This window comes from Canis lupus, chromosome 29 (assembly GCF_003254725.2).
Source record: "Canis lupus dingo isolate Sandy chromosome 29, ASM325472v2, whole genome shotgun sequence".
Lineage (NCBI taxonomy): Eukaryota > Metazoa > Chordata > Mammalia > Carnivora > Canidae > Canis > Canis lupus.
This window is the reverse complement of record NC_064271.1, coordinates 32,008,305-32,143,047: the sequence shown is the minus strand read 5'-3', so window position 1 is coordinate 32,143,047 and position 134,743 is coordinate 32,008,305. Positions and strand designations below refer to the sequence as shown.

Below are 134,743 nucleotides of genomic sequence, written 5' to 3'. Positions count from 1 at the left end.
AGAAGTAGACAGGGCATAAATACATATATTTTTGATGGCAACTATGGAAGAGTTGCAGCATCATATCTTCTTTGGAATGAGGTGGGTTATAAATAAATAGATAACTATGCAGAGTTCCATCTCAGATATTTGTTTACAAGGAAAAGGTCTGATCTCTCCAATCCATCCTCTTTATTGCTGCCAGAGATATTTTCCTAAAGTGAGACAGTGATCCTCTCGGTGCTCTGCCTCCAATCCTTCCAAGTCTCACTTGACCCTCCAGTTCACATTTCTTATCTCCACTCAAAAGGCCTGGGGTATATAAACTTCCCGGACTGATCTCCCACCACCCTTCTGTTCCTACACAGTGACAACACCGAGAGATCACAAAAATGATCCTAATTTCCTACCTCTCCACACTGTTACGTGACTACGTAGCCCTTACTGACTTTCCCACTTCTTGAATTTGCACTGGCCTGGTGACTTACGTTGCCTTATAGAATGTGGATGATGTGCCGCTTCTCTCTGTAGTCCTCTAAAGGCCCGATGTGCTGTTGCTCTAACACTGCCTCTGTCACAGAAACAAGCCCAGGCCAGTTTGGTTGAGGATGGGATGTCACACAGTGGGGACATGTCATCCTGGCTGAGGCCGTCTTACACCAGGTAGCTCCTAGCTACAGGACTGCTGATCACAGATATAAAGGTGAACTTAGAGGGACAGAACACAATCAGATCCATCCAGCCTACCCATAGATTCATGATAAACAGTAAATGGTTGTGGTTTAAGATTGACAATGATTTGTTACACAGCTTTGGTGTGACCAAAGATAACTGATACACATATGAAACTACTTCTAGTTCCAGAACACCTCTTCACTATTTTTAGAGATCCTACTCCCTCTGCTTAGAGTAAGTCTGAATTTAGTCCATGTCATTATATGCCACCCACATTGCCCATTGTTCACCCATCCTGCCTTTGCTAGGTAGGGACAATCCTACTTACTTTTGAACATCTTGCAACTCAAAAGTAAGTTTGAGTTGCTGAACTCTGCAATAATGTGATAGATTACAACCTCTTTTATTTCTCTTTCTCTCTCCTACCTCAGAGCTACTCTTTCCTCCTGCACCTATCTACATTCTAGCAGTTATAAATCACATTATATTGAACTTATTTTGCATTTTCATTTCCTCTGCTGGACTGTAAATCTTCTTGAGAGGGAAGAGAATTCCATTAATTCTTCAGTACCCAAGGCCTAAGACAGGTCCATGCATTGTAGTTGAGTGACTGTATTTATTTTCTTTTTTTCCCTTTTCCTTTTTTTTTTTTTTTTGTATTTATTTTCTACTAAACGTTTGTTTCTTATCATAATAAAGATATGGAAATGTTACATAATACAAGTGAGGACAATATTTAAGTTAATTTTCAATCATGTGTTAACACTATGCTAGCATTAAGGAAACAAAGTTGGTCATAATTAGCTTATAAAAGAAAGGGGTTAAGGTCATCATAAAGATTTATGGGATAGGTAACCCCCAAATGAACTGATTTATCAAAGTCTTATGTTGTTCAGAATCCAGGAGGTATATTCTTATTGGAACAAATACATCTAAGAAAGAGGATATGAGGCAGAAAAGTGTTTTTATTGAATAGCAATTCTGTCTTGGCAAATGAGTTTACTATATACAATCCTGCTCAAAGAGCATATTTTCTGACTAGGAGAGATGACTTGATAAATTTTTGCAGTGAATTAAATTTTTTTTAATATCACAATGTGTTCTTCCCTTAAAAAAAAAAAAGATTGATTTTAGAGAGAGAGCATGCATGCACGAGTGGGGACAGGGGCAGAAGCAGAGAATCTTCAAGCGAACTCCCTACTGAGCATAGAATCCACATGGAGCTCAGTCCCAAAACCATGAGATCATGCCTTGAGCTGAAACCAAAAGTCAGACATTCAACTAACTGAGCCATTCAGGGGCCCCAGTCTTTTCTCTTTGTAAGGCACACGTTAAATAGATTCTGTTTGGATGTATAGGATACAGACCATCCATATGGCTCAAATGATGGAGGGTAACTGTAAGAATACTAAGACTAAAGCCAACAGGAGCCTTTTTTGAAAAACTATGAGGACAAGAACCACACGGCAGCTACAGAAAAGTGAACTAGAAGGAAGATACTCATATGATCTGTCCCATGAGCAACAGGAGTCCATATTTTCTGCCATTAACCCCATTCCAGTTACCCACCCTGGTGATGTCTACTACTACTACTCTAGTTTTCTCTGCCCTGAGGTCTCCCCTTACATCAAAATCAAAATTTTCATGACTTTGGCCTCTCCGCAAGTAGCCCATCTACTTCTACTCCCCTCTATCACTGTAGATACACATCATTTTTCTGAATTCAAATTCACATTTGTCTAGAGCTTTCCACAGCAGGTTTCCTTCTAAGCTATGGGCCAGCCCTGATATTGGCTGCCTCACTCTTTTGACAAGGAATGCTGTGTCCGCATAAGACTGAAGATGAAATGTACATGTCTTCAGGGGCTTTACATACTCATTAACTTAACCTTTGTTTCAAAGACAAGAACAGGAACTTTTAAGATCCTGATTAGTTGATCTCCTTTTTTTTTTGCTAGATAAATTTTTTTTTAAAGACTGTGCTTTAATCAGTGTACAAAAATCCTTTGCCTTTTCTTTTGCTTTTGTGTCCTTCTTTACAACAATGTTGCAGTCGCCATACCTTGCCCTCTAGTCATCTCCATCCAAAGATTGCAGTTTCAGAGATGAAGCATTCAGGCTTGAGCCCCTTCAACTACTTGTCACTTCCTAGCTATGAAATTACCTGCCCTTTTTTCCCATCCTTATCTTCTTTCCCTTGGTCACACACACACACACACACACACACACACACACACACTACATTTACCTGAGTTCTGAACCACCACTACCCACATACTTTTCTCAGTTTTCCTTTTATGTCTTCAACATTTTCCTCTTCATCTATTTCTTCTCAGGAGGTAGATAAACTTCACTCACTCACATCTGACAAGGTGCAAAACTAAAAGCCTCCAATGACCTCACCCTAACTCTTTTTTGCCTCACAGTTCTCTGACAAGAGCAGTCGGTTTACCCCATTAACTAGCCCTCTTAATATTAAATCTTCCACCCACTGAGTTTTGCATGCCTACTCCTCTACATCTGTATTCTTTAAGGTCAGCAGTTATCCACTAATTGCAAAATCCAGTGAATACTTTTCAGCCTTGTTCTGTCTCTATTCCAGTTGTTTCTAGTGCCAGGTTTAACCTCTTTCCCAATTTTTATCCCCCACCCCTACTCTTTGGTCTCATTCAGTGACTTGGCTCTGCTGGCTCACAGAAGTCTTTGTGACTTCTTACAGACTCTTCTTTTGCTCTTCCTTCTCCTCAAGGCCTTATGAAGGCTGCTTAGACCTAACTCAAGTCCTGTAGTATAGACCTGCATGCAGACACTCCAGTCGAGCACACCCTGGCCCCATCGAGGGGTAGCAGGCTATTTCTACTCTTTATCATCTCACTAAGTTACTTCAACTCCCACTTATAAGCTAGAGACTCACAAATTTGTATCTCCAATTCTCAGAAGCATCCACCAGGGTACCCCATAAGCACCTCCAACTTGACCTGCCCAAAACTGATCACCTCATTTGAACCCTCAAGTCTGCTCCTCCTCCAAAATTACCTTTCTTGATGAATGAATTTCTGGTCCTCAAAACCAGTTATGCTTTTTTTTCAATAGTTTTAGTACTTCTGCAATACTCTCTTACTGTTCTCTTTAAACTCAACCCTCCCTAATGCATTCCATCATGCACTGCAAGAGTTGTTATGCTAACAAACACATCCAATTGCCACTTCCCTATTTAGAAATGTTTGCTAACCCTCTGTTGCCTATAGAATAAAGTATAAACTTTTTAGGGGTCAAATAATTTCTCCATCACCTGACCCTTCCCAGAGGCTCCAGCTTTATCTCTTGCTGCACTCACGCTCATACTTTATGCTCCAGAAATACCAAATTACTTATACATATGTGCTCTAAGAGACGTTTGTCATTTTGGATGCTAGAGTATTCAGGATCCAAAAACAAGGATCTTGAAAGTAACAAGAAAAGAAAACTACAAGAACCGTGCTAGTTTTGTTAATAGGAAGAATTTAATGTGAGGAATCAGGGCATCAGTTGAACAGGTCCCGGGCAACTGAAAAGGTAGAGGAGACAACTGAGCAATAGAGACATAGTCGTTTCTGGGACAGCTCCATCTCTGCACTTGGGGGAACACAGAGAAGGGGTTGGGTTCATGGTACCTGGAGGCATAGTGAAAGGGCCCTGAGAATTGAATCTAGATATTTTAGCAAGAGGTGCAGCCCTCCGGATGCTTTAGTAGCTCAGAAGTGAGTCCCCACTAAGCTAAGTCCCAGATTACCAAAGAAGGGACACTGGCTGATTAAAGCTGCCATCTCAGGGCAGAAGGCAGGCAGTTATGAGGCTGATTCTCTTAGAGTGTGGGAGAAAAATCCAAGACTGGAATGGACTGACCCTGTCAGGTTGACCAGCCATTTCTGGGGTAACTCCAATAGGAGTATGGAGCAGAAGAGGAGAGAATAGCCCCTTTCCCTCTCCTAGTCTGGTCTCCTGTACTGGTCCCTGCTAATAAGCCGAATCTAACAGGAGTCCAGCTGGCAATGGAGAAATGTGGTTTGTAGAGTCCCAGCCCCAGTACCACTAAGCAAAGAAAGGAAGGACAGTAGCTGAATAATCAGCATCCAGACAACGTCCTTATTTGAAGAAATGCCAAGACTGATAAGAAGCGGGGCCCTGCCTCTCACTCTGAAGGATGAAGGGGAAAGAGTGCTCATCTCTCTCTGAGCTCCTTGCAACTAGAGTACCGACGCTCATCCAAGTAAATGTTCCTCCTACAAGTTTATCTCTGGAATGAGAGACAAAGAAGAGGGGACAGCACAGAACTCATTTCAGTTGTCACTCCGGCAGCAGCAGAGTCTAGTGTCAAGAGGCAGTGAGTGATCCTAAAGGAAGCAGTAATGGCACTAATGACAGATCCAGGAATGGCAGGACTGCTGATGGGGGCATCCAGGATCCACCATTGCCAGCTCTAGCCATGCAGTCTCCTTTGGTTTTTCCTCTATTCTAACTGAGCTTAGTACTTTTGACTTCCTGAAGATTCTGGGAGTGAGTTATGCAAGTATCCTTTCAGTTCATTACTTTTCTGCTTAAACAAACTGGTGTCAGTTTCTATTGCTTGCAAAAAAAATTTCCTGCAGGGTATACCCAACATGCTCTCTCATATCTCATGCCTTTACCATTTTTGCCCATTTATGAAAGTCCTTATTTTCATTTGTCCTCTTAATTATCTTTCGGACACTACCTCTTCTGGTCCCAAACAGATGTAGGTATTCCCACTGCAAACAAGGAATATCTTTACAACAGCAGACCTCATCTTGTGCTCCTATCATGTGTTAGCATGTTTTCTCCTCTAGTGGTAAACTTGAATTAATGAATGAAGGGCTTTAAGTGCATTGACATTGCTCATGTTTAGTAGTAAATATCTAGACATTTTCTTGTACAACATGAATCGTAACTATCAATAGCCAAAACTCATCCTTCAGGGCCAAGCCACCCCAAAATTTCAATATACAACATTTAGAATGTTTGCAAGTGTTTCTTTCAGATCGTTATCTCATTTATATCCTCATCCAGTATACACATCAGGTTAATATATTCACATATTTCCATGGTGGCTATGTTTATTAATCAAAATAGCAAATTCGAAAATTTATAAGAAATGAAGACATGACTTCTTTTCACAATGTCCTGCACATTATCATTTATCCATAAGTATGATATTTATACGCTGCATCCATACTGATGGTTCCTTCAACAACTAATAATATAGATATCTGACGTGACTTTTTCCTTTCCCATGAGCCTCTATGATCCCAGAGTAAAGAGTCTGTTCCATGGGCCATTTATGGACACGTTCTGTGTAATTAGATGATATTTCTCTGCCCCTCCTTACCCTCACAATGCCCTATATAGCCATTGGCAGCCAACTGTGGGTGGTTCTGAAACCTCTCCAGGGCTGGCAGCTTCCTTCTCCCTTTTACAAATCTGATTTCTCCAACCTCTTTGACACTCTATGCAGGCAGCTTCCTAGAGTACAAAGCTGATCCTTGTGCCAATACATTTGAGCATGTTCTGCAGGCTACTTTAGAATAGAACTTAAACCTACAAGCATTGGCACTCCTAAACCAGAGTTAAGAGAACTGATACCCTTTTTAAAAATTATAATCTAGGAGAGAGTTCTAAGGGGCACGTGCCTTGAGGGCATTCACTGACCAAAAGTTTATTAAACATTTACTGTGTGTCCAGAACTTTGCCCCTGCTTTCAAGTTTGAGCCCAAGTCTGCCTGAATGGATTCATTACCCTCTTCTCACTACCCTCGTGTGAATGGAGGGAAAAAAATCTTTTGTTTCTGCTTTCTTTAGGAGAGGCAAATAGATCCATATTACCTGTAGAGACGTGAGCTAGCACTCATCCTCAGCCTTTTCCAATTATAGAATCTATATTTAACCTAATGGACCTTTGAAAGACTGATTGGGACTTCATCAGCCACAGAAAGGCTCAAAGGAATGAAACTAGAGAAATGAAAAAAAAATTATTAGTTTTGGCAGGACTTAGAGTACAAATTTTGTAATTTTATGAGCACTCTTCAGAAAGTCTTCCAATATTTGTTGAGTTGATATGGAGCCACACATAGTCATATTCACAGTGTAAATCATTTGCATCCAGCTTATTTTATTTATTGTGTCCCAACATATCTTGAACAATAGAGTCACAGAAAAGAATAGAATTGACTACATTCTCATTTGTTCTCTTTGCTATATCTGGAACGTATCTCCATAATAAAATTTTAGTAATTGAATTATAAGAATTCGTTTGCTTTCTTGTCCTTTCCATTGTTCTGCACCCTCATTGAGGGTCAGCTTGAAGCCTGATTCATTTTTGTGTATTCAGCACCCAGCCTATTGCCTGAATTCAAGGAGTCACTCAATAAATGGTTTATGAACACTTCAATAAAAATTTCTGAAGAAACTAAAGAGGCCAACGAGAGAACTCTTGCCTTCAAGTTTGGGTAGAGAATAATCATACACGTTGCATAATTGAGAAGTTACTATAAGACAAGTAGTAATTGACAGTAGTCTGTCAATTCTGATTATGAGAATTAAAGAATTCCAGAGAAGGAAAAGAACCATTTAGGGTTAAATTGGCCTGGGCAAGGTTTCATGGTGTAGAGTATTGAAGTGGAACCTAAGAGAGGATTTGAATTCTCAGAAAGAGTAAGAGCTTTCCAAGTAGTGACAGAAACTAAACAAGATTATGGAAATGGAAATTTATAGACAATATCAATGATTACATTATAAGTCTGTTGGACAGAGTAGTGAGAAAGGAACCTTCTCTTGCTTGGAAATCCCTTCTATTTCCCCCTTTTTATAATATATATTCCACTTGTTCTTCAAGGCTATGTTTATAACTCACTTCCCTTCCCCATCTGAGCCAGCCCTAATCTTGCTCTCTTCTAAGAACTTTTTCTTTTACAATCTTTTCCTGACAAAGTATACTTAGTATACTTTACTATATTAAGTAGGTGAAAGAAGTGGAAAGAGAGTCCAGAAAATGAACATTTTATTAGTGTTAGCTCTTCAACCTACTGGTTTGGTGACTTTGTCTAATCATTAATCCTTTCTGTGCCTCAGTTTCCTGACTAAGTTCTAAGGGCTTTTCCAGATATGATAATTTAAATTTTTTTCTTTTGGGTCTTTCAGCAGCAAAAGTGAAAAATATTAGAAAAAAGCTTCCATATACTATGTTTCCAAAACTCGTAAGTGCTTTATAACCCAATCCATGTCCTATCCAGATTGGGGAGGTCTTTTGTAACCTTCTCCAGTTATTCAAAGTATTCATTAAGTCTCTCCAGTCCATTGCCTCACTTTGAATTCAACTCTACCACTTACTGTTTGACGATGACAAGTTGTTGTTTTTTTTTCTTTTTTAATTTAAATTCAATTTGCCAACATATAGTATAACACCCAGTGCTCACCCCATCAAGTGCCCTCCTCAGTGCCGGGTAACCCAACTACGCCATCCCCTCACCCACTTCCCCTTCTGCAATGCTTTGTTTGTTTCCCAGAGTTAGGAGTCTCTCATGGTTTGTCTCCCCTCTAATTTTTCCCACTAGTTCCCCTCCTTTCCCTTACAGTCCCTTTCACTATTTCTTATATTCCATGTATGAGTGAAACCATATGATGATTGTCTTGACGATGGCAAGTAGTTTAACCTTGCTTTCACCATACACTAAGGCTGTAAGAGTACCTACTCCACAAGCTTGTTGTGGGGATTAAGAGAGATAACTGTTGAAGAATTTAGCACATGGATTCCCAAAAGATAGCAGAAAGAAGTGATTTTCTGCCTCTCCTCCAGTTTGCTGAAACAGTGCTCCAATAATTATGACTATCTCCAAAAACCACGTAAGCCATTAATTTTGCCATTCTGACTTCCCCCACATCATTGGTCTCTTACTTTCCAAGCTGTTCTCTACATACTTTTCAAAGAAAAGTTGTTTAACTTGCTTGACAGGTACTGGTGGTCAGGAGAAATGAATATAACATGTATCTTCGACTTCGTTTTCTAGTTCTTTCATTACTAAAATGTAGAAGTATATCCCACAAGTAGTAAGGTTGTATTACCCTATACTTAAGGTCCTTCAAATCAGTCAACTCAAAATTGATGAGACTGAGGAATTAGGGATTAATTTAATAGGCAAAGAAAAATCTATAAATTCTTGAGGGATAAGTGGACAAAAAAAGTGATACTTTAGAAAAATTCAGCAGACACGGTGGTATGCGATATACTAATTCTGAGGGGGGGAAAGGACTTCTATTTCACTAAGGTGTATATTCTGATGATATTAGGATGTGTTATTTTTGGAAACACTTGGAAAATATAATCTTACTCAAGTATCAAAGTCTAATTAGTAGAGTTCTACTCTAGGAAACAAATTTAAAAAGGAAGGAAAGGAGGGACAGAAGGACAAAGGGATGAAATGGGAAAGAGGGAAGGAAGGGAGGAAGGAAGGTAGGAAAGTAGGAAAGAAAGGGAAAAGGGAACAGAAAAAGAGGGACCAAGGAGTGTCTTTTTGTGGAAAAATCTATATTGCTATAATTCCCTGAAGAGAAGTTACAAACTGAAGTGTTAGTTTCTGACCTAAACACATTTTGAATAGCAAGGTTTTCATATTGCCTAGGTTCTAGAATTCACATTAGTATTTTGAAGAGTATGGGGTAAGGCTGGAAATCATTGTTTCAATAGCATTTCATTTTCAGAGGAGTAAACAGGCTGAAACCTTTGAACTAATATGTTTATGTTCAGTAACTTGTCACTGAAATACCTAGTGGGTGATATATATTTTGGAAACCAAAGCCAAAGCATAGCAAATAATTTAACTATTTTAGCAACTATCCACAATTAATACAATGAAGTTTCATTTTCTCATCCAAAAATGAAAAACATAAAAATAAACTGTTACACAATCTAAAAACTTCTGTAAAATAATAAAGTCATTTTTCTCCAAATATAAAATTGGATGTTTTTTTTAAATTGAATTCACCATTTGAAAAAACACACAAGGGAGGAGGGCGGGGGCTGGGGGTGACTGGGTGGCGGGCACTGAGGTGGGCACTTGACGGGATGAGCACTGGGTGTTATTCTGTATTTTGGCAAATTGAACACTAATAAAAAATAAATTTATTATAAAAAAAAGAAAAAACGCACAATTTTACTTCCTGGGACTTACCTAATTATTTCTTGATTCAATTTTTATTCAATTGATTAAAGAATACAAGTTTTATTGTCCATTAATCCAAAAATAGAATATTTGTTACCTTATTACAGTTCTGTTTTCATAATTATAGTGAACTAAATGAGGAAATGCGGCACTTTCTCTTTTTTTTCCAAGTAATAATTATGTGAAAAGACAGTATTAGAAAAGGGGAACAAATGATGGATTTTCATAAAGAGAAGAAACCTGATGGATAAGAAGGAAAGAACTGGATAGATGGGTACTTTCAGGATCCTATTGGAGAGGCATACTGCTGATTTCTAATTCAGCTTTAAGAGAGAGCAAAGGTCAGATATAAATTCCTGTGATCCTATAAAATGAACCAACATACAAATACTGCAAATGTGTATCAGAGTAATCATCTGGAGCTGGGCCAAATATAGACAAAACTATGGAAGAGGTCATATATACAATAAGTAAAATAAGAATTTTTTCTTCACAATTTCCCTCTTACATTGCTATTTTAATTGATATTCATATGCCTACTGTCTCAACTCTGGGCCTAGATACTATTTTCCTTCATTTTCCCAAATGCTTTTGATGACCATGCATATTTGAAAGGCTCTTGAGTGTAATGCATTATCTACGGATCTATGCCTACCTGGCATGTCTATAATCTCTCTGATGATATGCTCATCTTCATTCTTGATTCTTTATAAATCTGTTGAGGTTTTCAGTTTTTCCTTTTCACCTCATATGCTGGCGATGCTTCTGTTTAAAAGAGTTGCTTTCTTTCAGGCCTCTTTCAATGAACCCAATTTGCCCATGCAGAAATATGTATATAGCTATGTCATACCTGGCAGGGACTTAGGTAGGGATCTCACCTGCAACTTTATTAAAGATGAGCCATCATGACCTAAGAAGGGAGAGTCGCTTGTTCAAGGTCTGAGTAATTTACTGGCAGAGGCAGTATCTCCAGTCTATGCTCCTTCCTATTGTAAGTTTTTCTTTAATTTACACGAAAAACTAATCAAATTGTATTATGGCTTCATATCTTCAAGCTGGAGTACACAGCGCTTAGGAGTACATGAAAACGATTCAAGGCATAAATATAAGGACATTAAGAGTTCTAAGGGACTCAATTTCCAGATATTTACATTCAATACCTTCTTTTTCTAATATTCATTTTTCTAAGAATGCACCTGTGTTGAAGCTTCTGATATCCTTTCTCATTTCCACTTTCATAATTGACCACGTCTCAGTTTATGAAAGAAAAGTATCTTTCTCAACCTTCTCGATCTTATGCATCACCCTAGGTAAAAAAAGACAACCCAAAATATTGGTATCATTCAAACCTCCATTATGCCAACACATAAGACAGCATAGTGGGGCTTTATAGCTTTCCTTTCTGTAAATATATTTCTGTTAAGACAAAAATACAGTGTTAGAAAAAGAACATTTTTATCCATTGTTGCCACATCCTGAATATGAATATATTATAAGGTGGAAGTGATACATTTTGCTGATGACCTCTTGTGTTCTATCCTCCAACTATTGTCCAACTATTTTTCTTTCTTCCTTTCTTTCTCTTAAATCTCTGATCCATTTGATGTTTTTTCTTGTGTGAAGAATGGGGTATTAACCTGACTGTATCTTTTTTTCAAATGGTTTTCCTCTTTCCCCAGAAATTTATTTAAAAGTACATCTATTCTCTGGGTGATTTAAGATGTCACCTTAATTATATACTAAATTTGCATATGTATTGGGGTCTATTTCTGGATTTTCTATTTGATTTCACTAAACTGCCTATTCATGTGCCAGGAGCATACTGTGCTAATTATATCCAATGAAGCTGTTTTTAAAAGAAAAAGGAAGAGAAAGAGGAGGAGGAAGTCAGTAGGACTTCCCCCAAATGTCCTGAAAACCGTGAAAATTTCCTGGAAGCCCTAAAAGCCCATGTTGTTATTGAATTGATAGTAACTATGAAATTCTTCAATAATTTGAAAATTAGGACTTCATTTAATAGGCAAAGAAATAGCAAGAGTTGTAATTATTCATGGGAAAAGGCTATTATTAATCAAATACTTTAGATAGAAAAACTAGTTTAGCTCAAAAGTCATGCATACAAATATACAAAATTTTCACATTTTTTAAAGTAATAGCACCTATAGTTTATTGAGAACTTGCTAGATTTAGACACAGCCTTGGTACTTTAAGACACTATCTTATTTAAGCTTTACAAGCATTCTGTGCAGTGGTATGTCACCACTATTTCACAGATAAGGAAACTAATCTATGATATATTGGGAATTTTGCCAATGACCCACCATCATGAATAGTTCCTGCTGGAACCCATCCCTCTGACAGGTGACTAGTCTTCACACAGCAAGTCTCCTAATAATTAATACTTGCCAACATGGTATGAGTGCATGACATGAATAAAGTAACAATGCAAAGTTATATATGCAAAAGAGGGACATTTTACCATAACATTTATCTTAGATTGTTTTATTTAACCAGTTATCTTCTAAGAGATTTGGCTGATCTTTTTTCACCTGTCTCTCTTTTGTCAGAAGCAAACTCAGTGTTATATAAATATATAATTACATTTCCCAAAAGGCAAGGTAGTCAGAGAAATCCAGCAATGATATGATACTGGACATTAAACATAGCCTTAAGCCAGACTTAAATTTCAGGTGGAGTCAGTTGTCTGCTGAGAGAGATGTCATTGTCGCCAATAAGGATTTTTAGACTCTAGCTTCAGAGTCCTGGATCTTGAGTGACAGTTCCAAATGGCCAATTAAACTTTGAGATCAGAAAGAGCTACATCTGAATTCTAGGGTCATGGCACCAAATCGAAGAGCAAGATTGACTGTATGTTTTCAGACTTGGTTGCTTTCACAATGACGATAGGATAATCAACTTTTACCTCTCCTTCCTCTGAGATTTATAGCAAATACTTTTATTTTTGAGTTTTCTTCCTTATAGAGAAATGATGTTTAGCTTTAATGTCACTCTAACTTCAGGACTGACTCAGAAGCTTTCCTGAACACTAAAGAGTTCAATATGTTCCCCTAATAATGCATATTTAAAATATTATAATAAAAATGGAGAATAAATCACCTTTAAACCATTCATAACCAATTCTAAACTAAAGTAAAAGCTGGACACAGAATTCACAGATTATCTAGATTCTTTGTCCCTCCTATAAACCTGTTGGTCAGTTATTAAAAGTTGCATGAAGAATGAGGTAATGGGGAAATAATTCTGCCTATGATTTTTAAAAAGAAAAGAACTTGAAATTAACATTGCATTCCAGTTATTCATAATTTAAAGTTTTTGTGTTTGTTACCTCTGCCTGTTAACCTCTGACAAAAAACTCAGAGAGGTTTCTTCTTTAAGTATATATCTAAACGTGTGTTCTAAAATTTAAATAAAGCCATATAAACATGGGTTTTAGTGAGCAAAAAGAAAAATGAAAATGACTGAAGAAAAAATATGGGTAAAATCAAGAGGAGAGTGTCCTCTTTTTCATTTTTGGTGACAAACTGATCTGTTATCTAGTTTTTCACCCACAAAAAAGTATCACCCTGTACATAGTTAAAGCAAATTTGGAGCTATATGTTCATCTCACTGTTGACTCCTAGTGTCTTGACCTTGGATCTTTTTTCTTTGAGTGTCTGCCTCAATTCCAGGCCAATGCATTGCCGTTACCCATAAGTAGTGCAGGTTGTCTATGGCTCTCAACTATTGCCCAGGTCAGATTCTCTTGGCCTAACTATGTGTCATCTCAAATGACCTTCAGCCAAGCTGGTCCTGGCATTTACATAAGAGCAGGATATTAAAACATTCCCTGTGCATGTTTAAAGTTGATACTCACTGCTCAGTTATTTCAGAAACTTTTTAGAACAACTGTTCCATCTTTAAAGTGTTTGCAGACAAGTGTCATGGATGGACCATCCAAGAGGGTCAGAAGCCATCAAAGCATTATTTGCAAAGTCAAAGTACGTCAGTGATGTTATTCACAGAACATAATCTCAAAGCTTGTAGGTCATTAAGTCCAACTCTCTAATTCAAGAATCCCTTCTCTACCATTTGTGGAAGGAGGTAAGAGAGGGAAAGAGCATGGTATTTTCAAAATCTAAAGGCCTTGGCCTGGGTCCTGGCTCATTGAACTCTTATGTTACCTTTGATCTGGGGCAAAACACAAACCATCTGAACTTTAATTGCACATGTAAGCACCCAGGTACATAGTAAGTGCTTAATAAAATATCCTTGAGTGAATAAGTATGACAATAACAACAGTCTTTCAGAGTACTTAACAGATTTCCAAATCATTTTCCCAGCCCCCGGTCACCACTCATCCTTTACACTTCTGTGAATGTAACGTTTCTAAGGTACCTCATGTAAGTGGCATCATATCTGTATTAGCTTTTTGAGTCTGGCTTTTTTCATTTACCAAAGTCTTCAAGGTTCACACATGTTGTAGCATGTATCATTCCTTTTGAAGGCTAAATAATAATTCATTGTACATGGGTGTACAAATATCAAGTCCCTGATTTCAACTATTTTAGGTATATACCCGAAAGCGGAATTGCTGGACTGTATGGTAGTTCTATGTGTGATATTTTGGGAATCACCATGCCATTTCCCACAGTGGCTGCACCATTTTATATTCCCACAAGCAATGTACAAGGGGTTGTAATTTCCCCACATCATTGCCAACAGTTCTTGTTTTCTGGGGGGCTTAGGGGTGTGTTTTGTTTTGTTTTGTTTTGTTTTGTTTTGTTTTGTTTTGCTTTGCTTTTAATAATACCCATCTAGGGGTGCCTGGGTGGCTCAGTCGGTTAAGTGCCTCACTCTTGGTTTCTGCTCAGGTCATGATGTCAGGATCTTGAGATGAAGCCCCACATCAGACTACCCCCTCAACGAGGAGTTTGCTTCTCTTGCTCTCGCTCTCTCTCTCTCCCTCTGCCCCTCCCCCTATTCATGCTCCCTCTCCCCATCACAAATAAATAAATAAATCTTAAAAACAATAATATCCATCCAATGGGTACAAAGTGTACTCTTTTCTCTTCGAAGAAGAACCCCCAACTTGCTTCAAAACTTGCTTCTTCCCTGGACTCAGGTCTGAACTTCAGCTCCATCATGGTATATGGCCAATTTACTCAATTTCCTTATGCTTTTTGTTTCCTCACTTGTTAAATTAGGTAATAATTAGCCGGCCTCTAGAATTATTTTGAAGATTTGGTGAAATAATATATGTGAAAGCCTTAACATAGTTCCTACACCTAGAAAGTAAAGGTACCTTTATTATTATTTATTTACATATATTTCTTCCATACTATATTTTGAGTTCCTCATTTATATTTTTACCAACAAAACCTAGCTTGGGGCCTGACACAGAGTCAGTATTTAATAAATACTAGGGTTGAGCTTAATCTGTAGACCACAGGCCACAATTCTTCCAGCCACTGTGAATACAGGAGTTCAAAGTTCCTTCGTTTAGAAGAATTGAACACATATAGCAGAACTTTGCTGTTCTGTAATTCACTGTGTGTAATTAAGTTCTTATCAATATAGTATAGTCTTTATTGTTCTCCTACTCTAATGTTAACTCATGCTCAGCAAAAGATTTTATTTTTCTCATAAAGTTGTAAATCAAGGAATCTTTCTGGGTATTGCTTTAGACAAATATTTGTACTGGGTGGATTCTACTGGACTATTGCTGACAAGACTCTGGTGCTCAAAGTGCAAGATGGTATGTGTTTTAAGATACTGCCTCAGTTGAGCTGCCCTCTGCTTTGGTATACTACATAATGACGTTAAAGTTTGCAATATTCAGATACCTCATGCCTTGGTGGGCCCTACTTAGGTTCATAAAAACCTTGAAATGGTATGTGAAATTGGTGTGTGTGTGTGTGTGTGTGTGTGTCTGTGAATACATGCATTTTCAGGAGATAAAGATACAACTTCTACTATAATCTTAGAGGAGTGTATGACCAAAAAAAAGATTAAGAATGACAGATCTAGAAGCTCTGAGGCACTGGACCCATTATCAAGCCAGAGCCTTAAGTTTAGGGAAGGAAATCAAGAACTTTACACCAATGGTGATGTAGAGTCAGGTCTCAGGCAAGATAGAACCCCAATTGCTAGGATTAAGCCGTTGAATTAGCTAACCAGGTCTAAGTGTCATTTAAACTGGCAAGATAATTTAAATCTCCTTTGAACTCCCTCTACCTACACACAAGTTTGATCCATAGTCTGTAGATCAATCCTAAAGATGGTAGTTAGGTCGTAATAGCTGGAGGCCTTCTGAAGAAGCATCTCAGGAATCACACTCACCTGAGATCCTATATACTAGATGCAGACGACCAAACATAATAGAAGAACTATGACATCAAATTAAAAATTCAAAGAGTATCCAAAATAGTACTAAAACATAAATTTAACACCTCTAAGATCCATTTAAATATAACAAAGGCTTTTATTTTTATATGCCATTTATACCTTAACCTGTTTTTGTGTCTTGATCTGATAAGATATAATTTGAAAATGTGTGCATCTTTATTTTTTCTTTTCAGATTTTTATTTAAATTCTAGTTAGTTCACATACGGTGCAATGTCGGCTTCAAGATTAGAATTCAGTGATTCATCACTTACATACAATACTCAGTGCTCATCATAGCCAAGTGCTCTCCTTAATGCCCATCACCTAGCCCATCCCCCACTCACCTCCCTCCATCAACCCTCAGTTTGTTCTCTGTTGCTAAAAGTCTCCATGCTATGTTTTCCTTTCAAATGGTATGTTTCCACACCTTCCTTATTCACTCTTCAGTCAGTGGGCATTTGGGCTCTTTCCATAGTTTGGCTTTTGCTGATACTGCTGCTATAAACATCGAGGTGCATGTACCCCTTTGAATCTTTATTTTTGGTATCCCTTGGGTAAATACCTAGGAATGCACTTGCTATATTGTAAGGTAGTTTTAATTTTAACTTTTTGAGGAACCTCCATACTGTTCTCCAGAGTGTCTGCACCAGTTTGCATTCCCACCAACAGTACAAGAGAGGGTTCCCCTTTCTTTGCATCCTCACTAACACCTGTTGTTTCTTGTGTGGTTAATTTTAGCCATTCTGACAGGTGTGAGGTGATATCTCATCTTGGTTTTGATCTGTATTTCCCTGATGATGAGTGGTGTTGAGCATCATTTCATGTGTCTGTTAGCCATCTGGATGTCTTCCTTGGAAAAATGTCCATCCATGTCTTCTTCCCATTTCTTAACTGGATAATTTGGTTGTTGGGTGTTGATCTGATAAGTTCTTTATAGATTTTGGATACTAACCCTTTATCATCAGATATGTCATTTGCAAATATCTTCTCCCATTCCATAGGTTGCTTTTTAGTTTTCTTGTTTGTCTCTCTGTGCAGAGGCTTTTTAACTTGATGAAGTCCCAATAGTTCATTTTTGCTTTTCTTTCTCTTGCCTCTGGTGACATATCTAGTAAGGAGTTACTACAGCCAAGGTCAAAGAGGTTGCAGATTGTGTTTCCTCCAGGATTTTGATGGGTCTCTGTCTCACATTTAGGTCTCTCATCTACTTTGGATTTCTTTTTATGTATTTGTATTGTATAAGAAAGTAGTCCAGTTTCATTCTTCTAAATGTTGCTGTCCAATTTTCCCAACACCATTTGCTGAAAAGACTGTCTTTTTTTCCATTGAATAGTCTTTCCCACTTTGTTGAAGATTAGTTGACCGTTATGGGTCAATTTCCAGGCTTTCTATTCTGTTCCATTGATCTATGAAATTGTGAATCTTTAATACAGCACTGATAAAATTAACTCCTGAAAAATATAATAAATAAATACTTACTAAAAAGGAAAGAAAATCCAACACATAAATTAAACAACAGTGTATCTGTACATATTATAGAGACAATACTTAAAATTTTTAGAAAATTAAAGTTACTTTCTATTTAGCCTCTATAAGTAACAAATATCTCTACTTTTATTAGCAGGCCAAGTCAAATAAACAGACTGAGAGATGGTTTCTAAGTTCCAAGCTTATAAAAGTAAGATAGGATGTTTCACTCTCTAACTATAACAAAATCATCCATAGTGACCACAAGGATCCCATCAGCCTTATTTTTAAAATTAAAATAAGATAGAAAAAAACTCATTTTTTTACATTTTAAAGAGCTTTTGAAGATTTTGTACTGGAAGGGAAATGTCTAAGTCTGGAGAACTTTGACTTGGTTCCTCTTTTACTCTTCCTATGGCAACACTATTACTGTGATTCTTTTCCCCAGAAATCTGAATGAAGTCTGAATGAAGCTTACTTCCAGTTTATTCCACTATAGAACTGAGATAGGCAGGGATTTTCAAAGGGGAAAAATATAAAGGAACATGAAACACAAGAAACATAAGTCCTGCTGGGTTTATAAGTGACAGATTTTACATACAACCATCTCTCATTCTGTAGAATAGAATACATACCCTTTCTGTATACCATCTAGGTCCTAAGGAAGGTGCAGCTTCATAGACACCTGGTCACCTACCTTGCCTTTCACTTCCCAGCCTAATTCCAAAAGGGTCAGTGAATGTTATTTCTCACTTCACAGGAAATGGACACCTCGACCCCTATGCAGCCAAAGCCTAGAGATCTTAATTTAGTGGTCATATAAAGCTACTTATACTTATTTGGTCATATATAAGCTACTTATAGAATCGTAAACCCAATCTCCACATACAGGTCTAAGACTATAACAGTTTCTTAATCACAAGCAACATAACTTCCAATCAGTAAGGATTATACTAACATGGGTTACATGATTTGAGGATGAATGGTGGACATCAAGATCAATCCATCACATGGGGTATCTGGGTGTGGTTCAGTAGGTTAAACACCTGCCTTTGGCTCAGGTCATGATCTCAGGGCCCTGGGGACTGAGCCCTGTGTCAAGCTCCCTGCTCAGCAAGGATTCTGCTTCTCCCTCTTCCTCTGCACCTCCCCACTGCTTGTGCTCTCTCTGTCTCAAATAAATAAATTAAATTAATTAAATAAAGTAATAAAATAAATCCATCGTAGTGTAGAGTGCCCATTCATCCCCCTTCGGGTAGAGATAAGAGTATACTTTTTAAAAAGAACATTGTTCATTTGTTTCCTATTAAGGACAACTTTTATGGCATGTCAAGTCAGAGTGAGGGATCCTGGGAAGCTGTTCTGGCTAAAAATCTCTCCTGTCCTATACTATTTCATGATATTCCATTGTTTAAGTATACTTCTTTACTTAAGACTCCTTGAGTTTAAAATCACCATGTAAAACACGGATGTGACTGGAAGATATTAATTATGGTTATTAAACCATTTCCTGCCATCAATACATTGATGTGAATTTGTTTCAATATGGCTAACTAACCAAGGTCAGAAAAATCTGGACATGGGTTAGAAGTTGGAAGAGACATATTATAGGCAACCTGGGGTGATCGCCAAAGCAGGGTAGCCAAGTGGTAGCATTAGGAAACTGAGAACCTGAAAAAGAGAGAATATCATGAAAGATAACATGGATATTTCACAGATCTGTTAACAATCTGGGCCTCTGCTTTCCCTAAAAATAAGTAAGAGCTTTCACAAAGTAAGTTATTTTTAAAGTAGTATCTAAGATGGCCATGTAATTATTACGTGCAATTTAATGGCAGCGGGGCAGAAACTCAGGGGGAAGAACCCAGAGATCAGAGTACAAGGCTATTAAAGGAGAAGGGAAGTGGCTACTTGCTTGAAAATGTTCATAGGTGTCCTGGTCTGCCACTGAGCTGCAGCCTTAAGATTCCAACTGCAAGGGAAGCATTTTCTGAGCCTCCTTGGAGAAAACCCATGACCCCAAACCCTCCCGTTGAAACTCTGTCCAGAGACTTGGTATTTGTCCAAGGAGAAAGTCTGATTTAGTTTCTGGGAGGCAGGACCTTGTTGGGAAAGTTGTAAGATTGACATTACGGTGACAAGTCTGGTACCTCTTGGCTTGGATGCATAGCTCTTAGACCACCTCAGGCATGGGGTGCTGCTCCTGCAAATATTGCAAAATTATATTTACCATATTTTTCCTTTTCCAAAACAGTTTAATTTTAAGCAAAACAAAGGGTAAGTCCTGAAAAAATTATAGAGAAACCCCAAAAAGAGCACACCGTACACATCAACTGTCTCAGTCATGGCGAAATGCGATCATCAAAAAGGTATTTATGGTTTGTTTTTTACAAAGAAAATGGGAAAATATCCTTCTATATGCTTAAAACAATTAAGTACCAAAACTAAAGACAGAAGTTTCTTAAATTACAAATGCAATTCACAAATATTCTGCTTTTTCTTTTCTTCCCATATTCTGTTTTTATTTATTTTCTAATGTGACTAACTAGCTGGAAACTATACAGTTAATATCCTCTTATAAACAATGAAAAGAAAATAAATGAGACTGATGACACGTAAGTAATTATCTATTATGCTTACATTCTTTGGATTTGTTCAGGGCATTTGTTTTATAAAATACACAAGACAGTATCACAACATAGGCAGTGTAAGACAGAGCTTAGCAGTAGTCTTGCTTTTTCTTAAACTGTAGGTAATACCTATTTTCCACTCCAGTATCAGATAGCACTTGTGTATCTCTTGCCTTTACTTCTATTCTTGCTTCTGGAAATCTCAGCCATTTCTGAAAAAGGGCTTATAAGGAATATTTTTAAAGCAGCAGGTCTCCGAGTGTCCTTTTCAGAACAGCAGCATCAACATCTCCTGGGGACTTGTTAGAAATGCAAATTCTCAGCTTCCACCAGAGACCTACTGATTCCGAAACTCTGAAGGTGAGGCCAGGCAATATGTGTTCTAATAAACCCTCCAGATAATTGTGAGGCATGCTAACCTTTGAGAGCCAGTGGCTTAAAGGAACCATGGAACAAAGATTTTATGTGTTGCAGAACTATGACTCCTTTTTTCTTCTTTTTCCAATCACTAAATATGAAGGCTCTCTCTTCATATGCCATGGACTTGAGTGGGACTTTTCTCACCTTGGCTTTTTCAAACAAAGACATTTTTCCTCAAATAAGAGTACAATTGTCCTGTAGATCAGATGAAATAAAATAACTTTTCCATGTGTTCATCTCGTGAGGAGATTTCCCATTTTTTTTAAGGTGATAAAAATAAAAGTATTTAAAGGAAGCATATCAGCTGAATTTACATGGTGTGTCTGTGGATGCATAAAAACTGCCAGAAATGGTTCTTGTTCCTTTTGTGAATTTTTAAATATGAGGTTTTTAATAAAATTTCTTAAATAAAATTATTTGAAAATAATATACGTCCATATGCACCATATGCACCATACACATGTAAATCAAGTAAAAGTTCATGGTCTCACTTGTCCTTTCAATCATTTTTCCCTGCTTTCCCTTGGGAGGCAGCAAATGATATGAGGTTGGGGCTTATCCTTCCACTCACTCTTCCCAGAATGCCTGTGTATACGCAAAAAAAAAATTATACACAAAATCGGGATCATATTATGCTGTTGCTCTGCCATTCTTTTGTTCACACTTAAAATAATATAAACACAATTGCCTCATGTCATCATTTAATCCATCTGCCTTAAGGTTATTTCAGAATGCCCACCTTTATGAACCCTGGTTCAATTAGCATCCTTGTACCTGTATTTCAAATTACTTCTATTAATTTTTCAGTAACATGGAATTTTTAAAGATGAGATTTGGGGGCCCAATTCTATGTCCATTATAATTTAAATAATTGCCATAAACTAATGTTGTAGCACTTAATGTTTAAAATTTAAAGAATACTGTCAATGGCTTGAATTTTGCCCCCTTATCACAGTGGCCTTCCATTGTTTTCATTTTCATTTTCCTACTCAATGATCACATAGAACATATTTTCACACGCTAGTGGCCCTTGGTGAGCAAAGGGTCTAACAGGTCTCCTTTGGGAGGCAAAGAGGCAAAGGTAACCTCTACATATTCCAGGCGAAGAAGGGCATGGTAGGCTTCTCTCCTCCTCCACTGTGTGGATCAACAAGTGCTGCTCACAGTTGCAGCTCTTCTCTGGGCCTGTTGGAGTCGACAGGCTACACACTAGAAGCTGGCAGAGGTCAATTCTCTCCAAAGACCAAGGGGGAGCTACTGAGCTTGACTGGAGAGCGGTCATGGATGTGCAATCAGACTGTCATCTTTCCCAACATCTGTGTTTTCTTCACCCGTGTGCTCAGAGATTATGGTTACAGTTGTTCTCTGTGAACTCAAAAATAAATTAACAAGCCCAAGCTATATTGAAGATAAAGGGGAGAATTTTTTTTAAATATTAAAAGTGGATCAACCCTTATAAATTTATTTAGAATAAAACACCAGCAAAGTCTACTAAGTGATATACTTATTCTTCCAGCTGCGAATCTTAAAGTAAAAGTTCTGCGTGCAATGGGTGTAGAACACTGTGACATGAAGACCATATTTGGCTTCCCCAGCCTGCGATGTGAGAAATTCCTTTTACCATAATAATATTAGGGCGGCTGTGTCCAGCCAAGCAGGGTTCACTTTCTTAAGTCATGGAGGTTTATCAGGTCAGGCAAAGTTTCAGAATCACTTAATCTCACCTTTCATCGTCCATTATGGTGGAGCTGAAGGTATCTAATTCTAGATTTATGTGCCTGTAATCTTTTCATGTTGCTCTGAAGTGAGGCACCAGTAAGTGTACTCCCCAGGTAATAGAAGTTACCTTTTCTCATAACTGGTGTCATTTAGTCTCTCAAGCAGATAGGCCAACTCAGTTCAGATATCCCTACCATTTTATAGCCTTGTGATGATCTAATCATCCTGCTCCACACAGCTCAACTGCATCTCCAAGACTAGTTTTCCCCCTACGCCCCTGCCCCATCTACCCTCCCGCTCCCCATCTCCTCTTGGATCTCTTAACTACTGGAGCTTTTCTCATCCGTCTCTTTGCTGTAGAGGGAGGACAGAGGGCTGCCTTCAAAGCCCAGTAGCAGCTGTTGCTGCCAGTACCATGAGCAGAAACCAGCCTTCTGAGGCACCTCCCCGTCCACGGGCCCCTCCGCTACCACTGCAGGGTGGCTAATGCTTGGGCTAATTTGATACTCTCTGTCACAGTTTATGATCTATTAAAAATTGAAACTTATTTATTCTCCAGTGTGAAGGTTTCAAGTTTCTGGTACTAAGATTAGACCAAGTCTTAGGTAGAGAGATAGTATCTCTTCCCGAAAATGATGTACTAAGATCCTGGCACATTTTCCAGAGATGAGATGTTTCATAGCTTCGTGGCATATTAGAGCAGTCCTACTTGATTGAAAGTTCTGTTAGTCTGGTTCCAGGTGGGGTTTATTCTGGTGGGCTCAAATTCTTGCTTCACACCATCACAAATGTCCCACGGAAATCAATTAATAAACTCAACTCATTTGTTTATCCATCCCAATGCTTAACAAATATTTATTGAGTATCTGCTAAGGTGGTGGAAGGTTCCTAGAATCTTATCATTTAGTGGACAGACACTAGCGGGCTTAGACTCTGCCCCTCAATGATGGTGGCAATATTAACTGGCATTTTGGAGGCAGGAGAACAACCATGAGTTCGTTGCAAGGGAGGAAGAGCTCAGAGCATTGGCAAGCCGCTCACTGCCGGTGCTTTAGCAGGAAGACTGAAGAAATGAGTTGTCAGTTAGAAGAGTGACATTTTCAGATATGACTTGTTAGTATGTAAATCTGCCTTTCTTAAGCGACTAGCTGATAGAACACTTGACGGCATTTATTATCTGTGTCAACAGAAATATTTATTGTGCTGTGCAATTGCGCATAGCACTCTACCAGGGGCTGGAATAATACAGGCCAAGGTTAGTTTTTAAATTAAGAAACTGAAGTTTTTCTCATTAGTACTAAAAGCGACTTGGGACCACTTGAACCAAAGTGTTGAGAAAGAAAAATGTTCCCTTTACTTTTTTCCTAATTATGAGTGAATAAATACGTGACAAAGTACCAACCACGAGGACTCAGCAAAGTCTAAATAGACTTTTTAGCTCCTATAAAATAACATTCATATCAAAATCAGTGTGACTCACCTTCATGCTGTTGTGCTCCTGGGTCTATTATTGACATTTTCTCCAACATAATATGCAATAGGTTATCTGCCTAGAAAACCCAATAGAATCAATGGGTGACCAATCAGAACTTATAAATTCAGTAAGATCACTAGATAAAATAACAGTGTAGAAAGATCCACTCCTTTCTGCTATGTCAACCATACTCAACTGAAAAATATTCAAGGAACAATACACTTTACAGTGGTAATAAAACTACTAGTTTATCATCTTATTTCAACCACCTCTACTTCCCTTGCCACCCCTATGACATGCACGCACGCACACGCACACACACACACACACGCACACACACACCAATTATACATGCATTTTAAAAAGCAAAATCCACCCCCTCCATAAAAAGCAAAATCCCTACATCTTTTTTTAGCTCAAAATGGATCTAATGTCCCTGAACCTCTTCTCCTAACTGTACCAATACAATTATACTCAGGACTGAAATAGCCAGTTTCCTCCTCAATACCCCATCTATAACCACCACCACCAATCTCCACCACTATTTAATGACTCCTTGAAAAGTGTTCTCTGTCTCTGTTGAATAATGGCCCCTCAAATGCCTATGCCCTAATTTTCAGAACCCATGAATTTGTTCTCTTACAGGGCAAAAGGGACTTTGCAGAAGTGATAATATATTCAGTATCCTGCGATGGGAAGATTATTTTGGATTGTCCAAGTAGGCCTGATATAATCATAAGATCCCATGTAAGAGGGAAACACAGAAGAAGATGCTAAGATGCTGGCTTTAAAGATGGATAAGGGGTCACAAGCCAAGAAATTCAGGCAGTTTTAGAAGCCAGAAAAGGCAAGGAACTAGCTGTCCACTGGAGTCTCCAGAAGGAATACAGGCCTGCCAATACCTTGATTGTAACCCCAAGACTCATTTCAGTCTGCCGACCACTGGAAGTGTTAAGAGAATAAAGTTCCATGACTCTAATTGAAGCCAATACATTTTTGATAACGTGTTGCAGCAGCAACTGGAAACTTCCATGTTGCCTCTATGCATCATGTGCCATAAACCCTGGACTACGAAGCTGTGGACCCTGGACTACGAGGCTGTGGACCACCTGCTCAGACAGAGATGACTTCCATGATCACTGCACACCTCAGGGTGCCAGCAGCTGGAGAACGTGTGCTAAGAGCACTGGTTCTGAGAAAAAAGGACCAAGTGGAATCCAAATGGAGCTTCTAATAGTGAGCTCTCACTGCATTTCAGAAATTGGGCTAAATGCTTGACACGTGTTATCTCTTTAACTTTTTCTCTGTATTACTTTTTAAATATCTTTGAAGTATCCAAAGCTTGTCCTCATAACTACTGACAGTCTCTAATTGTAAACTCATTATCTGATCATTATTTGTGGAAGTCCTAAATTCTAAATTGTGCGAGCTTTCCTTCAGAGAGGTCAGCCGCCAGTGGCCGTCATCAAACAGTTCAGTTCCCTTGAGTCTTGGCTCAGCAGAAGAGTCATGGGTTCAGATCCCAGTGCCCCAAGCTTCAGAATTGTTGTAGCTTCCAAGAAGATAAAAGACTGCAAAATCCAGCCCCCCCCCCCACCTTTCTTTTTAATCTTTCTAGAAGAATTTACAAAAGAAGGGCTATGGAATTTGTCTCCAAAGACTAACTGACAATGATTTAATGGGACTTGAACTGTTCTCTCTGTCTCTTTATCTTGTTTTGTTTTCTAATTTCTTCTTTATAAACAAATGCTACAACCGGGAAAGGTAATCTGTATGGAACAGGAGCACACTCTTCACATTCCTCCAAGGAACTTGGTCTCCCCACGGCTGCATCATATATAAAACCAGTAACGGGTTTGGAGCCAACTGTGTTTATCTTGGAACTCATTTTTCCAAGAATCTGGATGTTCCAGGGTATCTAAAGAGGCCAGGGGTCAGAGATACAATCTGTGCCCACAGTATCATGGGCCTTGGTGGAATGAGCTTTGTTGAATCTCCCCCTAAGCTGTCAACAAGATGTGAAGTAGCATAGCAAGAGCTTCCATGGGGCTTTAGCACAGATGAAGAGAAACAGAAAACGACCCTTAAAAAAACTGCTCTCCTGTTTCCCCATTTCACTTTCCTCTCTGCCTCACTTCCATTTCCACTTCCACTCACCAATTAAAATAAGAAAGGTTGTGGTGTCATCATTTGCATTTGGTTGAACTTCATTTTTGTTCATGTGTGAGCTATTCCAGGTGTGTCTATTTTTACGTGTAACTTGAATTTTCCCAGGCTCCACCCACCCAGAAGGACAAATTGAGCCACTGATTCCTTGCTCTGACTTGCTGGAATAGATCCTCCACACTTCCACTCCAGTCAAAACCTCACCACCACCACCACCACCTCCCCCCCGCCCCAAGTCCTTCAAGATGTTCCAGATGCTCTGAAAAAAAGTCTGCTCTTGTTCTTTCATCTGGCCTTCCTGTTGTGGCCTTACCAATTCCAAATTCCAATTCCAAAGCAATTGGAAAGGGGTGTCATCCCAACCAACATGGCTGCTGGCAACCCCTATGGGAATGCTACTTCCTTGACTAGGGGACAGTTGGGGCTTCTTTGCCAACTGCGTATCTTCAAGGTATCAAGTGGCACTTCACTTCTTTCTGCTACTATGTGGTATTTTGTGACCTGATGGACTCAGTGTCCCCCAAATTGTTGTGATTTGTCATCTGGGCCCTTAAACAATTTTGCTTTGGCCGGTAGAGCTCACAAAATCCATCTTGAAGATAGTTCCTTTGATTTTACCTGCCATCTTGGCTTTTTTGGGGTTTTTTGTTTAAGAAAATATGAACTTGTTGATACAGCTAAAGCCTTTAATCTACGCTTCCCATTCCCTCTCTGTTTTCCTTCCTAAAGGTGACTACAACCAACTGAAATGGATGTGGTATGTTTCTCAAGTATATTCTTTGTGATTACCACATGCACGGATCCATAAATTATAGGTTGCCTTGTTATGCGTGCTTTAAACTCTGTATAATTGCTATTATACTATGTATATTGTTCATCAGTTTAACTTTTTTTTTGCTTAATTATGTTTTTGAGATTTATGTGTTGATACCCATAGTTGTGTTTATATTCCATCTTATGATAAAGTCACAATATATTTATCTATTTTTCTATTGGTTGATATTTAAGTCATTTCCAGAAAACTTTTAGCTATTAATTACTACAAAAATGCTTCAATAATTTTTTTTTCCTTGTAACGGATTTGAAGCAATTATAAGTGTGGAAAATTTAGAACGAGGAGGTATCGTTCTGCAGAGATCATAGAGTTGTCACTCAAGGTCACAATACTTGGGCACAGCTTAGGAGAAGAGTGGTAGGAAGACAGAGTTGCTTTCCTGGAATATCTCTTCCTTTCTTCTTATCTTCTTAACTCTCCCAACTTTTTGCCTCTTCTTTTTCTGCCACCAAAACTCTCCTATATGGTCAATCCAGTGCCCATCCAATCTCTTATAGTGAAAATAGTCTTCTTTAGGAATTAAGCAGATCTGACTTAAATTCTGTCTCTACCTCCATGAAAGCTTGAACAAAATTGTATCATTCATCTAAACTTAATTTTTCTTACTCATTAAAACTAGAATTCTAGTAATGACTCTACAGTGTTATTGTGAGGGAGGCCCTTATGGCAGACTGGACTCTTCCATAGAAAGATATCATGTGTTACCTCCTGTTGAATCTGGGAGCCTCTCCATATTTCTCCAGAAAGGCAATCAACTATTTATTTATTTATTTATTTATTTTATTTATTTATTTATTCTTAATAAATTTATTTTTTATTGGTGTTCAATTTGCCAACATACAGAATAACACCCAGTGCTCATCCCATCAAGTGCCCCCCTCAGTGCCCATCACCCAGTCACCCCCACCCACCTTCCTTTCTACCACCCCTAGTTCATTTCCCAGAGTTAGGAGTCTCTCATGTTCTATCTCCCTTTCTGATATTTCCCACTCATTTTTCTCCTTTACCCTTTATTCCCTTTCACTATTTTTTATATTCCCCAAATGAATGAGACCATATAATGTTTGTCTTCTCTGATTGACTTATTTTGCTCAGCATAATACCCTCCAGTTCCATCCACGTCGAAGCAAATGGTGGGTATTTGTCGTTTCTAATGGCTGAGGAATATTCCATTGTATACATAGACCACATCTTCTTTTTAAATGCAGGCTCAGGCTTCCTGATATATCCAGAGAAAAGAAATACAAGTTGTCAGTGTTAAGGCCGGAGGCTGGAAATGAAAAGAGGTGCAGAGCCTTTTCTGTTTGTCAAAGCAGCAATAAACAACCTCCTAACTCATCTCCTCAAAAACAATTTCTCCCTTCAAACTGTTAACAATTTCCCATTGCATTTACTATAACTTAACTTTACCCACTTAGGACCCTGAGTGATCGTTTCCCTGTCTACTTTTCTAAACTCATCTCATGCCATCCCCCACACACACTTACCATGTCCCAGCTCTGCTTCAGCTCTTTTGAATGTAACAGACCATCCAGAAACTCTGTGACTTAAAACAACTATTTTCTATTTCTCACAATTCTACGGAGCGGGAGTGAGGGGTAAGGAGAATAGGGGGGTTGGTTTACTGGTTTTGTCTGGACTCACTCATGCAGCTGCATTTAATTAGAGGATTGGCAGGGAGCTAAGTTCAGTTGGGACTCCGGGATGACCGGGCTTTGCTCTCCGAGTGGTATTTCCATTTGAAGGAGGCAAGACCAGGCAGGGCTTTCTCTCATGGCTCATCTGTGTTCTAAACAAGCACTTATCAAGCCTGTGCTCATGTTGTGTTGATGTCCCATTGGACAACAAAAGTCACAAGGCTAAGCCCAAAGTCAATGATGGGAGGGGGCTTCATTAGGGCACAGATACCAGGAAACAGTGTTCACTGGGGGCCATTCATGTGACAAGACCCAAAGGCCTAATTTTATTTCCTAGAATGAACTGAGACTTTTTTTCTACCTTAGCATCTTTGCATAGTTTCTTCCTTTATTCATTCAACAAATAGACACCCACAGATCCTGGACAAAATGCTCAGGGCTCTCATGCAGCTTTCCTTCTAAAGGAAAGAAGCACACAATAAGCAAGTGCAAAAATAAACAAGAAAAATTTTGTGGTGACTAGAGCTCTGCAGAAATAAATCAGGATAGTGAGTGGCAAGTGACTAGCAAAAGTGGGGAGAGGTTAAGTTTAGTGAGGTCAGGACGACCCTTTGGGGGATGGCATGGATCTGAAATTGGAATGATGAGAAGAGCCAGTCATGTGACTTTATAGGCAAAGAGTGTTCCAGACAGAAGAAATGGCTCATGTACCCCCACCGCTGCCCTCACTGCCTCCTCTTCCTTGCTTTCCTCTGTGCACAGCTGGTGTTTTCTCCTCTCAACCTGAAGAGCACTTCTTTCTGAAGGCTTTCTCGGTCTGCGTAAACTCCAGTAGACCATTCCTGCTCCTACCACTCACCACCTAGTTTACTCCTTTAGAGAATCTACAATTCTTAGTGATTTGCTTGTGGTTTACTTTATCGTTTTAAGTCCCCAGTAAACTATAACACCTATGAACATATGGCCGTGTCCGTTAACTTCTTGAGTAGTCTCCTAGAACTATGACTATTCAACATTCAAAGATAATTGTTAAATGACTACATAAATGAATTCACATGTTAAATCCCATAGGCTGAAGTGTGACCACGAGTTGCCTGGAGCAGGATAGGTTCCTACGTCCAGTTCTTGATTGGCCCGGACTACCATTGCCCTTCTCTCTCCAGGTTGAGTTTGGGACCAGTCCATTATGCAGGTTCTTTCTGAGAGTTTCATTTTCAAAGGGTTTCTGGAACTTCCCCGACTCTGAGCTTAGGTCAGCAATGCCCTATTCAGCCCAACAGTTTTTAATAAATTTAAACTCCAGGGAGAAAGCTTTGGGTATTGGTTCTTTTTCCTTAAAAACTCTCCCTGGATTCTTGCACAAAATTCTTGCCTCTCTGTCCTGCTAATTCCAAATTTTCATGGGAAAAAGTGACTTAATTCTGTCTTATTAGATACCTTCTCCCATGAATAGTGATAGCAGCTGCCAATCGTAATGTGCATCCAGGGACCAGACACATGAAACATAATATCATTAATCCTCACTACAATCCTCCTGAGTAAGAATTCTTATCTCCATTTCTCAGATTAGGAAACAGAGACTTAGAAAGATACAAGCAACTTTCACAATGTCACACAAGTGACATAGTCCCCAAGTGCAGGCTCTCCAAGTTTAATTCTGATGGTCTTCCTATACCCATATAGCCACTGTGCTGACACAATCAACGTAAGGAGGGAAACACGGGTCCATTATGCCTGGCTTCATCCCTAAACTCCAAAACTTTCTGAAAACCAATTTTTTTTTTTTTTTGCAAAGAGCTGACCTGACTTGACTGGAACTCATGTGTGAGCAAAACTTGACCTGAACTGATGTGAAGCTATTTATAGTCACTAGTTACTCCACTTACTAGGACTATTCACACATTTTGCTGCAAAAAAAATTTGATGTGTTAAATTCCAGGGTGCTTTTCCAGGCCACACTAAGGACATTACTTATATAATATCTGAAACGTATTGCTCTTATAAGATCTGAAGAATTCTGAATTCTAAAGCACATGTGACCCCGGGGTTTCAGATGAGCAACTAGGAATCTGGAATAAGTTATATTTATGAATGATTTTATACACTTATAAGGTAATTATATTACCAGTTTACAATGACTAGAAATCATCTAAATGTCTCTCAATTGGGGAATGGCTGAATAAACAATGGCAGTCCATGCAACAGAATATTGTAAAGCCCACAGCAAAAGTTCTTTACATAGAGATATGGCCAAATTTCAACATGGTAGGTGGAAAAGGGGCTGAAAATGTAAGTTTAGTATGACACTATTTGTTCTTAAAAAAGAGAAAACACATGCAATTATTTCCACATAGCTGTATCAAACATCTCTAGAAGAGTATGAAAAAAATGGACAATTTTGGTTCTCTCTGGGATAGCAAATGGGAAGGGGATTTTTTTTTATGTTGTACTCTTTTATATCTTTGAACTTAGAACCACTTAGACATATTGGCCCCCGAAACGAAAATTACAGATAAAAATATTCATAAATGATTTTTCACAATGTGGAGAAACGCAAAACACAAATGCTGCCCAAGGCAGCTGAGGGATGAGGGTGTAGCCTCATGTTACTCATTAGTGCGGCACACAATTAATGGCCCAAATTCTTCTTACATGCACTATTTTTTTCTCATTTAGGCAAGACATTTTTTCTTCACACTTTTTTTTCTTTTTGTTTTTTCTTCTCTTTTTTTCCCCCACACTTTTGATCACCGATGAGCTCACACAGGCCTCTGTTCCTGGCTCTTGGCAACCTGTGCTTTCTCTTGTTGCTTAGGCCCCCAGACAATATTCTTCCCCACCCTAACGTCTCAGCCTCTGGTCACCTGAATCGTTGGTATCAAGTCACAGAACTTACCAGGTACGATAAGAGGATGGTGGGACACAAGGGGGTGCTGGGCTGGCAGGCAGGGGTGGGTGGAGCAGGAGCAGGATTCCTGAGGCAGGCCGCAGTCAGTGCCCAGTGGTAGGACCCAACCCCAAGTCAAAGGCCAGGTCAGAGCCCAGGTGGGAGGCCTGGGGCTGGGGCCCACATGGTTCTGCACAGAACTGAAACTAAGCATACAGCCATAGGTCTGACTCAGGTCAGGGGCCAGAAACAGAGTTCAGCTTCCAGCAAGGATAGGTTCGCACATGGCGGCTGCAGAATGGAGTGATGACATGGAAGAGTTATTATTTTTTTTTATAATTTTATTTTTTATTGGTGTTCAATTTACCAACATATAGAATAACACCCAGTGCTCATCCCTTCAAGTGCCCACCTCAGTTGCCCATCACCCAGTCACCCCCGCCCCCGCCCACCTCCCCTTCTACCACCCCTAGTTCATTTCCCAGAGTTAGGAGTCTTTCATGTTCTGTCTCCCTTTCTGATGTTTCCCATTCATTTTTTCTCCTTTCCCCTTTATTCCCTTTCACTATTTTTTATATTCCCCAAATGAATGAGACCATATAATGTTTGTCCTTCTCCGATTGCCTTATTTCACTCAGCATAATACCCTCCAGTTCCATCCACGTCGAAGCAAATGGTGGGTATTTGTCGTTTCTGATGGCTGAGGAATATTCCATTGTATACATAGACCACAGCTTCTGTATCCATTCATCTTTCGATGGGACATGGAAGAGTTTTTAGTATTTTTCTTGCAGGGGATAACTAAGAGAGAGGGAGGAGTCTCCAAGTCTATTGGTACCATACAGTAGGGCAGACTGTGGTGCTCTCCCTCCCCACATTTAGTGCTGTTTATCCCAATCTTATCCCCTCCGAAGCCATGGCTCACTGAGTTCCCAGCAAGCGTTCCCTGTCCACACTGGAGCTGGGTTGAATGATTTTCAAGGCTGCCCTGAGGCCTAACGAGGCAGGCTGGTCACATCAATGGCAGCGAGTGGATGACTGTGAGCTGCAAAATGAATTCACAGCTAATTTCCACAACCAGAGTGGCCGTGCCTGACTGCCATGGTATCATTTGTTTTGTTCCTTGTTCGTATTATGATGAAGGGATTAAGTTGTGCTCAATTTAGCTTCATCTAGACGCTGCAGTTCCAGTCATCTGTCATAGCTGCATTTCAATCCTCCCGAATCGACTAGCAGTATAAAACCCTCTAACGTGTTGTCCATTTGTCATCGTCATCGATCTCTGCATTGGTACAATAGCAGCCTTAGAAGAAACAAAGAACATGTCAGGTCCTGGCCTCTAGGTCCTCTGCAGAGCCCATGAAAGGCCTGGATTTTCCAGCTGCCTCTGGAAGAGGCAAATAGGAAGGAGGCTGAAAGCAAATCATACATCGGTTGCCTTAGGCAGGACACCTGCCCTGTCAGTCTCCGCTACATCCAAATGGAAAAATGGGGGATCTAGGATTACCTTCACGCAATGCCAGTGGCCAAGGCACTGAAAGGTCACATCTATTATCGTTGGCATTTCTCTCCTCTCTGGGCTGTTTTTTCAGTGTATGTCATTCTCATCTCATACAGAAGGTATGTTCATCATGCCAGAACATTGCTGCTAATATTTGATCTAATAAAAGATACCCTATCTTTCCTGTCTTCAAACTCGATTATGTCTAGCTGCTGCTACAAGATGATTCCTTTCTTCCTCACCACTCCAACTTTATGTTTTAAGGACTTGAAACCTTAAGTAAAGTTTCATTGGCCACCTCTTCTGTTAAAGTTAAAATGATTCCTTTGAAACCATGATCGTAGCCAAAACAAATGACAGTCAGCCCCATACCCAGAAGTGACTTTATGTTACAGCCAATGCTCCTTTGGAAGAAGCCACAGGGCTTTATTAATAATCCCATGTTTACCAGCCAACACCTTGGCGTTATGTCTGGTATCAAAAGCTGAGGGAGGACTAGAGACACAATCTTAACCAAAAAAGCAAAAGTAGGGTAGAAAAGTGTACAGCAGCTGGTGCCAGCTGCAAGCAACCACACAGTAGAATCTTGTCCAACTCTGCAGGGGGGCAGGCCATGAAAACTCTTGGAGCCTGGACAGGAGCAAATAAGACCACACTGAAAAATGTTGAATGTAAACCTGGTTAGCTAGCGCCCCCAGGAATTACCACAGGAGGAATTGATAACATTGCCAGGAATTCATCTTCCCCAGATCAAATCACTGCATAAAATCAGCCCTCTTGTCCTAGGAAATCCAAATTCATAAGCTTCATTCTAACCGGAGCTTGGTTCTTAGCCACTAGGGCTCCTAAGGACTCCTTTGGATTCTGTGGGTCTCCATTTTTAAAAGCATTATTGCCATGAACCTGGGGAGGTGTTTTTCCTGGAGTTCTTTCTCACCAGACTGGTTCCGGCTGCCTCCTGGGTGATGATGGAAAACTAAAGCACTTGCCAACATGTCATCCTCTCATTTTGTAATCCTTGGGCACTTGCACAAAGGTTATGTGGAACTTTACCAACTAGTGAAAGGCAGAGTCCGGGGCAGTCTTAAAGGATTTAGGATTATTACTGCAATGTCCAAATATTGCACAGTAAGGAATTCCACCGCAGGGCTGGATAAACTAGGCATAAGGGAATGCGATCAGAAGGCTTTCATTTAACAGCTTTGCACCCTTAACCATGGAGTTTTGAGACCCAAGGCCTTTCAAGTCACACGTTTAGGCAGCTTCTCCAAACTTTCCTGATTCCAGAAGCTAAAGGAGCCCTCAGAGAGTATAGGAGGTCTCTCTACAGAGTCACTGTTGAAGGAAGAGCTAGACTTTAAGACCTTAAAATTCTTCACTTACTTCTTGCCAAACCTATCTTAGAGAGCCGCTTAGTATAAGTTGTATATTTAGGTAGCCCTCATCTGCCTGGAGCAACTTGAGAAAAACATTTTTAAAAGAAAAACAGGAAACTCAAAATAAGACACATGGCCTCTACCAGCTAAATCGATTGCCCAAGTAACTCTTTGTATAACAGGAGACGGGATCAAGAAGGACTTTCATTAAAATCTTGCTATTTCATCTTCCCAATGTTTGTGGAAATGTGGAAATATGCATTCATCAGTTATACTGAAACTGAGGAATTTAAATCACGTGGTAGCATGGCTCCTTCTCAGAAATGTAGGGAAGGTGGGCATTGAAAGAGCTTGAGGAGGGTGGTGCAGTAGCTCCATAGGCCTACCCAGGCTGGCAGTGGAGATGCAAAAAAACTCACAGCACCCATTTATTCAGGACACATGACAGCCCTCATCACATCCTGGCCCCCCTTAGACAAAACAAAACCCTCTCTGTATCAACATTTAGGGAAACTACACTGACTGTCTTGGGGTAGGAGCTCACCCTATCAGTGAACCCTTGTAATAATGAAGTAAAAAGTGACAGAAGGAAAGCCACTGTTGATTTGATTTTATAATTTGTCACTGGGGAGGAACACTTGACAGAGTTTGAAGACTTGATGTTCTAGTGTTAACACTTATATCTGAGTTCTAACACATATCTGAGTTTGGATACATGGTTTCCTTTCCTCATCCATGAAAGCCTCGCTCTGCATTTTGAGGTGAAGATACTAAAATGTGTTCTACCCAGATCACAGACTTCTTAAAAGTTATAAATAAGATCACATGCAAAAAGGTCCCCATTCTAGGGAGCTATTCTAAAAGAAAAAAATTTTTCTTTCTTGAAAAGCACCTGTAATCAATCATTCTTTTTTATTCCTTACTAATTTCTTAGAAAATGCCCTGGAGACAATTATGTCTCATGGTTTCAAGGCTGATTAGACAATATACTTCAGCAATCAAAGTCTTAGAAACTCTGACCCAGCCCTGTGTCCTCAATTCTCCCCAGCATTTAACTCTTCCATCCTAGGGAACCACAGCCCACACAAGTGTTGCATTATTAGTAGTACACTTGGCTAAAAAAAAAATTAAAAATAATAAAAATAATAAAAAATAAAAAACCTCTCTGTTACTATGCATCTGATGTGTGGTTTTAGCTCTAATCCTCATTTTAAAAAAAAAAACCTTCAAGGTGAGTATTATTATTATTCCAGTTTGCAACAAAGAAATAGCATGACTCAAAGAAATTGGAGTACCTGGATAAAGGATTTTATAATAATGCTAACACCTGAAAATAGTCATGAAGCAAAGTCTTTAGAGATTGAAGGAGCATTATAGATACTATTTCACCACATCAGGTGTCTTTGTTCACTCTCTTGAAATCAATAAAGAGGGTCTCTGTAATGCACTTCTGTGCACTCTGCCTTTGAATGACTCATTCTGCAAACCACTGCTTCAATCAGTGTCTTGCCACTTTTCTTTTATAGACCTACTAGGACAGGGACCAGTTAAGAGTGAAATAAAATAACAGACTCCTGCCTGCCACAATGGCTATTTCCACTACTAAAAGGCATTTGATTATTGTACCTGTCTCTATTCAATCATGAATCTGATCTAACCGTTAAAAAAAGGGATCCCTGGGTGGCGCAGCGGTTTAGCGCCTGCCTTTGGCCCAGGGCGCGATCCTGGAGACCCGGGATCGCATCCCATATCGGGCTCCCGGTGTATGGAGCCTGCTTCTCCCTCTGCCTGTGTCTCTGCCTCTCTCTCTCTCTGTGACTATCATACATAAATAAATAAAAAATTAAAAAAAAATAAAAATAAAAATAACCGTTAAAAAAAAAAAAAAATCCATGAAGAGCAGGTCACCGCTCTGTTTTTAGCATGTTGACCCAACAGATAAAGGGACATCACAGAAATGAATTAAAAAAATTCTCTCCTGGAGTTAGGTACTAGTAAAAGCATTAAAGGATTGAAGAAATCTTACTTCAGGGGAAAAAGACTAATTCATAAAATAGTATATTCTGAGGTAGCTGCTAATGTTCAGTATTTTTTCCTAAAAGGGAAAGCATGTCAGGAAAACAACATTCAGTGGGTAAGCCCTAATTGTAGTTGGGCCTGCCTGAAACTACAGACAAGTCATGTGACTATTTTGTGCCAGGTTGCTAATAATGAAATGCACATTTAGGGAGTTTGATCAGAGACTTGCTCTCGTTGAAACATATCTTTTGGTAATTAGATTGCAGAGCTAGACTGACCTAGCCCCCCAGACACATCAAAAACGCCTATCAATTACTGGGGCATCTGGATGGCTCAGAGGGTGAAGCTTCTGCCTCTTGATTTCTGCTCAGGTCATGACCTCAGGGTCCTGAGATCTAGTCCTCTCATGCAGGCTCCATGCTCGGTGGGAAGTCTGCTTGACTTCTCTCCCTCCCTCTGCCCCCCTCCCCCACACTCACTCACACACTCTAGCACTCTCTCTCACACACACAAATACATAAATCTAAAAAAAAAAAAAAAAAGCCTACCAACACTTCCCAAGAGAGCTTGATATTTGTTAGTCATCCAAGTCAGTTTAGGTCATTTCACAATCGCAATGGATTCATTGAGATACAAACACATGTGCATTTAACTACGAATTTGAGGCAGGTGACCTACAGAAACACTATTTTAAGAGGATATATTCAACTGCCATTTTTAAAACTTCGATAAAAAGATTTTGATAAAATTTGCTAAAAGAGCTTGAGAACTAACAAAATTGTTAAGGGAGTTGGCAAAAACTTTTTTTTAATCTCAAGTTCAATGTTAGGTAATATGGACCCCAAAAAAGTTTGCCCGAAAGATAGTTTGACAAGGTGACTGATACGACTGACCTTCATCTCCATTAATATTTACCTTTGAGAACTTAACTTCTTTCATATTTACCTGTAGGATTTAGTTTAACCTGGGGCAAGCAGATTTCTGTTGTGCAATTGTTTGAATTTCAGGCCACGTGCGATCACTTGAACTACTTTATTTTACTTAATCATGTATTGACCTGAGAGTTAAAAATCAAAAATTTTTGAGGCCACAATTCATCATTTATATTTGTATGATATTTTATGATTTACAAAGCATTGATCATGTTATTTTATATTTAGGTGAAAAATAATGCTTAAAACGTCAGCTGTTATAGAAAGGCTCATCAATTCCCCCAAACAGTTACAAGAGATAAGACACAAATAGCATTTTGACAGTTATAAAAATAAATGTAAGGATGATACATTAACCTGCTCAGGTTACCCATTCATCCAGTAAAAGAGCTTCCTAACCATTCGCTTAAAAGTGCACAAGCCTATGTTCTTAGTATTTACGGTATATGTTTCCAACCTGTAATTTCAATAAACATCATAGTTGACTAGATGCATTTAAAATTTAATGTTTTTAAAGGCATGAAATTGTAATAAACTGTAAATCCTTCTGTGCCGTGAATTAAAATAGTCACCTATATAGAGTTGACTTAGTTGTTAATAAAAAATATTCATTAGCCTATCAAAAATTGCCTTCAAAAATAATATGTTCCATGAGAGACTCCTAACTCTGGGAAATGAACAAGGGGTGCTAAAAAGGGAGGTGGGCGGGGGGTGGGAGTGACTGGGTGACGGGCACTGAGGGGGCACTTAATGGGATGAACACTGGGTGTTATTCTATATGTTGGCAAATTGAACTCTAATTAAAAAAATATGTAAAAAAATAAAAAATAAATGGAAAAAAATAATATGTTCTAAGATAGGAAATATAAGGTTGAAAGTTCTGTCTTTAATTATAGTAATAAAAGCCAAGAGAGTATGGATTTTTGACATTTTTATGTCAAAAGTGCAAACCACATTTGAAGAGTTAAGTTTTGACACTTGTAAAGTGTCAAAAAATTTGACACTTCTAAAGACCAACGTTCTCACTCTCCCGGCAATGACTGACAGACACAGACGGGTCACTTAATTCCTCCCATTAACAGAACAGAGAAGGGAAGGGCTCTTTTTCCTTAGTTCCAAATATAAACATGAGTTGGGTGACACACACCCCTGAGTTCAGATTTGTGCATTCGGGAAGGCACGGTCCCTGCAAAGCCTTCTGCCCTTCTAAGTCTTTATAAAAATACAATAATTGAAGTTAGAATGACCATTTAATCATTCCCTCTCCACTCTAGTGAAATATTATTGAGCACCATTGTTTTCCAGGCATGTCATAAGTGAACTCAGTGGGTTTAAAAAGCATAAAGTGGCCCTGTCTTGATGGAGGTGTCATTATAGAGGTGGTGGTTATAAACTTTAAGGAAGCAAATAAATTAATTCCAGAATGCAAATAACGTCAGGCTGCAACAAATATGCTATGAAAGAAATAAGACAGACTGATATAACAGAGTGACTGGGAAGAGGGTAGATATGTCGGATTTGGAGGTCAGGAAAATTATCTCTGAGGAGGTGATCTTGTGCAAAAGTCTAGATATAGAGCAATCCAGACAGAGGGTGCAGACGTGTTTGTTTGTTTGTTTAAGATATTATTTATTTACTTGAGAGAGAAAGAGAGAGAGAGCAAGTGAGAGAGAGCACAAGCAGGGGGTGAGGGGGGTCAGAGGAATTGGGAGAAGCAGACTCCTCCCACTGAGTAGGGAGACCAATGAGGCCCTCACTCCCAGGATCCTGGGATCACCACCTGAGCCGAAGGCAGACACTTAACTGACTGAGCCACCCAGGTGCCACGGTGCAAAGTATGGATGAAAATAAAGACATTCACTAGAAAGAATAAAGTGGGTAAGACATTTCAGTAGAAGAGAAGACCAATTTGGGCAAAATGATAGCTGTGAGATCCAGATAAACCATCCTGCCATTGAAACTGATTCATCAGAATTTCCAGTTGTCTTACTGCAGAACGTTTGAACGAATATCATCATTTTCCATGACCCTCTTCTCCACTAGATATAAAGTTTATCTTGCCTCCCTGAACAATACCACTGCAGAGGGGCAGGGAACTTAGGCAGCAATGTGATAAGTCATGCCAAATTTTAATAGTTAAAAATGACACTTGATTTCCTTATTTGGGGGAAAATATGGATCCCAAGGAAGCCACTTGTCCTTGTAGAACTCTAAGTATTAGAGAACAGCTATTTCCCTTTGGAATTTCTTGCCAGCTGTATTTAGCAGATCTCTACCGTATTGAAACACAGCCCTCTTTCCCATTTTTATATCCTTCTATGCCAGAGCATTATTTTTAATCATAAACTGAAGTACAAGACTCACTGTAATCCCTTCACCTGCATAAGAGTTCATGTTGTTAACTTTAAAATGTTAAAGGAGCAATCAGAGGAAAACATTCATTTAGGAAACTAGAAGAAAAAAGTTCAAATAAATGCTAAGACTTTATAATGTAAAAATCAGCTACTTGTGGTTTCTAAATTTTGTAAAACACTGAGGAAATGGTGCTGCTTTTTTGAAAAACATTGCAGGGCACTGAAAAATCTCCAGCAAAGTAATTGATGCTACTCAATAAATAAATAAATGCAAAAAATATTAACTGACTTTACAGCAAATGTTTTATAGATAGCCTGTTAAAGGCATCATAGTATAGAGAAGAGGAAGCACACACAGGCTTTTTTTTTTAAAGATTTTATTTATTTATTCTTGAGAGACACAGAGACACAGGCAGAGGGAGAAGCAGGCTCCATGCAGAAAGCCCGACGTGGGACTCCATCCCGGGTCTCCAGGGTCACGCCCTGAGTCAAAGGCAGGCACAAAACCTCTGAGCCACCCAGGCGTCCCCACACAGGCTTTCAAGGTAGCCAGAAAGGGATTAAAATCCTGGTTCTTCTCCTTGAATTTTGTGAGCCTCAGGTTTTCCTCTTTAAGAGTGAGATGAGGGGTACCTGGGTGGCTCGGCGGTAAAGCACTGGCCTTTAGCTCAGGTGAAGATCCCAGAGTCCTAGGATTGAGCCCCGCATTGGGCTCCCTGCTCAGCAGGGAGTCTGCTTCTCCCTCTGCCTCTGCCTCTGCCTCTGCCCCTTCTTGTGCTCTATCTCCTCTTTCTCTCTCTCCCTCTCTCTCTCTCTCTCTCTCCCAAACAAACAAAATCTTAAAAAAATAAAAAATAAAAATAAGATGAGACTAATTTAATCCCCCGGTCTGCTTTTAGGATCAGTGGGGCTCATTATTTTAAAGGACTTGGCAGATGAAAATTGCTCTATAAAAACTAGTCTTTTCTAAAAAGCCAGCCTGCCATCCCCTAGCATGAGCGCACAGGGAACACTTCTTCCCATAATAGTCAATCTTCCAGCACTCTTGATATTTCTGTTTGTTTCATGAATTTTATTTATTATGAAGGTCAAGAGATAAAACTGTGGCATAGAGTTTAAGGGCGGATCCCCTTAAGATAATCAACATTTCATTTTTACATTTTTTCTGTAATATTTGGCCTCTGAAATTCTGTTTCATTTGGTAGCAAAGGAAACCTTTCTTTTCCCCCCCTCAGCCCATTAGTATGGTTTCATCAAATTTTCGAACTGGACCAATATACTTATGAAAGTTAAACTTCCTGCACATCATACTTTCAACATTTAAAAATCTCTATAAAGTGCTAAAACCTTTTTTATTTTTATTTTCCTCAGCTTTATTGAGATATAATAAAGTATCAAGTTACTTCTTAATGTTATTAGTTAAGCAATTCTCTACCAAAATTACTTATGTATTTTTGCATTACTTTAAAAAAATAGTTTTTCCATCAGCCTAATTGCTCCTGATTCATTTTCAAGTATGTTTAGGCTTATTTGGAATATTTTATCAGGAAAAATGAATAATCTTTCATATTTCATAGTCTTAGGAAATAAAGTGTTAGTTTAGAAGAGCAGAGGCTGTGTAGATTGAACTCCTTTGGTATAAAAAAAGAGTCTAAAGATCACAGCTCTGAAATAGTACCCTGGGGGGAGGCTATTAAGCTGGAAGAGGCAGTGTTTGTAAGCAGAAAAAGAGGGGTGAAAGTAAATGGGTGAGGTGTTAGGACTCAAACCATAGATATTCATTAAATTTTACATCCTCTCTCTATAGTTTTCTGCTTGCACACAAACACACCCAGGTGTGTAATGGAATAAAAGGTCATAATAGTTAAGGCTCAAAGGAGTTTTGTGCCAAAAATTTGAAATGAATGACCATCCCATATGACTGTTAAAATATTCATGTGATGAATCATCACATAATCATATAATGAAAAGAGGTCGTCTTTTTCAAATATGTTTTTCAAATATGTTGATTAATATAGTGGTTCTGTTTTTAATTATTTTTAGCAAAATAGCAAATATTAGGAAGCAAGTACAAGGCAAAGCGGACCTTCTACTATGAGTTCATGAGCTTTTGGCCAAACTGAGATTCTTAAGTCTAGAATGAAGGAAGCCCAACAATCAATTCCGACTAATGATCCACTTGAGCTAGACCACAACAGATCAACTAATCCAATCCTCCACAAAATAGAATCAAGTGGTGGTCATTGGGCATTTATTGACACTGGACAGTTAAGAAAGAGTATAAGCTTTGGAGTTAGATCTAGATTTAAACTCTAGGCTTATGGGATGTAAGCTTCCATTTACAAGTTTTGTAACCTTAGGAGGTGTCTTCACCTCTAGAAAGCCTTCTTCTAACGCAGAATACAGATTTTAATGCCTAATTTGGTTACTGTAAGAATCAAATGAATTAGTGCATGTAAAGTTTTCAGCACAGCCTTGAGACATACTTGGCCCTCAATATATGGTACTTTAAAAAAAAAAAAAAAAGCTCCCTTTAAGTAATAGCTCCTTCTCAATATATGGTACTTTAAAAAAATAGAGCGTAGAATGGAAGCGTAGACTCTCCCCACAATGTTCATGAGCCATAGTCCACTCTGTGGCTGGGGCAGTTGGCCATTGTGAGCCAAAAAGAGACAGACAATGTGTCTCTAGTCAGCTTTGCTATTGCACCTAGTCTTCCTCTTCCTTCAGGAGCCCAGGCCCCTCAGACAATTCTAGAGTGTGAAGGGAGACACTCCCTAATGACCACCATGGCATGAAAAAGCATTACTATGGAAGCTCATTTTTCTGCTTGTACTCCTTTGAACATATTTAGAGCCTCAGATATGTGGATCCAGCCAGAGTCTGACACATGCTAATTGGTTTTCTTCGCCTACTTGGAAAGTCCCATAGATCTCCTTATCACTCAACAGGTGGCAATTCTCACCTCGGTTCTGGCTTAAATTGGGTTTACGAGAATTGTAGGTGTAAAAGGAGAATTAGGGGATCACCCATCTCATAGCTCACATAGAGGGTATAGCAAAGAAAGCAACTGGACATGGGGCTCATGATGAAGTCTTGATTTCTTGGCTTCTTACTAGTTGTGGAGAAGTCCCTTAATAGCTCTCAACTATAAAATAATCATTTTTACTTGATAGGATTTGTGTGTGTGTGGTGGTAGTGAAATTGCCTTAAAAATCATAAAGAAGGGGGAGCCTGGATGGCTCAGTCAGTTAAGCATTTACCTTTGGCCTAGGTCATAATCCCGAGGTCTTAGGAGGGAGCCCCACATCTGGGTCCCTGCTTAGTGGGGAGCTTGCCTCTCCCTCTCTCTCTGCCTGCTTGTGCTCTCTCGTTCTCTCTGTCAAATAAATAAAATATTTTTTTAAAAACATCAAAAGAACGATTTCTATTCCAGTAGAGCTGAATTTGATGTGTAAAATAAATATTGGGCTATCTTCAATTTCAATATTAATAATACTATCTCCATGGGCAGCCCAGGTGGCTCAGCGGTTTAGCGCAGCCTTCAGCCCGGGACATGATTCTGGAGACCCGGGATCGAGTCCTGCATCAGGCTCCCTGCATGGAGCCTGCTTCTCCCTCTGCCTGTGTCTCTGCCTCTCTCTCTGTGTGTCTCTCATGAATAAATAAATGAAATCTTTAAAAATAATAATAATACCGTCTCCAGTTACGAATTCCAATATTGCTCTAAAATGAAGGACTTTATTCTCATCCTGTGTGTCTATGAAATGTACTTTATGGATAGTATATATTACAAAGAATTAATTTTCCAATCACTAATTCTAATTTGCAATTACTAGTTGCAATCATCCTGTAAACGTACCCATTATTCTCCTTACTAAAATAGTGTTGGTATTATTGCTGAAGTATCCAGCCAGTGTGACATTGGAAATATCAAGTGCACAAATCCAATTTTACTTTTGGAAATCCAAAGACTCATAGGGGATATTATTCAGCTATATCATCTACTCACATGAAAGAAACAGAGCTTGGTTTTATAAAACCTATGATTTTGATATTTCTTTCTTACAATATAAGAAAATGAAACAATTGGAACTGCTCTGACCTTTGTGGGCTTTTTTTTACGAGCAGCTTTTTTTTTCTTAACTTATCTACACTTCCTGATAGGCAGAGATGATGATATAGTGGCTTATTAAAGGCAGAGAAGTTTCTATAAAAACCCACAAGTGGTAGTTTCAGTTGTTTACCGCATGCTGACTCTCAGTCAGTTATTCCAGGTATTATCTTTGTTTGCAGCAAAGAAAACTAAGTAGAAGATCATGTCGAGCTCCAACTGGGGATATGATGACAAAAACGGTAAGAGTTCTTCTGCTCCTGTAGATCAAAGTAATAGCTCTTTGCCTTTTCCAATAAAAGAGGTATTGAGCGGGCACCTGGGTGGCTCAGTGGTTGAGCACCTGCCTTTGGCTCAGGTCATGATCCCGGGGTCCTGGGATCAAGTCCTACATCGGGCTCCCCATAGGGAGCCTGCTTCTCCCTCTGCCTGTGTTTCTGCCTCTCTCTGTGTCTCTTGTGAATACATAAATAGGGTCTTTAAAAAAAAAGAGGTATTGAGCATTTTAAAAAATAAATTATATAAGTAAAATAAAATAACTTTAGTCATAGGCTAAAGGTTTGAACTGCCTGACTTGAATGACTAAAATAACTTTGCATATACTCTTAGCACTTGTCCTTTGAAATACGGTTGTTTACAAAATGTGTTCTCCATCTCTTCCTCTCTCTCAATCCCTCTCTCCATATATGTGTGTGTGTGTCTATTAGAAGTCTATTACTGATAGTAAAATATTTATAGTTGTGTTGACAAATACACTATTTTATAGGATAGTATAGAAAAGTGCATTCTCAAATGTTGAATTTTCGTTAAGCTAAACAGAATACTATTTAAGATGCCTGAATAAATTGTAGTCTAATAAGCAAAGAGCTACTTATACTCCTAAAACTTGGAGTCAAACACTTAACAAGTTTTTGATTGTATGCACGTGTTTGCCTTGATAGGTCCTGAACAATGGGGCAAGCTGTACCCCATTGCAAATGGAAATAACCAATCTCCCATTGACATTAAAACCAGTGAAACCAAACATGACACCTCTCTTAAGCCTATCAGTGTCTCCTACAATCCAGCCACAGCCAAAGAAATAATCAACGTGGGACATTCTTTCCACGTAAACTATGAGGACCATGATGACCGATCAGGTGAGCCAAAAGACCTTTCTGATTATATTGTCTTTGACTCTACTAGGAAAATTTAAACAATAGGACTTTAAAAAACACAAACGCCATCTTCAGTCTTTTTGTGCACATGTGTAGTGCATATGTGTAAATTTGTGCACTCTGGTGAAGCATCCTGGACTTTTGCAAAACCCCCAAGTGGTAAAGATGATTTTTGGAACCCCACAGCTCTGTCTTTTTTAGCTCTTCTCTTCCATAGCACCATTCCATCTCTTCTGGTCTCTAGTAACTTTGCATTCATTTCACATTCTCTGAATAAACTGAGTTTTTTCCAAGAAGTTCTAATAAGCCATCACGGTGAATACAGAAACTGAAAAGGCAAATATTTTCTAATTGGAATGAGGATGGAGGAGCACAATAGGAAAGAGAAATGGAGTGAAGAACAGATTTACTTCTTGCAGCCAGAAAAATGACTCTATCATTATAAAGTGCTTGGGTACCAGTAAGAAAATGAGTCATACGTAAACCTTGCAAGATTTATTCTGTTCATAAGTATACTCTTCTATCTCCCTCTCCCCTACAAGACTGTAGTGACTGAATTCTTCATACCTCAGAACTTAGCACATTTTCTGCTACACGGTAAGATTTTCATAAATGTTTCTTAAATAGTTTATTAAATGGGCAGCCCAGGTGGCTTAGCGGTTTAGCGCCACCCGAAGCCTAGGGTGTGATCCTGGAGACCCTGGATCGAGTCCCACGTCGGGCTCTCTGCATGGTGCTTGCTTCTCCCTCTGCCTGTGTCTCTGCCTCTCTCTCTCTCTGTGTGTCTCTATGAATAAATAAATAAATAAATCTTTTTAAAAAAAGTTTATTAAATGATAATTTCATAAGACAGCTCTACTGACAAAAGGCGAAACTTGGAGCTAAGTCCATTGTTAATATTAAATTAGATCTGGTATTATGTGTGTTTAATTAATCATATGATTACATAGACTCTTGAAAATGACAGTCATTCAATATCAAAATTTTTAAAGTGACCTCATTGCCCCACTGGCACTTTCTCTTAGTCCCTGGACAGGCATTCTCAACAAAGTTGTCAACATACACGTTATGTCTTGACTAGTTGCAAAGTATGTGATGTGTAATTTGTTACTCAAAATAAATTACTAAAGATCTTAATACTACCTACATAGTCTTTGTTGAAAGAATGAATGAATGAACTTGCAAAGTTAAAGCAGATTCAGGAAAATCTCTTTTCAGGAAAAATTCAGGGAAAGCCCTGTAAAACTATAATTCGCTCACCTTCCCATATACTTCCTTGGCAGCAGAAAAAGGTAAAATTAGGGGCACCAATGTGGCTCAGTTGGTTAAGCATTCAACTCTTGATCTCAGCTCGGGTCTTGTTGTAAGGATTGTGAGTTCAAGCCCCATGTTGGGCTCCACACTGTGTGAAGTCTACATTTAAAAAGAAGAGGGAAAAAAATTTTTTTAAAAAATAAAAAGAAGAGGAAAAAAAGAAAAAGATAAAAATTACAGCTCATGTGCTGAGAACTGTATATAATAACCCAATGCAATGGTCAGGGACACATCATATATATAAATGCCATCATCGTGGATATAAGGGAGAAAATCCCACAAGAAAAAAACTTTGGCATTAGTGTTTGTTCTCAGTTCTAGCTAATCCAATTTAGTGTTGGTTTATATTCAATGCAAAGATAAGCAGGAGCTTGTGATCATAAAACTAACGGTAATTCCTTTCTTCTTCTAGTGCTGAAAGGTGGTCCTCTTTCTGCAAGCTATAGGCTCTCTCAGTTCCATTTTCATTGGGGGAGCACCAATGACTATGGTTCTGAACACACAGTGGATGGAGTCAAATATTCTGGAGAGGTAATGTCACTTAGTAAGTGAGAGATAATTACACTGAGAATTGCTTTCAGAAGCAGCTGCTTGGTTGCATAAGTCACCATTATAAGGGCCCCAAAGGAATGAGCCTTCTCATCCCTAGAAGGAACTCCCAGGCCCTATTAAAATCAAACACACACATACTAAGTTTGGTAACAGAAGGAAATTTTTTTATGTGAAAAAGGCAACTTGGAGTTGAGCTCCTGAGCCCAAGAACCATCACTCTCTTCAGGATGCCTCAAAAAACTGTTACCTCCACATCAGGCTAGGCTCAAGAGGAGGCTAATGCTTTCCTTTAAAGCTCTGACTCTGAGCTGACCATACCATTTGCTTCCTACTCAAATGTTCAAGTTTGGACACACCGATTTCTAAGAAATCTAAGTCAATGATCTTCTCATCTACTTTAAGAAAAATTAAAATAATCCAAGCTAGAGATGAGAGGTGCTTAGCCACAAAATTCAACATGTGACTGAGGCCAGGAGGGAAAATGAGAGGGAGAGCAGGAGTTGGGGCAAAGAGAGGAAAAGGAGAGAGAAGGAAAAGAGAGAGAGAAAGAATGTGAGAGAAAGAGAGCAAGCAAGAGAAATTAGGTAAGTGGTATGGGGAGAATTAACTAATGTAAAGTAATATGATTGACCAAGTGATCTCTTTACATTAGGAGATCAAAGAAGGATTCTTTCAGTAATAGCATTTGTGTTCAGCCCTAATTCAAGACAAAAGGCTGCCATTGACAGATTACAGAGGACATTCCAGAAAAAAATCAGCAACTAATGCAAAAAAACTTGAAGTTATAAATTGAATGAAGAAGTATAATCTATGAGATGTGCTGAGAGATGGCTGTTGATAAGTGGGGAAAGTAAGAAATCAATGATAGCTGTTGTACTTTTTGATTGAGCAATTAGGTAGATGGTGGTCCCTTTTCCAAAAATGGGAAAATTAAAGAGTTTTGGCAAGGAAAAAGTCAAGAGTTGTACTTTGGCCATGTTCAGTTTGAGATACCTATTAGACATCCATGCGGGGATATCAAGAAGATACCGAGATGACATACTGGATATTCAGATCTAGAGTTCCATAGAGAGGTTAGGCTAGAGATGATGATTCGAGAGGTGCCTAGATGTGCTTAAGAGAATGTGTTTTGGGCCAAGACCCTCAGATTGTCCAGGAACCCCTTCTCATAAAGTTACTAAAAAATACCTCACCTGACAGGTGTTATTTCAGTTCTGTTGAAAACTAGTTAGTTGGAATTCCTGATCTTTTCATACCAAAACAATTTTTAAAAAGAAGTAATACTGAATAGTTGTGATATTACGGGAAAATAAATTTTATTCACTGGTTCCATAGAAATTGCAAATTGCCTGCTCTACTCAATGTACATAACCCTTCTTAAGAGTGAGAACATAACCCTTCCTATCTGCTGGACCCAGGTTCACATAAACGTTATCTAAGCCAAACACATCTTCATCTATTAACAAGTTAATTTACAACGTTCTCTCTTCACAATGGTATAAATAACTAACTGACCACATTATTATTTTTAGCTTCACATAGTTCACTGGAATTCTTCAAAGTACTCCAGCTTTGCTGAAGCTGTCTCACAGGCTGATGGTTTGGCAATTATTGCTGTTTTGATGAAGGTGAGTTACAGAGAGTTACAGAGATCGGCTAACACTATTTCTTACCAATCAGACACCAAAATAGTATAAAATAAGGCAAAAAGATATTTGAGTCTTTCTTTTTTGAAAATGTTTCCATTCTACTCATGGCTACAGGTGAGCAAACAGCTCCCTAGTACTTTGCTGCTTTGATTTCTCTTGGCTTCTACCTTCTTAAGAGAATTAAGTTTCAGGTAGGGATAGAATGGGAAGGTGTTGGAGGGAGAGGGAACTTCTATATTCCAAATTTTCCAAATTCCTTTTCCTCTAAACTTCCTATTTCACAGGCTCAGGAATTTACCAATTTAATGCATCATTAGGGAAAAAATATTAAGAGGATTATTGTCCCATAAAGAAAGTTCAGTTAAGGTTTAAAATGGCTGGTGTTGCTTAAATCCTTTCTAGGAGAGTCCCTGAAAAGTTCTATAGGGAAGTTATTATTGAATTGGGTATACTTGGGTCTTTTGGGTTCTGCTCCCCAAATTCCGATGTGCAGATATCCCCCACACCTCTAGCAAGCAATTCTTGGACACCAGCAGGCATCCAGACATTCAGCTCAATTTTGACAGTGTCCATGCAGAGATAGCCTCAGGTTCCACAGGTTGAGGGTTCAGACTTACAAGATTGCAAGTTCCCCCGCGCACCTCCGGTGTCAGTCTGCAGCCCACATTGTTAGTGGGGCTTCCGACTTGACTGACTATAAATCAGAGTTTCCCATGACCTCTTCCTTGGCTTGGAAGAGGTTAATTAATTTGCTAGCACAGCTCGCAGAACTCAGAGAAACATTTTACTTACTAGATTACTGGTAATTACACAAGGATATAACTCAGATGGAAAAGATGCACAGAGGAAGGTATGGGCAGAGGCAAAGAGCATCCTCGCCCTATCCAGGCCCACTGTCTCCCCTGTATCTCTCCAAATTCACCCATCTGGAAACTCTCTCTACCCAGTCCTTTTGGGTTTTTATGGAGACTTCGTTATTTACCCACGACTGATTAAATCATTGGCCTTTGGCAACTGATTCAAGCTCTAGTCTCTGTCCCCTCTCCCGTCCCCAGAGGTCTGAGGGTAGAGCTGAAAGTTCCAACCCTCTAATCGCATAGTTGGTTCTCCTGGCATCCAGCCCTCATCCTTAGATTCAGTTCAAAAGTCCCCCCAGTCAACATAACAGAAGATACCTTTATCACTATCACTTAGGAAATTCCAAGGGGTCTAGGAGCACTGTGTCATAAACAGGTTTCTTATTATAAATATCGCACTTAGGTGGCTAACTTTTGGAATTATAGTGATTCTAGTTAACCTTTATTGATCACTTACAACGCACCAAACACTGTACCGATTATAACTAATGAAACAGGCCCAAAGTAAGAGGTTGTGTTTGGTGTCACAGTTCCTGGATTTTGCTAAGTTCCGGGATTTTGACTTGTGTGTCCTTGAACATCTTGACCATATTAAATTAAAATCGAGCTTTTTGTTTGCCACTTTCCTTGTGCTGGGGCCAAACCACCAACATCCCAAGAAGTCAGCAAGAAGGAGAACAGCCTATCGACAGAACTGATAAAAGTGAACTTTTGCATAGTGACCACTTCACCTGCCCAATCAGTGAAGTGCGAATCCCACCTTGCTGGTCAGCACACATGAACCCTTCTCAAAAACTACTTATGTGATCTTCCTTTTCTTCCACAAATACCCCGAGTCTCTGTCCTGAAATTGGAACGCTGTTCGGGTTTCTACCCCAATCTGTGTGCCCCGAATTGCGATTCTTTGATCTCCAATAAATGCGTTGCCCCTTGAGCCAGTTTCTTGTTTTTTGGTTGACAGCAGTTACACATCATGAACAATTCATTTATAGAGCACAAGGGCCCGCAAGGACCTACGCCAAGCAAAATTCCCTCTCTGAAAGCAGAAAGAAAGTGTCTTCCCTTCCTTCAGTTACTGTTTTTAATCGGAAAAAAAAAATTAGCTAAACACAGTTTGACTTTATTACAATTTCTAACTCACATTTTTTTTTTTTATCTCCAGATTGATCAAGCCAATCCAAAACTGCAGAAAGTGCTGGATGCCCTAAACGCAGTTAAAACCAAGGTCAGTAGACTAAATATGTTAGTTTAAATCAGAGGATAAGAATCCACAGAACTACTGAAATCGTTTAGTCACATATTTGAAGTGGAGAGTAGGAAACCTAGAGCAGAAGCTACCAATTTGAAAATCAAGGTACTACTTAGATATTGTTTGCTTCTGGGAAAGTCTCTGACTAAGGCATTTGATTTGTTTTGATTTTTTTTCTCTTCCCCAGTTATTTTCTTTTATCTATCTATTTTAGCAGGATGAAGTCTATAGAAGAACAGGTTCCACAGCCATTTACATTTTCTTTAAAAACTATATCCAACAAAAAGTGATTTTTTTTCCCCATTTCATGAAGAAAATTGTCTGTCTCTTCAGTGGTACAAAAATGCAGGAGTTAAGAGTATCCTTTTGAGATACCATTAATATGCCACTGACAAACAATCAAAACAGAAAATAGGAATAAATGGAATAAGGCTAAAACATAACCAATGTGCATGCTAATAGTTTTGCCACGGGAACAGTAGCTGGCATCATTCCTATAGAAATAATAAATGTCTTATCCTGGAAGTGAAATATCTTTTAGAGAGTGTAGATTATTTTAAAGCATTTTAAACTTTATGTTCAACCAAATGAGGAAGGAAGAAGATTGGTTGGCCAAAATGTCAGTGTAGCAAATTTTCAGTCTTCTATTACTTTTACTGCTTATATCTACAAACACACCAGTGTATATTGTGTAGTAGAAAATGTAAATTCTCAGCTAAAATATCAAAACAACATATATACCAAAATAATATAACATAGATATCATATATGTATATGATATAAGTATTTTAAATCACGATATAATAATATATTACTTTTCTTTTTTCTTCCAGAACAAACGAGCCCCATTCACAAATTTTGACCCTTCTATTCTCCTTCCTTCATCCCTGGATTACTGGACCTACAATGGCTCTCTGACTCATCCTCCCCTTTATGAGAGTGTAAGCTGGATCATTTGTAAGGACAGCATCGGTATCAGCCCAGAACAGGTAGCGTATCAAAGGTGAAAGAGGGGAAACTGGTAGTGCAAAGCACGAGTATCACTTCAATTCAGAGCACTAACGGGGAACATTATGACGTCAAATAGATTTTTGAGAAGTTTGTTGTCTATTCCTAGTGGAAAAGATTCATTTCTGACATGGCTCTGTTGAACAATCAAAAAGAAATGTGTATTATAATGCTGTTTTATACTTTATGTAGAAAAAAAAAATGGGAGATTCTGAACTCCTGCTGTCTTTTCCAATGTAATAAGGGAAAATCCAGCCTTGTTAAGTGTCTACCTAGGAGTCTCATAAGCAAAGAAAAGATTGTCCCTGGAAGTTCTACTAAAATTTGGGGGAAGTATGGTTCGCAACTGACATACCCTGAGAGTTGACAAAGGGTTTTTGTTCTTCTTTGAAACTTCTGTTATTAACTATCCAGCAAAATATGTCCTTAATTATTGTTTATAATTATGATAATAATAACTGCCTTTGATTGAGCGACCTCTTTTACTAGGTGCTTTACAAACATGTTTTGCCAGCCAATTCTCATAACAGACCTATAGGACAGGTGATATCTGTAGCCTACTGGTAATGGACACTTCCTTTTGAGCTTATGCTACATGCCAAGCACTATTCTAAGAACTTTGTATCTATTAACCTATTTAATCTTCACAACAACCCAGTGTAAGTGGCTGATGGTGTTTCATATTTTTCCTATCAGCTATTTAATGGGCCTGTTCCATACTACATTATGCATGTATAATTTCACCTATATTAACTCTATACTTAGGATTGAAACGTTGAGGGCACACCATTTTTTTTTTTTTTTAGGTGTAGTCATTATTTTCACTTTTGGTGGAGTCAGCGATTTTTTTTTTTCACATCTCTGTGGTTTTATAGGCCAGTTGATGTTTTGTGGAACTCTTAGAAAGTTTGTCTACATTCACTGACAGGGGTTTTTGGGTACCTTTGTAAGGTGATGTCTTAAGTAGAAGGTAGGAATATATTTTGGGATGGGAAAGTGATTATTCTGAGAGCTCATAAATTATCATATGTTGTGGCTTAAAAAACAAGCCTTCAGCCATAGCTTCAGTCACTCTAAAGAGGTTAGATTTCTAGCAGAATAGGACATAAATAGAACAAATTGATGGTTGCAGATGGGAAGAGGTTGGGGGATGGATATAATATAATAGATGAAGGGGAGTGGGAGGCAGTTATGGAATGAATAAGTCACAGGGGTAGAAAGGTATAGCACAGTGAATATAGTCAATGTTATTGTAATTTTACTATATGGAAACTCAGCCAAGGTAGCCAGGTTGACATTCTGAGAAAGTTGGCATTCGAATCCAGTCAATCATTAACAATTTAAACCAAATACCTAGTTCAAATAAATATGTAGGAATTTTTGACTTCCTCCCTTCCCATTGATGAGACTATTGCAATCAGCAACTTAGTTTTCTAAATATCAGTGCATTACTAATACTGGAAATAAAGTCCTTTGTATAACTTTAATAGCCTTTGATTCTTTAAATATTTTATCCCTCTTCCCAGCTGGCTCAGTTCCGAAGTCTTTTGTCGAATGTTGAAGGCGACCAAGCTGTCCCTATTCAGCACAACAACCGACCACCCCAGCCTCTTAAGGGCAGAATAGTGAAAGCTTCATTCTGATGGGACCAGGAGGGAACTTCTGCTTCCTCAAGGAACACTGCCCTGCTTCTGACATAATCCAGTAAAACAATTTTTAAGAAACACACTTATTTCAATACTAGCAAGGCAGCATAGCTGCAAATTTAATCTGTAAAGTTAAGTTTTAATTTTTATTCTTAATGCTTAACTCAAATAATAATCTATAAGCTTGTGAAACTTGTGACTGAATTCAAGTTTATTTTGTGGAATTCTCTATGATTGCAATTAAAGTATACCTAACAATTTCTTAGTGATTTGTATCTGTTTCCATTTTATTCAGTTTAGCTGAACTAGTAAAATAACTGTATCCCTTTCTTGTCTATTATGTACCCTATTTTTTTGTATTAAATTTCTGTCCCATTTACATTCAAAAATCTTAAGTGCCCTATTTGCAATATTATTTTGCCTCAAATGTAATAACCTGAGAGTAAAAAAAAAAAAAAAAAAAAAAAAAAAAAAAAAAAAAAAAAAAAAAAAAAAAAAAAAATAACCTGAGAGTAGCTTGAGATGAAATATTGAGAAATTCATCTTCTTACTCTTGAAGGCAAATATACAGCTAAGATGACAACTATATATAATATTATTATACTGGCCCAGTATTGCTATAATTTATGTTTTCTGTGATAAAAATGGTATCTTTTAGATGGGAAGATGTTGCCTCTGGTTATTGCTTCCACTTTTCTTCCTCCCATTAGCAAAGCCAATGGCCCTCCTTGCCCCCATTATCATAACTAGTTAGCTTGAATAGAGAATCTGTAATTCAAAATTTGAAGAAAATTCACCAGTGAATCATTTATAAAAATGATGAGTCATTTGGATTTATCATATAATATCATATTATATAATCATATAAAAACAATGGTCTTTAAGTCAGACCATCCCTTAACCTGAAGCCAGTTCTTTCTGAAGCCCTATCTACATCCAGAATTCAAATCTTTTACCTAGTGTATAGTCTTGTGATTTATTTCAGTTTCCTTATTGGTGACTAAATATAAAAAATCATATTAGAGAGCACTTGGGTGGCTCAGTTGGTTAAGTCACTGCCTTCAGCTCAGGTCATGATCTTAGGGTCCTGGGATTGACCCCTGCCTTGGACTCCCTGCTCAGTGGTGAGCCTGCTTCTCCCTCTCCCTCTGCTTCTCCCACCACTCATGTTCTCTCTCTCTCTCTCTCTCAAATAAATAAAATAAAATGTATTTTTTAAAAATCATATTAGAGACCAAAACCTATATCCATTCCAATGTCTTAGTGTTGTCTAATGTTACAGAATCAGTCAAAACTTCTAAATAAATATAAACACAGTTTAAAAAGATGGATCAAGTAGATTTTTCATTGGTCTGAAGGAGTCTTTGTATAAAGATTGTGTTAAAGCTGTACTAAGAGACTTCTTTTGAATTTTTGTTCTGGAGCCTAGAATTTAAAGAATCCTATTTATTAAGATGTAATAGATCCAAATAATACTTTAGCTCTGCACCCATAAGCATTGCATAATAGAAAATACTTTCTTTGCAAAAGTAATCTGTGTATTTTACTATATATTTGCCAAATATTGAGAAAGTCTGTCCTGCGATCTCCTAATATCATGAGTCACATTAATAAGATTTTAATTCTACAGTTATCAAAGGTCATCATGAGAACCAAAGACAGAGGGGTATGAGTTTAATTTGAAAAATACATCTGCATAAAGTATAAAAGGTATAAAATATTTTTTTGCAGAAAGATATCTGCAAAGAATATCTCCTCGGAACCCACAATGTTTGAAAATATTTTCTGGAAAGAAATTGAGCAATTAAAAAACAAATTTCACAACAAGGACCTGAAAAATACTTAATGGCCATATATTTTTTAAGAACATTAAAACTGATTCTTGAATTTAAATATAAATCTCCAAGTCGTGCTATGGAGCGGGCAAAGAATTGACAGAAGATATATGATGGCCATCAAACTTTATCCCTAAGCTGACTGCCAACTGGGGAGCATGTTTCCCCCTATTGCTTCTGCCAGAATTTCACTTATTTGGCAGAACTCACAAGGTGCATTATGGGGGCTTTCCACATTTCTCTGAAGTAGCCGATAAAAGCAGCTGTTGAGAGAAGATATGTGGACAAGGCATTGGATCATCTGAGAAAGCAACTCATATATTTCTTTGACCCACCCTCCTGCTGTGTGCCCTCTTCCCTTGCCAACTTTGGTAAATAATTTGAACATCTTGCAAGGATTGCAATGATTTTCTGATTTTTCCATGATGTTGGGCAGCTGACCTTCTTCCAATCATCGAGAATGACAATGGCAGCTGAAAGGCCCAGCACAGACAGGCTCAAGGGTAGAAGGTGCTTCTACTCTCTACCACTTTCTGTCTTCTACAGCTCCACCACTCCTACTCTTGCTTTCAGAAATAGCATGCTGAACATTTATGGCATCCTTTTGCTGATTTGTGAGTCCAAGATAGTTTCTAAATTGTTCATTTCTGCACATTTCAGAAAATAACTCTAAGACCATTAAATTCATCAAAGAGAATTAGGGAAAAATGAAAGGAAAGGAAATAAACATCTTTAAATTTAATTTTTTACATGACTCAAAAGAGGAAATTTCTATTTCTTATAACTGGTTACTCTCTTATCAGTAGTTCTTCATCATTTTGGGGTCACAGATTCCTATAAATATGTAAGTAGAGCAATGAAACTTCTCTCTACCTCCCTGAAAATGAAAAGAATTAGATACAATCAAAATTTAGTATGGAGCTTTAGAGTACTTAGAAACTTAACACTTTTCTCCCTTCCCCATCACAAAGTCAATCCTAGACCACAGATAGGATTCTGGCTCTAAACTACAAAAAGAAGTTGAACTACAGTGGGACTCCAGGTCTATCTTGCTTCCTAATTTAACAATTATTTGTGCTTTTCCAAGTCATTCTTTACAACAGGTTTCTAGATGGGATGATGTATATATTCTAGCTTAGTTCATGAATTATCTTTTTCTCTTTTACAAATATTATTTTGAATTGGTATAGGGTCCCATTGCAGAAGAGATATAAAATGGATAAAAAAAAAGAGAATTCTTTCTTTGGTGAATTGTTTCATTTATTAGTGGATACACTAGCAAAAATTTACAAATGAGAGTAAAAAAGGCATAGAAAAAAAATTCAGTCAGAGATCTCATCAGATTAATAATGACTCCAAATCACTCTGAAAGTCATCAACATTCTTTGTATCTAAGACCACGAATGCATATGGAAATACTTATTTTATGAGCATAATCTTGATGGTTATCCATAAATAGTAAATGCTTAATTACACACTATTCCCTGTGAAGCACTCTAGTAGGATTTCCTTATTACTCTTACTAGATTTAGCTATTTTCAATCTCACTAGGTAGACAGAGACAGACACACATAGATATAAATGGATAAATGCATTGATTGTAGGACTGGTCTACTTTGACAAAATAGAAATGCAGGTACGGATATTTAACCTATTACAAGAATACAGTTCATTATGTGTTCTTAGAATTATACAGACACATTTACAAAGCTGAGAAGAAAATGCATAAAATAAAAAAAAGATTTTGATGAAATATACCATGCTTAAATAAGTTAGGAGAAATAGCCTTAAGAATTCTTGCTTACAAATCTTGATTTCAATAGAGAAGGTATTCATGGGAGTAACTTAGAGTCTTAAAGATATGTATATAACTCTCACACAGATCAAACTGGTGGTTGCCAGCTGAGGGAGAGGTAAGGGGATGGGAAAATAGGTGAGAGGGATTAAGAGATAAAAACTTCCAGTTATAAAATAAATAACTCATGGGCAGCCCAGGTGGCTCAGCTGTTTAGCGCCACCTTCGGCCCAGGGCCTGATCCTGGAGACCCAGGATCGAGTCCTATGTCCGGCTCCCTGCATGGAGCCTGCTTCTCCCTCTGCCTATGTCTCTGCCTCTCTCTCTCTCTCTCTCTCTCTCTCTTTCTGTCTCTCATGAATAAATAAATAAAATATTTTTAAAAAAATTTTTAAGAAATAAATAAATAAATAAGTCATGAGGATGTAATAGACAGCATAGAGACCATAGTCAATAATATTGTAATAGATTTGTCTATGATAGATGGTAACTAGACCTATCAAGGTGATCATTTTGTATTGTACAAAAATATCAGATCACTATGTTTTACACCTGAAATATAACATTGCATATCAATTATAATTCAATTTAAAAATAAAGTACAAAAAAAGAATAAACCCCTAAAATAGGGGGGAAAGATATGCGCATACTCTTATCTTGTACTTTAAGAGTATCTTTACTATCTTTATACTAAAAGTGAACTGATGGACAAAGAGGTCATGTTTGAAGGTGTTAGAATGCTCAAAGCACAAATGCACTTGCTAGAGGTTCCTCACAATGGCATCTGGGATGCTAATCCCTTTGCTATGAGAATGTAGAAATAGCAATTATGTCAGAGAGGAATAATGTTTAAGAGGCTTTATTTCCCCCCCCCCAAAGACTAGAGAATATACTTACCTCAAATCATCGATAAGTATTTTAATACGCTTCAGAGGCAGATACATGTTAAGCTGTTTGGCTGTGTCATTTTCCATCATGTTAGTAGATGACCTAAATTGCCAGAGAAACCAAACATGCATAACAGAATCACACCATGCAGAGATAATGTTTAGCTACTGAGAAAAAAAGACCCTTATCTTATCCACACACCAGAATAAATGCAAAGTAGTTACATTTTTCAATGAAATCAATATACTAGAAAAATAGGTAAATATTTAAATATATGATTGAAGAGCCTTCAAAACACCAAAGGTACAAACCAAGAAATAACAGAATAATTTATTGAACTATGAAAAACTTAAATACCTAGGTCAACCAAGAATAGTAAAAACAAAAATTAATGAAAATTAAAATGACAACTGGGGAAATTTTTTCTTTTTTTTTAAATTATTTATTTATTTATGATAGTCACAGAGAGAGAGAGAGAGAGGCAGAGACACAGGCAGAGGGAGAAGCAGGCTCCATGCACTGGGAGCCTGACATGGGATTCGATCCCGGGTCTCCAGGATCGCGCCCTGTGCCAAAGGCAGGCGCCAAACCGCTGAGCCACCCAGGGATCCCCTTTTTTTTTTTTTAATTTTTGGGGGAAATTTTTTCAATGTAAATGACATCCACAGGAACAATGGCGTTGCTGTAGAAAAACCTTTCACAAGTTATGAGCATAAAAATTGATTCCCAAAAGAAAATAGTATGAAGATATGAATAAGCAATCAGTAAAGAAGACAAACAAATGATCAATAAATATATGGAAACTGCTCAATCTTAATAATCGAAGAAGTACAGCAAGACAATACTCTCTGATTCTTTACATATATAATCAATAAATATTTAAAGTGACCCCATTGCCCCACTAGCACTTTCCCTTGGTCCTTGAACAAGCATTCTCAACAAAGGTGTCTTGACTAGTTACAAAGTATGTGATGTGTAATTTGTTACTCAAAATAAATTACTAAAGATCTTAATACTTACTGCATATAGTTTTTGTTGAAAGAATGAATGAACTTGCAAATTAAGGCAGATTCAAGGAAAGCCCTGTAAAACTATAATTTGCTCACCTTCCCATGTATTTCCTTGACAGTAGAAAAAGGTAAAATTAGGGGCACCGAGGTGGCTCAGTTGGTTAAGCTTTTGACTCTTGATCTCAGCTCAGGTCTTGATCTAAGAGTTGTGAGTTCAAGCCCCACACTAGCTGTGGAGCCCACTTAAAAAAATAAAATCATATAATAAAACCCTAGATTCAATATAAAGAGGGAGAGTTAAGGGGTAGTATTCCCACAGCTGGTGTCAAGCCTTCCCTAGCATAGAGTTCCCCACAGAACACTGTGAGAGCATCTCTCCACCCTCTCCTTTTCTGTCTCGTTTCATAATCCTTGAATGCCTCATTGATCTCTTCCTTTAGACTATAAACACTATAAAGATTGCCAAAAGAATGAGTGAGAGGGAAAAAAGCAGGAAGGCAGTGATTCATCTTATTACTCATCTTTTTATCTCTTGGAAGAACTCAAAAAGTTACACCGTAGAATGAATGCTTAACGTATTCAACTTGAACACAGATGAGTTATTCTGGCTATAAAAAGGAATAATACATTGTCTCTGAAAATTAAACACTATCAGTCTAACAGCAGTTTCTGATTTCTAGGCAGAAGAAAAATCACAAAGGATAAACTATTGACTCAGGTGAAAAATGATACTGTAATTCTATTGTTATTTATTATTTCAAATGTATACTGTATTTTACATTTGGATAGCATTACACTAATGGTATAATAAAGATAAAGACAATAAGACACTGGATCCTATTTATTAATAAGCATCTAATGAACCCTGGTTTTATATTTCTTTATTTCTTCAACCATTTACTAGTGTTCACCACTTGGAGAGCACTATCCTAGTGCTGTTGTGAATAGAGAAATAGATTAAAATAGATTAAAATAGATCCAATCACAGAGGAGCTTATAATCTATTGGTGGAGACGTCCACGTTAAGAACTACAAACCAAAATAGAATGAAACATATACTGATATACATGCGATCAAATGCCTTAAGAAGGCAGAGGAAGAATGATTGAATCTTAACTTCCTCTTGCTGTCTATCCAGCCAAGTTTTTCTACCTCTATATGGGCTACAAATTTGCCCATCTACCTAGGCACACAACCAACCTACATCAACAAGTTGGAACACAATGGAAGGATTTGAAATCTATTGTCAGCCTTGTCTCCTGATATGAAGAATAGGCTAGGAGAATAGGTCTAACTCAGTGAAAGTCCATCTTGGCCTCTAAGTCAAATATGTAAGAGGTAAAGCCGCAGAAAAAAAGTAGTAGAGCTATACCAGCAACCAGATGCAAGATCCTAAAGAAATCCGGGACCAGTTGGAAAATCCGGAATGTGGTCACAAATCGAAGCTTGAGGTTGGAGAGTTAGACTTCAATTCCTGGGTAAAATAAAAAAATGGGGGGGGGAGGAGCAAGATGGCGGAAGAGCAGGGTCCCCAAATCACCTGTCTCCACCAAACTACCTAGAAAACCTTCAAATCATCCTGAAAATCTATGAATTCGGCCTGAGATTTAAAGAGAGACCAGCTGGAATGCTACAGTGAGAAGAGTTCGCGCATCTATCAAGGTAGGAAGACGGGGAAAAAGAAATAAAGGAACAAAGGCCTCCAAGGGGGAGGGGCCCGCGAGGAGCCGGGCTGAGGCCGGGGCGAGTGACCCCAGGACAGGAGAGCCCCGTCCCGGAGACGCAGGAGCTGCACCGACCTTCCCGGCGGAAAGGGGCTCCAGGGAGGTGGAGCAGGACCCAGGAGGGCGGGGATGCCCTCGGGCTCCCGGGGACAGTAACAGCAACTGCGCGCCCAGGAGAGTGCGCCGAGCTCCCTAAGGGCTGCAGCGCACGGCGGGACCCGGAGCAGCTGAAGGGGCTCGGGCGGCGGCTCCGCGGAGGGGGCTGCGCGGCCCCGGGAGCAGCTCGGAGGGGCTCGGGCAGAGGAAGAGGCTCCGTGCGGAGGGGCCTGCGCGGTTCCAGGAGCAGCTCGGAGGGGCTTGGGCGGCAGCTCCGCGGAGGGGGCTGCGCGGCCCGGGAGCGCGAATCCAACAGCGCAGGCTCCGGAGCACAGGGCGCCGGGACACAGCCCAGGATCCGGCCTCCCCCGGGACAGGCAGAGGCCGGGAGGGCCCAGGACAGCGAGGACGCTCCTGCCCCGAGCTGAGCAGATCAGCGGCCCCGCCCCGGAGCCTCCAGGCCCTGCAGACGGAGAGCTCAGGAGTTCCTGCCGGAGCTGAATCCAGGTTTCCAGAGCTGCCCCGCCACTGGGGCTGTTCCTCCTGCGGCCTCACGGGGTAAACAACCCCCACTGAGCCCTGCACCAGGCAGGGGCACAGCAGCTCCCCCAACTGCTAACACCTGAAAATCAGCACAACAGGCCCCTCCCCCAGAAGATCAGCTAGACGGACAACTTCCAGGAGAAGCCAAGGGACTTAAAGTACACAGAATCAGAAGACACTCCCCGGTGGTTCTTTTTTTGTTTGTTTGTTTTTGTTTTTGTTTTGTTTTGCTTTTTGATTTGTTTCCTTCCCCCACCCCCTTTTTTTCTCCTTTCTTTTTCTTTCTTTTTCTTCTTTTTTTTTTTTTTTTCGTTTTTTTTTTCTTTTTCTTCCCTTTTTTTTTTCTCTTTCTTTTCTTTCCTTCTTTCTCTCCTCTCTTTTTCTCTTTTTCCCAATACAACTTGCTTTTGGCCACTCTGCACTGAGCAAAATGACTAGAAGGAAAACCTCACCTCAAAAGAAAGAATCAGAAACAGTCCTCTCTCCCACAGAGTTACAAAATCTGGATTACAATTCAATGTCAGAAAGCCAATTCAGAAGCACTATTATACAGCTACTGGTGGCTCTAGAAAAAAGTATAAAGGACTCAAGAGACTTCATGACTGCAGAATTTAGAGCTAATCAGGCAGAAATTAAAAATCAATTGAATGAGATGCAATCCAAACTAGAAGTCCTAACGACGAGGATTAACGAGGTGGAAGAACGAGTGAGTGACCTAGAAGACAAGTTGATAGCAAAGAGGGAAACTGAGGAAAAAAGAGACAAACAATTAAAAGACCATGAAGATAGATTAAGGGAAATAAACGACAGCCTGAGGAAGAAAAACCTACGTTTAATTGGGTTCCCGAGGGCGCCGAAAGGGACAGAGGGCCAGAATATGTATTTGAACAAATTCTAGCTGAAAACTTTCCTAATCTGGGAAGGGAAACAGGCATTCAGATCCAGGAAATAGAGAGATCCCCCCCTAAAATCAATAAAAACCGTTCAACACCTCGACATTTAATTGTGAAGCTTGCAAATTCCAAAGATAAAGAGAAGATCCTTAAAGCAGCAAGAGACAAGAAATCCCTGACTTTTATGGGGAGGAGTATTAGGGTAACAGCAGACCTCTCCACAGAGACCTGGCAGGCCAGAAAGGGCTGGCAGGATATATTCAGGGTCCTAAATGAGAAGAACATGCAACCAAGAATACTTTATCCAGCAAGGCTCTCATTCAAAATGGAAGGAGAGATAAAGAGCTTCCAAGACAGGCAGCAACTAAAAGAATATGTGACCTCCAAACCAGCTCTGCAAGAAATTTTAAGGGGGACTCTTAAAATTCCCCTTTAAGAAGAAGTGCAGTGGAACAGTCCACAAAAACAAAGACTGAATAGATATCATGATGACACTAAACTCATATCTCTCAATAGTAACTCTGAATGTGAACGGGCTTAATGACCCCATCAAAAGGCGCAGGGTTTCAGACTGGATAAAAAAGCAGGACCCATCTATTTGCTGTCTACAAGAGACTCATTTTAGACAGAAGGACACCTACAGCCTGAAAATAAAAGGTTGGAGAACCATTTACCATTCGAATGGTCCTCAAAAGAAAGCAGGGGTAGCCATCCTTATATCAGATAAACTAAAATTTACCCCAAAGACTGTAGTGAGAGATGAAGAGGGACACTATATCATACTTAAAGGATCTATTCAACAAGAGGACTTAACAATCCTCAATATATATGCCCCGAATGTGGGAGCTGCCAAATATATAAATCAATTATTAACCAAAGTGAAGAAATACTTAGATAATAATACACTTATACTTGGTGACTTCAATCTAGCTCTTTCTATACTCGATAGGTCTTCTAAGCAAAACATCTCCAAAGAAACGAGAGCTTTAAATGATACACTGGACCAGATGGATTTCACAGATATCTACAGAACTTTACATCCAAACTCAACTGAATACACATTCTTCTCAAGCGCACATGGAACTTTCTCCAGAATAGACCACATATTGGGTCACAAATCGGGTCTGAACCGATACCAAAAGATTGGGATTGTCCCCTGCATATTCTCGGACCATAATGCCTTGAAATTAGAACTAAATCACAACAAGAAGTTTGGAAGGACCTCAAACACATGGAGGTTAAGGACCATCCTGCTAAAAGATAAAAGGGTCAACCAGGAAATTAAGGAAGAATTAAAAAGATTCATGGAAACTAATGAGAATGAAGATACAACCGTTCAAAATCTTTGGGATGCAGCAAAAGCAGTCCTAAGGGGGAAATACATCGCAATACAAGCATCCATTCAAAAACTGGAAAGAACTCAAATACAAAAGCTAACCTTACACATAAAGGAGCTAGAGAAAAAACAGCAAATAGATCCTACACCCAAGAGAAGAAGGGAGTTAATAAAGATTCGAGCAGAACTCAACGAAATCGAGACCAGAAGAACTGTGGAACAGATCAACAAAACCAGGAGTTGGTTCTTTGAAAGAATTAATAAGATAGATAAACCATTAGCCAGCCTTATTAAAAAGAAGAGAGAGAAGACTCAAATTAATAAAATCATGAATGAGAAAGGAGAGATCACTACCAACACCAAGGAAATACAAACGATTTTAAAAACATATTATGAACAGCTATACGCCAATAAATTAGGCAATCTAGAAGAAATGGACGCATTCCTGGAAAGCCACAAACTACCAAAACTGGAACAGGAAGAAATAGAAAACCTGAACAGGCCAATAACCAGGGAGGAAATTGAAGCAGTCATCAAAAACCTCCCAAGACACAAGAGTCCAGGGCCAGATGGCTTCCCAGGGGAATTTTATCAAACGTTTAAAGAAGAAATCATACCTATTCTCCTAAAGCTGTTTGGAAAGATAGAAAGAGATGGAGTACTTCCAAATTCGTTCTATGAAGCCAGCATCACCTTAATTCCAAAGCCAGACAAAGACCCCGCCAAAAAGGAGAATTACAGACCAATATCCCTGATGAACATGGATGCAAAAATTCTCAACAAGATACTGGCCAATAGGATCCAACAATACATTAAGAAAATTATTCACCATGACCAAGTAGGATTTATCCCTGGGACACAAGGCTGGTTCAACACCCGTAAAACAATCAATGTGATTCATCATATCAGCAAGAGAAAAACCAAGAACCATATGATCCTCTCATTGGATGCAGAGAAAGCATTTGACAAAATACAGCATCCATTCCTGATCAAAACTCTTCAGAGTGTAGGGATAGAGGGAACATTCCTCGACATCTTAAAAGCCATCTATGAAAAGCCCACAGCAAATATCATTCTCAATGGGGAAGCACTGGGAGCCTTTCCCCTAAGATCAGGAACAAGACAGGGATGTCCACTCTCACCACTGCTATTCAACATAGTACTGGAAGTCCTCGCCTCAGCAATCAGACAACAAAAAGACATTAAAGGCATTCAAATTGGCAAAGAAGAAGTCAAACTCTCCCTCTTCGCCGATGACATGATACTCTACATAGAAAACCCAAAAGTCTCCACCCCAAGATTGCTAGAACTCATACAGCAATTCGGTAGCGTGGCAGGATACAAAATCAATGCCCAGAAGTCAGTGGCATTTCTATACACTAACAATGAGTCTGAAGAAAGAGAAATTAAGGAGTCAATCCCATTTACAATTGCACCCAAAAGCATAAGATACCTAGGAATAAACCTCACCAAAGATGTAAAGGATCTATACCCTCAAAACTATAGAACACTTCTGAAAGAAATTGAGGAAGACACAAAGAGATGGAAAAATATTCCATGCTCATGGATTGGCAGAATTAATATTGTGAAAATGTCAATGTTACCCAGGGCAATATACACGTTTAATGCAATCCCTATCAAAATACCATGGACTTTCTTCAGAGAGTTAGAACAAATTATTTTAAGATTTGTGTGGAATCAGAAAAGACCCCGAATAGCCAGGGGAATTTTAAAAAAGAAAACCATATCTGGGGGCATCACAATGCCAGATTTCAGGTTGTACTACAAAGCTGTGGTCATCAAGACAGTGTGGTACTGGCACAAAAACAGACACATAGATCAGTGGAACAGAATAGAGAATCCAGAAGTGGACCCTGAACTTTATGGGCAACTAATATTCGATAAAGGAGGAAAGACTATCCATTGGAAGAAAGACAGTCTCTTCAATAAATGGTGCTGGGAAAATTGGACATCCACATGCAGAAGAATGAAACTAGACCACTCTCTTTCACCATACACAAAGATAAACTCAAAATGGATGAAAGATCTAAATGTGAGACAAGATTCCATCAAAATCCTAGAGAAGAACACAGGCAACACCCTTTTTGAACTCGGCCATAGTAACTTCTTGCAAGATACATCCACGAAGGCAAAAGAAACAAAAGCAAAAATGAACTATTGGGACTTCATCAAGATAAGAAGCTTTTGCACAGCAAAGGATACAGTCAACAAAACTCAAAGACAACCTACAGAATGGGAGAAGATATTTGCAAATGACATATCAGATAAAGGGATAGTTTCCAAGATCTATAAAGAACTTATTAAACTCAACACCAAAGAAACAAACAATCCAATCATGAAATGGGCAAAAGACATGAACAGAAATCTCACAGAGGAAGACATAGACATGGCCAACATGCATATGAGAAAATGCTCTGCATCACTTGCCATCAGGGAAATACAAATCAAAACTACAATGAGATACCACTTCACACCAGTGAGAATGGGGAAAATTAACAAGGCAGGAAACAACAAATGTTGGAGAGGATGCGGAGAAAAGGGAACCCTCTTACACTGTTGGTGGGAATGTGAACTGGTGCAGCCACTCTGGAAAACTGTGTGGAGGTTCCTCAAACAGTTAAAAATATACCTGCCCTACGACCCAGCAATTGCACTGTTGGGGATTTACCCCAAAGATACAAATGCAATGAAACGCCGGGACACCTGCACCCCGATGTTTCTAGCAGCAATGGCCACGATAGCCAAACTGTGGAAGGAGCCTCGGTGTCCAACGAAAGATGAATGGATAAAGAAGATGTGGTTTATGTATACAATGGAATATTACTCGGCTATTAGAAATGACAAATACCCACCATTTGCTTCAACGTGGATGGAACTGGAGGGTATTATGCTGAGTGAAGTAAGTCAGTCGGAGAAGGACAAACATTATATGTTCTCATTCATTTGGGGAATATAAATAATAGTGAAAGGGAAAATAAGGGAAGGGAGAAGAAATGTGTGGGAAATATCAGAAAGGGAGACAGAACGTAAAGACTGCTAACTCTGGGAAACGAACTAGGGGTGGTAGAAGGGGAGGAGGGCGGGGGGTGGGAGTGAATGGGTGACGGGCACTGGGTGTTATTCTGTATGTTAGTAAATTGAACACCAATAAAAAAATAAATTAAAAAAAAAAAATGGCTAAATGCAACTTGCTGTCCATATCTTAGGAAAATCGGGCTGTGGACACCTAGACTTGGGCACAGAGTCTAGGCAGAGGCAGCAGTTACTAGAACTGAGGCACATAGTAGCAGCAGCAGCTCTGGCTAAGTGTGCAGTCCCAGGTTAAGGCTGGACCTCTCCCAGTGTTTAAAGTCAGGATAAGGGCAGCCCTGGTGGCTCAGTGGTTTAGCGCCACCTTCAGCCCTGGGGTGTGATCCTGGAGACCCAGGATCAAGTCCCACGTCAGGCTCCCTGCATGGAGTGTGCTTCTCCCTTTGCCTGTGTCTCTGCCTTTCTCTCTCTCTCTCTGTCTCCCATGAATAAATAAATAAATAAAATCTTAAAAAATAAATATTAAAGTCAGGATAAGTTTTAGAGACAATTTAGGATTGAATTTGCATCAGGTGGGCCAGTCGACCCAGCTATAATTAAAAGCCATATATAACAAGCATGAATAAAAAGGGACTTTTTTTTAAGATTTTATTTATTAATTTGACAGATTGAGAGAGAGAGCACAAGCAAGGGGATTTGCAGGCAGAGGGAGAGGGAGAAGTAGGCTCCCCCGCTCCCACCCAGTAGAGCTCGATGGGGGGCTCGATCCCAAGACCCTGGGATCATGATGTGAGCCAAAGGCAGACACTTAACCAACTGAGCCACCCAGGTGCCCCTAAAAAGGGACCTTTAAAGAGATACATAAAAACAGCACGATCCCCATTGTCTGCGACTATCAAATTTCCAAATTTTCAAGCTACATTTGTTATCCATCTGTCCCCCCATCAGTTTTGAAAGGTTACAGCACAAGGCCAACTGAAGCACAACAAAACAACAACAAAGTCATTTTAGGTTAAATTTGATTTAGCAATAGAGGAGTCAGCACTTGGAAGAACAAAGGCAACATTTTGTGAAGTTACAATCTATTCCGATAACTCAAGGATTCTCAATGTTTCCCACGGGACACAGTAGACAGGATATTACCAAGGGTAACCGACGGGGGGGGGGGGGGGGCGTACAGAAGACTTGTTAATGAGTGATATACATTATAACCCAACCATCTGTGACTTCATGGACCCGTGAGACGAACGTCTTTGACTCAAGGAGATGGGAGCCAAGAACCTGGTCCTACTGGAAATGAACACAGTTGTGTAATAGTATCAGCCCAGGTTCACTGAGAATCTCTTGGTGTGTTTGTCTTTGGTATCAATCTTCCTTTGGTTAAGAATGTACCCACTTTGCAATTCAAAGTATTAAAACAATGTATGCAAATTAATTCACAGTTAAACCAAGGCATGTGATAGTGCAGATAAAATGCTGGAGGCCCTGGGAGCTGGAGGACAGTTCATTTCTGCAAACATTTATTAAACAACCACAGTGTTCTAGGCCTTCCTGTAACGAACATCCAGCTCCTCACCACATTCCCAATCTCTCCCAGCCTCTCCCAGCATTTCCAATTTCCACCCCCCCCACCCCAACTTTGTTAAGGTCAGTGTCGTTTCTCCCTGGGATAATTGCTACCCGAATTGCTGAGTTCTTGCCCTTCTCCAAGGTTCCACATCAGGGCTCAATCTAAACAAATTCCTCCCCTGTAAAAAAAAAAAAAAAAAAAAAAACGTTTAATGTTCCTCCTTGTTTCAGGATAAACACCAACTGGCTCTTAAGAGCTGCATGATGTGTCCCCACTTACCTCTCCTGTGTTACCATCCATCTCTTCCCTCAAGCCTCTTGTGCTCTAGCCATGCAGACATGTCTGCAGTTCACCGAGTGGGCTACACTCCTAAGTGCCTCAGTGCCTTTGCATATGCTCTCAGCACCGTGCCCCACAGTCCTCTGTCTCCTTCCAAGACTCAACCAAATACCTGCCTCATAAAATTTAAAAAAAAAAAAAATCCCTTGGCCCTGCAGCTAGTAGTGATACAATATCTCCCTAAGACCAAAACTAGAAGGATCATGCACTTTGGAGGGTCTCGTATGTCATAAACACAAAAATTAATTTATGAAAGAATATATGGACACCCCTTTCTCTTAGGATCTGGTGGTCAGCACTGACAGAGCAAGACTCATAACCCTAAATGTCTCTTCCATGACTAACATGATTCTGGCTCCAAAGAAACACATCTCCTTATCTCTAGCCATATGTCCTTAAAAAAAAAAAAGGCAACTGCAGCTGGACAACATAAAGGTTTGTGGGTCATGCCGACGCTGGAGACCGACGCTGCTGAGAGTGTGTGGAGAATTTGAGCCGTGGTAATGTTTAGGCAAAGAATGGACACGATAATCATGCTTTTCAAATAGCATATGTGCAGTAGATTCCTGCAAAACAAACTGCTATTCCTAGTGGAACCAAATACCCATTTTCTTGTTTGTCTATGTGCTCAAATTTATGGTTCCAGAGGTACTTGCAAATTAGTGAGAATTCACAACAGTCACACATGGTCGCAGAGGAACATTCTGCAACCGTTAACAATTCACATTACTCTTAAATTTTATATAAATAGATGTAACATGTGTGACTCATCAATCCAGTAAGCAACTACATGGACATTGGTCACTAGCATTGGGAATCATTTTATTTGTATAAAATGATTTTATATTGAATCGTTTTATTTGTATAAAAAACATTTAACAAGGGTCTCCTGGGTGGCTCAGTCAGTTGGGTGTCTGCCTTCAGCTCAGGTCATGGCCTCAGGGTCCTGGGGGACCCCTTGACCAGTGGGGAGCCTGCTTCTCCCACTGCCTCTGCCTACCTCCCCCAACCTTGTGCTCTCTCTCATTCTCTCTCAAGTGAATAAATAAAATCTTTTAAAAAATAAAAATAAAAACATGTGATACACTTTAGGGTAGACCTAAAGGGTATTATGCTAAGCAAAATAAGTGAGACAGAGAAAGACAAATACCATAGGATTTCACTTTAAGTGGAATCTAAAAAACAAAACAAATGAATAAGCAAACAAAAAGCAGAATCAGACCTAAAAATACAGAGAACAAACTGATGGTGTCTACAAGGGAGGGAGATGGGGGGATGGCAAAATGGGTGAGAGGGAGTAGGAAATGCAAGCTTCCAGCTCTGGAATGAGTCAGTCATGGAAGTAAAAAGTCCAGTGCAGGGAATATAGTTAATGGCATCATAATAGTGCTGCACGGTGACAGATGGTAGCTACACTTCTGGTGAACATAGCGTAACATTTAAAGTTGTTGAATCACTATGCTGTATACCCAAAACTAATGTAACATTGTGTGTCAAGTATACCCAAATAAAAAATACGTATTTAATACAGTTTAATTACATTTTCAAAAAATCAAATTATGAATTTCAGCTTCGGTTAATTTTTTAATTTTTTTGTTTTGTATTTTATTTTAATAAATAACTGAATATTCCATATAAAGAGAAATTTAGAAAAATATAAAAATAATTTAACTTTGGTACCTTTGTTTTAATTTACAATTTGATGAAAATATGTCCAAATTGTATGCAGGTATACAGTTAGCAGGTATAGAGTTAGCCACTTAGGTTACTATTATTAATAGTATACAAGTTATATGAAAATCTTGATTATAAAATGATAGCTACTTTGATAAAACTGAGGTCAGAAAAATATATCTGTGGGTAAATGCATTTTATTTATGAATTATGCCCATTATTGGGATGGCTGGGTGGCTCAGTGGTTGAGCGTCTGCCTTTGGCTCAGGTCGTGACCCTGGAGTCCTGGGATCGAGTCCCACATCCGGCTCCCTGCGTGGAGCCTGCTTCTCCTTCTGCCTGTGTCTCTCCCTCTCTCTCTCTGTGTCTCTCATGAATAAATACATAAAATCTTTTTTAAAAAATGAATTATGCCCATTGTTATTTTATTACTCGATCCAAATGTTGCTAGCCCTTCAACAGAATACACAGACATGCCCACTAATACTTAAATTCGGTTGTCTTTGATACATGTCAACTTTTAGCAATACAAAATTCACATACTTTCAAGTTTGTCATTATAAAAACAGCTTTGTGAAACTTGATTTATAATGTTTAAATATTTGAACATGTGGAATATAGGTCTTCATTTGTACCTCTTCCTAAGTCCTTCAAGTGTTAATAATGGGCCAGCGGCTCCCACAGCCACTGAACTCATGTCTTCTATGGAGGTACGTCATTGGACTGTAATTATTTGTTCACAATTTCCTTTTTTTTAACCCCTAAATGATGATCTTCACAAAGGCAGAGACTTTTTCATCTTTGTAACCATATGCCTAGGACAATTCCTGACACATAGTAGGATTTAAGTAAGTTGGATGAATTAATACATAAATAAAATAGGGCAACACTGTTTCAGAGCATGGATTTTTTTAGCCTGATTGCCCACATGGGCAATCCTGGTTCTGATATTGTCTTTTAACCTGGGATAGTTACCTTAACCTCTCAGCCCTTGGTTTCCTCATCTATTAAATAGAAATAATAAGAGTGCCCACCTCATACAGTTGTTATTAGGATTGAAGTATTAAATGAAATAATAAATGAGTCATATTTGCAAAGACCTAGAACTGTGGTTGCACATTAAGTAGTATTTACTAAATAAATCCCTAAATGAAATTACAGACACTTCTTTAGGCTTCAGTAGACAGCATCTCAGTCATCACAACAGCCCTATGAATTCCATACAGTTATTTTCCTCACTTAACATATGAGAATGTTGAGGCTTCAAGGACTGTAGAAACTTGTCCAAAACTACATAGTTGGAGAAGAGCAAAGTCAGGATTGGAATTCTAATTTTTGTGGAGGCAGAACCTAAACCCTTATCTACCAAATGCACTTTCTTTCCAGATACCATCGCTTTATTAAAATATGTGTGTGAGGGAAAAAGTGCATGTGTATAAATAGGGTACTCTTTCTTAATGCTAAATTTTATTTACTTTTTCATAAAGTGCATAAGGCTCTAAAAAGATTTCAAGGGAAAAAATATTATGAATCTAAACAAAAAAAAACAGTTGATGTTTGGCAGGCAATAAGTCAAAGAAGGTAAAATATTTTATTGCTAAATACGAATAAAAGCAGTGAGCTCGGATATAAGTCACTAGCCCTTAAAAATGCAACATGTCCCTAAATGACCTCAGATACTGAAATATTTTACAAGCACCATGATATTTATTCTATGGTACAGGAAGTACATGAGAATTTTTCCTGGTGAAAAAAGAAATAAAATTATTTCTGTCAGGTTGTTTTTGGAGCTAACACAATGGCTTTAATTCTCCTTCCAAGAACAAAATTAGAATTATCCTAGCACCACAGACATGTATTGCTAAGTGACTTCATAGGATTTGAGGGGGTTACCACTGTGTTATACCATTGAGTTTATAAGCTTTTCGTGAGACATTCTCTCCCCCTCAAGGATTATATATATGTAATCATATATATGTATACATATAATATATATATATAATATATATAATATATATAATTTTCATGTAACTTGTATACTAGTAATAATAGTAACCCAAGTGTCTAAATCTATACCTGCTCAATATATATTGCATATAGGGATTCCTGGGTGGCGCAGCGGTTTAGTGCCTGCCTTTGGCCCAGGGCATGATCCTAGAGACCTGGGATCAAATCCCACGTCAGGCTCCCGGTGCATGGAGCCTGCTTCTCCCTCTGCCTGTGTCTCTGCCTCTCTCTCTCTGTGTGACTATCATAAATAAATTTTTAAAAAATTAAATATATGTATATTGCATATATATTAATATACATATATTATATATATTATACATATGTGAGTATATATATATCTGTGTGTATTTATACATATAATTTCATAGGAAAAAATAGACATAGGTTTTTATAAAATGTACCTGCTAACATGGCCCAAAAGAGGAGGGATTTAAGATTATTTACCTAGGGATTTTGCACAATGCTGTTTTTGCCCTCCCAGGTTGAACTAGACAGTAGAGTCAGAAAAATATACTAAGAAATACAGCAAATGACAGGGGAAAAATCATACATAAAGGAAGATGATAAGCCACTTGTCCTCTGGAAGCAAGAACACAGTACACAGAAGTAGATTTGGTCAAGATGGTGATGTCATACTGGAACTGCCATTGACTTGTACTAAAATAGATTGATGACTTACCAACAGAACAGTTGAGGAGGTATTCTAGAATGGTGAAGAGGGTAGAAGACAGGGTCAGAGGGGCCCCTGAGATCACAGTTCCTGAAATGGAATGTATTCTCTCTGCCTCAGGCCATTGCTTTTGTATTCTCTGAGCACACTTTACACTGTTTATATATTCATCCTTCTGCTCTTTAAGAATTCACTTGCTGCATATATTCAGTGTAGGTCCTAGATCACAGAGGCACTAGTGACATTAATTTTTAAGGGAAGTCATTAAAGGAACAGAAAGAACGCAACAGATTTCCCATATTGCCCTGATTCCTAGTGCACATCACATTTATAATTACTGATGAATGTCTGAGACTCCCATGAGGTCAGAGGCTTCATCGTTTCACTGCCGTATTCCCACTGCTTGACATGTAGCAGGTACTTGATGAATATTTGTTTATTGATAACAATTCATTTGTCAATAGGGCAAGTGTGTTTTGTTTCTATTCTGAGTGAAATTTTGTTGTTCTTGAGGGAAGAACAAAAGATTTATGGAAACATACAGAACAGCAGATTTATGGAAACATACAGAAGATGTCTACAAGAATTGTAGTACTGCAGTAGCAAGGCTTACATAGACTCCCTCTACACTGCTTTTCTTTATTAATTTCCAAATTTTTCAAATTCCCAAACTTTATGTATGGAACAAGTCCATTGAAGTAACATGACCAGCATGAAAAGGATGGATGGTAGTTAGACAAGGCGGGAGGAGGAAAAACCAGCTGGCTGAAAAATTAAAGCAGCCCTGTGGACCTTTTTCTTGTGTGCAAATTGGTGATTATTTTTTTAAGACTTTTCTGAACCAATAATGATTTAAAAGAGTATTCTATGGCACCCAATATCAAAGAATCGCGTGCGGAGTCCAAATTCAATAACAACTCAACGATTCTGTTCACAAAGAGGGATGATTTTCCTCCACATTCACAGCATCATACTTCCCCATCTCCACATATTCAGAAGAATAGCATGGCATTCTCGTCTCCTCAAAAAAAAAGGGGGGGGGGTCTAAATTTTCCTTAGAGAAGACCAGCAAGATACAATTCTACAAAGCAGCAAATGCTGATGGGAGGAGTAAAGGTAGAGATGATTCAGCAGCAATGATGAGCATCATCTTTTAGGAGTGAAGATTTCTAGGAGGGAAAAAAAAAAGTTGTCCCAGATTTAGATAATTAAATAAGGTATAAAAAATTTCAAAGATCTTGCTAATGAACTCCCCAAATCGCTCTACCTGAAAAAAATCTCTTCAATCATCTTCCAGTTTACTGATGAAGATTCTTCTTTTCTTGCACACTTTTAACTTGATTGAGTAAAAAACCTAATTCTTGTCTGTGCATAGTTTCCATTTTTAAACACCTTTCTCAGTCTGTGGCCTGATGTTTTTAGATCTGTCATAATTCCCTTCCGGACCTTGTTAGTGGAAACCTCTGGAAAAACAGACTTAGACACCAAACACCTGCTCAATCCAATATTTTTCAAGGGACATTTCAGAAGTAACTTCAAAAGTTAATTTTAAAAACTTGTACGTTTGGGATCCCTAGGTGGCTCAGGGGTTTAGTGCCTGCCTTTGGCCCAGGGCATGATCCTGGAGTCCCGGGATCAAATCCTGCATCAGGCTCCCTGCATGGAGCCTGCTCCTCCCTCTGCCTGTGTCTCTGCTTCTCTCTCTGTGTGTCTATCATGAATAAATAAATAAAATCTCTAAAAATAAAAAATAAAAAATAAATAAAAACTTGTACCTTTCACGCTGTGCTGTAACATTTTGAAAATTCAGTTTTAATATTTTATTTAGATCTTCAAAAAGGAACATAAAGATGAACCAGGAGATATTGAGCTCAGACCTCACCACTCTTCGTTATTGACAGCATAACTGGTCATCAGATCATCTGGTCCTGTCAGTCTCTATGACGCCTATAGACTATGCAAGCCAAGTATGTAAAGTGTCAGTGTGGAAAAAGACGATTTGGACATTTTATTAACAAAGCAACTGAAAGATTATACTCTGCTGAAATTAACTCGGAGTGAATGCCTTTGTAGTGCATCAATGTCACCACAGCACTGTTTGCTTGCTTCCTGAACGAATAAGTCACCCATATGAAAAGATTTTGTTGGCAAGAGCTAAATTCTTATCTAGCAAAGTTTTTAAAAGCTAGTAGTAAGCACACTGAGCTCTGAATTTGGGTGGGCAAGCTGTATTGAATGCTCTGGCGTGGAAACCCTGCCCTGATAATCCCTGAGCTAAAAAAAAGATGCAGAACACAAAAGGCATCCCGACAGCGGGAACTGGCAACGCTCTCCCCTTCTGTGACCAAACCAGGAAGATTCGTCATTGCTGAACCATCTCCTCTTCTACTCTCCCATGAGCATTTGCTGCCTTGTAGAATTGTATCTTGCCGGTCTTCTCTAAGACGAATGTAGAACTCTTGTTGTTGTTAAAGAATCCAGAATACTCTTCTGAATATGTGGAGACAGGGAGGTATGATGCTGTTTATGTGCAGGAGAAGCAACCCCCTCATGAACAGTGTGGTGAAATTGCCACCCTCTGGCATTTTCCAGGTTGTGTGGGTAGAGGATGTGGATTTGTAACACAGGTTTATTGTATAAAAAGTATAAAACAGGGATCCCTGGGTGGCTCAGTGGTTGAGTGCCTGCCTTCAGCCCAGGACGTGTTTCTGGAGACCCAGGATCGAGGCCCACGTCAGGCTCCCTGCATGGAGCCTGTGTCTGCCTATGTCTCTGCCTCTCTCTGTGTGTCTCTCATGAATAAATAAATAAAATCTTAAAAAAAAAATAAAAAGTATAAAATACAATCTTATTGAATGAAGAAAACTGACCCGTAATCTTACTTCCCAAAGGCCACTATTGTGGTATGTCATTGTCCAGATATATAACCCTGAAAAGAAGAGAGGATCGATAGATGACAAATGGAGATTTTATTCATTTGTGATTTGCTTGTTTTGATTGTCAATAACTTATTAGTATTCTTATGTGTCAATTAATACATTTCTACAGAATAATATTTAATAGCAAAATAGTATTTTAGCAAATGGGCGAGCCAAATTTGTCTAATAAAGCCCTTACAGTTAGATATTTTATTGTTGTCAGTAGATTTTTGACAGGCAAATTTGTGATGAGCATCTTGCACAACACGTACATAAATATTTGTACACAGCTTTGATTTTTTTTTCTTGGTATGAATTTACAACATGTGAAAGAATATGCCTATCTTCAAGCTCTGGGTGTATGGTTTTGTTTTGTTTTGTTTTGTTTTGTTTTCTGAAAGGCAGACATGATATCATAAGGTCAGTGAGGAGTGCATTCCATACAGAATCACATTTACCATTCCTTGGGGATAAACAACCAAATATGGGGTTTAAGATTTTGATAAATATGTGGTCTAAAAAATATATGCGGTCTAATAGTTTAATAAAGAGAATCCGCTTACGAAAAAATAACACAAGTCATTTGCTTTCTTTTGAGGGAAACTTAAGCTTTCCTAAATCTCACAGGCTAACCTTAGCAAACACAGCCGATCACTGGGCCAACATTCTGTGTACTCGTGTCAGATCATCTGTGGCAGTGGAAGGCGACTTGAGGAAATGGGTTCCCTGTCTTTAACAGGTTTCCAGAGCTACTTCCCTGTCCTACAGGAAAAGAGGGGAGCATGATCATCCTTCCTCAAATGGAATGTAAGAAATCCAGACCTGCAATGGCTGTTCATTCCATCCTTCTTCTAGGAGTCAGAATCAGTTCGTCTTGTCAGATATTCATAATTATTGTCACAACGCGTTCCTGTATTAGTTTCCTATTGTTTCCATAACAAACTACCACAAACTTAGTGACTTAACACAACACAAATTTACTATCTTACAGTTCTCTAGGGCAGAAATTCTACATGGTTCTCATTGAGCTAAAATAAAATTATTAGCAATGTAAAATTCCTTTTTTGCTAGCTCTAATAGTAAATCTGTTCCTTTAACTTCCCAGCTTCTAGAGGCCACCAGGATTCCTTGGTTCATGGCCCTTTTCCTGCATTTTTACAGCTCACAGACATACAAATGGCCAACAGACATATGAAAAGATTCTAATCTTCAGGGAAACGCAAGTCAAAATTACAATGAGATATCCCCTTGCATCTGTTAGGATGGCTATTATCGAGAAGACAAGAAGTTAACAAGTGTTGGTGAGAGTATGGAGCACTATTAATGGAACGTAAATGGTGTGCTATTGGTGGGAATGTAAACTGATGTGGCCCCCATGGAAAACAGTATAGAACTTTCCCAAAAAATTAAAAATAGAACTACCATATGACCCAGCATTCACACACACACACACACACACACACAGAGATATACCCACATTTACATATATATATATATATTTCATATATATATGAAATGAAATCAGTATCTCAAAGAGATACCTGCACTCCCATGTTCATTGCGGCATTATAATAGTCATAATAGTAAAGATAGTGGAAACACCCTAAATGTTCATCAATGGATGAATGGATAAAGAAAATGTGATATATATTTATACAGTGGAATATTTATTCACCCATTAAAAAGAAGAGAAACCCTGTCTTCGTAATAATATGGATGAACCTAGGAGACATAATGCTAGGTAAAAGAGTCCAAACATAGAAAAACAATATTGTATGATTTCACTTATATGTGGAATCTAAAAAAGTTGAACTCACGGAAGCAGAGAGTGGAATGGTACTTTCCAAAGGCTGAGGAATGGGGGGAAATGGAGAGATGCTGGTCAGAGTATAAACTCTCAGTTATACGCTGATTAAATGCCGAGGATCTCATGCACAGCATGTTTAATAATAGTTATTACGAAAAAAAAATAAATAATAGTTATTACGGTTAATATTACCGTATTATGTACTTGAAATTTGCTAAAAGAATAAGTCTTCAGGGTTTTACTACAAAAAAGTAGTGACTGTGAAATGATGGATGTGTTAATTGTGGTAATCATTTCACAACACATATATTAAATCATCCCATTGTAGATCTTCAAAACTCACATTACATAACTTAAAGAGATGTAATTTTTATTTGTCAATCATACATCAATAAAGCTGGAGGCAAATGGAAAAAAATTTTTTTTTATTAAAAAAAAATAAAGTGCTTGATGGCAACATCTCTCTGACCCTGCTTTTTCTGTCACATATCTTTTTCAAACCACAGCCAGGAATGGGTATCTGCTTTTAGGGATTTATGCGGTTAGATTGGGCCCACCTCGATCATCGGGGATCATTTCCCATCTCCAAGTGTGCTCCTTTGTTCACATTTGTAAAGTCCCTATTGTTATATGTGGGAACACATTCCCAGCTTCTGAGGATCAGCTGTGGGCACCTTTCACAGCTATTATTATTATTATTAATATTATTATTATTATTATTATTATTATTATTCCTACCACTATTTCAAATAATTCAAAGATTTCTCATAACATTGAGGATATACATCTCCATGCACAACCACTCTGAGCATGCTTCTCCCTACATTCATCCCAAAAAGCTCTCTGATCTTAGACCCAATGCGTAGTCCACACAAGCCTTAGCATAAAGTCACCATCTTTAATTATCAAGCCAAAACTTATTTTTACTGTCATAACCCAGGCCAGTTTTTACAGACTCCTAAGTCACATATTAACAGACTAAATTTTCAACGTGGTTGTTACTCTTTTTTTGGAAAACGATAGAAATTAAAGGACATCAGTTTTTTTTTTTAAGGAAGTGTATTAAATTTTGGGAAAGCTGGTAAGGGAGAGAAAAAAGACAATACACTAAAATAATTGAAAATAATGCCATGCAAGGAGCGGTAATTGATGAATCTTATTACTCACACAATGATGAACTTATCACTACTTTGCTAAATAAAATCTTCATAATAAACTCTGCAATCATTTTGTGAAAAATCTTAATAAATTCTTCTTGATAAATATCCTATATCTAGAAGTTCTGCATTTCCACAACTGGAGCCCACACTCCTGCCCATGCCCTAAAAAATGAGAAATACTCTTCCTCTTACAGTAAAGTTGATATTCGTTTCCACATATCTTTCAGGAACACACACCTTATAGGATATATCATGACATGATAGATCCAACATTGTACTATCTTTCATAACCTTAAAAAAAAAATCTCACTTCCAAGAGATAAGTCAAGAAAAGTAATAAGACAGGCAAAACGTCTTTAGGACTCCTTGCTATTCTAGAACATCAGCTCACATGCTATGCAGGTGTTAACTGAGCCATTTGCTAGAGAAACATTTGGTTTCCAAAACAGGATCTGGTTGACTGTGTCCATTCTATTTCCACTTGGTCTTTTGAATGATCGGATGTCCTGTTTGGTGGTAAGGGCTGAAACACTTCACCTCTTGCTGTCCATTCTAGTCGTACATTCCTATGAATCTGGATTTACTTCCTTGTGTGGTAGAAGAACCATCGTTGTCCCTACACAAGCTCTTTTAGAGCAACCCCTGACCTTTATAAAATACCAGTTGACCATCTCCGATTGTCCCCTTTATAGGTCATGGTTCATTAATAACTGTGACTCCTTGTCTCACGTGGCCAGACTAGAGGAAAACCATAGCAAATCCTCACTCCAAGCCTATGAGGTAGGTTGATACTGAAATTAAAGATTGATGCAAGACTCTCTTCTGGTTCTCTTGTTAAACTCTTTATCTTCTCACCTTGCCAAAGAAGGCTGAGGATGCTTGGGGAGACACCACGGCTTTGCTGCTAGTACTACGGATTCCTGGGACAGCAGGGTCTCAACAGGGTTCTGGCAGTAAGGAAGTAGCCTCTCTCTCTGTATTTCTAGCACCACAGCTCTTCTCCCTGGCAGTATGGTCCACTGTGGGTGTAAAAGGGAGAGTCTAAAGCCCCAGTATATCTGGCAGAAACACCCAGGATTGTACCTTTGTTGGCAAAGAAAGGAATTACTCTCAAACATACCTTTTCTGAGTAGTAGAGACCAGAAATCACATATAATTGGTATAGTTTTGCTACTTACACTCTTAAAATGCCACTATCCACTCCAATTTCCTAGAGGAAAACACATCCAAATGTAAGAACATTTTTCTCTTTTACAAAATAAATAAATGAACATAATTCACCCTTATATTTCTATCTCCCTCATAAGACTGTGGCCCCCCTCAGATCAAAAACAATGTCTTATTCAGTGAGTACCAGTGCCCACCACAATGCCTGGCACATAGTAGAGACCTGGTAAAAGATGATTGAATAAGTAAATAATCTATGTGGGCAAACAACCGTCACTTACTTTTTTTTTTTTTTTTACTAATGTACCAGTGATTAAACCTATTTATAAATAGATGAATTTGTTCAAAAATATTAAACACGCACCTATCATGTTTCTGGCACTGAGTTTAGTTCTGGGAATAAAAACAAAAACAGATACATTAAAAGAAAATAAGTCCCGGAGATCACATGCACAATATAGTGAATTCACCAAACAATATTGCTCCATAATTATACAACTTAACAGAGATTAGACCTTAATTAGCCCCACCATAAAAAAGAAATGGCAATGATGTAAAATGATAGATGTGCAAATTATCACTACACTGGCAATCACATCCCAGTATTTAAATATACCGAACTACCATGCAAAACATGGTAAATTTACACAATGTTGTATGTCAAAAACATTTTAGTAAAATTACTAGATAAAAATAGATGAAACGGAGATGCAGCCTTCCAGGTGAAAAAGAGAAAAATACAAAGAACTGCACTGTAAGATGCGCAGTGCTATGAGCAAAATACATCAGAATAGAGTTGGAAAGCGCTCCATTCTGCCCAGTAGACAGAAATGGTCAAAGAAGGATTCAGAGGAGGCTCCATCTGTGCTGGCTACTAAGGGACGAAGAAATGGAGCAAAGAATTTCATGGAAATGAAGAAAGCGTGAGCAAGACCAAAGGTAGACAAGCACAGAGCTTGCTCAGAGAATGACTAGGATGTCTACAGAGACCAGAACACAGTGGGGTCAGCCAGTGAGCAGCAGGAAATGGGGCTTGGAAGGGGGTCCAGCCCAAGAGCACGAGGTCTTGGATGCAGGCACCCTTGAATGCTGGGGCTCTACTCTGTTGGCAGCATAACCCCCATCAAGGTGTATGGCCAGAAAAGAACACCACTGTCTCTTGGGGAGATGATGAGCACAGTGGTGAGGCAGCTGGACGGAAGGCAAGGAAGCAGGGGGGTGGTTATGACCTGAACTAGGACAGAGTCTATGAGGAAGAGTTCCTGCTTCCAGAGACTCGCATGGCGCACACACATTTTCCAGGTTCGTGGATCTGTGCTGACTGTGTGAGCTCAGGTGTGGTCTCATTCTGCAATCCCTACTACATCTCAGAAAGCCAAACGTCAAATGACCTTGTCTATGCAAAAAAAAAAAAAAAAGGCCAACACATGACTTTTGACCATTAAAATCCCGGCATCTCCTTGGACACACACTTAAGAAAGATTGTTGCCCTTATTGGCGCTAACCCTAGAGTTGGCATCTGGGTGACACAATAAACTGAATCTCTCTGCTGTAGGAGAAGAGAGAGAAGCACCGTGGGGCAGAGGTGTGACATTCTCCAGCCATTGGCCACCACTCCGAAACGGGCGATGTCAGACGGAGGTGAGGATATGGTGCAACTGCTCCTCGTCCTCCTTGCTCAGCTTGCTCCCAGAAATTCCATTTGGCGGATTTATATGTTTGACCAAGGATGGAAAGCAGACTTTACCCTTCAGAGTATAAAGTACATTGTAAATTACTGCAACTCTGTGATTGACAGGCACAGAGTTACACCCGGCTTATCTGATGCCTTCAAATCTCTGCCACGTTATTCAATTTGTAAAACATTAAAACAAATTATCGGGACTTTATTCGACCCAGATACACTAGAGATTCCTTTTCATGATCCCTAAAAGGCAAAATGGTCAGAGTTGTTATTGGTGTGGAAGTGAGAATATGAGAGATTTTTTTTCCCTCTTGTCTTTATTGTTCTTGCCTTTAATAAGTGGTATTTTAAAGCCACTCTTTGCATGTGTTAAGCACATTACACTATCCTAACAGAGCCTGATGAATGAGCAGCACCAATTAAATTCTTCCCCAACTGACTTTCAGAGGTAAGATCTCTTCTGGGGAGGCCCAGTTCTCCAGGGCCCCTTCGAGATTCCAGGGGAACCAAGGCCTCTCACCTTTTCACGGTCCCCGTAGAATCCTTTGTAAATGAAGTACATTCTTCTGGAATTCAGAGCAACCCCATGTCCTCAGTGAGCAGGAACTTGGCCCTGCCAATCCGGCTCGGCCATATTTAACTTGCCATCTGCTTGGAGTTTTGTTTGGTTTTTATTGCTGTTGTTTTGTTTTTTCAAAGCTGGTACTTTGGGTTTGTGGGCAAAGGGCAAGTAGGCCCACATTGCCCTGGGCCGGGTAAGCTGCCTCCTGCAGGGCCGCTTGGCAAAGCCAGGAAGATGCTTATAGATGTCCGTGCCCTTTGGGCCTAAATCAACTCCAGGAAATTTAGTGCAAGGACACAAAAGAGGGAAGAAGTAGTGTACATACGAATAAGTTCATATCAGTATGACACTCACAAGGATTGGAACTAACCTAAGTGTTCAACGATAGAGGAATGATAAATTCTATCATCTGTGATATTTAAACTTTGCTTAGACGAGACAGTGAGACCCCATCTTCATTGAAACATGATACATAAGCTAAATACATCAATGGATTTAAAATATTTTAAAGAGCAGCTACTCAGGACGCCTGGGTGGCTCAATGGTTGAGCGTCTGCCTTCAGCTCAGGGCGTGATCCCGGGGTCCTGGGATCGAATCCCACATCGGGCTCCCTGCATGGAGCCTGCTTCTCCCTCTGCCTATGTCTCTGCCTCTCTCTCTGTGTCTCTCATGAATAAATAAATAAAATCTTAAAAAAAAAAACACTGTGGCATCATGTCTGTAGTCATGAGGCAGCTTACTAAAAATATGCGTGTAGCCACATAAGTAAAATGCTTGAGACAATGTGTATAAAGGAACGTTTCAAAAAAAAAAAAAAAAAGGAACGTTTCATGGGAAGAGTGGGACGCTGGCCAGGATACATACCCATATGGGTACAATTGTATGAATGTGGCTAATTAAGAAGATTGGAAAGGTGGTGGATAGATGAACGTAACTGGCCTTCTCTGTCAAGGTCGCTTCAGAAACTTACACCTCTCCTTAATGGAAATGTTTATCAAAGTCATGATTAGCACTAATGCTTTAGGCAGTTAACCTGGCCTTCTTCTGAATTCCCACATGTCAAGTGGGAATCATTATGGTATTTGTCTTGTGGGGTTATCACTGTGAGCCTCAAACGAGTTCTGTACAGTGCTCAGAACAGTGCCTCAACAAATTGTAGATGTCCTTAGTGAAAGTATCATCTCAGCACATCCAGTTATAAAAATTTTTGAAGGAAAAAGAGAAAAATCCAGATTTAGCCACATGTCCATCTGCTTGATTTTTTTGCTCAGCACGGTAAACACCCCCCCACACTGGCTATAGGGGGCTGCCCCCGAGTGAAGACTCCCCACAGCTGTAGAAAAAGCCCAGAAAACAGTAGCTAGGAGTGTGTATAGGTCCCTCTGTCTATTTCTTAAATACTTGTTAAAAATAGCACCTCCCTTTTGGAAACTGTAATGCGATTTTTTTTTTTTTAGGATTTTATTTATTTATTCATGAGAGACACACAGAGAGAGAGGCAGAGACACAGGCAGAGGGAGAAGCAGGCTCCATGCAGGGAGCCCGATGTGGGACTCGATTCCGGGACCCCAGGATCATGACCTGAGCCAAAGGGAGATGCTGAACCGCTGAGCCACCCCGGTGCCCCACCTGTAACGTGATTAACAAAATTAGTACACCTGAAGGGCCATTCTTCTTGCATATATACTGAATTCGGGAATTTTGACTTCAGGCTACATATTTTCATTTAACTTGACGTTCTCTATACCCACAGATCAAAGAAGGTACTTTGAAAAGACTCCAATATTTAAGTACATTGACCAAATCTTTAAAGGGAAGGAGGTATCCATATCTAGAGTCATATAGGGTCTGTAGGATGCTGTTCACTAACATCCCCTCTCCACCATCCCCCTATCCAAGCCTCTAATTTCTGAGGATGATTCTGGTGTTTCAGTCTTCCATCAACACAGCAGTTTCTTAAATAACAGAAATAGCATTTATTTTTGTTCTAACTTCAGTCAGTTAATGGGCAAACCCTACTGGGTTACTTGACGTCTAAATATGTTGATTAAAGCCTTACAATTTTTGTAAAACTGATTCACTTTTAATACAGTATTTTTTAAAATGCTTCCAGGTTTATGGTTTCAAGAAAGCCATCTCTGGATCGGACCCCTTTTTCCTTTAGAACTTTTTTTAAAACTTTCATTTGGAAAGTACTAGCAGCGACATCTAGTGTCTGAATCGAAGGGGAATTTGGAGCTGCTAGATTGTTCTTGTATCTCCCACATTGACAGACTGTGCTCATTCAATGAGATTTATTGAGTATGCCAGGACCTGTCATAATTCCTGTAAGTGCCTAATGAAACTGAAGACGCACAAACATTTTTATGTTGGTAGTATTTGTGTGTGTGCATGTGTGTACATGTGCATGTGTGCACATGTGTGTGGATTAGAAAAGTAAGACATAGAGAAGTGAAGACACTTGCCCATGCGCACAAGCCATTGCCATCCGTCCTCCTTTCTCCTGATCAGAATCAGTACTTCCTTCATGGCCACTGCCCTTAACACCAATCCCCCAAAATGCTGGGAAAAGTGCTCAGATTTGACCTCAGTGATTCAGTTGCAAAAAAAAAAAAAAAAAAAAAAAAAAGGAGGACCAAAAACCCCAAAGGCTTCTCAAAAATAAGAAAATAAGATATATCTTTGAGAAAAGACAAAGAAAACTATTTCTTTTTTCTTACATGAGGAAGCGGTAAACTTGATTTCCCTAGAATCCTAAGTCTAGAAAAACCCTATTCATGCTCCCATAACTTTTTTTTTAACAAAATATGTTTTGAATTGTAGGAATAGCATCTGAGGAGTAGAGGCATGTGGGTGGTGGATGGTCACATCGGGGACCTAAGGGAAGAAAGCCAAGGCTGAGCAGGGCAGTTATTGCCTTTAATGAAAGCTGTGATCCTTGGAGGCCGCAGTACAGTCTTGACCCAATAGAAAACGTAGAATTGAATGAGATTGAAGAAAGAACAACTGGTTTCCTAACGCCACCGTGAATCTCCACAAGAATGAGGCGTGCCAAAGAGAAGGACGGTGTGGGTAAGGTGACAAAGAGACACTTGTAAGTAAGTCCCTGGTAAGAAAGCTTTTAATAAATAAGTCCTGGGTGTCTGATAGAGCCTCAGCCTTGCTTGAAGGCCTCCGTCTGGCCCAGGCCCTTTGCAAAGAAGGAGGACACCACTCACCCATGAGACTCTATGCTGCTGGAAACCATAGGGAAGGATGACATGTTTATGGAGTGAAGAGTGACCCAGCATTGAAGCAGCCTTGACTCCAGGGCGCGCACATGCAAACTTGCTGTCACCTGGGGCCGCCTCCCCGATTAATAGAGGTAGACCACAGAGAGTAGGGAGGATAATGTTCACCCTTAAGGAATACTGCCTCGGCCTTCCCCCCCAAGGCAGGGGCACAGTGCACAGTGCATGGTGCCCGGAGCACCAAGCAATACCCAGGCCAGGTGGCAGAGATGCTCCTGGAGGGACCGCTGGCCAGGAGCTGCACCTGCAGGGAGGGGAGAAAAGACAGGTCAGAGCAAAATAGGAGCTGACCTGGCTCATTCCTGGGCGCCCACGAGGCGCTGCGTGCAAATGCCTGGACGCCAGGGAGGAGTGGGAGTCCTTGGAGGGCCCTGGAATCTGGCCCTGGAATCTGGCCCCAGCAGGGGGAGGAGAGCACGGCCCGGCCGCGCCCCAGGCAAAGCGCATTTTCTTTTCCAACAGCGCCACCTGGTGGTTGACGGGAGGGACGACGCCCTGCTGTCCGACCCCCATCCTTTTTCACCCTTTTAGGAGAGATCATTTCCCCCATAAGTTTTCCCTCTTGGATTTCCTTGAGTGCCTGTTAGAAAACTCTTTTTCTCCCTTTCAAACACCATCTCCTAATAAGAGCATCATTCTCCTTCCCGCTGTCCTCTCCCAGGTTTCCTTTCTCTTAGTGTGTGTCTCACTCCAGCCCCCTTTTGGAAGGTGCAGGGTCCAGGGCAAAGTGACCCATATGGCATCTATTAAATCGAGAGTGAGAGTCTCTGAGGGAATCAGCTACTTGGCCAGTCCGTTTATACCTTCGAACGCTGCGTGCGAGCTTGGAGAAGGCCTTCACAGTACTGAAGCACCATGGAAAGTGGTCTGTGGCAGGTGTGTGTGTGTGTGGCGTTGCCCTAACCCACATCTTAAAAACTGCAATCTCTTTTAAAAGTTTTCTGGGGTGCCTGGGTGTCTCAGCTGGTTAGGTGTCCGTCTGAGGCTCAGGTCATGGTCTCAGGGTGCTGGGATCAAGCTGCACATGGGGCTCCCTGCTGGGGATGGAGTGTGGGGGCCTGCTTCACCCTCTGCCCCTCGCCCCTCATGCCCACAATCTCTCTCTCTCTCTCTCAAATAAATAAAGTCTTTTTTATTTTCTTAAGAAACAATGCTCATTGCATATAGCACCACAGCTGACATAGAATTCCACACCCAGTTTTCTGCAGAAGCACAAAACGAATCCAGAAAATCAAAGATTATATTGCGAATCTCCCTGTTATTTTGTTTATTTTTCTTTTTTTTATTTTTTTTAAAGATTTTATTTATTTATTCATTCATGACAGACATAGAGAGGGGGGCAGAGACACAGGCAGAGGGAGAAGCAGGCTCCATACAGGGAGCCCGACGTGGGACTTGATCCCAGGACTCCAGGATCAGGCCCTGGGCCACAGGCGCTGAAACACTGAGCCACCCAGGGATCCCCTTGTTTATTTTCCTTATTGAGATATAACCGACGTAACATCGCATACGCTGTAGGGGTACGATGTGTTGATTTCATACATTTATACATTGCACTATGATTCCACCTCAGGTTTGCTAACACGTCCCTCACGTTACATAATTATCATTTCTTTTTCTGTGGTGAGAACATTCAAGGTCTAGTCTTTTAGCAACTTTGAGGGATATGCTACGGCTTTGTTGACTATAATCACCAGCCTGCGTATTAGCGCTCTAGAATGTATTCGTGTTCTGGTTACAAGTTTGTAAACTTTGACCAGCTATGTCATTTCATTTTTAGCTTTTTTAAACTCTCTGTGTTTTAAACTATATTATTTTATTTTTATTTTATTCTTTTTTTAAGGTTTCATTTGTTTATTTGACAGAGAGAGAACACAAGCAGGGAGGTGACAGGGAGAGGGAGAGGGAGACGCAGGCTCCCGCCGAGCAAGGAGCCAGACACGGGGCTCGATCCCAGGACCCTGGGATCATGACCTGAGCTGACAGCAGACACTTCACTGACTGAGCCACCCAGGCACCCCTAAAATATATCATTTTAAATATGCATGAAAATATACTCATTTGTTCATTGAAGGCATACTTCTTGATGTCCAGCATGGGCCGATCACTATTCAGATGCTAGAAACACCGGCTAACGAAATAAAAACCCTGTTCTTTGGGAGGTTGCCTTCCAGTAGTTACCTTCTAGTTAGCTTCTACTAGTTCTTTGGGAGGTTACCTCCTAATGACAGATGACATTAGAAATAATATTAGATTAGGTTAAGTGCTGTGAAAAGAACAGTCAGGCAAAGTAAGGAGAAAGAGAGTAACAGGGCGCTACTTCAGAGACTACTGTCAGGGAGAGCCTCTCTGAGGAGGTGACATTTGAATGAATGAGGGAGCGATCTGTGGAAAGATCCAGGAAAGGGCATTCCAGGTGAAGAGCATATCAATTGTAAAGGCTTGAAAAGGCCTGCTGGAGAAATACCGAGTGTCTGCAGCACCGTGCAGTGGGTGGGACCCCAGTGGAGAACAGGACAAAGGCAGCCAGCACAGGTGACACAGAGCCCTATGAGGATTTTGGCTTTTATCCAGAGCAAGAGGAAGTCACTGAGGCATGGAGCTGGAGGGAATGAAGCACTTTGGCCTATTTTTTTCAAAGATGCCCTCTGGCTGCTGTGTGGAGAAGGCGATGGGAGGCAAGACTAGAGCCAGAAGACCAGTTGGGAGCCATGGTTTCAGAGTAGAGTCCATAAGACCTGCTGGCAGATTAACACGGCTTGAGATAAAGAGGGGGTGTGTTTTGAGTAGCCGGTGGTCAAAGAGATGAGACGAAAGCCCTGGGAGAGTGGGGGTCGCAGGGAAGAAGCGCATGGAATGGAGGCATCTGTTTGGACACACTCATTGGGAGATGTCTCAGGAATCCCATAGAGTTGTCTTCTAGGCAGTTGGATATATGAGAGAATTGCAGAGGAACGTTGGCGCTGGACATATAAATACGGGGCCTCATCAGGATAGTTGTTGAATGTTGTTTAAAGTCACAGGACTAGAAGAAAATCACCCAGAGAGAGAGAGTGAAATAAAAAGAGAACAGACTAGGAAAAAAAAAAAAATCAGCTGCAAAGGAGAGAAGAAACCAGGAGATGTGTCGCACAAGAAAAATGTGCTAGAAACACACATACACATATATACCTGTATACTTGTGGGTGTGAATGTGTGTGTGTATCTGTGTGTGTGTATGTGTATCCACATCCAGCAAATAATTAAATTCAGCGTTGAGCACTTAAGTATTTTTCTGATTCCGTGCCAAGACTAAAAGAGAATAAAGGAAAGTGGGAGAGAAGAAGCTATTTTTTGGCTTTGATTTATGACTTAATGGGAGAAGGTTCACATGTAAACTTCCCTGAATGACGTTATTACAGAGCAACAGCATGTGATTACATTTTGCCAAGTCATCTGAAAGATACCGTCTGACCTGGTGATAAAATGACACATTTACCATTAAGCATCAGTTTCAGGGGCTAATTAGAGAATTAATCTGTAATTGGACATCAGCAATTAATAGCTAAATCTGAGACAGTTCCTTTATTTAAAAAAATTTAAATATTTAAACCTTCTCAACCTTGATTTTTTTTTTTTTTAACCTCGATTTTTAACAAAGATACATTTTCATCGAATCTGACAAAGTTTTTGCTTGGATAGGGAATGAAGTGAATCCTCGCTAATAAAGAAAATGAATACAGCTCTCTTTTCCTTTCTTCCTTAACATGGCTAGAAAGCCAGACTTGGCTTTGTGTTTTCTTAACAGACTCCTTTAAGTAAAAGAATAATTGGGGCTCACATTTCACACTCCTGTGATGAGTGAGCAAACTCAGTGTAAAGTGTGCCTCTGTGTAGCCGCAAAGCGCAACAGAACCTTCCATTGTTTAAGGAAGGAGCACCTCAAGCTGTGTTTGTCCAGGCTCCAGTTTCTAAAGGAAAAACACAGAAAGTATATCAACTGCACAAGAAATAAAAGGAGCAAATAGATGTGGATTTAGGAACTGTTGTTTCACTGCTTGATCTCAGGATGTCCAGGTGACAGATGGAGAAACCCAGCGCAGAATAGTCCCTGTGCCAAGAGGAAAGGGCACTGGCCGGTCAATGATACTCGGGAGACCCCTTGGGATCAGGGCTCCAGGAGTTTCAGAGGATCCCAAAGATTTTCATTATGTAACCACCCTGAAACTTGTCTTCAAAAGTTTAGATTACCTGCAAAACCTCTACTTAGTCATCGATTTGTGATTAGTCTGACTCCTATTTATCACAATGTCTGCCCTCTGGGTCCTTGATTTGATTCTTTTACTTCTCACCCCAACCTGCTGAGAAAAGGCTGCATCTACCTATATCAAAAGCTACATTTCCCTACAAGAAAACCCCCATGAAAACAAACAGGATGAAACAAAGAAACAGGCTATCTTGAATTCTTCTAGGTGTGCTGTCTCATTTTCTTTGTATTCTTTTGTATCCATACAATGAGTGGATTTAAACAATACCATTTTCAGTCCTTGGGGAGCTTTTATTGGGACTTTCCCAATAAAAACTTGAGAACAAGGAAGGTAAGTTTAAAATTCTATATATCCGCTAAAGGGCCCTAAGAGTTGGGCTTTGAAATCTGTACATTATGGTTAAGAAGAGACATTTAAAGACTTTCCTTACAGGGAAGAACAGCCCTCAGATCTGAAACTCTCACTCAGTGAATGTTGACATGTTAAAAGAAAGGATGACCAACTGGGGAAAAGGTTGATTTGTCACAAAAGAATAGAAAATGAGGGGCCCCTGGGTGGCTCAGTGGTTGAGCGTCTGCCTTTAGCTCAGGTCAAGGTCCAGGGAGCCTGCTTCTCCCTCTGCCTATGTCTGATTCTCTCATGAATAAATAAATAAAAACTTTTTTTAAAAAAAGAATAAAGAATGAAAACTACAGAGGTATATACTAATAGTTTATCCAAAAATGATCCAATGTTGAGAAAACATTAGCCAAAAGATCAAGTATTTTAGTTCTCTTGGCAAAATTATCCGTATTTTGGAGATAAGGGCTGGGAGCTACAACCAACAAAATTCTATTATGATGGTCTCACTTTGAAAATCACCCTTTTTAGTGAGTTGGATGTTTTAAACTTTTCCAGGTGGGACACCTGGGTGGCTCAGTGGTTAAGCATCTGCCTTTGGCTCAGGGCATGATCCTGGAGTCCCGGGATCAAGTACCATATTGAGCCCCCTGCATGGAGCCTGCTTCTCCCCTGCCTGTGTCTCTGCTTCTCTCTGTGTGTCTCACATGAATAAACAAAATCGTCCAAAAAAAAAAAAAAAAAACTATTCCATGTCTACTGATATAAGACATTTACTTCTTCCATTTATCTTCTTTGTCCTAAATTCCATACTCACCAAGCAAACTTCTGATTTGGTTTCCTATGTATGGTGACCTTCCTAGTGGGATTTGATAGATACTTTTTGAAAGTAGTCATAGTGATCTGAGTATTCCAACTAAAATCAGGTGCATACTGCTCTTTATAAATTAATAACTTGACTTTTTTTTTTTTTTTTTTTTTTTGCTTTATATATCAAACTTGTGACCTCACTGATTGTGAGTCTGCACCTGAAAAAGAAATTCACTGTAGTGACAAAGTAGGCTTCTAACCTTGCAGCTTTGAGGGCTTGGCTCTAGAACTGTATTAAGGTATATCAACTTAGGAGACTCCTTAGAAAGCAGCCATGTGGCCTACACGTGAACACATTTGCCCTTCTGCATGGCTACGACCTAACAAGAAAGCTGAACTGTAACTAATCTGCCAAGATAGATTATTGCTCTTTTCCAGGAGAAGAAGCAAGAGCTAGAAGGCAGTATCTTGGGGAGGTAACTCTGTAAGGGTAGAAGAGGAAGGATGAGGGGAAGGGGAAGGCCAATCAATGTAAAAAATGAGATTGGAAAAGGATAAAGAATACTGAAGTTCATGGTCAAAACCATTCCATAATACACGATAAGAAAAAGACAAAGGGCTGAGAAGAAATTTTTCAAAATTGAGTGCCTAGAGCTAAAGGAGTAACAGCTTGCTAAGAGCAAGAGTATGTGGGACATTTCTGTTTGCAGAACCCAGGGAACTACAAGGCCGGGACTTCAAGTGACTACAGTGAGTCGTTTAGACTGGAATTCAGCTGTTAATTCAAACTTAGAGGAAATTATATTGTTCCTCCAACACCTAAACAGAAATTAGTGTAAATTGCTTACCCTTGGATTTGATGTTGGGAAGTAAAGAGTACATCTAGAAGTGCCTGAGGTAGTGTGATGAATCCTATGTCAAATAATGTGAGACTGTATGACCAGAATTTACCTTTTTACATCTCAGTAATATGTATGCATATCTATATCTGGTCTTATTGCAGCATTAATAGAACTTAGTTACTGTTCACTAGACCTGGTCAGAACTCACTTTTTAAAAAAATTTTATTTATTTATTTATTTATTTATTTATTTATTTATTTATTTATTATCTAGTTATTTATTTTTTATCTCAACTCTTTTAGAGCAGAAATGTGCTGAGAAGAATGAAGGATGGGACACTGAATCATGACATGATCCACAGGAGTGGCTCTTAATCCTTTTGGTCTCAGGACCCTTTGCTCTTGAAAGTTACTGAAGACCCCAAACAACTTTTGTTAACGTGGGTAATATCTATTGATGGTCACTATATTAGAAGTTAAGACTGAGAAATTATTAAGTATTTATTAATCCACTTAAAGATAATGGATTCATATAATAAATAATAAATGAACATAACAGATTTAATGAAAATATGTTATAAAACAAAAAAATGTAATAAGTGGCAATTACAGTTTTTGTAAATCTCCTTAATATCTGGCTAAATAGAAGATAGCTGGATTGTTATATCTGTTTCTACATTTAATCTCTCATGATACGCTGTTTTGTTTTAACTACATGAAGAAAATCCAGATTCCCACATATAAGTAGCTGTAAAATGGAGGAATGTATTAATAACCTTTTGAGATAATTATGGATATTCTTCTTTAATAAAACACTAAAATTTAACAATAGTTTCTTAAAATATTTTCTTAAAAGTTATGTATAAAGAAACTCTATGAATAAACCTTTCATACTTTGTTCCATTAAAATGTATTGGTCTATTTTGCATTGTGAATAGATATTTTATCTGTCCATGAATTTGTAACATCATGCACTGTTTGTTTAGAAAATACTGGTTCACCGAGTGATGCATATCTTCAAAATGTTGGCACAATTCATTATACAATATCAAAAAAATCACATTTAAAAAAATTACCACTGGTCTCATCAAAAACATCTTTAAGCACTGAGAAGCTGGCATGCTCACAGAGGCAGATATGTTTTCCAAAATCCAAATTTTCTCTTTAAAGTTCTCATTTTATCATTGCCAACAAATCCTTTTAGTTGTTTTTCTTGAAATGAGAAGCTCACTTTGCTCATTTCCAAGAAAATATTTGCTAGTTATCCAAGTCTGAATATCCAATTTGTCAGTTGCTCTTTTAAGTCAAAATGGTGCTCAATGAAAAAAGTGTCGAGGCAACTGCCTGGTTCAGTCAATAGACCATGTGACTCTTGATCTCATGGTCATGAGTTCAAGCCCCACATGGGGTGTAGCTAACTTTAAAAAAATAAAAAAAGTGTCTAATTCAGTTTGCAACTCAAACCATTACATAAGTGCTTTCCTGAAAGAAAACTGCAGCAGAAGCTCTTGCAAATTTTCCATTATGTTATACCAAATATTAAAAGAATGTGAACTCAGGAATAAAGATTAATAGTTAATCTCAGCCTAATTTTCAATAATACAAGCACAGTTAATAATTTTTACTTAACAAAAAGGACATTCTTAAGAAAAACATTTTAAAACTATGCATGGTGGTAAGGAAAAAATGACTAGTATCACCATTTACTGCCACAGCTTTGATTTATGCCAAGAAATTAGCCATTTTTTTCCATCAGCGCAAATGTCAAAGCAGTGAAAAAGGCAAATAATATCTTTTTCTTGCTCTTTTCTTTTCTTTTTATAGAGAGAGAGAGCACACAAGCAGGGGTGAGTGGGACGCAGAGGGAGAGAGAGGATCCCAAGCAGGCTCCACTCCCATTGAAGAGCCCCACACAGGGCTCAGTCCCCACAACCCTGAGATCCTAACTGAGCCACCCAGTTGCACCATTGTATCTTGGTATTATTATAAATTAATTTTGACTTCACTGACCCCCTGGAAGTGTCTCAGGGGCCCTGGAGGTCTGCAAGCCACTTCCAGCGCTGCAGGTCCAAAGCACAGGTTGTAGAAGAAAATTATCTGGTTGTCCAGATGATGGCAGTAGAAAATTTTAGTCAGAGGAAAAATAGAAGGACCTTGGCCCTCATAAGGAAGGACACGATGTGTTTGGAGATCACGCTGGGCAAAGTGTACCCATGTAATAACAATGCAACAACCACAACGTACACCTCCACCCCCAATGGTCTTGGATTAATTTCATAATTGATAAATTAACATTTCATTAGGAAACAAATTGCTTGTGTTTTTAGGAATCTGTGGGCACCTGTTATTTCACTAAAGAACAATGATTTCAAGATTTCAAGATGTGCTAATTTTACATATAATCAGAGCACTTATTACTCATTTATTTATGTATGTCTTTATTTATTTATGTCTTTATTTATTTATTTATTTATTTATTTATTTATTTTTAAAGATTAGTTTATTTATTTTAGACAGCAGGGAGCGGCAGGGGGAGAGGGAGAGAGAACCTCAAGCAGACTCCTCCCTGAGCACTGAGCTCTACTCGGGGCCCAGTCTTACGACCCTGAGATCATGACCTGAGCCCAACCAAGAGTTGGCTGCTGAACCGAATGAGCCATCCAGGCACCCCTCATGTGTTCATTCATTAATGCTTTTAACAAATACTTCTTGAGCCACCAATAAAGACAAAGGCATTGTGAATCATAAGCATGAACGATCCACATTGGTTGCTAGACAAAGAAGGCTCAGAGAAATGAGGAGCAAATCTAAAAGGAACATCTCTGCCTCCTTGGAACTGGAAAGAAGCCACCAACAGACTGTCCATGATCAGAATCCAGTGTCAACATGTAAGCCTTACGGGGAACAAGTAGCTGGGTCAACAAGTAGCTCTTCCCTGCTGAAGTTCCCAGGTTTGGCTAATTTTAGGTTGGGTACCTAGCCCTGACAATCCCCATCCTTCCTCATTCCTGTGGAAAAGTATCAATTTATCACTGCATCAAAGCACTAGCAGAAAAGAACTTTTTAAAATCTTACGCCCTGGGGCACCTGGGTGGCTTAGTGGTTGAGCATCTATCTTTGGCTCAGGGCATGATCCCAGGGACCTGGGATTGAGTCCTGAATCAGGCTCCCCACAGGGAGCCTGCTTCTCCCTCTGCCTATGTCTCTGCCTCCTTCTCTGTGTGTCTCTCATCAATAAATAAATAAAATCTTTAAAAAAAAATCTTATGCCCTTATGAAATGCTGACCTTGTATTTGGCTTGAGAAACTTCATTCTCTTTTAGGTGGATGATGATTATTTCCTGAAAGGTCTGAATTAGCTCGTGAGTTTTATTCTTTTCAGACCTCTCTTCAGCCACTCTTTGGTATAGAGTAGATATTATTGTTTTTGCCGCCCAGAATCTTTTCTCCCTTCCTCAGGTACTGGTTCCCAGTCTCCTTTTGCTGGAGTCAGCTCTCCTCTGTTCTTAATCTGTGTAGCTTGGGAAGGGGCCAATGTCACCTGCTTCCCCAAGTCTTGTATCTGCTGACCTTGATGACTTGTTGAAGGGCGTGTGGCTCATTCTAGGCAAACGGGAGTGAAAAAGAAAATTTTTCAAAGTTTTTGAAGAAAGAAGCTCTCCTTTACTGTTGGTGTGGCTTACAGGGGATGGTTTAGGGCTAGAGGTGCAGTCTGCCAACCCTCCTTTATGAAGGGAGAATCTAACTGCTGATGGAGCCCACAGAAGTGGAGACCACCAAGAAGGAGGGATACTGAGGCCGGATCTTAGCCCCTAGCTTCACACTATTGCTCTAGCCCTGTGGTGTTGGGGTTCCTATTGTTCTCCGGCCAAAGAGTCCTCACTGATACATCTCCCCACCCTCCATACAGGATACAAATCTACACAGAGAACCAGTGAATCCAGTGTTCAAAACATCACATTTGCAAATTTTCATGCCTTTGCTAATTTATCCAGAATTAATTTTTCTATCTTTTCCACATTTCCTTGGTGCTCTACAGATAGCCGAAATTAAAATACTTAACGTTAAAAAAAAAAAAAAAAAAAAAAAGATCAGTTACCTTCAAGTGTAAAGGACTGGTGGCAACTTAAACAATTATTCTCTCAGAGGAGTAAGCACTTCAATGGGTATTAAAATCTGGATACTAACTCTTTATCGGATGCGTCATTTGCAAATATCCTCTCCCATTCTGTTGCCTTTTAGTTTTGTTGATTATTTCCTTTGCTATGCAGAAGCTTTTTATCTTGGTGAAGTTCCAATAATTCATTTTTACTTTTGTTTCCCTAGTCTCAAGAGACATATCTAGGAAGAAGTTGCTATGGCCTATATCAAAGAGGTTATCACCTGTGTTCTCCTCTAGGATTTTGATGGTTTCCTGTCTTACATTTATGTCTTCCATCCATTCGGAATTCACTTTTTGTGTATGGTGTAAGAACGTGGCCCAGTTTCATTCTTCTGCATGATGCTGTCCACTTTTCCCAACACCATTTACTGAAGAGACTGTCTTTTTCCCATTGGATATTTTTCCTGCTTTATCAAAGACTAGTTGACCAATAGGGTTGTGAGTCCATTTCTGGACTTTCTATACTGTTCCATTGATCTGTGTGTCTGTATTTTGTGCACATACCATACTGTCCTGATCCCTACAGTTTTGTGATATAATTAGAAGTCTGGAATTGTAAGGCCTCCAGCTTTGCTCTTCTTTTTCAAGACGGCTTGGCTATTCAGGGTCTTTTGTGGTTCCATACAAATTTTGGGGTTATTTGCTCTAGGTCTGTGAAAAATGCTGGTGGTATTTTGTTAGGAAAAGCATCGAATATGTAGATTGCTTTGGGTAATATAGAACAATATTTGTTCTTCCAATACATGAGCATGAATATTTTTCCATTTCTTTGTGTCTTTTTCAATTTCTTTTGTCATTGTTTTACAGTTTTCAGAATACAGATCTTTTACCTCTTTACTTGGGGTTTATTTCTGGATATCTTATAGTTTTTGGTGCAACTGTAAATGGGACCAATTCCTTGATTTCTCTTTCTGCTGTTTCATGGTTGGTATAAAGAAATGCAACAGGTTTCTATACATTGATTTTGTATACAGCAACTTTACTGAATTCATGTATCAGCTCTAGGAATTTTGGGGTGGAGTTTTTTTGAGTTTTTTTTAATATGGAGTATCATGTCATATGTAAATAGTGAAAATCTGACATCTTCCTTGCCAATTTGGATGCCTTTTATTCCTTATGGTTATTTTAGCTATATTGTAGCTTTGTAGGATAATGTCCTCACTTACAGGAAATATATACTAAAGCTTGTGGGATGGTGGAGCAGTAGGTTTGCAACTTACTCTCAAATAATTCAGAAAAAATGTACTGTTTGCATTTTTTTGTGAGTTTAAGATTATTTTCTAAATAGAAAGTATAAAACGATAATCTTGTTTTATGTCTTGCATATGCGAGTCCCTGATACAGTTCAAAGTTTATCTCATTTTCTTCATTACGGTTGAATTCAACTTAAATAAAACACAAAATGTTTAATGAACATAAATCCAACATGTGTAGGAAACAAAAGAGATCCATATTAGTATTTATACTCTTTAATCTTTTTAAGAGATAACAACTTCAACATACACTTAGATCTTTTGCCCCTAAGAGATAAATAAATTAGCAGACAGTCTTCAAGATAATGAGTGATATGTTGACTTTTAGTCTACAAAAGTCCAATTTGTAGCATGGAACTGAGGCAATATTGTAGCAGAAACCCTAAATTACAACGTAAAAACTCTCATGCAAAGTAACTAGAATCCTCGTTACACACCCCTTCAAACAGAACAACTACCTTCTCTGAGGAAACAGACTTCTTTCTGTGACTAGGATACCTCACAACATGTCTTTCCAAACTAAAGAAACACCTTCCCATTCAACATTGGTATTTTTAAAACATCTGGTTACACAAGTAGATTTAATAAATTATTCCTTTCAGAAGAAACCACCTTTAAGAGATAACTTATATTTTACTTGTTACATTAACTGATGGTGCATTTAATCACAAGCTGCGAGATAATTACCGAAGACATCAAATAAAATAGTTTAAAAGATTCAGTTCATTAAAGATTTATGAGATGGCAATCTCCTGCAAGGCTTAAGCTACATGAGGGAAAACAGAAATGACCAGTTAGACTTCAGGAGCTTATCTTCTGCAACTGAGTACAGCATTATCATATAATTTACTGACACTCAGTTATCCTATCAAGAAAACTATTACAATAATTTAAGATATCAAAATCTACATTCAGAGGAGGAATGGTGTTTGAAACAAATTAACAAAATCAAGGAAACTCAGCTAAACTTCTCTCAGAAGACAGAAGTGTACTCTGTGTCCAAGCCTTAAACGTGGTTAAATTAATGGTGTCACTCCACTTGCACCAGAGAGAGTGAAAGGACCCTCACCATCCTCCTTCACCAAAAACAAAGAAAAATACATAAGAGGCAACAGGTTAAAGTGAATATCAACAGCCAACTTATAAAATTACTTGTGAGATTGAGGGACATGGATAAAAAGGGAGATGAACTTTGCCATGGAAATGGGTTGAAGGGTTTGTGAGCTGACTGTATACTTATATGAGACTCAAGTAAATATTTTCCACCACTTGACAGAACAGTAACCTATACAGGATTGCTCCCTGCTCTGTGCCAAAACAAGGGGAAAAGTAAGCAACCCATTCATCATCATGCCCTTGGGCTGCACCACCAGCCTGGTACCTTGCAATCTGTTAGTTTCAAACTATGTCAATAAACTGGCAAGCACTGCATCTGGTCAATTATCAACCTGGTTATCACTAACATTACTGCACGAATGTGATATAGGGCATAACTCATTAAGGTTTAAGCAGTCATTCATATCCTGAGGAATTGCCCACCAAAATTGGATAGGTTAATTTTGAGTTGTGGAACAGACACAGTGAGTAGTTATATCCCACCCCCCAGAATGCTCAGATTGTTCATTCTATTAAAGGTACCATGCAATGAGAATCAACAACATAATCAAAACAAAAACTCCCTTTAAAAGGAAATATTATCAACGTTTTATGAATTGGAATGATATCGAGACATTAAGACTCCTTTGTGTGGAAAAAGATATCATGATCTTATCATTCTGGAAAAGATTTTAATTTTTTTCACCAAACATTGCTGAGAGATATGACTGATTCAATCTCTAGGGCAAGGGAAAATTTTTTAATGTTTTAGGAAGTTGTGCAATGCCTGCCATGTTCCCACACAGGTAGTAAAAGATTGTATTTTGTAGGTTTTAACACACATCAAACAATGTTTACCGTTTGAGTCCTGATGAGTGGAAATCTGAGATGGATGAGTTAAGTTAGTTTGATTGCAGAGATCTGAGCTTCTTTCGGGTGCTGAAGCTGAAAGCAATATGGTACCCATAAGCCAGAATTCTAAGAAAGAGCTGTTAGCAGGGATTTTTGCGTTTTGTTTTTTTCTCCACAGACATGTTTGCAGTGGTCAGCTGGTGACTTTTAATGGAAAGAAGCTCTCACTTTTCGGCCCTTCAGAGGCTGTGGTGGGCGGTGGTTGCTCAACAAAAAGGCCGCTGCTTCGCCCTCCGCTGTGCAGAGGAGAGTGCGGAATGTGGCCAGCTGTTGAAGAAGAGAGAAGAGTTGGCTTCAGCAGAGAAAGTCACACCAATGTTGGTGAACTGCCCTCCATAGAAAGTTACGAAACATATAACCTTTCCTCTACCAGGAACTAATATGTTACAGTAAAAGTGTTCTAAATTATGAGTCATATAAGTAATAAAACAATACTTCTGCTAAGTTCTCACCATGACACAAGTACCTGTGGGTTCAAAAAATTAAATACATAAGCACTTTATCTGAGGATCAAAATAATATGAGGAAATGACATTTAGAATGTGGGTCGGGGTGCCTGGGTGGCTCGGTTGGTTAAGCGTCTGCCTTCAGCTCAGGTCATGATCTCAGGGTTCTGGGATGGAGCCCTGCATTGGGCTCCTGGCTCAGCAGGTTGTCTTCTCCCTCTGGCCTTCCCCTTGCTCATGCTCTCTCTCTCTCTCTCTCTCAAATAAATAAATATTTTTTTAAAAAATTCACACTAGGATACATCTATTAAGTTTCCATCATCATCATTTAGCTGAAGCTCCAAATATTTCTTGTTCAGCACTAGCCAGGATGGGAGGCAGAGGCGATGGAGCTCCTCTATAATAAGAGACAGCGGTTTGTAACCACACTCCCCGGAGAGAAGTTCTCGCATCATACCCAGGCAGACATGTCTTTGCACAAGTGATACTTTGAGAGATCTTTTAAAAGGGTATAGATATGGGCAAGATAAGACAAATACTTAGAACTTACTATTACTTGTGTTTCATTAGACCAGATTATAGCTAAAGCCAGAGGAGACTTGAAGAATTCTCTGGTAAAGTCAAGCAGCAGAGGTAAATAAAATCTAACCTCTGGAGCCACAGGGAAAATACTCAGCCTTCCACAGATCACGGGGAGCAAATCTCTATGTTGTGGCCTCTCCAGGTGGCTCAGCAGGATCCCAAGTCCTGAATCAGGGCACCAACTTGCTGGCCTCAGCAAACACAACTTGCCTCCCAGTGAAACTGCCCAGTACTCTGAAGACCTTGGCTTTTTTATAAAAAGATTGTATTTATTTATTTGGGGGGGGGGGCAAGAGCATGGAAAGGGGCAAAAGGAGAGGGAGAACCAGGCTCCCCACCAAGCAGGAAGCCTGATGTGGGGCTTGATCCCAGGACTCCTCATCACCAAGACCCTAGGATCATGACCTGAGCCAAAGGCATACACGTAACTGATTGAGCCACCCAGGTGCACCTCCCACCCTTCTTTTGACTCCTCTGCAAGTTTGATCATGGTTCCCTACTTCCGTAACACGTTAACCCCATTGGAATTTACTCTAGTTCTATGACCTGCCTGCACATTTTGGTCAGACTCACTGAACCTGTCCTGATGTCTCACCAAATCCCTTCCCTTTTTGGCTCTGGATCTCCCTCCCAATTGCTTAGCCCAGGTAGGCAGACCCTGCATCTGTCCGTCCCTGCTCAGATGTGCTTCTCTTGGGCCTGGTGTCCTCCACCACTGCACTAACCTCAAAATGCTTAGCCCTGGCTGGCCCTTATCAGTCTCCTCACTGGGCTCCTGGGCTTCTTGCAGACAGAAAATGGGCTGCTCTGTCATGAAGGCTGATCCCATCTACACGAGTCCTGGCAGGAATCGCCCCATATTAGCCTGAAGGCTGACGTGAGTATGATCTGTTTTGCTGTTTTTCTTGGCTCTACTACTGAAATTTTAATTTCTTTACATAGCAACCGCAATAAGCAGAAACACTCTTTTCTAATGTTTTGTAAGTAGCTTTGCTTATGTCACTCTAGTGCTCAAATGTCTAATAGCAAGCCACTGCCTGTCAAAGCTGGATAATAATAAAAGTGAAATCTCTCTTACAGAACATGATGGGCCAGGTATTGTGCTAAGTCCTTTACATGCCTATCTCATTTAATCAATGATACACTCTTATCCTCATTTTATAGGAGCTTGATGGAGAGCTAGGAAGTTTCAATAAATAAGCCATCTGGCAAATAGGTCATGCACTAACCACAGCACAATATTGCAACTTTTTTTCTATTTTCCCCTCATCTCTTTTCGTGTGTTTTATTACGTAAATTTTCAAACATCCAGAAAGCTAGAAAGAGCAGAATAAACCACCACAAACTCAGTACCCAGCTTCATCAATCATTAACACACAGCCAATTTCATTTTATCCGTACTCCTACTCATTCTCTCTTTCCACCTCCGATCCTGCCCAAACTGGATTATTTTGAAGCAAATTCCCGAATATCATATCGCTTCAGGTGTGAACATTTCAAAATCTATCTCCAAAACATGCAACATTTCTAGCTCTAATAAGGCCCCCAAAACAAACTAGTGAGCCTGGTTTCTGAGTCACTGGGTTCCAACCAACTAGATTGTCTCTGATTACGACCACACACAGGTCCCACCCAAAGCCAGTTTAGTGAAGGGCGGCCCCAGAGCATCTGAATGAAAAGACTTTGGGATGATTCTTAAAATTTCAGATTATGGAACCCTAAGCCAGACCTTCTGAATGAGAATTTCTAATAAGATCCACATTTTGATAAGCTCCTCCAGGTGATTGTTGTATATACTAAAGTCTGAGAATCTTAAGTATAAAGGTGCCCACATATTTTCTGCACCTTTTCTTGCCTTTATTTATGGTGTTCTTTCTTGAAATTGCTCCCTTTTTTTTTACTACCAGTCACTGCTTTTTCCCTAGCCCAGATATCAGCTCTTTCATGAAGTCTTTTCCTGATTTCTCCAATAAACCAGTCTCTCCCCTTTAACCTCCTTTACACCTCATTTCTCTTATATACCAAGCACAGCCACTGTTATAATTTTTTTATGCATTTATTTTATCTTGTCTATTAGATTATAAACTACTTGAAGACTAGGAACATTTTTAACACTCCTTTAACAATTCTTTGTTAAACACTTCCTTTGCATTATACCTTGCAAGAATTAGCAATTATTAAACAATTCTAGAATTGATTTGTACTGTCTTCTATAATTTGGAACTTTAATTACAAAGCTAATTACATGGAGTTTCTTATATAAGTCAAAGCTAATGTTCAAGTGAATGCATTCTTTCCTCATTTCACATTTAGCCTAAAGATGCAGAAGAAGAGTAATCCTAGATCATTATCATTAATTACATAATATAGCATTTTACTATTTAAAAGGGACATTAGGTTTTGCTTCCAGGTATGTTGGTCTAAGAACCTACAGACAACCTCCCTGTGGAAAATAACTCTAAAACCTAGACAATATTAAAAAAAAAAAAAAAAAAAAAAAAAAAAAAAAACGGGATCCCTGGGTGGCTCAGCGGTTTAGCCCCTGCCTTTGGCCCAGGGCGTGGTCCTGGAGTCCCGGGATCGAGTCCCACATCGGGCTCCCTGCGTGGAGCCTGCTTCTCCCTCTGCCTGTGTCCCTGCCTCTGCCTCTCTCTCTCTCTCTCTCTCTCTCTCTCTTTCTCTCTCTGTGTCTCTCATGAATAAATAAATAAAATCTTAAAAAAAAAACAAAACTAGTCACAGGTAGTGGAGAGTGAGCAAAAGCAGAGGGACTCAGGTGGGTAATTTATTCTCACTTGAAGGAGAGATGGGAGCTCTACAGTGAGTTCCTATCTCTCCAGTGTTTCACTTGAAGCTGAGTAGAATCTGCAATGGAGCACACTGGTCTTAAGGAAAAGAATCAGAGAGAGGATCCTCAAACTCTATACCCAAGAACCACACATGGCTGTTCTGAGACCAGAACTGCTGCACAAAAAAGAAAATTTGCAATTCAAGCCTTGACCACACACACACACACACAAAAAAAAAAAAAAAAAAAATTACCTATTAAAGTAAAGGAAATAATATTCATCAGAAAAAAAATAACCAAATCCAGAATCTCCATAACTTAATGTTCATAACATCTAGAATATAATTTTAAAAATACTTCACATATCAGAAAGGGAGACAGAACATGAGAGACTCCTAACTCTGGGAAACAAACAAGGGGTGGTAGAAAGGGAGGTGGGCGGGGAGTGGGGATGACTGGGTGACAGGCACTGAGGGGGGCACTTGATGGGATGAGCACTGGGTGTTATGCTATATGTTGGCAAATTGAACTCCAATAATAAATAAATAAATAAATAAATAAATAAATAAATAAATAAATAAATATTAAAAATACTTCACATACAAAGAGGCAAGAAAATGGAACACATTCTCAAAAAAGGAAACATCAGCAGAGTCAGACCCAATAGGAACCAAAGTAGGAACTTAACAAGGATTTTTTCACAAGGATTTTAAAATGGCTACTTTAATTACCTGAGGGTTGTATGTTAAACAAAGCATCTTTAATGCAGAGTAGTGGAAAGTCTCAGCAGGAAAATAGATATAAGAAAAGAGAACCAAACCAAATATTTAGAACTAAAATATAGAATTGCTAAAACAAAAAATTACCTGGATAGACCTGACAGTCAAATTGACTCCAGAGGAAAGAGTGAATGAACTTGATCAATAGAAATTATCCATGATGAAAAACAGAAATATTAAAAATTATCTTTAAAAAAGAGTCTTGGACTCAAATACAGAAGCTAACCTTACACATAAAGGAGCTAGAGAAAAAACAGCAAATAGATCCTACACCCAAGAGAAGAAGGGAGTTAATAAAGATTCGAGCAGAACTCAACAAAATCGAGACCAGAAGAACTGTGGAACAGATCAACAAAACCAGGAGTTGGTTCTTTGAAAGAATTAATAAGATAGATAAACCATTAGCCAGCCTTATTAAAAAGAAGAGAGAGAAGACTCAAATTAATAAAATCATGAATGAGAAAGGAGAGATCACTACCAACACCAAGGAAATACACACGATTTTAAAAACATATTATGAACAGCTATACGCCAATAAATTAGGCAATCTAGAAGAAATGGACACATTCCTGGAAAGCCACAAACTACCAAAACTGGAACAGGAAGAAATAGAAAACCTGAACAGTCCAATAACCAGGGAGGAAATTGAAGCAGTCATCAAAAACCTCCCAAGACACAAGAGTCCAGGGCCAGATGGCTTCCCAGGGGAATTTTAACAAACGTTTAAAGAAGAAATCATACCTATTCTCCTAAAGCTGTTTGGAAAGATAGAAAGAGATGGAGTACTTCCAAATTCGTTCTATGAGGCCAGCATCACCTTAATTCCAAAGCCAGACAAAGACCCCACCAAAAAGGAGAATTACAGACCAATATCCCTGATGAACATGGATGCAAAAATTCTCAACAAGATACTGGCCAATAGGATCCAAGAGTACATTAAGAAAATTATTCACCATGACCAAGTAGGATTTATCCCTGGGAAACAAGGCTGGTTCAACACCCGTAAAACAATCAATGTGATTCATCATATCAGCAAGAGAAAAACCAAGAACCATATGCTCCTCTCATTGGATGCAGAGAAAGCATTTGACAAAATACAGCATCCATTCCTGATCAAAACTCTTCAGAGTGTAGGGATAGAGGGAACATTCCTCGACATCTTAAAAGCCATCTATGAAAAGCCCACAGCAAATATCATTCTCAATGGGGAAGCACTGGGAGCCTTTCCCCTAAGATCAGGAACAAGACAGGGATGTCCACTCTCACCACTGCTGTTCAACATAGTACTGGAAGTCCTAGCCTCAGCAATCAGACAACAAAAAGACATTAAAGGCATTCAAATTGGCAAAGAAGAAGTCAAACTCTCCCTCTTCGCCGATGACATGATACTCTACATAGAAAACCCAAAAGTCTCCACCCCAAGATTGCTAGAACTCATACAGCAATTCGGTAGCGTGGCAGGATACAAAATCAATGCCCAGAAGTCAGTGGCATTTCTATACACTAACAATGAGACTGAAGAAAGAGAAATTAAGGAGTCAATCCCATTTACAATTGCACCCAAAAGCATAAGATACCTAGGAATAAACCTAACCAAAGAGGTAAAGGATCTATACCCTCAAAACTATAGAACACTTCTGAAAGAAATTGAGGAAGACACAAAGAGATGGAAAAATATTCCATGCTCATGGATTGGCAGAATTAATATTGTGAAAATGTCAATGTTACCCAGGGCAATATACACGTTTAATGCAATCCCTATCAAAATACCATGGACTTTCTTCAGAGAGTTAGAACAAATTATTTTAAGATTTGTGTGGAATCAGAAAAGACCCCGAATAGCCAGGGGAATTTTAAAAAAGAAAACCATATCTGGGGGCATCACAATGCCAGATTTCAGGTTGTACTACAAAGCTGTGGTCATCAAGACAGTGTGGTACTGGCACAAAAACAGACATATAGATCAGTGGAACAGAATAGAGAATCCAGAAGTGGACCCTGAACTTTATGGGCAACTAATATTCGATAAAGGAGGAAAGACTATCCATTGGAAGAAAGACAGTCTCTTCAATAAATGGTGCTGGGAAAATTGGACATCCACATGCAGAAGAATGAAACTAGACCACTCTCTTTCACCATACACAAAGATAAACTCAAAATGGATGAAAGATCTAAATGTGAGACAAGATTCCATCAAAATCCTAGAGGAGAACACAGGCAACACCCTTTTTGAACTCGGCCATAGTAACTTCTTGCAAGATACATCCACGAAGGCAAAAGAAACAAAAGCAAAAATGAACTATTGGGACTTCATCAAGATAAGAAGCTTTTGCACAGCAAAGGATACAGTCAACAAAACTCAAAGACAACCTAAAAAATGGGAGAAGATATTTGCAAATGACATATCAGATAAAGGGCTAGTTTCCAAGATCTATAAAGAACTTATCAAACTCAACACCAAAGAAACAAACAATCCAATCATGAAATGGGCAAAAGACATGAACAGAATCTCACAGAGGAAGACATAGACATGGCCAACACGCACATGAGAAAATGCTCTGCATCACTTGCCATCAGGGAAATACAAATCAAAACCACAATGAGATACCACCTCACACCAGTGAGAATGGGGAAAATTAACAAGGCAGGAAACAACAAATGTTGGAGAGGATGCGGAGAAAAGGGAACCCTCATACACTGTTGGTGGGAATGTGAACTGGTGCAGCCACTCTGGAAAACTGTGTGGAGGTTCCTCAAACAGTTAAAAATAGACCTGCCCTACGACCCAGCAATTGCACTGTTGGGGATTTACCCCAAAGATACAAATGCAATGAAACACCGGGACACCTGCACCCCGATGTTTATAGCAGCAATGGCCACGATAGCCAAACTGTGGAAGGAGCCTCGGTGTCCATCCAAAGATGAATGGATAAAGAAGATGTGGTCTATGTATACAATGGAATATTACTCAGCTATTAGAAATGACAAATACCCACCATTTGCTTCAACGTGGATGGAACTGGAGGGTATTATGCTGAGTGAAGTAAGTCAGTCGGAGAAGGACAAACATTATATGTTCTCATTCATTTGGGGAATATAAATAATAGTGAAAGGGAATATAAGGGAAGGGAGAAGAAATGTGTGGGAAATATCAGAAAGGGAGACAGAACGTAAAGACTGCTAACTCTGGGAAACGAACTAGGGGTGGTGGAAGGGGAGGAGGGCGGGGGGTGGGAGTGAATGGGTGACGGGCACTGGGGGTTATTCTGTATGTTAGTAAATTGAACACCAATAAAAAATAAATTAAAAAAAAAAAGAGTCTTGGTGAAATCAGAGAGAGGGAAACCACAAGAGATTCTTAACTATAGGAAACAAACTGAGGGTTGCTGGAGGGGCATCTCCCCTCTGATGGGGGAATGGGCTAAGTGGGTGATGGGCATGAAGGAGGGCACTTAATGTAATGAGCACTGGGTGTTATATGCAACTGCTGAATCACTAAACTCTACCTCCAAAACTAGTAATACACTATATGTTAATTAAATTGAATTTAAAAATCTAAAAAAATAAAGTCTTGCGGATCTGTGAGATGTTATTAAAAGGTTAAATGTATATGTAATTGAAATATCAGAAGGAAAGGAAAGAGAAAATGGGGCACAGTGTATATATATAAAAATTAACTCATAAGTCATCAAAAACTTAAATGTAAGAGCTACAAACATTACTTAAAGTATGAAAAAATATTTAGGGGCATATAGTTAGGCAAAGATATCTTACACAGGATACCAAAAGCACAAACTAATAAAGGATAAACTGATTAAAATGGACTATATCAAGGTTAAGAGCTTTTACTCTCCAAAAGACATAGTTTTTAAAAAGGCAACCAACAGACTGAGAGAAAACCTCTGCAAAATATGTATTTTAAGGGACGCCTGGGTAGCTCAGTGGTTCAGGAGCTGTCTTGGCTCAGGGCGTGATCCCAGGGTCCTGGGATCAAGTGTTACATTGATTGGGCTTCCTGCAGGGAACCTGCTTCCCCCTCTGCTTATGTCTCTGCCTCTCTCTCTCATGAATGAATAAATAAAATCTTTTAAAAAATGTATTTTAAAAAGGACTTCATCCTGATTGTATAAAGAACCTTTGGGGCAGCCCAGGTGCCTCAGCGGTTTAGCGCTGGCCTTCAGCCCAGGGCATGATCCTGGAGACCTGGGATCGAGTCCCACGTCGGGCTCCCTGCATGGAGCCTGCTTCTCCCTCTGCCTGTGTCTCTGCCTCTCTCTCTCTCTCTCTCTGTCTCTCATGAATAAATAAATAAAATCTTTATAAAAAAAAAGAACCTTTGCAATTCAATAATGAAAAAACAAACACCCAATTTTAAAAGGAGCAAATTAATTGAACAGATATTTCACAAAAGATATATGCACAGCCAATAAGTATATGAAAAAATGTTCAACATTACTGATCACCAGATAAATGCGAATTTTAAAAATCACATATACCCACTAGAACGGCTAAAGATCCAAGGACTAACACCACCAAGTGTTGACAAGGATGTGGAGGAACTAGAAATCTCATATATTGCCTGTGAGAATGGAGCGTGGAACAGCCACATTAAAAAACAATACGGTAGCACTTTATACAATTAAACCTGAAGTTACCACATGACCTAGTGAATCTAGAGCTGGGTATTGCCACAAAACATGAAAATATGCGTCCACACAAAAATGCATATGCCAATCATTTCTAACTTCCAAGTATGCACAGCTATTATTTGTAATAGCCCAGAACAGGAAGCAACCAAAATGTCCATCAGGTGGTAAAGAGACTTTAAAATAAGGTGGTTTATCCATATCATAGAATATTACTCAGTAACAAAAAATTGACAGTGAATCTAAAAAACATCATGCTAAGTAAAAAAAAAAAAAAAAAAAACTAAACATGAAAATCTACATACTGTATGATTCCATTTAAATAAAAATCTAGGGCAGCCCGGTGGCTTAGCAGTTGAGCATCTGCCTTGGGCCCAGGGCGTGATCCTGGAGTCCCGGGATCGAGTCCCACATCGGGCTCCCTGCATGGAGCCTGCTTCTCCCTCTGCCTGTGTCTCTGCCTCTCTCTCTCTGTGTCTTTCATGGATAAATAAATAAAATCTCTTTTAAAAAATAAATAAAATAAAAATAAATAAATAAAAATCTAGAAAAAGCAAAATCCCAGTAACAGCATCTCAGTGACGGCCTGTGCCATGGGTGAGGAAGGAGGTGGAGTGCAAAGACACACAAGGAAATTTTTTGGCCTAGGGATCTGTTTTATATCTCAATCTAGTAATTGCTGCATAGTAATATACAATAGCAATAATCATCAACTGCACACTAAAACTCATGAATTTTATTGTATGGAAATATCATAACAAATGACAAAGAGAATTTTTTTTAAAAAAAGCATAGAATTAAAACCAAGGATTCTGCACATTGAATTCAGCAGGTGAGCAAGCCAATTTGGATAATTTAGGATAACCCAAAGAAACTTGGCAGAAAAGTTAGCCTTCCAAAGAGAATGACACATCAGTTATCAAAACTATCTGAAAACAGCATATCTGTTTACTGGTCTGGCAGTTAAACTAAGCATTTCTGTAAGTGACTCTGGAGAAAAACATGAGCTTGAATCAAATAAAAGAAAATGAAAATCACGTGATTTGTCCTTCCTGTCAAACAGTGACTTGGCAAGAAATAGCAGAAAAACCTAGAAAAAACATTGGCACCAACTTACTGAAAAAAGAATTTAATCTTCATAGCTAGTGACATTGTACAGTAGAATTAGAAAATAAAATAATGTGCCCCAGGGACTTCAAAAATAAAAAGCTGCCAAAAATTAGATTAGAAGTTATCTTTTGGAAAGTGACTTTTAAACAAGTGGTATACAGGTTCATCTCTCTTTATATAAAAGAGGTAAAAAACTGAATAATCATCTCAACCCTCTGATGTTTTGGGTTTTCTTAATAACCTTTTTATTTTAGAATAATTCTAGATTTACAGAATTATTACAAAGATAGCACAAATAGTTCTCATATATCCCACACTCTATTTGCCTTATTATTATTAATATTTTACATTAGTGTGGTATATTTTTCACAACTGGTGAGCCAGTATTAATGTTCTCTTAACCAAAGTCCATCCTTTACTAAGATTTCCTTTGTTTTTACCTAATGTCTTTTTCTGTTCCAGGATCCTACCAAGAAATATTACACTTAGTAGTCATATGTCCTTGAGCATTTCTTGATAATGACAATTTCTCAGATTTACTTTGCTTTTGATAACTTTGATAGTTTTGAAGAATACTGATTGGCTATTTTGTAGAATGTCCCTCAGTTGGGCTTTGTCTGATATTTTTCTCATGGTTAGACTGGGATTGGATTTCTGAAATATCTTTTGTTTCATTCTTTAACTCTTAAAATCACCATAATGCCATATTATAATAATTTGGATTCTTACTCAGATAATCATTTCCATCTGGTTAAAAAATGGAAATGTCTGGGGCGCATGGATGGCTCAATCAGTTAAATGTCTGCCTTTGGGTTAAGTCACCATCTCAGGGTTCTCAGATCAGACCAGGTCTGGCTCTCTGCTCAGCGAGGAGTCTGTTTCTTCCTCTCCCTCTGCCCCTTCCCCCTGCCTGTGCTCTTTCTCTCTCTCTCTCTCTCTCTCTCTCTGTCTCAAATAAATAAAATCTTTTTTAAAAAATGAAAATGTCTGAAAATATTCATGCTAGAATAGATGTAAGTGTATTTAAGTAAATCACAGTAAATTATCAATCATACTAAAGCTAAAATATAGTTATTATTTTATATACTCAACCATATAGAAACCACATTAATAATTAATATTAATCAATTGAGTCTCCAATTAGATACAGTAAGGAAACCACAGCTAGGTAGGCATAATTCCTAAACTTATAGCCAGTCATGTTTGATTTAGAGCTTTATGCATTTTAAGGAACTAAATTATATATTTTGATATATTCTCTTTCAAAGATTTTAAAAAGTTATTTAAGAGATAAAAATATCCTTGAAATATGAGGATAGAAATGAACTAGGGGTGGGGGAAGGGGAGGTGGATGGGGGGTGGGGGTGACTGGGTGACGGGCACTGAGGGGGGCACTTGATGAGATGAGCACTGGGTGTTATTCTATATGTTGGCAAATTGAACACCAATAATAAATAAATTTACCAAAAAAAAAAGGAAATATGAGGAGAAACATGATCTCCTATTAATACCACCTTGATGTTATAATTTATTAATTCTTACCCTTGCCTTGTTCAAATTTAACAAAGGAATGTAAAAGCGAACAGTTTAGCACACAAAGAAAAGAAAAATGTACTCCGTCAGTAAGGCCACCGAATTAGTGACAGGTCATTTTTGTCATGACACAGTGTACTTTATTTATGATAGGAAAAAGTCACAGGAATTTCCATGTCAGTCAAACTCTGGATTTCAATCCAGACTTTTACAAAATGTTTTTATTAGTCCTAAATTATTATTTGGCTTTAATCCTAAAGATAAGGCCAACAGAAGTTGGATGTGTTCAACACACCACAAGGGAAAATGTTACCTGGCATGACCTTAGAAGGTGAACCAGCTCTAGTCTCTGACTTGGGGTAAAAAATAAACATCCAGGCAGGTGAGCAAGCCCAGAACAGAAATCCCTTATTAGCTGCAAAAATTACTAGACTATGTCCTTGCTGAGATTTTGCAGCAAGTAATTCAAAAAGGAAAAGAAAAGAAAAGCTACTCAGCACAGCATCCACAGAAGACATAGCACCCATCTGTCCAACGGGTCAGTCACACAGCTCGTAGATTTGAGCAGACTCTCTGGGCATCAAAGACATCCTGAGCCTGCAGACTGCTTGGCTGATCGTGGGGACTCAATGTATTTATCAGAAAAACAAGTGAGGCAATGTCTTCACTAAAACAGCACAGGTAGGCACCCAACAGCACCTTAGTAAGTGCTTAAAGTCCCTCAAGCAGCCCCACTGAAAGCTTTGTCAACAAAAGCCAAAAGACCCACTGCTGTTCTCACTGCTCACTTTCTGATTGTGAAATCTGTAGGAGGAGCAGGTCTAGAGGGTGCGGTCAAAAAGAAGAAAGTCCCCTCTTAAAGTCACCTTTCCCCTGATTTTCCAGTTTATATACCGACCTGTTTATATCTCAGCCCAATAAAGAGAACGAACAAACAAAAAACAATTATAACCTTTAAAGTCACTTTTCTTTCCTCAGTGTCTGTGCACACATCACATTTCAAAGAACAGGGAGAGAAATCATCTAATCACAGGTCAAATAAGAAAGGGACATAAGTTTTACCTGGTCCAATGACACTTATCTGATCAATGAAGAAAAAACATAGGCTTCATAAGGCCCCAGCAGAAATGAAGGGCAGGATTTTTTTTTTTTTTAGGTTTTGGTCCAGTTTCCTCCAGTAAATCAAGAGCAACCTTGAAAAGGTGACATACCTGTTGAGAGCTGATATTTATAGGTTGTTTTAAAACGATCCATGTGACACTCTCAAGAAGAGGCGGGACTGTCAGGGAACCGGGATATGTCCAGTAGTCCCAGGATGGAGGGAGCAGAGATAGTGGATCAAAATTTGTGAATCGAGTTTGTTTGCCCTGGTGGAGAAAAGAGAATTCTCACAAATTACAATGGGAGAGCTTTACACACCCCTCAAAAAAACATATATCAATGAAATACCATTTTACTAGAATTCTCTACCTCATGGAATTATTTAGTATCTCCCTTTGCATCTTAAAAAAAAAGTTTCTGCCTTAATCTAAACATTTTAGATGAAGTAGCACATTACCTAGGTTTATTTAAGAAGCACAAGATTTGTTTACGATGTGTTGCAATTAAGTGCTGATTGCACAAAGCTCCAATACCAGAAACTAATTATGCATAGATGAATTAGTAATGATTTTAGAGAACTTAAGACCCCCTCATAATTTTCAAAAGATGAGTGGTAATTGGTTGATTCTGCTCTACTGGCCAAGTATGTTCCAAACCTGCTTCGAAGCATATAGCATACGCTCTATCTATAGTCTAAGTTATTAAAAGCAGGTAACAGACTTCAGGAGAGAACAAGGAATACATTAGTCAGTAGCAAATAAAATTTCATTTTACCTTTTCTTTAATAGAATCCAAAATATCAGTAATCTTTTGCAGTTGAGAATTATGTTCACCGATCTGAAAGCACAAAATTTCAAGAGAAGTGGTTACTGTAGCAGAGCAGGTCTGGTTCAACTCCATCTCAGTCACTGGTTTTGAATTGTTTTTTTGAAAAATGTATGCCAGCCCAGAACAAACAGAGATTGTTCTATAATGAAGCTGTCCTTTACCTGCTGGCTTTATCGTGCCAGAGAAATCTGAATAACAAGATAATGTTACAGGGCTCCTTGGCTGAATTATAAACTCGATTCCAAAACTAGTAGTAACAGCTCCATAGTTTTCAGCTTTATGAATGTTTAATATACACGTTAAATTCAGAGAAAACATGCTCAGGAAACTCCAACATAACACTTGCACTATTCAACCGGATGTGACCTTCAGACTCTAAATCCAAACTGACTCTTGTGACATTCAAGCAATCAAAGAAAACATCTCCCATTTTCAACCTAAAGCGATTTGAGGTCCTGAACCAAGACAATATGTTATCACGAGTAGAAATCATCAGAAAAAAATCTATGTGCCTCTTTTCATTACTAGGGATGTCCCAAATCTACCTAAGGTTATAAATCCTTCAGGATTAAAATATAATCTCTTGCCCCACTTGCATTCCACTGCCACCAGCATACTTGGTGGCCAAAGGGAAGGAGCCACTGCCATTCATCTCACCCTCCACTCTGCTCTATACTTCCCCCAGTCCCAGCCCCAATGAGTTACAACATCGCACACAGAGTTGGTGGCAGAGCAAAAGTGCACGCCCTGCAAGAATGTAGTCACAGTGGGAGCCGAACAGCCCAACCCACCCACGGGGATTATAACAATGATACTTGCTAAACCACATGTGAGTATGAGACAAAGGAAAACACATCGATTTTTAAAAATTGGTCAGTGTGTTTGAGACTACAAACCACTGTGGTGAAACTAGTGCTTCAAGAATCAGGAACTTGAACTTTACTCTGTCCTGTATCTCTAAATAATGTGTAATGGGGAAGAGCCTAGAATACAGATTTTCTTCTCAGAATCTCAGTTGTTACTCCTGCTACTATGGTTGCTGCTGCTGCTGCTGTTTCTATTCTTATAAAAATGATCACTGGACAAGAGGCAACATTAGACAATGCTCCTGTGGTAGCTCTGGGCTACTAGATAAATCATAAACTAATATGTAAATTTTCAATATATATTTCAAAAGGAAAACATTAAACTTAGAATGAGTTTACTATTAAAAATGGCAGACTATCCCTTCCATCACTGAAACTCTTTATCCAACATTGCTGATGAATTATTTAAAATGAAATCAGTGGATTCTCACCTGTAAAAATACTCCCAAGACAGCTAGTCCATCTGGCTCGTGAGCTGCCTCAACAAAACTGGGGTATTTGTCGGAATTCCAATGAACGACATGGAGCTGAAAGGGAGGTAGGCAACATAATTCAAATGTCATTTTTGAAAAATTCTTAAGAACATAAATGAAAATAAAATATTTATTTAGATGTCCTGGTGCTGTGCACTCATGTGTATAACATTAGAATCCTCCTATTTGCTTTTGTCCAAAAGCCAAAGACAAGGACTATGGCCACTTAATCTGTAGTGTACTATAGAAAAGTCCATATCACTATGTAAAATGCTCTGGAGCATCTTGCCAAGCCCCTCCAGCCCCCAAAATCTTCAACCATTGCTCCTGAGTGACTTAAGTCTCCTCCATAACCTTCCATGGTGGGATAGCAATAGAGCGGCGTTAGGTCAGATAACAGAGTCCACTAGACAAGCTTAGCCTCACAGAGGGGTGGAGAAGTCAACTGAAGGTTTGCAGTAACAGTACCAATTGTTCCTAGTCAGGTGGTCATCATTTATGGGGCAGCCCCGGTGGCTCAGTGGTTTAGTGCTGCCTTCAGTCCAGGGCCTGATCCTGGAGACCCAGGATCAAGTCCCATGTCGGGCTCCCTGTGTGGAGCCTGCTTCTCCCTCTGCCTGTGTCTCTGCCTCTCCTTGTGTGTGTCTCTCATGAATAAATAAATAAAATCTTTTAAAAAAAGACTCTTTATGACTTGAAAGTGCAAATTCTCCTTAACAGAACTATTTTAAGCAGTATTCCCACTCTTATTACCTTCTATAAATATGTTCAGCCCCTTTGCTGACAGCAAGTTTTAACGGAGACAAAGAGGATTTGTCTAGGAACAGGAATTAGGATGTGTCTGAGGGTGAAAATGAGGGGCAGTTGGTGAGGTGGAGAAAAGGAAAGAAGTAAAGAGGCAAGGAGTTGGAGTACCTGGAACTCTAGAAAACAGAAAATACACCTACTTGACAACTCTGCCCTCATGCAAGTGGCCTTCTGCAAAATCCAAAGGCGTCCTAAATGTTCTGCACTGTTAAATAGCAGTGTGTCCCAAACACACAAACAACCGTGAAAAACTGCAGAATAACAGTAAGACAGAAAAGCACCTGGGGAGATCTTCATTCCTGATTCAGCAGAAGAACAAACTAAGATAGATGCCAAAGGGGAACGTGCCATGCTCAAACAATCTGGCCAAGATCATGAGGACGCCATGCTGTCCAAGAACCCCCATATGACGGACTGACTTCAGATCAAATAACCTTTAAAGGAATCCTTTTGGCAAGCCAGGGAGGAAACACATATGAAGGGTTTCATGCACAAATCACCTTTCTAGATGATTCTTAAAGAGAGAATTTAGTATGTTCAAAGACACGGTTTTAATCCCATGCTTTAACCATAACTTCATATCTCATAGGCAACTACTTATGCAGGATTTCTGGATAAATAAGAATTATCACAACCAGTGAGCTACAAAACTATATAATAGTCCCCATAACAAACAAGCAAGGAAGACCGTGGGATATGCAGATGGAAAATACAAGAGTAGATCCCTGTAGTGCCATGTTCTAAGTTGGTGTGAGATAGTTGGAGGAGGAACCAAATCTGAAAACACTGGGTGATGAAACAAAATTCATTTGGTTCACATGAGATAGATGACATTCCACTGTAAGGGAGGGGCTGAAAAGACCATTAATGTTGTTTTAAATGGCTCTGGGCCAATCCATCAGCTCACTTAGTAAGGGATGACACCAAAAACATAGGTGTCAACTGGTTAGAAAACGAATATGTAACCAAAGAGAGACGAATCTTTTGCTGGTTAAAAACAGCAACTATTTAGAGGCACCTGGATGGCTCAGTCGCTTAAGTGTCTGCCTTTGGCTCAGGTCATGATCTCAGGGTCCTGGGATCAAACCCTGCATCAGGCTCCCTGCTCAGAGGGGAGTCTGCTTCTCCCTCTCCCTCTGCCCCCCTTGCTCAGCTCATGCTCACTTGCTTTCTCCCTCAAATAAATAAATAAAATCTTTTTAAAAATAAAAAACAACAATTATTTAGAATATTATGGGAAACTACAGCAAGAGAAATCTGTTTTTTGTAAACAAGTCTTTCTCTCTCCCACACACCTTACCTAACTGGCACCAAAATCTTCAGATGGACTGATATCACTTGTATTTGCATTTATATTTGAATTAAAACTCAAACAAATAACAAACTCATATTTCCTGACTAATAATGACAGCCACAGTGATTTAAGCAAATGACAAGAAGTCGCAGCCACTACAAAAATGGAAATGAGAAGAGTCTTCCTTGTTAGACAATAATTTATTTTTTTAAGATTTTATTTATTTATTTATTTATTTATTTATTTATTTATTTATTTATGAGAGAGAAGACACAAGCAGGGGGAGGGGCAGCAGGAGGGAGAGAGAATCTTAAGCAGATTCCACGCTGAGGGCAGAGCCTGATATGGGGCTCAATCTTAGGACCCTGAGATCATGACCTGAGCTGAAATAGTCACCCACTCAATCCACTGAGCCACCCAAGTGCCCCAATAATTTCTAAATAATAGTATTATTCAACTTTAGCATTTTTAACTGCATACTATTGTAAATTATGCTCAGCATGCCAAAAATCACCATTAAGGTTAAAATCACAGTTTTACTATCAACTACATATTTAATATACTTATATAATCTGCACAAACCGTAATCAGATGAAGTTTTAAATATGGAGTGGATTATTAGTCTACTTTTTAAAGATGTGTAACTCTTAGGATAAGGTTTTTCATGATTCAGATCACTTTAATCCCTCTCTAGAATGTCACAGATCAGATTAGACTCAAAATTAAGCTTCTAAGTACACTCTAAATGACTTGTTCCTTTCATTTCATTTCTTTTTCTTTTTCTTTATGTCATACAACTCAGTGACAGTCATGAAGTTAGGTAAAACGTGGCTGGAAAAACTAATTAACACTTCAGAATCATTTCTACAGCTGAGCGCAAAGGGATTCTTTTGAACCTGAAACCAGAAACAAATGACTCCCAAATACCTCCAGCTCCAGCCTGGACTCCTTCCTTAAACTCCAGGTCTGTATCTAACAGACTTCTTGGACGTGAGCCTAGAATATCTATGAGACACCTCAAACTTAACATGTACACAACAGAAAGTTAACTTCTTTCTACAACCTACTCCTCCCTGGACTTGCCCATCTGAGTAAATGGCAAAAACGATCCTCATGTTTACTCAAACCAAAGTCTTACGAGTGTTTCTAGACTCCTCTTTTTTCTTCCTTCAATCTTGACATCCTTTTCATTGGCAAGTCCCACCGATTTTATTTCCCAAACAGATCATGGACTCATCTAGCTCTCTTCACCCCCACCACCCCCAGAGCCCAAACCACCACCCTTGCTCATTTGAACTATTTCCCTAACCTTCTAATATGTCTCCCTGTTTCAACATTTGCCCGACCTCTTTTCCACATAGCAGCTAGTTATAGTTTGTAAAATATGAAGTAGAACATGACATTCTCCTGCTTAAAACCCTCCATTATCTTTGTCTCAATACATTAAGGATAAGTTCTAAATTTCTCATCAAGCCCTACAAAGCCCCACAAGGCATGGTCCTTGCTTGCCTCTCTAGGACATGGCCTATCACCTATCCCTCATTAATCCCACCCAATCCCAGAAGCCAATGCCTTTCACTTCTTAAACATGCCAACTTCATTTCTGCCTGAGGCCATCTGTATCTGCTGTGCCCACTTGCTGAGAAGCTGTCTAGATTTTTCTCATGGTGACTCCTTAGCCATTCAGTCTCAATTCACATAAATTGAAAAGAAAGTTTTCCTGACTCTTCAATCAGATCCCATGGTATTATTCCTATCAAAGAATTTACCATATACCATTTATTCGTGTGTTTATTGTCTACCTCTAACAACCCCTCACAACCCTGGAGTCTGACCCAGACTTCTTCATTCTCCATCAGCATTCCTATCTCACATCAGAAAACAAGCCACCCCCAACCAAATCAATCAACAAATCCCACTGAAACTGTACTTGGAAGCTAGCATTCCAATTAACTGCACTATCATCTATTTCCTGGAACTTCCCCGAAAGCCCCCTCACTGACTCCCCTTATTCATTCCTGCTTCAACCCAATTTATTGGGTTACAGGCTCAAACTGTAGCCTGAGTATTTTTTAAATGCAAATATGATCACTTGGCAATTCCAAGCCAGTCAGCGGCTTCCCACCACACTTAGAATTAAGTTCACAATCCTTACTGGGATTTACCTTTGTAAAATCTGGCCCCACAGCCTTTCCAACTTTACCTCTGGCAGCCCTCCTCTTTGCTCGCCAGGCACAAATCCCACTGGCCGCTTTGTTGTTCAAATCCGTGTTGTGCCCTGCCCCAAGTCCTCAAATACATGATGTGCTTTCCTCCCCACCCCAAGTCCTCACACATGATTTTAGGCAGGGCCACTGCTGTCTCTGCCCTTTGCCTGGCTTACTTCCGCTCATCCTTTAGGTTTAGGGTTGAAGGACTCTTCACAGGGAAACATTCCCTGACTCATCCTTACTTCCTTCCAGCACTCCTTCAGGATGAGCACAAGGAAGCTGGACAAAGATGGGGGACACAGTGGGGTCACAATGAATTCTTAGAGTGAATGAATTCCTGAACAAATTAATAAAATACGAAACGGCATTAAACACATATTAAAGAATATATGAAATCCCAAGTCAAAGCTTTACTTCAAGAGGGAAAAGTCTACAAAGATGTCTCTTGCTCTGCAAGTCAGGACTCTGTGCTTCTGGAAAATTTCAGGATATGAGTGCTCTTTTTAAGAAACAACTTGCCAGCTCAGATAAAAAGCCTGAGAATATGCTTTCAAGTTCAGGACGCTGGAAAGTATAACCATAAAGCAATGTGACTAATTTCTTTTAATTGCTTAGGAAAATCACAAAGCAGTAATCCAAAACCAGCTCAATCCCCACAGAGCCTTTCAGATTTAGAACAATGTATTAAATTCAGAATACAAACTTTAGAAAGCAATATAAACACAACTCAGCGGATGATAAAAACCGAGGCACCAGACAGATTCAGGAGTCCCACTTTCTACATTCTTGGCATCTTTTGTCCAGTGCCATACAACACTCTGGATATACATTTTATTCCCCCACCGTGAAAACATAGCAGGTCCCATATGCTAAGCATTTGGCTGCAAACAAAAGTGTTTTAATGGATGTTATGGTTGATAGGCTCAAAGAATAGATATACTTGTTAATGAAAGAGCAAAACTGGAAAATTCTCTTGGCTGGATTTCTCTGAACAGCAGAACTATAAAGGAGTGTCTGAACTCCACAGCTCAGTGACCATGAGAAAATGAAGAAAAACTTCACTTGCCTGGTAATGCTCTGTTTCACCTAGACAAATCGCAAGCCAAATTACTGTCACTTAAAGAGCTTTGGTTGAGTCATCCAATAATTCACTTTCATCTCAGGGAAAAGTTGGGTGCTGGCAATATTTAACAGTATTAAAACTTGAAGTACATTATGCCTTGTCATTTAACAGAGGATTAGAAAACATAGAGTATTATTAACGAATATATTTATAAAAGAGTAACTTCCCAATTTACAAAAATCAATGAAAAATAAATAAATAAATAAAAATAAAAATAAAATAAATAAATAAAAAAAATCAATGAATGCTTTATTGTGTTATGCTTTACCAGTGACTTCAATAATTAACAGAGATTCTACTTTATACCTGTAAATAGAGAGGTAATGTAGAGTTTAGGAGAGCTGTGCCTTTGTTTCTTTTCCCTATAAGGAATTTGCCATTTACTATAACTTCTAAACATGCTATTGGACCAAATATCTGGACCAAATATCTACACAGTTAGGCCCAAATCAAATGTCACTTTCTCTACCTTCTCTGGACTTTCAGGAAACACAACAGATATTATAGAAAGTGTTTGTAATTGTGATCAAACAGACCTGAGTTTAAACCATCTCAACTACTTCCTAATTGGCTAAATTACTTAATCTCTCCAACTCTGCAGTTTACTCATTTCTAGAATGAGTACAAGAACTCTAGGTTCTCAGAGTCAGTGTAAGGCTCAGAAGGACCACATTTATAGCTCTCATACTGATAAACTCTCATACTGATGGAATAAAGCAATTTCAGACACTTACTCCTAATTGGCTCAAGATCAATGTGGAGTCAAGAGAATTGTCCGCTGTATTTGTTAAATCCCACCACCTGGGAAAATGCTGAATCATAAATATGTGTGGGATAATATATTACCTCTGCCGCGTATCTCACTCCATCCACCACGTGTTCAGAGCCGTGATCATCAGCAGACCCCCAGTGAAGGTGAAACTGTCGCAAGCGGTAGCTTCCAGTGAGAGGACCCCCACGTAGAACTAAACACCAACACATTTTAAGTTGTTAGCAAGAAAAAAATACTCAAACATGCTGCTACAATCCACATGACCTCCCTGAGTTACTCAACATGCCCGTGTTCTCCCAGGAATCCTTTTTACAAACGTTTCATTCAGTTTGCAGACAGGAATACAATTTTTAGGTACATGACGAATGAAAACAAACATTTTAAAAGGTTGGAGAGTTCACGGTACAGATTTTTATGGGACATGTGGGAAATCACAACAGACACAGTGGTTAGAAAGTAGAAGAAATTAACGGTCCCTAACAGTAAAGAATTGGTCCTTTTACTGGAGGATGTCAGGATCTCTGGATAAGGATATGATATGTAAAGAGGACTGCCCTAAGCCTGGCCCAGCAGCCCAGCACTGTGGCTGAGAACAGCCTCCAGCAATGAGAAGACCTGGGCTCCCCCTCTTACTGTGTCATCTCGCACCAATCCTAACTTCAAAGCTTTAGCTTTCGCGTCTGTAAGCTCAAGATAGTAACACTCTCTCCTCCTGATGCTATTTTGAAAATAGAGTAAAAGAGTTGAATACAAAAAGAACTTATCACTGCCTGGCACACAATCAGTTTGCTGGACACATTCTCTATTATTACTGTTTTATTCTTGTTAGGATTACTACAAAAATTGGCCAAGTAAGCACATTTTCTGTACTTGAATTCTATCTAAACGGGACAAACAAAAAAATTAAAAAATTAAGAAAAATAAATGGGACAAAATTAACTCTTGTTTTTTTTTTTTTTTTTTTTTGGCAACAGAATCATATCTTAAGGATAGAGAAAAAGAGAAAAGCTCCTTATAGAAAGCATAGTTCTAAACTGTCTCCTCCTAATTAATCTTTATTGGGGGCAGCCCCGGTGGCGCAGCGGTTTGGTGCTGCCTGCAGCCTGGGGTGTGATCCTGGAGACCTGGGATCGAGTCCCACGTCGGGCTCCCTGCATGGAGCCTGCTTCTCTCCCTCTCCCTCTGCCTGTGTCTCTGCCTCTCTCTGTGTGTCAATAAATAAATAAAATCTTAAAAAAAATCTTTATTGGGCATGTTTAAAGGTTATGGGGAGATAAGAAAGCACTGGATGTTCAACATACCGTATGTGTTACAAATCCCCCATCAACATTCAATGGAAGAGCTAGGTTGTGAAGTGCAGCCTTAATAGCAGTTTGATTTAAATGAACCTCCTCTTCAGAGACAGGAAAACAAAGATACAGAGATAGAGGTATCTCCAAAGCACCAGGAATGGTCCATCTTACATAAGAAACAAAAGATGGCATGGGGTGGCTGGCTGGCTCAGTCAGTAAAACATGTGCCTCGATCTCAGGGCCGTGAGTTCAAGTCTCATGTTGCATGTGGAGCCTACAGAAGCAAAAGATGCTAAGAGGTATCACTAGCAGTTTTCCACAAACAGCAAGGAAGAAAGGGAAAATACATTTGCCTAAAGCACACCTCTCATTGGGCTATACAGCGGGAGAGAAATGATGCAGACGGTTGTCTGTATTAACCAGTACAAACCGAACTCATTTCTTCCTCACTCAGTTTGACTCAGCTAAAGTTGAACGTCAATGATTAAGAGTTAGTGTGGTTGGAATCAGCAAACCTGGAAATTGTCCCAGCTCAGCTACTGAATTATGTGATCTTTCAAAACTCACTTAAGCTTCTGTGGGCGTCAGCTTTCTGTCTACATCTGTGTTCATTTGTCTATTTTTAATTAGGGGATTGGACTGGATGCTCCTCCTTACCTTCTACAATTACCAAAACTACCAAGGGGAAAAAACACTGAGCATATGCAATAAAACATTTTTGGAAGATTGAATGATTGGAGGTTCCTTTGGATTCATTTCAATCCAGATTTCTTTACAATAATTAAGATAGCTATTTCCAAAGCCCTCTGAAAAGTAAAAGAGAAGAAGCATTGACAGCAAACTCTAGGGCTTGCTCTCCTGTTATAAACAGAGTAGTTTTCATGTTCTGAGTCTCCCACTGAGCAGTATTTGTGAGGACAGAGACTCTGATTGGGTCCCATCACCTAAGCACATTAACTATCACAGAGCAAATGCATGATAAATATTTGATGAATGAATGAATAAAACATTTGATTTGTCTTTAAACAAGCAATTTCAAGGTTGATTCACAGAAAAATTAATTTAAAAGGCACATTTCCCTAAGTGATTCCATACAGCACGGATGCAATGGCATTTCAAATGAAAAGAAATCAATAATTCTTTTTTATTATTTAAATTCAAGTCAGTTAATATATAGTGTAATATTGGTTTCGGGGGTAGAATTTAGTGATCCATCCCTTACATATAACACCCAGTGCTCATCCCAACAAGTGCCCTCCTTCATGCCCATCACTCATTTAGCCCATCCCACACCTGCCTCCCCTCCAGCAACCCTCAGTCTGTTCTCCATAGTTAAGAGTCTCTTACAGTTTACTTCTCTCTCTGTTTTTATCTTATTTTATTTTTCCTTCCCTTCTCCTATGGTCATCTGTTTTGTTTCTTAAATTCCACACAGGAGTGAAATCATACGGTATTTGTCTTTCTCTGATTTATTTCCTTAGCATAATATATTCTAGTCCCTCCATGCTGTTGCAATGGCAAGATTTCATTCTTTTTGATGGCTGAGTAACATTTATATATTTTATATATCCATTCATCTGTCGATGGACATTTGACTCTTTCCATAGTTTAATTATAGTTGACAGTGCGGCTATAAACATTGGGGTGCATGTGCCCCTTTAAATCAGCATTTTCATAACCTTTGGGTAAATACCTAGTAGTGCAATTGGTGGATAATAGGATAATTTTAACTTTTTGAGGAACCTCCACACTGTTTTCCAGAGTGGCTGCACCAGTTTGCATTCCTTCCAACAGTGCAAAAGAGTTCCCCTTTCTCTGCATCCTCGTCAATCTGTTGTTGCAGGAGTTGTTAATTTTAGCCAAAGAAATCAACATTTTTATTGCCCCTTTTTTTTTCTTGCTGTAGCATAAGACCTGAGCTGAAACACAAAGTCATTCCTTCACAGATAAAAAGCAGATTAGAGAGCTTGAGTAATCGATGTGAAATTAACTTTGGGAGAAGATGCAAACAAATTGGCTCAAGAGGAAGAAAGCGATACCAAAAAACACACATTGTTAGGGAAACATCCAAGAATAATGGTTGATCTCTGGAAAGTCTGCTCTGAATCCAGGGTTTAAAGCCAGATTAGCATAGCTCTGCTAGTTAAGCAACAAAGATTGCCTTACACTCTACATATTTGGCTCCACATGTAAGTGTTTCAACTCAAATATTCAAACTGGGACCATGATTAGCAAATATCTACTTGTGAAGAAAATATTCTCTTGGAGCAGAGCTCTTCTGAAACACAGGGTGGGGAAAAGGGAGTCAAAATATTAAGGTTAATTTATCATTGAATTTGAGATAGTCTATAACAAAATAATGAAATGAATAATAGCAATAAAAATTATTTTTAAGGAAAATGACTTAGTGTTTTCAAGTATTAAATCATTCATCTTCCTCTGTAACCTAGATGAGTAAATAAATATTGTCTCCATCTTATATCTGAAAATGAGTAATCATTTCTCCAAAATCACACTTGGTACACATGTACACTTATCCTTTCATTTGGGATTTTTCTTAAATCTATCTCAAATAAAACACTCATATAAGAGGTCTATGGAGATTAAGAAATCAGAGTCAAATGCCATAAAAGTATGAGAAATTTTTAATATCTTAGTAAAAGGGTCCTTGTCATTTCTTATATGCTGCAAAGACCAACAATGTTATGAAACTAGCAATGTAGATGTTACTCCATTAAATTTGACTTTGTTAGAAATTTGCTAGTCCTATTCATTTTCTGAAATGACTCTGTCATCAGTGGCCTTAAGTGATAAGCATGCTTGCAACAAAATCAGAAAAAAAAATAATTTCAAAGTTAACACACTTGTCTGTGCATGCATTTACTGTCTATCCTACCAGGATACAAACTCTTTTAAGGAAGAGTCTGTCTTGTTCTCTTGTATTTCTAGTGCCTAAGACAGGGTCTGCATCAATAAATACTACTAACAAAAAGTAGAAAAGAGGCCTCACCTGTAGAAGCACTTCTCCATAAACTTTGGTTTATAAGGTGGCTACTGAGGAAGTGACCTGGGAATCACTAAAGAATATGTTCTTATGACTATGAATCTAATGAAAGTTGAAGCCTAATCACTGTATGGTAAACGGTTCTCTGAAGTAAAGCTAAATGAATAGCACATCTGTATTTTGCTTGGAATCTAGGAAAAGAGGAACCAAACAGCACAAATCTGCCAGGATTATACCATGAAAGACTAAAGCCATAAATGTTTCCAGTCCTGAATTCTTTATGGAGCCAGGAAAGTCTTCATTAAGTCCAGCTTCTTTTGCTCTGAGCATATGCACACCTGGTTGCTCTCCCATTGCTCATTCATCCGACAATTCTGAAGAGCTTACTATGGGCCTGTAACTTTGTTTAATACTAAGTACGGCATGATGGGTAAGGTCATCCCTATCGTCAAGTAACTTACAGTCAAGTGAAGGAAACATCATTATAATAAAGTTTTGTTACCTGGGGATCTTGGCTTCTAGGGGGGATCATACAACTAAGGTATCCTCCCCCACCCCTATTTTTTTCTGTTTTTGTTCTTTTCTAATGTATAACTTCGGATCTTGTGAATTTGGCTGATTTCAGGCAGTTATCTAGAACCACATAACTAGAACTGGTAACTAGATCATAACCGAGAAATTAACAATTTCTAGAGATGAAAATTAAAGAATAAGCACTGAATCCATCAAGTCACTGGTATTCCTAGGAGGTCTTTCTTAACGAGAAGCCAGCTTCCTTTTGACATCTTTAAAAAATTTCATGGAAAAAAAAATTAAATAAATAAATAAATAAATAAATAAATTTCAGCACAACATATCTCATACATGGAAAGAACACAGGCCTGTTATTTATTATGTTTTATTGTTATTAATTTGTTATTAATAGTTATTAAATGCTTACTATAAGCCAGGAACTCTCCCTTATTAAAATATAAAAATTAGTACAACAGCCTTTAACAATTAAACATCCAAACAATGAATAATCCACTAAATGCTTAAACTACTTGGGTGTCAAATGGTAAATATTAATTGATTTCTGGTGGTTTGTAATCTTATTGGGACTTCACCTATGTAGACCAATATGTCCTGTACCACAATGCCATATCAATTTTCTATGTCTTCCAGAAAACATCGTACCAAAAGATTTTTTGGGTTTTTGGTTTGTTTATTTTTTTTTAAGATTTTGTTTATTCATTCATGAGAAAGGCAGAGACAAGGCAGAGGGAGAAGCAGGCTCTCCATAGGGATCCCAATGCAGGACTTGATCCCTGGATCCCGGGATCATGACTTGAGCCAAAGGCAGACGCTCAACCATCGAGCCACCTAGGTGCACCCAAAAAATGTTTTTAACTTAAACACACATTTGTTGAGTACCTATTGTGTGCAAGGCACCATGCTAGATAGATGAGTGAGACATAGACATTGCTCACAAGGAGTCTTCAGCTGAGTGGAAAGAGAACCAACTGGCAGTTACAATGCAGTGTGGGAAGCTCTGTGATAGGACAAGCCTGGGGTGCTACAGGAGGAGTTGTAGGGCCAGTCAGATGAGATTCCCAGATGTGAGATCCTGTCTGAGTACAGAAAGACCAGTAGCTAGGGTGGAATGTCCTTGTCTCTCCTTATCAGATTATTATTTCCCTTCCACTATGGCCAACAGGAATTCTTCCCAAAAAATTTCATGTCCTCTGTCCCTTTTTTATTTTTTTTTCCTGCCCTCTTTTAAAAGGACTATTAAAATTCGAATGGGTGGGTCACCAGAGGTTAACCACAGGAAATGCAACTGCCTAGAAAAAGAAGCCCTACAAAGACCATGCGTTTGGTTTCTTGGCTGGTGGGATTCAGAGTTAATTTTGGTCAAGAATGGCTTCTTTACAAAATGGAAACTGTTTTCTTCAAATCAAAGTGGTTTGCTATAGACAGTATCTTTGTGTTGTTTACAGTTTACTAAAAAAAAAGCCAACAATTTATTTTAACTATAGTGGTCTCTACTTTTTCACTGATTTAATACCCAGAATCACCATGAAACATTTTATTTATCTTGAGAAAAAAAGAAAGAGAATAATGACCCATATTTATGTGGTTTCTGTCTCAGAGGGGTACAAAGTACTTTACAGACATTTCCAATTAACCCTGGTAATTTCATTGTGATCTAGATAGGAACGAGACCTTCACATAGGGGAGAGGCACACACTACCAATCACAGACACATTGTCAAATCTGGAAACACGAACTGATTCCCCCGGAGTAACCCAAAGTACAGGGAAAATGAGAGGAAGAGAGAAAGAGACAGGGAGAAAGAGGAAGAGAGAAAGGAAAAGGAGGAAACAGGGAGAGGGAGAGAGAGGAAACCTAGATCATCATCAAGCAAATTAGAGTAGGAATTTTTTACGACCAAGGCTGCCTACATTTATAAATAAAAACATTTTGGGGCACTTGGTGGCTCAGTCAGTTAAGCGTCCAACTCTGGGTTGTTTGTTTTTTTTTTAAGATTTTTATTTTATTTATTCATGAGAGACAGAGAGAGAGATAGGCAGAGGGAGAAGCAGGTTCCCCACGGGAAGCCCAAGGTGGAACTCCATCCCAGGACCCCGGGATCATGACCTGAGCCAACAGCAGATGTTCAACCACTGAACCACACAGTCGTTCCTGACTCTTGGTTTTGACTGAGGTCATGATCTTAGGGTCGAGTTCAAGCTCCATGCTCAGCAGGGAGTCTGCTTGAGATTCTCTCCCTCTTCCTCTGCCCCTCTCCCCACTCATGTTCTCTCTCCCTTTCTCTAAATAAATAAATCTTAAAAAAAAAAAAAAAAACAAAGTTTTAGGTGATTAGGTAATTGCTTCTTATTCTAAAACTAGGAGTGGGTTGCCTCAAGTTTTTTTTTAAGACTTTATTTATTTATTTATTCATGAGACACAGAGAGAGAGAGAGACAGAGGCAGAGGGAGAAGCAGGCTCCATGCAGGAAGCCTGATGTGGGACTCGATCCCGGGACTCAGGATCAAACCATTAACAAAAGGCAAGATTCTCAACCACTGAGCCACCCAGGTGTCCCTAGCCTCAAGTTTTTATGTTTGAGATATAAACAGTACCAAACTATGATTATGGATGGTATAAACTTTATGCTCAGAAGCCTTAGACTATTTACAATGTATCCATCAACCATATCTATTAATACAGATCATCAAACTGAGGCTTAAAGGAAAGACCATTGAATATAGTATATAAAAGGCAAGATCTTCCTTCCCTCAAAAAGTTAAAAATACCATGTGTTAATCTTTCTTTGTGCATTTTTTACAATGCTCTGATGAAAATATATCTTTCATGGATTTGACAAATATGAGAAAAATTTTGTGGGTTTATAATTTTTGGTAACAACATAGTATCACATAAATACAGATTTTATTACTAACCTAAATCTGAGCTTAATGAATAAATGAAAACCTTCTTCCAATTTAGGGTTTTTATAAATTAGCTATATTTTTCATGAATAGAGCAAATACAGCATCATCCTGATATTAAACTAAAATTAAAAATAATTTGTCAGAAGCTTTAAGAAGTATTCCAAAATTTGATTCTCTCTAATCTTCTCCCTCATCTTAACTTTAAACTGGATATGATGATTCTTTGGGAAGTGAATATGCTTGAAGTAGGATTAAAGGTTCATTTTTAAGGACATTCTCTTTTCCTACTTCATTTAGTTATCAAATTAACAAATAAACTGAAGTTTTATTTGGCTGGTCCATGGCTTATTGACAGCATAAAAGACATTATGCCATGAAATAGTGAAAATAAACCTTTATTATAAGTTCTAGCAAAGTATTAATAAGGAACATATAATGCATAGATATTTTAAATATGAAAGAAAAGAAATCACAGCCCAATCATCCAAGACCCTCACCCCCCCCACCCATCAAAAAAAAAAAAAGAACCAACCTGATTTGTCCTCCGTGTCATCAAAGTCAACGCTGAAGGAATGGCCACTATTACTGATGATTTTGGCTGAGTTTGCATCATACTTGATACTAAGAGGTCGCAGAGAAGAGTCATATTTCACTTCTTTGGTTTTAATCTCAATCGGAGATTGTTGATCCCCATCAGCAATAGGGAAAAATTTATTCCAATGAATAGGACCTTAAATATATAGGACCGGTAGAAAAAAAAAAGACTATATAAGTTATTTCCTTTACCAAACATTTGTTGGGTGCAACATACTGTGCTTGAGCTGATGGAAAAACAAATAAGGTCTTCATCCTCAGGAACTTCACATCTAATTTTTTTTATATGACTAGCAGTTTTCATTATAGTTATGAAAATCTCCTGGTTTGCTTTAACTCCTTTGCAGCATTAAACTAACCCTTATGGGCAAAAAGCATGTAAGGTTGTTTTTTTTTTAAGATTTTATTTATTTTTTCATGAGAGACACACAGAGAGAGGCAGAGACATAGGCAGAGGGAGAAGCAGACTCCCTCTAGGGAGCCTGATGTGGGACTCGATCCTAGGACCCAAGATCACGTCCTGTGTCAAAGGCAGATACTCAACCACTGAGCCACCCGGTATGTAAATTTTAAAAAGTAGTTTCCAGGGACATCTGGATGGCTCAGTCAGTTAAGAGTCTGACTCTTGGTTTTGGCTCAGGTCAAAGGCTCATGGCTCATGAGATCGAGCCCTGCATTGGGCCCCCTGCTCAGCATGGAACTACTTGAGATTCTCTCCCTCTGACTTTCTCTCATCGCCTACACACACCTGTGCTCACTCTCACTCTCTCCCTCTAAAATAAATAAATCTTTAGAGGAAAAAAACAGTACTTTCCAAAGGTATCTTTCTATCAAACTAAAAACAACAGCACAATTCATCATTGTAAACAATGAGATTTAGTCTCAGCTCCAAGAATGATCTGTGGTAGCTCCAGAGGTCAGTAAGTTCATGGGTTGAAGGAATTAATGGAACTGAAAAAGCTGTGTAGAAAAAAAAAGGGGGGGTGCAGTTCTTAAAAATGCTATCCCTATTTCTTTCTTCTGCCACTTACTTGTGTCTTCAGGTGCCACCCAGGCCTCAGCTCAGTTACCTCTGATGTGCAACAGGCATACTAAGGAAATGCATAAATTTTTCACACAGCATAATCGAAATAAAATGACTATACCACGTCAGGAAATGTAATATAGCTGATTATGGTCAGTGGAGTCAGGTAACAATTTCTTTCTTTCTTCTTTCTACATTTCAGAAGGTCCCTTTTTTTTTTTTAAGACCTTTTATTTATTTATGTGAGAGAGAATGAGAGAAAGTACAAGAAGGAGGGAGGGATAGAGGGAGAGGGAGAAGCAGACTCCCCACCAAGCAGGGAGCCTGACACAGGGCTCCATCCCAGGACCCAGGACCCCAAGATCATGGCCTGAGGCCCAAGGCAGATGCTTAACCGACTGAGTCACCCAGGCACCGCCCCCCCCAAAGGTCCTTCTGTGGTTATTTTGCCAAAGTTACATTTGAATTACAACATAAGGGACAACTGTCATCCTGATCCTCTATTCAAAAAGTCAAAATTGCATCCAGTTCCCAAGTGAGACACATGTTTGGTAAATTAACATGAACCAATAAGCAGGCAATTCCCTTGTCTAGACTCTTCATTTCTCTGGGAGACTTGATTCGAGTCCTGCCTCCCGAAACCAAGAGTAAGAATGCAGCTTCAAGTAACCTCTGACTCATTTTACAGATCAGAGTGGTCACTTTATGGGTTCAAGGTTCTTATTATGTCTACTATGCCTGCAATTTACACAGCTACCACCACCAGGTCGGTAGAGCACAGGGCTACTAACTAAGCTTTTCCCGATTTCACTAACTTGATTTCTCTAATATTCAAGTATGTATTAAAATGGCACAGCATGGGGCGCCTGGGTGGCTCAGTGGTTGAGCATCTGCCTTTGGCCCAGGGTGAGATCCCAGGATCTGGGATCAAGTTCCACACCAGGCTCCTTGCAGGGAATCTGCTTCTCCCTCCACCTATGTCTCTGCCTCTCTCTCTCCCTCTCTCTCTCTGTGTGTCTCTCATGAATAAATAAATAAAAATCTTTAAAATAAAAAAAAATAAAATGGCACAGCATGACAATTAATTAAACGTTTGTTACCGACAGCAACAAATATTTTTAAAGATGAGATTTAGAATGAAGTTTCAAGAAACTCAAATATATCACAATTATCAACAGCTCCCATCTCTAAATCTAATGTTCCTTATTACTCTTCAATTTTGCAAAGGAGAAAGCTTAAGCTCTTTCGCTCACGTATGCTTCCGGCACAAAAAGTCAGAGCATGAATATATAACCATACACACAACTTACAAGCTCTCTACTCCTGAGTCTGACCCTTTGGACTTCAAAGCAACTTGAACATCAAAAGTCCTTGCCTACAACTTATTACAGGAAAGGCATTACATTCCCTGATGTATGAAGTACTCTCCTTTACCTTCCCAGTGCTCTTTCCTTGCACAATCTAGTTCTTGCTTTAAGTGAAAAGTTTTCTATCTCACTGTCACCAAGTCTGATTTAACCTGATGATAATCTGATTTCAAATATGTGATGCATGTATCACAAAATATTGTTGACCTTTTTCTTTCTCTTCCTAATTTCTTTACTCTCTTACTTCCAGTCCTTTATAACAAGGTGAATTTTTAAATTTTTTTTATTTTTTTTTTATTTATGATAGTCACACAGAGAGAGAGAGAGGCAGAGACAGAGGCAGAGGGAGAAGCAGGCTCCATGCACCGGGAGCCCGACGTGGGATTCGATCCCCGGTCTCCAGGATCGCGCCCTGGGCCAAAGGCAGGCGCCAAACCGCTGCGCCACCCAGGGATCCCAAGACGAATTTTTAAAAGCAGAGGCAAACCAAAGTAAAATAAAAGTAATATCACTTTGCACAAATTACTCAGTATTATTTATTAACCACCATAGTGGGTTCATTTCCCTGCCTCCTCAAGGGGCTCTTTTAAACATAGTTCTTAAGTAGAGATGGATAGTGATTCTTCCACTGACTCAAGAACTTTTGAATATCTATAGAGAGGTTTAGTTTTCAGTAATTGTCACATTCCCTAAACTAAACCAACAAAACTATCACAGGTTACTGGAAGAACTTACAAGTTTTTGGTGAAGGTGGTACCCCCCTCCAATGTCTCAACCCTTGGTATTCCATTTTATCATTGCTACTATAACCAGTTTAAGTTACCTTTTATCTGCTCATTCAGTGCTTCTGCCAATCTAAACCGAAAACAGGCAACCAAACTTGCCCAGTCAAGATACAACACATTGCCAGTAGGCTTTTGCCACAGTTGATCTCCTTACAGACGTGGTCCACAGAAAGCTATTGTGTCTAAAGCAGGAAATGGCCCTATAATTCTTAGCAGAATAAGAAAATCACTCCTTGGTAATGACTTTTCAGAGACAGATTTTTTTTTTTTAATTTCTGAAGATGAGCTTCATTGGAGCCAATATTTTCTAACATATAAATGTATTAAAGAGTAATCAGTACTCACTGATTGAAAATGCCCTTCCTCTTCCTAACTATAGTGAGGGCATTGTCAAAGCCAGTAACTATAAATAACAAAAATTAAAATTATTCCAGCAGAGAGGGAAATGAAAAGAAATTTGTTTTGTGGCTTTTTTTCCCCAAAACATAAATGGAAAGTAGCAAAATGTGAGGTTAAAATTATAGTCTCAATCAAAAAGATATTCCCCTAAATTATACCTTTCATTATTAAAGTTCTAATTTCACCTGCTGCCATTTTTAAAGTGGCAAGTTAATCATAACCTCAAAAAAGTCTACAATTGGAAATGAAGCTTTTCTGTTTCTTGTGAAAATAAACTTTCTATAAAACTTCACTATATGGTACTGTTCAATAATATGCATGTTAATCCAAGGAAAGTATTATTACTATTATTATTAGTATTCACACATCTAATTTTGACAGTGATTTACTATAAGGCTCTCTTGGTGTCACTTTGCAGTTATTTCAAATAATGGTTATTTTGATGATTTAGTATATAGAGGAAGAAAAGCATACATATCATTATTACTGTCACTCTCATCAATAAATACATTTTCACCTACGTGTTAAATTTTGAATAATCTGGGCAGCCCTGGTGGTGCAGCGGTTTAGTTCCGCCTGCACCCGGGGGTGTGACCCTGGAGACCTGGGATCGAGTCCCACGTCGGGCTCCCTGCATGGAGCCTGCTTCTCTCTCTCTCTCTCTCTCTCTCTCTCTCTCTCTCTCTCTCTCTCTCTGTGTGTGTGTCTCATGAATACACAAATAAAATCTTTAAAAAATTTTTGTTTAATAATCCTTTGCTAATCCTCTGTCTCTGCAAGGATGAGTGTGGGAGAGGGAGAAAGTGAAGGAGCCGCAAGCATAACTTCATTTTTTAGAAAGAACCTAAGTCTTCCTACAGCTAATGGTACCAGTCAACCAACTGCAAATCGCCATTGCATTATTTTGCAGTAACAGCTATTAAGAAATTGGCAGTAGGGCAGCCCCGGTGGCTCAGCGGTTTAGCGCCGCCTACAGCCCAGGGCCTGATCCTGGAGACCCGGGATCGAACCCACCGTCGGGCTCCCTGCATGGAGCCTGCTTCTCCCTCTGCCTGTGTCTCTGCCTCTCTCTCTCCCCTCTCTGTGTATTCCCACGAATAAATAAATAAAATCTTTAAAAAAGAAAAGAAATCGGCAGTAGTTTGGTTGCCAAGACGGCAGCTTAAGTCTTCAGGCTTGCATTATGAAAATTACTAAAATTCCTTAGGTAGCCTCAAATGCTTTCCATGATTTCCTCTAAGTGAATAATGAACTTTAAAAAACTGAAAGCGAACTTGTCCTCGTTCAAGGGTGTCATCAGACCTCCCATCTCCGAGCCTTTAATTGGCAAGTAGCTGTTAGCAGGGAAAGTCCTGGGCTTTTCAAAGGTGAACGGACACCTGGGAGGATCTCGGGTCTGGAGGATCCACACCACCTCTCACCCCCGCTGAGCACCCTGCAAAAGACGCTTTTCTCTGCCTGCCTGCACCAGGCGAAGCCTTCCCCCCACTTCCTGCGTTCAGCTCTGGGCAAAGCTGCCCAATTTAAAGAGGAACCAAGAAGTTTCTCGCCCAGTGTGGCTTCTGCGGGGCGCGGTGGGTCCCCCGGGCCAAGCCCCTGCCCCCCGATCTCGGGAGGCGCTCACCGTTGTGCTCGCCGTATCCCCAGCTGAGCCGCGACATGGTCCTCGGGTGGGAGGCGGCGGAGCTGCGGGGCAGCGCGAGAGGCGGCGGGCGGGGCGGGCGGGGCGGGCGGGGGCCGGGCCGGGCTGCGGAGCCGAGCGCTCCCACCCGGGCCCGGCGCTACCCGCCTCGCCCGCCAGGGGGCAGCGGCGCGCACCGAGGCGCCCGCACCTGCGAGATAGAGACCTGCGGCGGCGGCGGGGGCGGCGGCGGCGGCGGGGGCGGGGGGGGGCGGGGCCGAGTTAGGGCCCCCGCGGCGCGCGGAGTTGGCGCTGGGGGGCAACGCGAGGGCGCTCCATAGAGACGCGTGAGGGGCGGGGGGCCGGGAAGAAAGAGAGAAGGGTTTCCAGAGGGGATTTTCTGCCTCCTGAGCGGTCACCCCGGGGAGGTGTCGGTTGGAGGGCCATCCCGGGAAGACGTGAGTCACCTGGCCCCTGAAGTGGCGGGAGACACGCGACGTCCTTGACGGCAGAGGTGGTGGTGATGACGAAGTGTCATTGTGTCAAAGTGTCACAAAGTGTCATTACTGTTTGGTACTTTGTCATCACCACCACCTCTGCCCTCAAGGACGTCGCGTGTCAGATAAAGGGCTAGTGTCCAAGATCTATAAAGAACTTCTTAAACTCGACAGCAAAGAAACAAACAATCCCATCATGAAATGGGCAAAACACATGAAGAGAAATCTCACAGAGGAAGACACAGACATGGCCAACACGCACATGAGAAAATGCTCCGCATCACTTGCCATCAGGGAAATACAAATCAAAACCACAATGAGATCCCACCTCACACCAGTGAGAATGGGGAAAATTAACAAGTCAGGAAACAACCAATGTTGGAGAGGATGCGGAGAAAAGGGAACCCTCCTGCACTGTTGGTGGGAATGTGAACTGGTGCAGCCACTCTGGAAAACTGTGTGGAGGTTC

The 134,743-nt window shown here is 39.2% G+C and overlaps 2 protein-coding genes and 1 long non-coding RNA gene across 9 annotated transcripts; 1 reads left to right on the top strand and 2 right to left on the bottom strand.

Moving 5' to 3' along the window:
* The first annotated feature begins 43,865 nt into the window (after nt 1-43,865).
* Nucleotides 43,866-53,476, top strand: CA1 (carbonic anhydrase 1). The gene is made up of 7 exons (XM_025433675.3): nt 43,866-44,021; nt 44,721-44,918; nt 46,663-46,781; nt 48,335-48,430; nt 50,471-50,533; nt 51,391-51,546; nt 53,092-53,476. The coding sequence occupies exons 1-7, from the start codon at nt 43,985-43,987 to the stop codon at nt 53,206-53,208; spliced, it is 786 nt and encodes a 261-aa protein (XP_025289460.1). The 5' UTR covers nt 43,866-43,984; the 3' UTR covers nt 53,209-53,476.
* A 2,285-nt stretch (nt 53,477-55,761) lies between these two features.
* LOC112650801 (uncharacterized) lies at nt 55,762-72,641 on the bottom strand. Of its 4 annotated transcripts, none has more exons than XR_003130458.3 (4): nt 72,526-72,627; nt 68,063-68,130; nt 57,739-57,831; nt 55,762-55,923 (listed from the first exon to the last, which is right to left on the bottom strand). It is a non-coding gene; the product is annotated as an uncharacterized LOC112650801 (long non-coding RNA). The 4 variants fall into 4 exon arrangements; XR_007407060.1 differs by having other exon boundaries at nt 72,420-72,568; XR_007407059.1 differs by lacking the exon at nt 68,063-68,130 and having other exon boundaries at nt 55,763-55,923; nt 72,420-72,575.
* Nucleotides 72,642-85,034: 12,393 nt separating this feature from the next.
* On the bottom strand, nt 85,035-133,921 carry CA13 (carbonic anhydrase 13). 4 transcript variants are annotated; one of them, XR_007407058.1, is made up of 10 exons: nt 133,781-133,921; nt 128,520-128,717; nt 120,326-120,444; nt 114,004-114,099; nt 112,653-112,715; nt 111,989-112,144; nt 98,840-99,160; nt 95,571-97,018; nt 94,759-95,074; nt 85,035-85,478 (listed from the first exon to the last, which is right to left on the bottom strand). XR_007407058.1 is itself a non-coding variant. In XM_025433616.3 (7 exons), exons 1-7 carry the CDS (start codon nt 133,815-133,817, stop codon nt 99,041-99,043), a joined length of 789 nt encoding a protein of 262 aa, XP_025289401.1. In that variant the 5' UTR covers nt 133,818-133,921; the 3' UTR covers nt 97,087-99,040. The 4 variants fall into 4 exon arrangements, 1 of the variants encoding a protein (XP_025289401.1); XR_003130421.3 differs by lacking the exon at nt 95,571-97,018 and having other exon boundaries at nt 85,044-85,478; XR_003130423.3 differs by lacking the exons at nt 94,759-95,074; nt 95,571-97,018 and having other exon boundaries at nt 85,046-85,478.
* Nucleotides 133,922-134,743: the final 822 nt, after the last annotated feature.

Excerpts from the sequence above, each read along its gene's own strand:
- CA1 (XM_025433675.3), top strand. The coding sequence starts at position 43,985 with ATGTCGAGCTCCAACTGGGGATATGATGACAAAAACG. Across the intron at positions 48,431-50,470 it reads TTATTGCTGTTTTGATGAAG|ATTGATCAAGCCAATCCAAA; the intron begins GTGAGTTACAGA and ends TTTTATCTCCAG. Across the intron at positions 51,547-53,091 it reads TCGGTATCAGCCCAGAACAG|CTGGCTCAGTTCCGAAGTCT; the intron begins GTAGCGTATCAA and ends CCCTCTTCCCAG.
- CA13 (XM_025433616.3), bottom strand. The coding sequence starts at position 133,817 with ATGTCGCGGCTCAGCTGGGGATACGGCGAGCACAACG. Across the intron at positions 120,445-128,519 it reads TGACACGGAGGACAAATCAG|TTCTACGTGGGGGTCCTCTC; the intron begins GTTGGTTCTTTT and ends GTTGGTGTTTAG. Across the intron at positions 112,145-112,652 it reads TGGATTCTATTAAAGAAAAG|GGCAAACAAACTCGATTCAC; the intron begins GTAAAATGAAAT and ends TTTCTCCACCAG.